Source organism: Hoplias malabaricus, chromosome X2 (genome assembly GCF_029633855.1).
Source record: "Hoplias malabaricus isolate fHopMal1 chromosome X2, fHopMal1.hap1, whole genome shotgun sequence".
Lineage (NCBI taxonomy): Eukaryota > Metazoa > Chordata > Actinopteri > Characiformes > Erythrinidae > Hoplias > Hoplias malabaricus.
In genome coordinates, this window is record NC_089819.1 from 34620044 (window position 1) to 34764222 (window position 144179).

At 40.5% G+C, this 144179-nt stretch overlaps 1 protein-coding gene across 4 annotated transcripts; it reads right to left on the reverse strand.

Moving 5' to 3' along the window:
• Positions 1 to 37389: 37389 nt before the first annotated feature.
• LOC136676403 (mitochondrial sodium/calcium exchanger protein-like) lies at positions 37390 to 100893 on the reverse strand. 4 transcript variants are annotated; one of them, XM_066653392.1, is made up of 15 exons: positions 100483 to 100893; positions 99618 to 99770; positions 98576 to 98628; positions 97716 to 97773; positions 97353 to 97458; positions 95477 to 95644; positions 92748 to 92861; positions 80146 to 80202; positions 69272 to 69402; positions 63060 to 63201; positions 44045 to 44166; positions 43576 to 43729; positions 40590 to 40670; positions 40342 to 40403; positions 37390 to 37737 (listed from the first exon to the last, which is right to left on the reverse strand). In XM_066653392.1, the coding sequence occupies exons 1-15, from the start codon at positions 100819 to 100821 to the stop codon at positions 37549 to 37551; spliced, it is 1929 nt and encodes a 642-aa protein (XP_066509489.1). In that variant the 5' UTR covers positions 100822 to 100893; the 3' UTR covers positions 37390 to 37548. The 4 variants fall into 4 exon arrangements, with proteins under 4 accessions (XP_066509489.1, XP_066509490.1, XP_066509491.1 ...); XM_066653393.1 differs by having other exon boundaries at positions 99618 to 99820; XM_066653394.1 differs by lacking the exon at positions 100483 to 100893 and having other exon boundaries at positions 99618 to 99644; positions 99734 to 99770.
• Positions 100894 to 144179: the final 43286 nt, after the last annotated feature.

Below are 144179 nucleotides of genomic sequence, written 5' to 3' on the forward strand. Positions count from 1 at the left end.
GGCAACAGATGGAGTGACATGGCTAAATAACAATATACTGATGAGAAGTAAAGTGGTAGGCTTATGCTATTGTGTGGACTCTGTTGCTAGGCCCTTAATGCAGAACACCACCCAGTTTAATGGATATTATGGTTGTGGGTTTTGTTATCATCCAGGAGAGTACATTTGTGGAGCAATAAGATACCCAGTTAGTGAGGTCCAACATGCTGACAGAAATGCGTCAGAAATGATCCATGACATGGAGGAGGCACTTGAAAGTGGAATGTGTGTTAGAGGTATTAAGGGCCTATCACCACTAATCAATTTACCATATTTTGATGTTGTTCATGGATTTGTACCGTATTATATGCATTGTGTTTTGCTTGGTGTGACAAAACACTTGCCAAAATATGGTTCTCCAAGTGATACACGAATTATAAATGCACGTCTGTCTAAAATAAAACCTCTTCAATATATCAGTAGGCTCCCCAGGAAAATTGATGAGAGGAAGTTTTTCATTTTGAAACTGAATTTTCATTCAGTTTTTCACTTTGACATTTTGTCTTACTTGTACAAGCTGTGTACTTGCTTCTGGGTGACAGCATTTCAAAAGCTGATGTAAACAAGGCAGACTTACTACTCCTGGAATTTGTATTTCGTTTCCAAATGCTGTATTCGAAGAAGGCTATGACATTTAATGTCCACTTGCTAAATCACTTGTCAGTGAGTGTTAAAAACTGGGGGCCACTTTGGGCACATTCGGAATTTGACTTTGAAAATGGCAATGGAAAACTTGTTAAACTTGTGAAAAATGCAAAGGGAGCACTGCTGCAAATTGTAAACAAGTTTATTAAGTTTAAAGCTATTCCAGTGGTTGCCAGCATGGATACAATTAGTGATGATACACATGATTTTTGTAGAAGTATTACAGAACCTGCCAGAGTAAATAGTTTGCACATAGTTGGTGATGTTTGCTTACTTGGCACTGCTGTTGTGGCTCAACTTAGTCTTGAGGAAGAAGATTCCTTGAGGAAAATTATTCACGGACTGCCTGGCAGTATAATGTGTAACATTTATAGTCGGCTTATTGTGAATTCTCAGGTCATTCATTCAACAGATTACACAAGAACAGTGAGGTCCAATGACACTGTTGTCTGTCTGAAAGACAGAACATTTGGAGTAGTTACTAGGATTGTAACTTTTTCTGATGGTGCTGCAGAGAGATGCATTGTACTGTTAAAAGACATATGTCCTGTTGATGTAACCCTTTTGCAGAATGGGAGATCAAGATTTTTTCTTCCACACATTTTGGTATGCTCTTCAGTTAATGACAACTTGCGGGCAGTTGCTCCTAATGAAGTGGTGAGCAAATGCATTTACATTAACCTTACCAATGAAAATTATATCTGCACATTTCCAAACACAAATGAACAGGATATCTAGCTGAACTTTATTAAGGCTTACAATTACATGCATTTACCAGTTCCACATTTTTTGTGTAATTCTATGCTGTTTTGACTGACAGTAAGGAAATTTTAGAATGAAATGGACTAGTATTGAAATAGACTACTACTTATATAGCACAATAGGAGGGAATATTAAAATTTTCTCTCCAGTTTGTTATCTCCAGTATTACAACACGTTGAGTTGCAAGTTTTTTTCTTTTTATGCCAGCATGTTATATAGACTCACTAACCATTATGTAAATCACTTAGTAGATGTACACTGCAGCCCATTTTTGCTGCACAACTTACCAGCCTTGTTACATTTGTATGTTTCAAATGTATGAATCCTGTAAGTTATGCACACAAGTTATGCAACTGGATGTATTTTTTTATTTGTATTTGTTAATGTATGTTTTTTTTCCATGCTAAACAATTTACTTAGCATTATCATTTGAAAAGAAATATGAATATGAACAATGAAAGGCATATTATTTGTATCTGTTTTGTATTTAACTGTGCAATTTAATGTTAATTTTGCGTAAACATTGACTAGTAGGTATGTTAAAAATTGCATGTAAGAAAATGAGAGCAATTGAGCAAATTGTTTGTAAACAAGAAAACAAAAAAATGTTCTTAAAATAATTAACATATTTGTTATGAGAAATTGACTACTGCTGGCAGATTAAACAATGTCTTGCAGGCAAATGAGTTTCATTTAATTAAGTAGCTCGCCGATGGATACCTGTCCTCATGAAAAAAGTATAATGTCAGACTGAACTGTGTAAGGCCAATTCCTCATTATGTTTACACTGCTGAAGTAAGGGATACTACTGAAGAAAAAAAATGTGTTTCTCAGCCACACTAATCTGAAAAAGATTTTGCCATAGGTAAAATAAATTGACCAGGAATGTACAAATTCTTGGGCATATAACTTTTTTTTTGTAATTTCCCAATAGCAATTTTATATTATTTATATATAAATACATTTTTTGTAAAGCCATGTTAATTCATTTGTAAGTTATAATAACATGCATTAGCAGATTGCATTACATGGTAAGAATTTATTTGAAGTTTAAAATTTACTTTTAAACCATACAACAGTGAATCATACAACAATGAATCATATATACTACATTCCATATCTACTATTTGCATCAAGCCAAATCTACTTCTATCAGTGTAGACAAGCTGGCCAACAGGCCCTGTTTTCCAGGCCTGACCATCTAACCTGGTTGGTCTTCCAGCCCCAGACCAGCTGACCTGTCTGGTCTTCCAGCTCCGGACCAGCTGACCTAACTGGTTATATCCCCCACCAGCTTACCTAACTGGTTTACCAGCCCCCGACCAGCTGATCTATCTGGTCTTCCAGCTCCGGACCAGCTGAACTAACTGGTTACATCCCCCTACCAGCTTACCTAACTGGTCTACCAGCCCCCGACCGGTATTCCAGCTCTAACCAGCTTAACCAAGATGGTCAACCAACTAAACACCAACCTAACCAGCTTAAAATACAAGCTGGTTTAAGCTGGTTTTTCAGAAGTGATATGTATTTCATTTTCACTGAAACCTAATATTTTAAACTATATAACTAGTAGAGGGTACCTAGTTGTGTTGGAGAGAAACTATGCCCTTTTTTCAAATCACAAAGGCTGCTTTTCCTACATTCACCTTCCCACTTGGTGGTGTCCGCCCACTTGCTGGTTTCCGCCCACTTGCTGGCCTCCGGCCTGCAGAGATATGTAGTTGGTGTGTGGGTGGGGGTGTGTGTGGGGAGATGGTCTGGAGAATAGACACACAGTCACGCCATGTGCACTATATGACGGAGTTTTAGGGCCACGGCGTTGAAAAAAAAAAACAAGTTTTCGCGATTAAAGTCAGAAAAAATCTCGGAATAATTCAGAGAAAAAATCTCGTAATAATTCTGAGAATATTCTCGGAATAATTTTCTGCGTATAATGGAGCAGATACACAGTGTAACTGTGGAATGCAGTGTGGTGCTTAAGAGGAGCTCATTATTTTACTTTAAAACGCCGCTTTTAACTCTGTTGGTTTGGCTTTGGAACGGCATAAAAAACACCGTTTTGAACCTCCAGGACGCCGTATTTTACGCCGTTCTAAAGCCAAACCGACGGCGTTAAAAGCGGTGTTTTAAAATAAGATAATGAGCTCCACCTGCCGGTCATGAAAGGCAATCCATTTGAACTCCAATTGTCCAATCACTGACTGAGAAGATCAGACCAACTCAGTTCACTACAGAACTCAATCATTCTGGATGGAGTTTATTATTCCAAATGTTAAAATATACATTTTAAAGATTTATCTTTCTTATTATTTAACATTTTAGTATTTTGGACAAAAATATAGTCTTGTTGCATTTGTTATGTAGAGATTTAAGTAATTTTCCTTTATGCTACTTTTCTTTTATATATTGCTTCTCTTTTAATTAACAATAACTGGACAGTGACTGGTGTATTGTGAGTGTAGTAGTAATAATAATATTATTAATAATAAGTTACACCTAAATAGCACATTTCACATACCCAGGGATACTTTACAATTGAGAGAAAAATAAAGAATAAAGAAGAATATTGTGACTGCTGAGGTCTACTTTCACTAAAGGAGAATATCTTACTCTGTCTGCTCCTCACAGCAAGAGGAGTACTGTACATTACTGAAAGCCTGGTTAAGGACCAGAAGAGAATGGCTTCCTATTTTGGGTCTTGATTTCTCTCAGTTGTTCTTCCTCTTGCTCTGAAGAGGTCATTCCAATCACCCCACTGTGTTTAAACTATCACTAGATTAGGAACTAATGATATTCACTATAATCAGAAATAAAGACGCTGCAAAGGAACAAGAAAGATGGCGTGTACTTTCAGTTTCTTTTTGACTCAAATGACGTCATCTCACACTGTCTCTGGGCAGAAAACTATGAGTCATCAGCAAAAACATATTCCTATTATTGAATTATAGGTTTTCAAGGTTTTTGTAGGTTTCACATCAAATAATACTGCATTAGATCAAAAAATATAAACTAAAAAGCTTAAATAATTCTTTATTGTGTATTTTTATCTTTAATAGCTATATACATAGGGTTCATAGGGCTACAAGCGGCATTTTAAAATAAGATAATGAGCTCCGCCTGCCGGTTATTACTCCATTCAACAACTCTCTGATTGTTCAATACAAACTCACTCATGTTGCTGATTATTATATAACGTATCGTTTACTATTTATACGCCTCTGACGGTCCAAGTTTATGTTTTTGGACACATGTTTTGTAAGTGATTTTGTTACTTGACAATTTCATATATGATAATTGGAATGACTAAAGGTACAAGAGACATGTTTACAAGGTTATACAATGTTCAACCACGAGGTGGAACAGCGAAGCTGGCATTTAGTTGAGAAAAAAGTTTTACCATTGTGGCATATTGTATGTGTTCGTGGGAACTTTAACAATATTAACATGAGATTTGATTATTTTTGTCACCGACTAGGATGAAATCACTAATCACTGAAGTCACCTTACTGCCTTAAATAGAAAAAAAAAAGATAGACAGATGGTCATCAGCAGTGGTTTTATGCTGGCTCCAAAAGGATTGTTATAAACTTGTTTTGTTAAAAATAAATAAATAAACTTGTTAAACATGTTTTCCTATAGTTAAATGTATTAATTAAGTGCGGATTATTGCTTTTGTGTAGTGCCAAAAATTCCCCAAAATTTAAAGTTAAATTAATTTTGCTGGCTAGGAGTTGATGTATATGTTGATGAAGTAAAAAACAAATGCATGAAAAATATAATTTTTGTTATTTATTCTGTACAGATACAAATCTATTTAACATCAGACTGTATAAGATTTTTGAACAGATATTGCCGTATAATAAACAATATATATAATAAACACATAATTTTAAAATATATTTTAGCATAGAATAATATCATTTATTTTGAAATTGTATCTCAGTGCCGAACTTTTTCAAATCTAGAGTACCCGTGCTTTTTTTTCCTGTCATTTTCATTGTGACTGCAGTGGAAATGTCGGAGAGACGTTCTCAGTTCAGAAGGAGAATTATATAAGGGATAGAATGAATGCTCAGTTTAATCGTCTTTTAAATGAAGAGTCTTCAGAAGGCAAAGAGAGTAGTCAAAGCAAAGGTATTTATAATATAACGAACTTATGTCTGGCCAGGTGGATTTTTGCCTTAACTGACATATTTTTAGGTAAAATTGAGTGAAATTTTAGAATTCCTAAGTTTTATAACATTTACAAGATAACAAACCATAATTACTCCAAGACTGCTCCACATCCAATATCATCATCATCATCACCATCATTTTATTTGCTGCTTAATCCAGTTCAGTGTCATCGTATATATCACCTAATATACATTTTGAAATACATTTTCTGGTCTTAATTATATAATCAAAGCATTTTTGTTTCTAAACACAGATATTATTTATAAACTTTAACTTTATGTTCATAATATGTGTAGATTTGAAAAGAAGACAAATAATTTTCAGAGTTTCTGTCTTACATAATCCTTCAGCCCAATGGTACAGCTCTAACAGAGGTAAACACACAGACACACACCTGTTGTTCTATACTCAAAACCTTAGATTATGTCCGTTATCTGCTCTGTGTATGAATACTTTGTCAGTACACTGTATGTGATGATGCTGGAATTTTTTTTTTTTAAATTAGAAAAACTCTGTGTAATGAACAGTGAAATTATAACTGTATTTTTTTTTTTCATGTGGTGTTAATACTTTTTCAGATTCCACGTCACCATGTCGTGTTGTTGTGCTGTTGGATTCAGATAAAAGGGAATTTTTTCAGACACTCATAGAAAATTTCCCGGATCTGCTTGGAGAATTTGAACTGTGCAGAGTGAATGGTCAAAGAATGATAATTCCTCTAAATCTGCGAAGCTTGTGTCCTAGAGAAATACAAAGCAACAATGCTTTGGGAAGGTCAGCATTATACATTCGTATACAAAGGTATGCAAAGAACATTTACTTAGCTCTAAAATAAGTCAAACATACTAAAGCTGAATTAAAAAAATTAATAAATAAAAATTATATATATATATATATATATGAGAACTAATAAAAAACGATATATAATTTGAGATGATATATCCATCCATCCATTATCTGTAACCGCTTATCCAATTTAGGGTCGCGGGGTGTCCAGAGCCTACCTGGAATCATTGGGCGCAAGGCGGGAATACACCCTGGAGGGGACGCCAGTCCTTCACAGGGCAACACAGACACACACACATTCACTCACACCTACGGACACTTTCGAGTCGCCAATCCACCTGCAACGTGTGTTTTTGGACTGTGGGAGGAAACCGGAGCACCCGGAGGAAACCCACGCGGACACGGGGAGAACACACCAACTCCTCACAGACAGTCACCCGGAGCGGGAATCGAACCCACAACCTCCAGGCCCCTGGAGCTGTGTGACTGCGACACTACCTGCTGCGCCACCGTGCCGCCTGAGATGATATATATTATATATAAAGTAAGAATGCATAGATACTGCTGTAAATGAACTATGATTTAAACCCATGTACAGTATTTATGAGAATGTGAAATATGCAACAGGTAGCGTATTGCTGACTGCATCACGATAATCTATGGCAAAAGCAATACTAGCCATTCTGGATTCTGGGAACGTTGATATTCCACAGTAATAAATTGTCATGTAATGAAGTAGCTAATTTTAGGGAAATAAATTTTGCATAGTTCATTTTGGTATAGGCAGACATCTGGTTCTTTTTTTTGTTTTTTTCAGGGTTTCTCAGGCCAAGCTCCATCTAACACTGCCACCCAATCCACTGCAGCTCTCAGCCAGGTTCCACCCTCTACCACCCAATCCACTGCAGTTCTCAGCCAGGTTACACCCTCTACCACCCAATCCACTACAGCTCTCAGCCAGGTTCCACCCTCTACACACCAGTCCACTGCAGCTCTCAGCCAGGTTCCACCCTCTACACCCCAATCCACTGCAGCTCTCAGCCAGGTTCCAACCTCTACCACCCAATCCACTGCAGCTCTCAGCCAGGTTCCACCAGCTACCTATGACCAGAATGAGGTGATAAGGTTGGTAATTAAATGTACAGACACGGGTAATCAATATTTCGTGCAGCAGGTAGTTTTGCAGTCACACAGCTCCAGGGTCCTGGAGGTTGTGGGTTTGAGTCCTGCTCCAGGTGACTGAGTGTGAGGAGTTTGCTGTGTTCTCCCTGTGTCTGTGTGGGTTTCCTCCGGGTGCTTCGGTTTCCTCCCACTGTCCAAAAACACACATTGTTAGGTGGATTGGCGACTCAAAAGTGTCTCTAGCTGAATTTTATGTTTTAGCTCCATCTGTAGTTTTAGTTTTCTCCCTCACAGTTAGTTAGTAAGTCCCTCAAATATTTTTGATTGGTTTCATCATTCTCTTGTCCTGTTTTTCCAGGATGAAAAAGACCTGGCTAAAACTTTGAAGGAATTCAGAGAAGAGCACATTGACTTAACTATGACTATTACTGTAATAGTTAGATGGAAATACATTCTTCAGAGTGCATGTACTGTCCTCTCAAGGTCTTAATTTAACTGGCATAAAGTTCCAAATTTGTTGGAGAGATGGCAGAGGACTACGGAGGTCCAAGAATAGAGGTTAGTATTAAATGAAGTATTAAAGTGATTTTGTTGCATATAAATGACACATAATTACATTTTAATCATACATTCGTCTTTTCATTATGTTTCAGACTACTTATGATTGAGATCCAGCAGAGACTTGGAGTCTTTGTAGGGAAACCTGGGCAACTGTTTTTCAGCTATGACCAAAGGGCATTAAGCCAAAACTAGTATTAATAGTAGTTACTAATAAGTGACCACGTGACATAGTTTTGGGAGCTAGACCATGCCCCAATTACTTCTCCACAGCTCTATGTATACCCCTTCACTCTCACTCCATCCCCGTGTCGAACAACATTGCACGGCTTTACGTGCACGCTTCACTGGGCGTGGTCTATGCTAGTAAATTCTAAATATATAGTAATTACTTTTATAATACTTCAAATATATAATATTTCACAGTAAAAAAGATAAAATAAATAAATATATATTATATATTTTATAAAATATATAAATATAAATATATATATATATATATATATATATATATATGATAAAGCTCACCCCTTCACCACCACAGAGTGTAATGGTGGGAGGCGTTCTCTATGGGTAGAGTCGGGCGAGAGGCCTGAGATGATATAAGGTCGACTCGAAATAACACCGAGGGGTTTGATTTTTGGTTCCCTTCCACCTTTATTTACACACCAGACTTTATATTACTATTTACAATATATACACGCGCGCTCCTTGAGAACAAAAAAAAATTAACAAAATAAAATTCTCTATTAGCAGAGACAAAAAAGGATAATGACAACCAAATAAATTGGGTCTTATTATGCACGTAAGTTATGCTTCTCTCGCCACGGTCTAGCAGAGTCTCCCTCTTTTACCCTTGTGTGGTATATATATAGGTAGCTCCGCCCCCTAGAATATACCATTCCCTTAAGAGGTTAAAGTTATTGTATCTTGGATACACAAATTTCATAAACAATAAAAATAACAATGAACTAACAACTGTACCAAGATTCAATTACGGCCATGGCATGTTTAACATTCATTCATAATATCAATATTTATTAGTTAATATATTTTCCCTCTTCTAGATGCTAGTTCTCCCTTCCCTCTGTGGAGAATGGATTCAACCAGGTAAGTAAAACTCAGCATCAAGAGATATTATTCTTTTCCCTCTCACATGACCCGTATGCAGGTGAGTAAGTACAGGTAAGTATACATATAATGGTTTCTCTTGGTGATGTGTCACAGATACTGTACATCATCACACACCCCCCTCCTTAAGTTCAACGCCTTCCCAGCGGCGGGACAGGTAGTCAGCTGTTACATTTTGGGTACCTTTTCTATACCTTATAGCAAAACGATAGGGCTGTAATGACAAGTACCATTGTGTGATTCTAGCATTAGAGTCTTTCATTCTCTGGATCCACTGCAAAGCTTTGTGGTCTGTCTCTTGAACAAAGTCATGTCCAAGCAAATAATACTTCAAAAAGAGTCAAGCGCCCATTTGATAGCGAGAGCCTACTTCTCGATGTAGAGTAGTTAGTCTCAAGTGGAAACAGTTTCCTGCTTATATACAGGATAGGTTTTGTCTCATTGTCCTCCCCCTGTAATAAGACAGCACCCAACCCTGTACCTGATGCATCAGTCTGCACAATAAAAGGTTTCGAAAGTTCAGGGCTGGCTAAAACTGGCTCCTGGCATAATGCATTTTTGAGGTCTTTAAAAGCATACTCACAGGTCTCTGTCCATTGAACCCTTTGAGGCAAGTCCTTCTTGGTTAAATACGTCAGTGCTGCTGCTTTAGTCGAAAAATTAGGGATGAATCTGCGGTACCATCCAACAAGACCTAAAAATGAACGTACCCTCCTCTTTGTATTAGGTTGGGGTGTTGCCCTCACGGCCCCTACTTTGTCCACTTGAGGTCTTATTTGACCCCCGCCCAGGATGTAACCTAGATATGAGACCTCCTAACGAGCGAGAAGACATTTGCTGGGGTTTGCTGTCAGACCTGCATCTGCGATCTTCCTCAGGACAATGCACAGATGTTGTAGATGTTCTTCCCATGATGAACTGTAGATCACCGCATCATCTATGTAAGCTGCCACGAAGTCCTCCGTACCTCTGAGAACGTCATCCATTAACCTCTGGAAAGTTGCAGCTGCACCATGTAATCCGAATGGCATTGTACGGAAATGGTATAGTCCTGATGGTGTTATAAATGCAGTCAATTCTTTAGCGGACTGGCTGAGTGGAACTTGCCAGTATCCCTTGCATATATCCACCGTGGACAGAACGTAAGCCTTCCCTAGCCTCTCTATTAGGTCATCTGCTCTTGGCATGGGATATGGGTCAAAAGCGGACACGGCGTTTAGCTTTGAAAAGTCAATGCAAAACCGTAAGCCTCCGTCTTTCTTGGGGACCAAGACGACAGGGCTGCACCATTCGCTCTTTGACGGTTCTATTACTCCCATTTTGATCATTGCTTCAACTTCTTTTTTCAACTCTGGGACAAGTCGTGCTGGAACTCTGCAGTTGAACTGTCTAATCGGTTCATCTTTGATGAGTCTGATGTTATGCTGGGTCACGTCTGTTAATCCTGGTTCATCTGAGAAAAGCTTAGGTGGGACCACGTGTAGTAGTTCATTTTGTTGCCGTGATGTTAAGTGGGGCACCTTTGGAAGAACGACACCTTCCTTTCTTGTGGGGAAATATTGTTCGGCCACCTCATCTTCATCATGAATGGCCTATCCATAGCTGCTCCGAACTCTTATACTCAGGCTCCTTCCAGGGTCTCAACATGTTAATGTGGAAGCTCTGAAATTTCTTCCATCTGTCAGGCAGGTGGAGTTCATATGTAGTTTCTCCGACTTGCACTTTATATGGCCCCTGCCATTTGGCTAAAAGTCCAGTGTCACTGGTGGGTAGTAGAATAAGTACTTTCTGCCTGACTTGCAGAACTCTCTTCCTTGCCACTTTATCATACCAGTGTTTTTGCTGTTCTTGAGCTTTCTCCATGTTTTCATGGACAGTACTTGTCAATTGACTCAACTTGTCTCTGATCTTCAAAACATACGTAAAAATGTTCAGTTTCTGTTCACTCTTCTCACCTTCCCAAGCTTCTTTCAGGACATCCATCGGGCCTCTCACGGGTCTTCCGCACAAGAGTTCAAACGGGGAAAAGCCGGTGGAAGCTTGAGGTACTTCACGATACACGAACAGCACATAGGGTAACCACATGTCCCAGTCTGTACCGTTGTTGTTCGTCACCTTCTGCAAAGCTTGTTTCAGAGTCTTATTGAAACGTTCCGTCAACCCATCAGTTTGAGGGTGATATGGTGTGGTGTGAATACTTTTAATGCCTAATAGATCGTACACTTGCTTTATTTGTTTTGAAGTGAAGTTTGTGCCCCTGTCTGTCAATATCTCTTTTGGGATCCCCACCCTTGAAATAAGTTGTACCAGAGCATTGACAATTTGAAGAGTTTTAATGTTTTTGAGTGCAAAAGCCTCTGGATATTTTGTCGCATAGTCACATATTACTAAAATGTAACGGTTGCCATTTTTTGTTCTAGGTAACGGCCCTACTACGTCCATTGCTATGTGAGAGAATGGTATGTCTATTATAGGCATGCTCACCATAGGCACCATGTCTGACTTTTTTAGAGTTGCAGTGAGTTGACATTCCAGGCAGTTATTGCAGTATTTAATCACATCTGCATACTGACATGGCCAGTAAAATCTGTATGCTATGCGGCTGAATGTTTTAGCTTGCCCGAAGTGGCCTGCCCAGGGATCTGAATGTCCCATTTTAAGCACTTTCTCTCTAAGACTTACCGGGAGTACTAGTTGCTCACCTTTATCAGTGACCCTATATAGTTTGTTATCTTTTATCGCTACGTGGCAACCTTTATCAGAGTTGTCACTATAAAACCATTATTTGACAAAAGCAAACACTAAAGTTACATCAAAATTTTGGAGTCGTTCAAAATTAATGGGTAGACTAATGTTATCTGTATCTGGCAGTTCTATTTTCTCCAGACATTTGGTTCCCATAACTTTTGCTTTCCTTACATCTCTCCTTGTCTTTTTTTTAGTTTCTGCTGCATATGGCAATTCCTTAAAAAGTTCTGTGGTTTCTTTTTTTTGCTTTGCCTGGTCACTACCATAGCCTCTGCCATTTTTACATTTTTATAATTCAATAAATCAATCAAAATAGGGATGTCTCTGCCTAGTATGATGGGATATGGAGCGTTTTGTCCCACCCTACGCGTACCAGGTAGGATTGCCCTTTAATTGATATATTAACCTCAGTTGTAGGATAAATCTGCTCATCACCATGTATGCATCTGACCTTTAAACGTTCCTGTAAGGCTATATTGTGAGTTTTCAAGACATGCTTGTGTGACTAAAGTTTGGCTTGCCCCCGTATCTAATAAAGCCCTAAACTGTTTGCCATTAAACTTAACTATTACTGTGGTTTCATCACTACATCCCTGTGAACTAAAGGGATTTTCTTTTCTAGGGATGTAGCACAGTTGGTTAGAGCTAGTGGGAGGATGTAGACATTCAGAGCTTTTGTGTCCTATTTGGTTACAGCTAAAACATCTTATTTTTGGTTTTTCAGCTGAGTTTTTACTAGACTTATGCCACTGCATTTTAAAGGCTGGCTTTGAACGTTCAACACCACTACCATAGTCACGTCTCTCAAACTTACTGGTCTGTTTGGTGAAGGTTGACTTTCCGAGCTGGAACATTTCAACCGCTTGCTCCGCAGAAGTCGGGCTGCGTTCCAATATCCAGCTCTTCAATTCTGGATTGATTACGCTCAGGAACTGTTCCAGAACGATGGTTTGTCCGATGTCCTCTTTTGTCTTTTCTTTTGGACGTATCCATCTCTCATAAAGTCCCATGAGCCGCGTGAATAGTTCCCTCGGCGTCTCATTCTTTAATACGTGCCCTTTACGGAAACGCTGTCTGTATGTCTCCGGGTTAATCTCAAACTTCCTGAGAATAGCCTCTTTTACTGCTTCAAAGTCATTTATCTTTTCAACGCTCATGGCGACGTAGGCTGCTCTTGCCTTTCCTTCCAGCAAGGGGACCAGATGAAAAGCCCAGTCCGTTTTCTGCCATCTAGCCGCTAGCGCTAACCGCTCAAACATTATGAAGTAATGTTCGATGTCATCATCATCTTTAAGTTGCGGGAGTCTTGGCCACGCTACCTGTGTTGTCCTTAATTGTTCTCCCATCGCGTCATATGCACTTACTGCCGGAGTCGCGGGTCTGTATATTCTTGTGTGCGATGTTGTTGTGGAATGCTCCGTTTCCCAGTCTTGTTGTACTCCACTTTGGCCCCTCCGTACTTCTTCCTGTAGAAGGCCGAACTGGTGTTGCAGGGAACGCCACCTCAGCTCTTGCTTCGTCGCTTCTCTCCGCAGTTCTTCATCCCTCTGTTGTTGAGAACTGAAAAAGCTTTCGAGCATCTGCTGTAAGTTGGTGATCTCCGAGGTATTCGCTTTGTCGGTGGTTGACTGGCATTCCTCTTCTTCGCTCCGTGTCTGGGAGACTGATGGTTTCTTGGGAGCCATCTTCTCCTAGTGGTTATTATTGGAGTTGCACAACGCTCCTCTGCTTTCGGTGTCGTACATTTCTCTCGTTTCTTGTCGTGGACTATATGTGGTTGCTGTCATCAGGTTCGTAGTCACTGCCACCATTTGTGATAAAGCTCACCCCTTCACCACCACAGAGTGTAATGTTGGGAGGCGTTCTCTATGGGAGTCGGGCGAGAGGCCTGAGATGATATAAGGTCGACTCGAAATAACACAGAGAGGTTCAATTTTGGGTTCCCTTCCACCTTTATTTACACACCAGACTTTATATTACTATTTATAATATATACACGCGCGCTCCTTGAGAACAAAAAAAAATTAAGAAAACAAAATTCTCTATTAACAGAGACAAAAAAGGATAATGACAACCAAATCAATTGGGTCTTATTATGCACGTAAGTTATGCTTCTCTCGCCACGGTCTAGCAGAGTCTCCCTCTTTTACCCTTGTGTGATATATATATAGGTAGCCCCGCCCCCTAGAATATACCATTCCCTTAAGAGGTTAAAGTTATTGTATCTTGGATACACAAATTTCATAAACAATAAAAATAACAATGAACTAACAACTGTACCAAGATTCAATTACGGCCATGGCATGTTTAACGTTCATTCATAATATCAATATTTATTAGTTAATATATTTTCCCTCTTCTAGATGCTAGTTCTCCCTTCCCTCTGTGGAGAATGAATTCAACCAGGTAAGTAAAACTCAGCATCAAGAGATAGTACTCTTTTCCCTCTCACATGACCCGTATGCAGGTGAGTAAGTACAGGTAAGTATACATATAATGGTTTCTCTTGGTGATGTGTCACAGGTACTGTACATCATCACTATATATATATATATATATATATATATATATATATATATATATCAGCACTTTATTTAAATACATCACAGTATGACATTGTACCTTTTGCTCTCATCTCCTTCAAGGCTTGACCTCTTGTGCATTCTGAGTTTTCAGCTCATCACAGTTACACAGTGATTCTGAGCAAGTTTCTTTCCAGTAATCTAATCCTGTACCAGTCTGAACATTCTCAATTGACCTGTCTCATCAAACTCCTGGATGTTTTTTTCTTTATTGCACCATTCTGAGTAAACTGTACAGGGTGTGAAATTCACTTGACATCAGCACTTACAGAAATAGTCAAGCCAGCCCGTGTGATGCCAACAATCATACTACAATCACTGAGATCAGAATTTTTTTTGGATGATATGAGCACTAATTTAAGCTTCTGACCTATTACTGCATGATTTCATGCATTGCACTGCTGCTTCATAATTGGCATGAATGATTAGAGAACTGTATGAAGTATTAGGTGTTCATATTCCTAACAATGTGTTCCTAATAAAATATATATGTTATTATAAATATTCCAGGTAGCTGTGTGTACCACGCTTAATGAGCCGCTTAAGGACACTGGGGGACTTTATTGCAGAATGTGGTGTATCAAATATATTCACAGCTTCACTGACTGACCTGCCTGCCATATACGAACAGATAATCACACATCTGTATCACAGGTAAGAAAATTCAGTAAATGATTTCATGTAAGTATATGATAGCCAAAAGTCTGATACAAACATTTTGAAAACCCTGGTCAAAATATGCTTGTCAAACTACAGAAATTGTAGTTTTAGTCCACATTTCGTATTTCTTTTCAGAATCTGACAGGGAACAAAATGTAAGCATAACATTTGTAATGTCTCATAAATTTTATACATTCTATATTTTTGGTTTTTAACATATATAAACATCACTTATTTTGATGTAAATGTTTATTAAATAAACAAACAATACGTAAATTGACCAGGGTTGAAGACTTGAGTTGTTAATGGATTTTGTTATTACTGCACTGCCACACTGAGAAAGGTTTGAGTCAAAAGGTCTTTACTATGTTCTTCTGTATAATAGAATGTCTTACTTATATAACCTCGTGTTCCCCTTAAAGGAGGTACAAATTTCTAATATTACTTTTTTGGAAAGGGAACAGACTGAACTCAGACTGGGCTGGCAACAGCCACACACTGGACTGGAAACAGACTGGCAGCAGCCTACACTGTATTTGTAACAGGTTGTACTGGACTGGGTACAGACTGAACCGGCTATAGACTGAATTGGCAAACTGATGACCAATTTAATACTGCTTCTAGAAGGAATTTTGAGAAAATGGAAGTTGGAGCAGTGAGAGTATTGGGCTGTGTGGATATACAAAGCTTAGATGATTTTAAGGTGTTTGGTATTAATGTTGTAGCTTTTTGGTGTTGATGGTAAATTGGAAGGTGTATTTTACAATAATATTACTTAAGATTTTCAGGGTGGCGAGCATGATATATCAGTTCAAATCAGGCATGAACTCATGTGGGCAGATGTGGTAGATGGTGGGGAGGTTCTGGAAGCAGTTCCTCCCTGTGTTCACCAACACAGGTGTTAAACTCTTAAGAGCTGATATTCGGGAGCTCTTCACAGTAAATTGGAGTCCACAAGGTAGCAATCTCAGGGGACAGGAAGAGGACACAGTCTTCCTCTGGGAATGCTAGCTAATGTCCATTCAAGGTAAGTGATACTATATGTTTGCAACCAGTAAGAAGCATAAGTACACTGTCTGTTATAAAAAAATAGTTAATTATAATATTTATACAAAAAACCCAGCATATATTATATGTTCTTATAAATTCTTCCTTTAAGCAGTACTACAAATTTCCCTCACTTTTTCCACAGTAGCTCTTCTGTCAGTTCAGACCAGGTGGGATATTCATTAGGCTAATATATCCATTATTGGGTGTGTGATGTGTTCCTCTTCAGATCACTGTTAAAAAAAATAAAAGGGAACACTTAAACAACACAATGTAACTCCAAGTCATTCACACTTCTGTGAAATCAGCCTGTCCAGTTAGAAAGCAAAATTGATTTTGAATCAATTTCACCTGTTGTTGTTGTTAACTTTTGCCGTGTTGTGAAGACAGGTGATGGAAAAGAATCTCCGCAGACACGGTTAAAAGTGTAAATACATCTTTATTTACCAAAACAGTGTCTTACGGGTTCTTAAGCGCACAGACATAGAGCATATGGCTGAACATAAAAAACACTGAACATTCTTAATACTGTCTTATGAGGCCTGATTTAATATACCTCATTGTGCAAGTGGAACAGACAACAGATAAAAATGAGAGGCAATTAGCAAGACAACCCCTATAAAGGAGTGTTTCTGCAGGTGGTGACTACAGACCACTTTTCTGTTATCATACTTTCTGGCTGATGTTTTGGTCACTTTTGCATTCTATCAGTGCTCTCACCCCTAGAAGAAGCATGAGGCAGTGTCTACAACTCACAGAAGTTGCTCAGGTAGTGCAGCTCATCCAGGATGGCACATCAATGCTTGCTGTGGCAAGAAGGTTTGCTATGTCTGTCAGCACAGTGTCCAGAGCATGGAGGAGAGACCAGGAGTCAGGCCAGTACACCAGGAGACGTGGAGGGGGCTGTAGGAAGGCAACAACCCAGCAGCAGGACCGCTACCTCCTCCTTTGTGCAAAGAGGAACAGGAGGAGCAGTGCTGGAGCCCTGCAAAATGACCTTCAGCAGGCCATTAATATCCATATTTTTGGGCAAACTGTCAGAAACAGACTCCATGAGGATGGTATAAGGGCCCAACCTCCACAAGTGGTGCCCAACACCGTGCAGGGCGATTGGCATTTGTCAGAGAACACCAAGATTGGCAGATTCACCATTACCCAGGCTTTGTAGGGAGGTCGACAGCACATGGAGGCCACACACACCACTGAGCCTCGTTTTAACTTGTCTTGAGGAATTTCCACTGAAGTTGAATCAGCCTGTAATTTGATTTTCCACTTTTATTTTGAGTATGATTCCAAATTCAGACCTCCATGGGATAATCATTTTGATTATCTCAGGACAGCTCATATGCTAGCGCATTCTTCTTCTACCAGCGAATACCAGCTTGGACTTGGAATTGTCGCTTGCGACTATATTTCTTCTTATTATTATGGTCCTAACACGTAGTGTAGGACCATATTGTAATTGTTCGGATTTTTCTTATTATTATTATTATTAGGGGTCCAAGCACTGCAAGTGCTGGAGCCCTATTGTTTTTGTTCCAGTTTTTCTTCTTTTTTTTTTCTTTCTTCTTTTTCTCTGATAAAACGCGATGGGCAGCCCAAACCATAGGTCCTACAGACTTGTCGTTTGGTCAACTGGTAGTAAACCCTCCCGCTACTCAGGCGCAAAGAATCAGCCCTATCAGCCTGATGGTGGCGCTATAGCTCCCTATATCTGCTACCCCGTGTGGCGTAGAGATGAAATTCTTTTTTTCCCTGATTCCTCAGGTCAGACCCTACAAAAAGCCTCAAGAACCCATAAGCTCCGCCTACTTAGATTTTGAGCTAATTTGCATAATATGCAAAATCGCACATATTTTTGAGCACAAACTAGTCTCGCGTTCCAAAAATCAGACAAATAAAGCTATAACTCACAAACGCTTTCGTTGAAAGTTACAATACTTCACATGCTTGATCCCTATAAGGGCTGGAAGACATGACTACTTGGTTATGCAACTGCAAGCCTAGGGGGCTTTCAGGGAGGAGTTCGAAAAGCTCCATTTTCATATACTTGACTATTGTGGATAAACAATGCATTTTTTGACAATAGTTGTAATTGCAAAGTTGTAAGACTCTATGCAGAGAATACAATAAATTTCACAGCTTGTCAATATGTTCTATTTCATATTTTCATGTTGAAAATATGAATTGCGCCCCTAGTGTCTACCGTTATGTATCTTTTTATGGGCTTAGGAAGTGTTACCATGGACATTCTATAGAAGTCTCATGATGATAGGACCTTGTTAAGGTCATGAAACAGCTGCTGAAATTTGATTGGTCGATGGCGGCCATGTATTTTCGAATATGACATCATCCTCATAGAATCTCATTCAGGACATCACCCACTACATGCATACCAATCAGCATGTCAATCGGACAATCCTGTGAAGTGTAACAAATTCTTTGTTGTTATAGCGCCCCCTATGCTTGCAGTTGCACAACCAAGTACTCATGTCTTCCAACTCGTATAGGGATCAAGCATGTGAGGTATGGTAACATTTGGAGAAAGCATTTGTGAGTTATAGCTGTATTTGTCTGATTTTTGGAATTCAAGCTCCAGCCCTGTTTTGGGCGGAGTCTGTAAGCCGAGCAGTGATGAAAATCCAACTTTTTTTGGATAATTATTAAAGTTCAGGTTCTTAGGATTCTGCTGATACAACATATGTCCATATTGGGTACATTTCCAGAGACTAGTTCGCGCTCAAAAATGTGTGCGATTTTGCATATTATGCAAATTAGCTTAAAATATAAGTGGGCGGAGCTTATGGGCTTGAGGCTTTTTTGTAGGGTCTGACCTGAGGAATCAGGGAAAAAAAGAATTTCATATTTACGCCACACGGGGTAGGATATATAGGGAGCGACGCGTTCCGCGCCGCTATAGCGCCACCATCAAGCCAATCAGGCTGATTCTTTGCGCCTGAGTAGCGGGAGGGTTTACTACCAGTTGACCAAACGACAAGTCTGTAGGACCTATGGTTTGGGCTGCCCATCGCATTTCATCGGAGAAAAAGAGGAAGAAGAAGAGGAAACAGACCAAAAACAATAGGGCTCCAGAACTTGCAGTGCTTGGACCCCTAAATATAGCCGCAAGCGACAATTCCCGGGGTCCAAGCTGGTATTCGCTGGTAGAAGGAAAATGTGCTAGCATATGAGCTGTCCTGAGATAGTAGGGGCTTTTGGGAAAGTTTGTGTAGTGTTTGTAAGGACTTCTATGCATATGAGCTGTCCTGAGATAGTAGGGGCTTTTTGGGGAAGTTTGAGTAGTGTTTGTAAGGTGTTCCATGCTGTTCTGGCATGTCTTTGGAGATGTAGCATGAGATGGAGAAGTAGCAGAAGACAGAGACCGTATAGAGCACAGAAGTCATTCAGGAGTCGCACTCTGGTTTCTCACCCTAATGTTCAGGACCCCCCAAACGGCAGATATGATGTGGAGTTGCTTGTACTCAAGTCCATCATCAGTGGACAGAAGACACTGTCTGCTGGATGTGTTTGGTTGTGGACTATTCTCTGTCCAGCAGTGATGCTGAGGGATTTAAATCTCCAACACCTGAGTCATACCTGCAGTATGGGTGTCCAGACCATTGAAGTGCAGGGTGAAAGCAAGCAATCTTTGCAGAGCAAGAGCGTAGCATATGACATTTCCTGATACAAGAGACACACTTTAAGATAGATTTTGTAGTGCTTTAAAATGTGATCCTTGGTGCTCTGGATTGTAAGAAGAAGGGGTAGTAGATGAGTGGGTGAGTTTCTGGTCTGCAGACAGGTGAACATGGGGCTTGGGTTACAGAGACAGCCCAGAGCACAGAACTGACTCTGGAATTTCACCCTGGATTCTGACCCAATGTTCAGGACCTCCACAAAGCAGATATCATTTGGGTGGTGACATTGTGGTGATAGGTCAGTGTTTGTAGTGCTCTTATGAGTGTATAAGACACAGCAGTGCTGTTGGAGATTTTAACACCTGTGTCAACTCACTGTCCACTCTGAGATACACCAATTTTATTGTCCAACTTATAGATATACATTCAGAGACAGTTGCTCATACATTCTCAGCACTGTAGTGACACTGACATTGTGATGGTATGTCCGTGTGTATTGTCCTTTTATGAGTGGATCAGACAGAGCAGTGCTGCTGGAGACTTTAAAACCTTTGTCTACTCACTGTCTACACTGTTACACACACCTACTCTGTTGGTCCACATTATAGAAATGAAGGCAGAGGCAATAGCTTATACATTTTCAGCATAGCTGCTGTGTAGGTGTCCTGACCATTGAAGAACATATGAAAAAGGGCAATGAAAGTATGCAGAGCAATAGATGGACCCCTCTCTGTCATTTTAGATCTACAAAGTTCTCCTGTGGACAGTGGAGCTGAAAACACTGAAAGCAAAATAAAGATGCGGTCATGATGTTATTGTTGATTTGTTTAGATCTGCTTTCAAATGTCTGTGTCCTCTGGCCCTCTCTGACTGGCAGGGGGGAAGGGAGGGGGAGAGGTGACAGTCTGTGTGTGGAGGAGAGGGAGGGGCTGAGGGGGGATTCTGCATAGCGAGTCTGCAGGTATAAATGAGATGTAACGGACATATATTTGATCAAGAACTTAAAACAAGTCCTTGGATCAAAACCCAATATAGACATATGTGGTATCATGAGAATCGTAAGAACCTGAACTTTAGTAATTATCAAAAAAATGTGGAAATTTCATTACTGTGTGATTGCAGCCTCTGCTTAAATAGAGATGTGCAGCGTGCCGTTGAAACATCACATAAAAAACAGCTGTAACTCAAAAATGCTTTAGGCATATGTTATGAAAATGCACAAGGTCCTTCAGCGGATATTAGCTACTCACAAATGGCACCCTTACAAACTCCAGCTGCTGCAGCATCTCAACGAGGATGACCCAGATCAGCGCACTGAATTTGCAGAATGACCAAAACTGTTCTGTTTACACAGAAGATGTTGTTCAGTGATGAGGCAAACTTTTATGTGAATGGTGAAGTTAACAAACAAAACCACCACTATTGGTCTGACACTAACCCACATTGGATAGATTCCTTCAAGACTGTTGGAACAAAAAAAATGATGGTATGGTGTGGTATACGGGGTACAAAGATAGTGGGCCATTCTTCCTCAATGGAAACCTCAAGGCCAATGGATATGCAAAATTGCTACATGATGATGTGTTTCCCTCTTTATGCACATCTTTATGCTTAAAAAGAGCCTCCATACAGTTCTTTTACACAGTGTTTCTCCAACTTGGTCTGGGAGGCACCCTGCCATGCAATTTTAGTGGATTTCCTGCATTCAAATTGGCATCTGCAGCCAGGACCAGAGAGTAACAATTGGCCATAGGCCATTGGCCTCTAAGGGGGTAGATGGCGCTCTCCCCACAACACACCTGAGTGTAGTTGGTTGGCACAGGTGTCTGTTGTTAGCATTTTCCTTCTAGTGTGTTTCAAGTTAAAGTTCAAGAAGTTTATTGTCATTTCAGCAGTATACAGCGTTTACAGTACACAGTGAAACGAAATAGCGTTCCTCCAGGACCAAGGTGCTACATAAGACAATACACAACATTAAAGTGCAACTAGTGCAAAGCTAGTGCAAACATAAAACAGTGCACACACATTAACGTGCAAAAGACATAGAACATAAAACAATACACAACATTAAAGTGCAACTAGTGCAAAGCTAGTGTCCATGACGTAAACAGGATGTGTGTAAACTCATGTTTATCTGCTGGGTGATATTACAGCAACATGTGTGATGGGGAACTCCTGGCAGATGGGTTGAGCAAATAGCCAGTCTAGATTGGGGCTAAAAGATGAGAAAACAATTCCATAACTCTAGGCTTTGAACAGTGTGGACAGTTTCTCCCAGTCTTGTTAGCCATCATTAAACCAGTGGCCACTACCTCCTCTGTAAGGAGAAATTGCGCATTTGATATTCATTGGATATTATCTCTTTATTTTCAAAGTGTCTCAAAAATCTGAAAGTCTCACTGAAGACACAATATAACAGACTATTAATATCCCGAAAATAAAGAAATTTTACTGTGGAATTTTTATATAATGGTCTTATAAACATAGCACTTGATACGATAGAATGTGTGGAGAAATGCCATAGAATGTGGTTAAATTGCGTATTTGGCTAAATTAATTTGACATTATCTCTTTATTTTCAAAGTGTCTCAAAAATCTGCAAGGATAATATGAAAAATATGAAAAATAATTTACTGTGGAATTATTTTGTATTAGCCATATAAACATAGCACTGGACATAATAGAATGTGTGGAGAAATTGCACATTTGGCCATTTTTTTTCTTTTATCTTTTTTTTTTCCCCCTCCAAAGTGTCTCAAAAATCTGAAAGGCTAATTGAAAACACATTATAACAGACTATTAATATCCTAAAGATGAAGAAATTTTACTGTGGAATTTTTTTTGTCACGGCCCTGTGAACATGGCATGTGATATGTAAATAGCATGTGGAAACATGAACTTTGGTTATACATTCATGTGAAAAGTTAGGACACCCCATGAAAGCCTTTGTCTTTTTGAACATATTTAATCTTATGGACACATGAGCTTCATTTGAACAGTTCTTAGAGATGGAGCTTAAGTAACTAAACAAATAAACCTGAAGAAATTACTTATAAACATAACATGTAAAATAGGGGCGACACAGTGGCAGCCGCACAGCTACAGGGACCTGGAGGTTGTGGGTTCAATTTCCACTCCGGGTGACTGTCTGTGAGGAGTGTGGTGTGATCTCCCCGTGTCCAAATGGATTTCCTCCGTCTGCTCCGCTTTCCTCCCACGGTCCAAACACACATGTGTGTAGATGAACTGGCAACTCAAATAAGTGTCCCTAAGTGTGAGTGAATGTGTGTATGTGTGTGTCACCCCGTGTAGAACTGGCGCCTCTTCCAAGGTGTGTTCCTACCTTGCGCCCAGTGATTCCAGGTAGGCTCCAGACTATGGACTTTGTATGTCATATGAAATTTTAATTTTTTAATTGTCAGATTATCAAGAATCTGAAATTGATATTACAGAAGGTGTAGAACAAAGTGTAGAATTTAATAGATAAATATGTGTGTGATTAAACACAATGCCAGTGTGTATATTCACGATGTTTGCTTATTTCCAATATTATAATATTTTTATTATTATGCCATTTTATAGCAATTAGTCAGGTTGCCTGGAAACATATTAAGATAAAATATTAAAAAAATATTTCCCTACATTCCATAGTGTCTAATGCTATGTTTATAGGGCAATTACAATACATTTCCACAGTAAAATTTCTTTATCTTCAGGATATTAATAGTCTGTCTTCAGTTAGCCTTTCAGATTTTTAAGACACTTTGAAAATAAAGAGATAATTGTCAGGAACGCAGGGCGGACTGACGAAGGCGGACGCACTTACTAATAACACAGACTTTTATTTAAACAAAAGATAACAAAACAGATAGACAGACTAGGATAATGAGACAGGATAAACAAAGAAAGACCAAGACAGAGAGACTTGAACAGAATGACCTGGACAGTGAGACTTCGATAGAAGGACAATACATGGAGAGCTTAACAGGTGCCTAGACAAAGAACCTAAACAGAATAAACTTGAACACAGAAAGCTAAACAGACAAACATAAACAGAGGGAACTAAACAGACAGAGAAAGTTAAACAGACTAACCTGAACACAGAAAGCTAAACAGACTAAAGACACAAACAGACCTGAGACAAGAGAGGTACAAAGATTAACTAAAAGGGAATGAATAACAGACAGACAGACAGACTGGAGAAAGCAAACCGACAGTAGAAAGCAAAGTAAAGGTGGAATGTCCAACAAAGAAGTACAGAGACAAGGGAACTTAAATGAACACCACAGACAAGGGACACCTGGACTGATAACGACGGGGCAGGATTACAAATGACACTGACAAGGAGGAGGAAAAAAGGCGGGACATGAGCGGAGACATGGACAATAGCAAACAGAGCCATGTGCCAAGTGAGCACATGGCAGGGACAACAGACATGACAGGACAAGGGCATGACAATAACAACACTTTGAAAATAAACAGACAGTATCCACTGTAGTTAGCCAAATAAGCAATTTCCCCCCATTCTATCGTGTCCAGTGCTATGTTTATAAGGCCATTACAAAATAATTCCACAGTAAATGTTCTTCATATTCAGGGAATTAATAGTCTGTTATATTGTCTTTTCAATTAGGCCTTCAGATTTTTGAGACGCTTTAAAAATAAAGAGATAATGTCCAACAAATTTAGCCAAATGTGCAATTTCTCCACATATTCTATCATGTCCAATGCTATGTTCACAGGGCCATTACAATAAATGTCCTCAGTAAAATCTCTTCATCTTCAGGATATTAATAGTCTGTTACATTGTGTCTTCAGTGAGCCTTTCTGATTTTTGAGAAACTTTGAAAATATAGAGATAATGTCCACTGTAGTTAGCCAAATAAGCAATTTCCCCACATTCTACCGCGTCCAGTGATATGTTTATAGGGCTATTGTTCTAAATGTTCTTCAAATTCATGGTATTAATAGTCTGTTAGACTATTGTCAATTCAGTGAGCCTTTCAAATTTTTGAGACACTTTGAAAATAAAGAGATAATATCCAATTAATTTAGTCAAATGCGCAATTACTCCATATTCTATCATGTCAAATGCTATATTCACAGGGCCATTACAAAAAAATTCCACAGTAAAATTTCTTCATCTTCAGGATATTAATAGTCTGTTATATTATGCCTTCAGTGAGCCTTTTAGATTTTTGAGACTCTTTGAAAATAAAGAGATAATATCCAATGAATTGAGGCACATGAGCAATTTCTCCACACATTCAATCATGTCCACTGCTGTTTATAGGGCAATTATAAAAAAAATCCATAGTAAAATTTCTTCATATTAAGGATATTAATAGTCTGTTATATTGTTTCTTCAGTGAGCCTTTCAGATGTTTAAGACCCTTTGAAAGTAAAGAGATAATATCCAATGAATTAAGCCAAATGCGCAAGTTCCCCACACATTCTATCATGTCAAATGCAATGTTCACAGGGCAATTACAAACAAATTCCACAGTAAAATATCTTCATCTAAAGGATATTAATAGTCTGTTATATTGTGTTTTTAGTGAGCCTTTCAGATTTTTGAGACACTTTGAAAATAAAGAGATAATATCCACGGAATTGAGCTAAACGTGTAGTTTTTCCATGTTATGGAAGTTGTGTTCGTACTTTGCCATCTAGCGGCGACAGAATGCAACTATTGCACCATTTAAGGTGGAACAGAAAATCTGAACAAGATACTGGCAAATTAGTAACTAACTTCAGCGTCGTCCACTAAAATACTCTAGTGACAAAGTTGGTACATACTCACTTCTTTCTGAATATAATGTTGTTTTTTTAATAATAAAATATCTAATGCACTAATAAATTTGGCCACAACTGTATGAGCCAGATCTGGACCATACCTTTTAAATATATGCTCAGTTTACAGTGCGTGGGCCATATATGAAAAAATACAGCTTACTCATTGTACTGAACTTCTGAATAATTGATTAAACCTTTCTTTGTGATATTTTGTTCTTGATTTCTATCTGATATGTGACCTGATAGTCATGTAGACCCACACCCTTATAGCACAAATGCATCTTAAAGACGTCTGCTGGAAGAGTTTGTTCCCTCCTCTCTTCTTTACGTAGTGTGTTGCGTGAAGTGCATGTAAGATACTGATTGGGTAGAAATGTTATATGCTCGCAATATAGGCAGTCGAGCTTCTGTTCACTGGTTACTATCGGTTTTATACGGCACTCACGGCTCATCGCATGGACAGGGCAAATCTGCTGTTCTGTGCCCGAGCTAGAGGCCGTGATCCTGACAAACTGCTCTCATTCATAAAAATGCTGAATGTTCTGTACTGACCTGCAGAAGTTTCAGTAAAGTTATAAACTGAGAATTCCTTGTCGTGCGAAGTTTTTCCACCCACGCCATCCACACAAGTGTCCGAGCTCACTCTGGAGGAGCACCAGCAAGACAAGTAGGATCTCCAAAACCGCTCCCAATCGTGAGTACATCGTGAGTAGCTGACTGGATGCGGGAGCTAATGCTACAATCCTACCTGGTGTCATTGTGTGATCTGCTTTCTGTCCGCCATTGCTTCAAAATAAAAGCACCAGGAAGTTTAACGAGCAAATGAACGAGACAAGGGACAATAATAAATAAATAATTCAAAGGACAGTTAAAAAAAAAAAACAACCTTGTGGACAGGAGTATAATAAAATGACTGACGAGCTACAAGGAGCTTCAGTAGGATCTCCTGAGTCTGACGGAGCCCCAAAATGGTTACAGGCTTTGTTGGACAATCAAAATCAGCAGACTAAGCAGCTGCAAATGATGCTTACCCCTGTCCTGACACATAACAGGGGGAAACCCAGCTACACAGCAAGTCACATCACCTCTTGCTGTCCCAAGTGTCAATGGGGATGAAGTTGGACTACATCAAACCTGGGATAGGCGTATACCAGAGCCTAGCGCTGCACCTTCGTCTTTTGGGGGATGCCTGTAAGACCAAGAGATCATGCTGGGGGCCCCTTTGCCGCCGAGCTGGATGTAATTAGCCAGCGGGCTTGCAACTCTGGCCCAGGCAGGAGGAGTGTCAATCCTGGACATGAACCTTGCCGACAGAACGTATGAACCATGAACGTAAATGGAGACACACAAAAAACTTGAATGTTTCCGAATTGCATGGCAGCACAGCCTCACCAACTACAAACATGCCTTATCTAAAGCCAAATCACAGTACATCTATCTCTTCTCTTATAGAAAACAACAAGGACAACCCTAGATTCCTTTTTAGCACTGTATCAAATCTAATTGGCAACAAAAAGGAAATCAACCCCATTGTCCCCTCTGATTTCTGTAGTAATGACTTTTTGAGGTTTTGTAATGATAAAATTGATTGCATTTGCCTCAAAATCCAAAATCAGTCCAAAGTCACATTGGCTTTTGTTGAGGAACCCCCCACCAGCTCTGAGGTGCACTTAGACTACTTGAATTCTGTCGATGAAAATGACTTGCTTGGTTTAATTAGCTCATCTAAATCAACTTAATGCTTACTGGATCCTGTACCAACACAATTATTTAAGCAAATTTACCCTAAAGTCATTAGACCATTGCTCACAATAATAACTCATCCCTCAATATTGGATATGTACCAAAACCTCTGAAACTAGTGGTAATCAAACCAATTATTAAAAAACCCAATCTTGACCCTCTTGTGCTCGCAAACTACAGGCCAATATCAAACCTCCCTTTTATTGCTAAGATTCTAGAAAAAGTCTTGTCACAGCAGTTGTGCTCTTACCTACAAAACAATGACATTCATGACATTTTTCAGTCTGGATTTAGACCAAATCACGGCACAGAAACAGCTCTAACAAGAGTAACTAATGACTTCTTTCACATGATAAGGGCTATATCTCTATTCTGCTACTGCTTGACCTTAGTGCAGTGTTTGATACCATAGATCATGTGATGTTTCTTGATAGGCTGGAAAATCTGGTAGGAATAAAAGGATCTGCCCTCTCTTAGTTCAGATCCTATTTATCTGACCATTATCAATTTGTTTATCTTAATAATAAATCCTCTAATCATACTTTAGTTAAATATGGTGTTCCACAAGGATCAGTGCTTGGCCCTGTATTGTTCACACTCTACATACTGCCACTGGGTAGACTAATCCGTAAGCATGGTATTCAATTCCACTGTTATGCTGATGACACACAATTGTATATATCAGCCAAACCTAATGATGTTCCTTGTCTACATAAAATAACAGAATGTCTAACTGAAATTAAAGACTGGATGATGCAAAATTTTCTCATGTTAAATTCTGATAAAACTGAAGTCTTGTTACTAGGTACAGATACTCAGATACATTCACTCAGAAATGCTGCTTTTAATCTTGATATTTCAACAGTAAAACACAGTACCGTCATTAAAAACTTAGGCGTAGCCTTTGATTCGACTCTCACATTTGATACCCACATATCCAATACAGTCAAAACTGCCTTTTTTCACCTATGCAATATTGCCAAAATTCAGCATATTTTATCCTTAAAAGATGCAGAGAAACTAGTGCATGCTTTTATAACTTTTCGTCTAGACTACTGCAATGTGCTCCTGGCAGGGAGCTCATGCAAAGCATTACATAAGCTGCAGTTAGTTCAAAATGCAGCAGCCAGGGTGCTCACTAGAGCTAGAAAATTCGAACATATCACCCCAGTTCACTCGTCCCTACACTGGCTACCTGTAAAATTTCGCATTAACTATAAAATACTCCTCTTAGCTTATAAATCTTTAAATAGTTTAGGCCCGCAGTATCTTACTGAACTTCTCATACCTTATCGCCCGTCACGTACACTTCGTTCAAAGGATGCCCATCTACTCTTTGTTCCTCGCATTAAGAAAAACACTGCAGGAGGAAGAGCCTTTTCTCACAAAGCTCCTCAACTCTGGAATAGCCTTCCGGTTACTGTTCGGGGCTCAGACACACTCTCAATCTTTAAATCTAGATTAAAAACCTACCTTTTCAAACAAGCTTTTGGTTAATCAATCACTTTCAGGTTACTCCTTCTCTGTTAGTGTTTTCGAGCTGGTTTTCATATTATCACTGTTCTGTATTAACCCTGTCATACTACCATAGCTACAGCTTTTTTAGTTAGCTTTCTAGTAACTGCCAACATGCTGTCTGTCGCTGGGTTCTCTTGCCTGACCCGTGGAAGCTTTTTTCGCAGGACAATTTTGCCCGTTCTTTACCATGACCCTACTAACTTCTGTATTTTTATTTGTTCCCTTTGTCTGGTTTTCTTTCTCCTGTCTCTCTCACGCTTTGAGATGTCCTGCTGCTCTCCAGGTGTTGCCCTGATCCAGCCCCTGTGTATCCTGTACAAGATCCTGGCCTTGTCTCATCTACACTATCATGATTGGACATGCTGTTTTATCTCAAATTAACTCTGCACCTACTTTTAACTCACACAGAATCACTGATCACCTTCTCCTTCCTCAGACTCATACATCACTAATATACTACAATCACATTACTATAACCACTTCATCTGTCATCATTTCACTTTAACTTATGTTCTGTTCTCTGTTGTGTCTCCGGTGTCGACCCAAGGAGGATGGGTTCCCCGTATGAGTCTTGGTTCCTTCCAAGGTTTCTTCCTCATTTGCTGAGAGAGTTTTTCCTTGCCACTGTTGCCCCTGGCTTGCTCATAGGAGGCTTGGACCCGGATCTTTGTAAAGCTGCTTTGTGATGACTTTTTGTTGTGAAAAGCGCTATATAAATAAAATTTGATTTGATTTGAATGTTACCCTGAACATTCATTCACACTACAAAAACTGCACATATATATATATATATATATATACACCATTGTTTTTCTTGTGAAATTCCCAATATGTTTGATGTGTCACATGACCCTCTTCCCATTGAAAAAACAAAAGTTGGATCCAAAATGGCAGACTTCAAAATGGCCACCATGGTCACCACCCATCTTAAAAAGTTTTCCCCCTCCCAGATACTAATGTGCCACAAACAGGAAGTTAATATCACCAACCATTCCCATTTTATTAAGGTGTATCCATATAAATGGCCCACCCTGTAGTTTATCCCAGCAAAACGTTCAGCACCAACCTCCTGTGTTATGAAAGAAATGAAACCATGTGACCTTACGTGTCCCTGGAGATGGACTGGAGATAGGTGGGAGTATGTCACTGACGCGCAGGCTTCCTGGAGCACTGCAGACGCAGGCCTCGTAGCATTGCAGCAGTGCTCCTCTCCTCCGTCTTGGCCAGAGACATGGCGGCCACTCCGTCTGAGCTGGTGGTGTTCTGAAAGTCTCTGTGGGAATTTTATTGCTGATCTGCCTCCTGGTGAGAGACACGTCCATGCAGGTCTCTCTTGGGCCTTTGCTCAGAAGGTCATTCTGAGGTTGCATGTGACCTCCTTCTCCATCGCTGATCCTAAAACTCTTGTCACCACTTTGATAGTCAGAGGTCTGAGGTCTCCTTCATGCTCTAGGCGTGGCATTGAGCTTTTGCTGGAATAAACTATAGTTCTTTTAACTATAGTTTCTCTACTAGAAGTAAAATTATAATAAAACTTCTGGTTGGAAAACTTCTGGGTTTGTTCTATCTGGACCCTGCTTGAGGGGACCAAGACTGTTTAAGAGATAGCTAGAGAGAGTCTGATGCCTGAGAGATGACTGCAGAGAGCTGGAGAGCTCTAGAGAGAGCCAGGCTCTCCTTTAACTGACTACCCTAGCTGAGAAGCATTGTCTCCTGGAAGCAAGAGAGAGAAGTTCTTCTTACATTCTCTTTCTGTTCTTCTCCTGTTCTGAGTTCTGTTCTAAGAGTGCGAGTGTGTAAGTTAAAGTGTTCTCTTTCTCTTTTGAGTCATTTCGCACCCCTGGGTTTTTATACCAGAATTTAGAAAACCCGCCTTGAATACCTGATTGGTCCTCAGGGATTAAGGATTGGAGCATCCCTTGCTCCTGATTGTTTCCTGTATCTTGGACATCACATAAAATGTATGATACTTGACAAGACAGACTTGAAGATGATCCTTGTTGAATGAATATCCCAGAATTCTGAATCATACTTTTGCAATATAAGAGAATATATGTTAATACAAAGTATAATCTTTCAGACAAACCATCCATCCATTATCTGTAACTGCTTATCCAATTTAGGGTCGCGGGGGGTCCAGAGCCTACCTGGAATCATTGGGTGCAAGGCGGGAATACACCCTGGAGGGGACACCAGTCCTTCACAGGGCAACACAGACACACACCTACGGACACTTTCGAGTCGCCAATCCACCTGCAACGTGGATTTGGACTGTGGGAGGAAACCGGAGTGTTTTTGGACTGTGGGAGGAAACCGGAGCACCCGGAGGAAACCCACACGGACACGGGGAGAACACACCAACTCCTCACAGACAGCCACCCGGAGCGGGAATCGAACCCACAACCTCCAGGCCCCTGGAGCTGTGTGACTGCGACACTACCTGCTGCGCCACCGTGCCACCCTTCAGACTAACCATGTTTTACATAATTCTTAACAAAATAACACACATAGTTTGTGGCTATCTTGGTTCCTACATACGTTCATATAAAAAAAGTGAATTTAAACACATGTAAATTAATTCCACCCATTTTGATTGTCCAAATAGAATTAATTTCACACAGTTGTACCCATATACAACTTGTTCACCAGGTAAGCTTAGGAATTAAGGAATGTGTATTTCTTTTGGTTTTAACAGTCTTTCAAATGTGTAAGAGGACATGGAATAAAGGTGGGTCTGTGTGTCTCTCTGCATTCTGCAAAGGTTCTTCTCTTGACCCTGTGTGACCTTGGGTCATAAACCGTCCTGGAATGAGGTTTTACGACTCTTCTCTGGGTGTTATCTCAAATTCCCATCTGAGCTGTGCAAGGAGAGTGACTGAGACTAAAGAGAGGTTTTTTGGCACATTAAGTTAACTTTCGGCATTAAGTCCCAAAAAGTATAATTTCTTGTATTAAAAATTAATAACCTATTCATCTCCAGTGCACATCCTACATAGATAAAAAAAATAAAGATACTAAAGATATTATATTACTATCTTTTATATTAGTAAAAGATAAACAGTTCTTGCTATAAATAATGCATAATGTTTTTGTTTAAATATTCCCTTAAAATATTTAACTGTAAACAACTTTTATTTTAGGGAAAATTTAAAAAATAAATATTATGCATTCTACATCTTGAGACATATTTGGATGTTTTTATAGTCAAGACATCTTAAGATCCATGTCTATAGACTTGTCTTAAAGACATGTATTCATTTCTTAAGACATGCCTCAAGATGACTTTAGACATCTTCATCATGTGTCTTTAGACATTCCAAGACAGTAATGGCTGGGTATGTTGGCCCCAAGCCTCTAGTGCTCAGCCCTTGTGTCTAGTTCCCTGGTTGTAAAAGTCCCTGTTCCTCACTCCTTGACCACCCCAACACCCACATCGTGACACATAAGACCAAACCCTGAGGTCTTCCTTAAAGTGTGCAATTTCTATCTATCTATCGTTACACTTATATAGCGCCTTTCTAGATACCCCAGGACGCTTTACAATCCACACTGCTCAGAACGCTCAGAACACTCAATCCACACACACACTGGCAATTACTTTTATTATTACAATTTTATGAATTTCTCAAATAGTCACGTCTTCAAGGTGTCTGAAGTTTGAGAGCAGAATTGTGACACGCTGCCATGGACCCCTTCGATTATTTACATAACCACTAATATGATTTTCTGCACCATGCTCAGTTTTATAATGATGTTAGTTCATAATAATCAGATGACATATCCATGTCCGACAAGCACAGTGATGCTGACTTTATATATGAACAACTTTTTAAACATGAAATTTCCAAAATATTAAAGCCAAACACCTGAGAGCTAGCTGTTCATGCAAGAAAGAAGACTAGTTCTGTGAATGTAGTGAAATTAGATTACGCTATTAAAAATAAAGGTATTACTTTCCTGCTATAATAGTAATCAGGTTAGAACTTTGTAGGTTACCAGTAATATATTTATTACATTTACAAGAGCCTTTTAAGATAGTTTATGCTAAGCAGTATTTGTAGAGCAAGGCGTGGTGGCCAGGCATGGAAAGAGATGCAAACGTATGTTAAATCTTGTCATAGTTGTCAGACTGTGGCTAAATCTGATGCACCTGAGCCACCAATGTGTATTGCCTGAAAGATCATGAGAAGACCCACTGGACATTCTGTACTGGTAGTGTTGGATTATATAACTTAAATGAATATTAAATTCTGAAATCCACCACCACTGCTATGGTGATTGAATGTTTTTCAGCAAACACCAGAACTGACTGGAGCTCTATTAATTTCTGGTGAATTCCAGTCATTCTGCTAAGAGAACAGTATTCAGCATTTAAAGCTCAATGATTTTGGGGAACTGCTGTTCTTCCTGGTTTGTATATGTTCAGAAGCTCTGCATTTTTTAAGGTGGAATGAAATATATGAGGAGAAAAATGTTGCTTGTATGTGGCTGTCATTTAATTGTAAGATTTATTTACTGTTTCACTGATTCACTGATTAAACACAAATTTTATCAGTGTTGGTCTGTGTTTACTTTCATGCAGTTAGCTGTCTCCTGAACTTAGAATGGGTTCCAACCTAAATCATTTGAAATAGCCAGAATAAGTAAAATTTATGTATGGAGCAGGAATAAAGCAATATCCTCATGTCTTTTCATGATCTTCAGTGTTTGGCGAGCTCATTGCTGTTTTTCTGCAGAGAGAGAGGAAGCCTAGCATGCCTGACAGAGACACTTTTTTTTAACTAGTTTACTGTCACTAGGGGCTTAGTAAATACATTTGACAGTTTACAATTGTTAACATCACATTTAAATAACATGCCACAATGGGCACCAGTAAATGTTGAAGTTGGATGACAAAAGGCATTTTTCCTGAAATGCATCACAATAGCACTGAGAATTTTGAGCACAGCACTATAAAGAGCTATGGGAACATGGCAATTAAACAAACCAAGCTGAATGCTGATGAATGATGCAAAGCAGTGATCACCATCCTCTAGATGTAGTGATCAATAAATAATGCAACAGGACAAGACTGATCAATTCGCAACCAATTTCCCTGCTGACGCAACAGCCGAAGGATCTTCTCTTTCACTTTAAAGTATGATACCATAAACAAGGTAGGGTGAGAGCCTTCAGCCCTCTCAGGTACAGCCTACCAATAACACGAAGGTTGTTCCTCCAGAAGCCTTATCCTGGTCATCTATTTTCTCTTTTGAGCCATTTATTGTTGGAGTGTAGCGATTTACAGGCCGTCTTGAGCTTCAGTTATTCGCCCAGCCATTTCCATCATTAAAGTTTCAATGTCCTGAATTTTTGAGATCAGAGAGTTAATTCTGGCAGTCAGGGTCTCATGGGAGGAACGTACAGGGGTTGGACAATGAAACTGAAACTTTTAGACCAAAATAATTTATTAGTATGGTGTAAGGCCTCCTTTTGCGGCCAACACAGCGTCAATTTGTCTTGGGGATAAGAAATACAAGTCCTGCACAGTGGTCAGAGGGATTTTAAGTCATTCTTCTTGCAGGATAGTGGCCAGGTCACTACGTGATGCTGGTGGAGGAAAACGTTTCCTAACACGCTCCTCCAAAACACTCCAAAGTGGCTCAATAAAATTTAGATCTGGTGACTGTGCAGGCCATGGGAGATGTTCAACTTCACTTTCATGTTCATCAAACTAATCTTTCACCATCTTGCTGCGTGTATTGGTGCATTGTCATCCTGATAAACGCCACCGCCTTCAGGATACAACGTTTGCACATGGTCTTACTGGTGCAATGTGTCAGGCTGGTCCAATTTAGCCATGAAACCTCCCACACTAAAATGACAGGTGTTTCAGTTTCATTGTCTAACCCATGTATGTCTGTTTGAATTCTGCTGTAAGTGCAGAGATGTCCTCTCGAATTGGTGATAACAGCTCTCTCAATAGAGTAGGAGTTAAAGCTGCGGTTCTCAAACTGGGATCTGCAAGGGGGCATTAGGGGGGCAGCAGAAAAGCATTAGAGGTTGTATCTGCTTTTTATCATTTATAAAGTCTGCCATTTTTGTGGAGATATCCATCAAAAGGGCCTGGCCCATCAGTTTAAAGTTGTGTTGTACATGGTAGCCCTGCATATAGCTAAGTGCAAAAAAACACACACCATCAGGGAGATATTGCTACTTCTAGCAGTGGTGGATATGTTCAGAGTAATGGTCGGTGAGGAAGTATTAAATGAGCTCAAGAACATACCACTGTCTAATGACATGGTAGCTAGAAAAATCTGTGACCTTTCTTTCAACAGTACAGTCCCAGCAGTTGCAGGGAAAGTTTGAGAACCACCAGACTACGCTTTGCTTTTGGCATGTTAACATCATCAATAGTGTCTAAAAGCTTAAAAGAACAAAAATGGTATTTCAGGTATTTCAAAGTATTTCAGAGGAACTGGTAACCTAAAAAAAGGTTACTCACTCCACCAGAGGCCTTGCAACAACTTTCAGTGCAAACCAGCACATTGTGGTTGCCAATTCAGTGATTATTCGGTCATCCTCAGAAACATATAACACTAGAAATGCAGCATTTTTTAAGAAGTTCAATGCAAGAGATGCAGATGCAACAAAAGTAAAGGATTTTTAAGTCCAGTTTTATTCCCTAAATGTACATTCTTTTGTCCAGAAGGAAAGGTGAACATTTGTAATAAAACTTTTTAAAATTAAAGTCCTGGAGATTAATTTGGGCATATGAAATCAACACAATTTTCAAATCTTCATTTGTAATAGAATAAGGTACAATTATGTTCCCTAATTAAAATGTACAGAATACGTACCCTTGAGGATACCACAAGAGTGACAGTTTTTATTATTGTGTACATACTCTACTCTGCTCTGCATTAACAGGAACTGCTGGATTTGAAAATAAGAACAATGATGGTGGTAACACTAACCAAGCCATAATTTTACGAGCTGCTGTTGTGATTCAGATAAAAACAAATGTGATCATTGCTGTAAACTGAAGATTTGACAAATGGCTAGTTTGTGTTGGAGGTCTGCATTTTGTGGTGGTTGACATGTTTCCCAGGTTTGCCAAGTGGAAAAGCAAATCAAGCCAAACTGAGGAAGTACCATGCAGTGGAAATGTGCCATAAAATTCCACAAGAGAATGCTCCAACATAAGGGTCAATGCCACATATCCTATTCAATCTCTCTGAATGATTTAACATTCTCATTGATTTAGCTCCAAATAAAGGAATTTAAAGTATGAAAAGAAATACAAATTCATCAACAGCTAAACAAGTGACTCATGTTTGTTCAGAACATACTGTGTGTGTAATAGTATATATATAAACGAAAATTGCTATTGAATTACACCTGACACTTGTTTAATCTTTTGCATAGTCTATGCTAGAACAAGGGTCAAAGGTCAGAGAGACCATTCAGTAAGATGATGTGTCTGGGGCTGTGTGGCTACTACTCCTTCCTATACTGATATTACATACTGCTTTAATGGCTGAGCAGTACATACAGGATCAAATCTAGAACTTACTAAGTGTGTGGTTTCGTCACTCACTTATAGCACCCCTGCCCTACAGACAGGTAAGTCTAACTAGATTGCCATGAGGGTATTTATGTGTGGGAGAGTGACCCACAATGTGATCCCTAGCAATATGAATGAACTAGCAATATCCTGATGATAAGGCCAAAGCTTAGTCAACTTCCCCTGTTAAGAGACCCACAATTTTTGTGTTCCCACAATGTACAAATAGTTGACTTAGTATGGTTTATCATACCTCCTGGGGCAGAAATAAAATCATAGTTCATCTAGTGCAACAACATATCTTGGAATTACTCAAGAGCAGTTTTAGGCTACATGAACCTTAACTAGGCGGCACGGTGGCGCAGCAGGTAGTGTCGCAGTCACACAGCTCCAGGGGCCTGGAGGTTGTGGGTTCGATTCCCGCTCCGGGTGACTGTCTGTGTTCTCCCCGCATGGGTTTCCTCCGGGTGCTCCGGTTTCCTCCCACAGTCCAAAAAACACACGTTGGTAGGTGTGAGTGAATGTGTCTGTGTTGCCCTGTGAAGGACTGGCGTCCCCTCCAGGGTGTATTCCCGCCTTGCGCCCAATGATTCCAGGTAGGCTCTGGACACCCCGCGACCCTAAATTGGATAAGCGGTTACAGATAACTAAATTACAACTGCCACCCTGATGGTCACTGAATGATACAAAATGTAAAACACTAAAATGATAATAATAAAAACTAGATCTGTTATTAACCCACTGAGAATTCAGGAATGGTTCTAATCATGAATGCTGTAGAAATTTTTTTTAAATATATTTCACTGTGTCTATGGTTTGGAAATAAAACCTGTAATGACAAAGGAATAATCATAATGATATAAAACATGCACCTCAAATTCTTAAAGGCTTGTGTTTATTAAAACAGAACTCTTCTGATTCAGCAGTCTTGCCACTTAAAAATACATTTGTTACATACCTGAGGACAGAAATGTCTACAAAAATCCATTATTAATTATAATCCAAAGTGCATAAAGGCCTTGCACTGGTCCAGTTACTTTTTGTTGTAGTCTCATATGTGAATTTTTCCAAACTCTGTAAGGAGTGCCACAATGAGAAACACAAAGTAGAAAAATAGTAAGAAGATGCTGTAGGCCCGACTGAGGTGGAAGCCCTGCAAGGGAACCAGCACAAAGGAGAGAACCAACGAGAGACCCAGTGCTCCGGCCAGAATCCAGCACAGCAAACCCTCTGGCTCCAGCTGCACACAGAGAAGAGGACAGCACTCACATCTGCATTTTGATATTGCAAAAGTGTTGTAATCCAATATTTTAAGCTCCTGATTAGATATTGTGACAAGATTTTGATTAGATGTTGTGTAAGTATCTGATGCATTCAGACGCTAATGTAGGAAGGTATTTAATGATAAATTCTCAATGTTTTCTCGAAATTTTCCTCATTAAATAATAAACCAGGTTTTATTTTAACACTACTATCAATAAGTTCCAAAGAAGTATATTTAATTATATATTTATATTGTTGATAACGTATGCATTTTAAACTACAAATTACATACTAATACCTTCATGTTGTGATACATTTATATTATAAAACTGCTGATGCTAAGCCCTATTTAACTATGGACTTAAAGATAAACTCCAAAACCAAAGACATGCCATCATTCATATTTTCAATAGGCTTGGCAAAACAGCTTATTTTGAGTAATGATTTAATATTAATAATATTTATATTTATAATATTTGTAAGACTCAAAAGGGAATGAGTCTTTTAGAGGTGCTCATGTCGGATATGCATGTGTGGGGGTCTGCTTTCTGAACATAGATGTCATGTTACATGATAGAGACCACTGGCTCCTGGTCTTTTAACTTCTGTTTTTAAGTAACACAGCCACATTGTTTGGGCTGTTCAAAATTCTGTATAAAGAGAACACTAGTAGCCATGAGACCTGGATTTATATGGTCACATTAGCTTATAAACAAGTTAGTTGCAAAAAACGTCCACCAGTGTCCGTATCATTATATTTATTATTATTATTAGCATTTACATTTACATATTTATAGTTTAAATAATACATTTACATACACATAGGTTCGGTTTTAAGTCATTAAAACTCATTAACACATTTAAATCATCCACACCATTTCATTTAAACAAACTATAGTTTTAGCAAGTTGTTAGTATATCTTCTTTGTACATCCTTAGTTCAAACTAAAGTTTACAAGCTTCTAATTTGACTTAAAAATCACTTAGAAGTTTACATAATACACAATTGTTCCCCTCCTGCCACTGCCATAGCATATTAATGTGAAAGTTCGGCAACTTCTTTTTCTGGCCAGGCACTACAATTTCATGTGTACTGTCCTATTCTCCTCTATCTAACATAGGGTGCCCTCCATTTTGCCAGTACCCCTGTGCCTGAAGTTGGAAGTATATTTTAGAGCACTTCATGTGTCGCTCCGCTGACAAGCATTATGGAGATGCAGATTTCATTTTCCAGCAGGACTTGGCACCTGTCCACACTGCCAATAATACCAATACCTGGTTTAAAACTCCTTCAACTTCAGCAACGTTACTACCTCCAGAAAACCCACTAACCAAACTAATCGACTAACTCCAGAAACACTTCTAAGCCCAACAACTCCACTACCTCCAGAAACCCAACGAACCCCACCAATTTCATTACCTTCAGCAATCCAGTTATGTCCAAAATCACTCTAACTCAAATAACTATCCTAACTGCAATAACTCCACCAATGGACTAGGTCCACATTATTAAAGGAGTTTTTGGAGTTGTTGGAGTTAATAATCACAGTATCGATTGTTTGGTCAGCAAACTCACCTGACCTAAACCCCATAGAGCAGTGTTTCTCAAACTGTGGTAACCCTACCACTGGTGGTATGTGAAGCATCAAGAGGTGGTGTGCCAAATGACCTTGAAAAATGCACTACCATCCATCCATCCATTATCTGTAACCGCTTATCCAATTTAGGGTCGCGGGGGGTCCAGAGCCTACCTGGAATCATCGGGCGCAAGGCGGGAATACACCCTGGAGGGGACGCCAGTCCTTCACAGGGCAACACAGACACACACACACTCACACCTACGGACACTTTCGAGTCGCCAATCCACCTGCAACGTGTGTTTTTGGACTGTGGGAGGAAACCGGAGCACCCGGAGGAAACCCACGCGGACACGGGGAGAACACAAAATGCACTACCTAATTAAGGAATTAATTCATAGTTATTAAGTGTTTATACATTTACTTATACATAATCTACCACCTTTTAAATCCTTACTGTGTTACTTGATGTCTTTTAATGTTTGCCAGTCCATAATTGTTTAAAAAATTATTCCATATAAAACAATGGGGGGAAAATAATACAGAATTGAAAATTTGCTTTTTGTGGAGTAAGCAGAACAGTGAAAATTTCATGATTGGTTCACTATTGTTTTGCACCTGTACCAACCTTTGTGCACCTTAAGTGCACTGGAGGCATTAATATCTAAATACAGTCAATTTGGTCAATTTAAATATTGAAAATATATTATTTGTACATTTACCAGGTACATAAATTATCAAAAGAACAAACAAATCAGAGATTGTTTTACTGGATTTTGGAAAATTTCCCAACTCTTTTGGTACCTGTAAGTATTATTATTTGTTCATGCATATATTATTACTACAAGCATATAAATAATAATAACAATCATAACATTAACAATAATAATAATATTTTGACCAGGGCCACATTTGAAAAAACAAACCAACATTAACTGCTTGAAGTAATTTGTATGTTTTACTATTAGCCAAACACAGATAATAATAGAAGTGGATTGGCATACCATTATAATACCATTATGAAACATCTGCAGCAGGCAGCCAAGACCAATTCCAAACAGCATATCTGAGGCAGGAGGTTGTTAAGGTCTAATGGAAAATGGGAAGCGATTAACAGAAAAACATGATGGTAATTTCTGCAGCATAGGGGACTTGTGAGATCCTGAGCAGAGATGCTAAGAGAAGCTGAAAATGTTATAATGAATTATGTACTGTAGCAACTGGGGGAAGGTGTGTAAGAATAAAAAGATACTGAAGATGATTCCACCAAAGCAGGCAGAAATGGCCATTCGTGGGTATCCCTGTCGAGCTAACGTTATGTCTGCAAAGGTATCTGTGGTGAAAAATAAGACACAACTGGAAGAAAAACCAAAAAGCCACAATATTTCTGATAAAAATCAATTTTATCAACTCTGATTACATGTAATTAATTACATTGAATAGAGAATAGAGATATTTCATCAAAATTTATTACACAAAGAGAACCTTTTTAAAACACAAACTACATTTTTCTCAATTATAATTTATGTAAAGGTTTTATAAGTTCAAAGCATGCATGGTAATAAAAAAACAAAGTTAAATGATTCAGTCGACCAAACACAGGTTATTTAGCACACTTCATATTGCTTAATCCCATAGCAATTAAATGTAACATATATTCATACATACTATAATATTGCTAAAATATATATAGTGAAATAAACTAAATGATGAAACATCAGTCTCTACATGACCATATTATTTACGTTTACAGTACCAGTCACAGTGAGAGCCATACTTTAACCTGTTTCCAGAAATGCTTGGATGTATTATAAAGTGCATTAAAAAATCTGTGATTTGTTGATTCTCTTCAATATATATTTAACTGACTAAAGTACAAAGAAATAGATTTCTTAAGTTTTCCATCAACCAACTGTATTAACATACAAATTAGCAATTTGATGCCTGCAACACACTCCAAAAAACTTGGAGTTTTGGAGGCATGTTTAACACTGTAACATCGTTTGAGAACTGACAATACTATAACAATTTGTAGTCACTGTTGTGTAACTTTGCTCTGTGCCACAGCTTCCTGTTTTTTGGACAATATGCGATGAACTTGGGCACAGAACTTGGCAGCATTATTAGATACATTGCTTTCCATTAGTGTAACAGAGTTTCAGGTTTCATTTCTTGATGCAGCAGCAGCAGACTCTGTTAAGGGGCATTATAATTGTTTCCCTGCAATGTTGTCTGAGGGCTCAAAGGTAATATACATTCAATAGTTGTGCCCATCCTTGACCTACACTGACTGAAATTTCTCCTAATTTCGTGAATGTTTTCACAACATTTTATACAGTCATGTGAAAAATTTAGGACACCCCATGGACATTTTTTTGCACATATATAAACATATGGACATTTGAGCTTCATTTACACATTACTGAGAGATGGAGCTTATAAAACTAAACAAATAAAACTAAAGAAATTACTTATAAACATAAATTGTAATATGTAATGAAATAAAATAAAATGTTAGAACACCCTATGCCATAATAGCAGCTTTTTCCCCCTTTGGCTGAAATAACCTCAATTAGATTTTTCCTGTAACAATCTACCGGTATCCGACATCAACTGGGAGAAAGTTTTTCCCACTCATTCATGCAGAATACTTTCAGCTATGTGAGCTTTGAGGGGTTTCTTGAATGCACAGATCACGCCACCGCATCTTAGTAGGATTAAGATCGGAGCTCTGATTTGGCCATTCCAGAACCTTGTGGATTTACTGGAATATTTTAGGTAATAGTAATGTTGCATAGTCCACGTTCACTTCAGCTTTTGGAAAGATAGTCTCACATTTTCCTCAAGCACCTACAAGAGCTTTTAAGGACTTTTAAGATTGTTGGAGACATCTTTTGATCTGCTCTTGGACTGAACATTCTAGCTATGTTGGCAGTTGATTTAAATTTTCTCCACTTGTAAATTATTCTCTGGACAGTGGAATGGCTTATTTCGAATTGCTTTTTAGATCACTTCCCAGACTCGTATACATCTATGACCTAATGTCTGAGGTTTAAATTAGACAGCTTCCTCCAATGTCCTCTTTAACAATGTTCTAATCACTTGCAGCTAATGTAGTGCACCTGATTCATAATATAGACATTTTAAATAGTAATAAGTGTGGATGATGAAGCTCAAATCATATCAGATCAATGTCCATATGTTTAAAAATGTTCAAAAAGACAAATGTTTTCATGGGGTGTCCTAACTTTTTCACATGACTGTATATCTTTATATACAACAGATATATTTATATAACTTTATATAAATAATTATCAAACTGTTCACAGCATTTCTCAAAGTGTGACAAATAGTGGTGAGCCAAGACCAATTTTGCTTGCAAAGACTGAGTCTATGATAGATGCTCATTTGGTAACGTTTACATTCACCGGCATATAGTAGAATGCGCTCCAGGCAAAAAATTATATATATATCTATCGATAAAAATAAAAGTTGGACTGTTGCCACGTTTCTGAAAATGGATTGTACAAACTGAGAACACTAGCTAAGGTCTCAGTTATTGTTGCCTCTTTCACACATGGACAGTAATCTAGATATGTTCGGGAGTTTATCTAGAAATTCTCCGGAGAGCATGTGTGAAAGAGGCATGTGTCATACATGCAGAGCAGCAAGGCAGACAAAAATGTTATGGAAGTGTTTGTCCAAAATTTGTAAATCAGTTTATATACAAAGACAATCATGCAAAAACAAAAGTATCTGAGTGGATCAAACTAAATAAGATTAATGTTTTGGAAGGGCCTTATTCAGACTGGAACCCAACATAGATCCTATGGTAGAAACTTAAATGAGCAGGTCAATGGACTAAATGAATTTAAGCCATTGTAAAAGAGCAAAGTGGCCTCAAATATTTCAGAAGTATGTGAAAATATGATGAACTGTAGGAATTATTTTTTGCATTTATTGCTGCTGCACCTCAATAAACAAGTTATTAATTATAAAAGGATAATACGTTTTTTATTTTTCGTGATATGATTAGCTTTGCTCATGAAATAAATAAAGTCATATTTTTAAATTGTGTTTTATAACGTTCCCTTTAATTAATATATCGTTGTATTTATCAGTCCAATATCATTCACTGTGACTAATCTGCATTAATAGAGAAAAAGTGGAAAAGGTCAAAAATTTTCAAAACAACATATAGTCTGTGTGTGTGTGTGTGTGTGTGTGTGTGTGTATACCTCCAATGCTATTGCCCCAAGCAAGTAGTGTGAGCCCAAGTACAGTGTTACTGAGACTCAGCGTAACTCCCAGAAGATGCAGAACACTCACAACCTCTGATGCCACAGTGTTTATCCATAAAGCACTTACTACAAATCCCAGTAAAGAGAAGAGCTACACAAACACACACACATTATTAGACATTAATTAATGGGTTAAATAAATAAATTGGTTAAATTAAATATGCAAAAGATTTCAAGTTCAGCAATCATGTGCTGTGATTGAAATTTTGTTTATATCTTTCTGGTTATGAAACCTACATTGAAGTACGCAAGTTGGTAGATGTCCTAGTGATGCATACAGGCCTATGCATTCTAAAGGAACTAAACATTTTAAAGGTATGTGTTCCATGATACAGTCAGTGTAAATTACATAAAAAATATTTGACCAAAGAAGAGATGATTTTATGAATGCATGACATGAACTCACTGAGTGGTACGGAGGAGGGTGCTCATTAGTAGTAGTGCATAAGACTATGCCAGCCAGGAAGACTCCTATTAATCCTATAAGCAACCACACAGGAAATTCTCCCTCGATGAGGTACAATCCATCTACAATACATAAAAAACATTCTGTAACACCTTGCAGAAACATAGTGTCTGTATATTTATAAGTTAAATTGGCTTAATAATCATAAATTCTAATTTATGATTTAAAAAATATATGACCTAACAACAACCTAAAATCTGATGTGACTTTAACAAACCCATTTCCATACATTTGACATTTTAGTATAGTTACTTGCATGTGTGTGAAATAACAGGCGAATATTGAGATTCTAGAGTGACATATACCTATGCCGCAGTTAAGGTGAAGTTTTTTTCCTAGAAAGTTTGTTATTAATTTACCATGACAATACCAGGCCTCATTCTGCACATGCTCCAACAGTGTGGCTTCATAGATAGAGTATCTTCCCTCCTAGATATTCCACAACCACTTAGGCACTTAGGAACCACAGCAACACAGTCACAAAACAGCAGAACGCAAAGTAACAGAGCAAGGTGGCCAAGTGCTGAGGTGCATGGTATGTAAAAGTTCCCAAATCTATGCTGACTTCATAATTGCAGTATTCCAAACCTACCAAATACCAGGACATCCTATAAAACTCTATACTTCCAACTTTGTGGGGAAAAGGTCCTTTAACTGTTCCGGCATGAATATGCCCCAATGCACAAAACAAGGTCTACAAAATATTGGTTGGGCTAATTTGGTGTGGAAGTATTTGTGGAAGATCTGGAAGATCCCTGAAATATGTTTAAAATTCCTCATATTTCCAAAATTATTTAAAAAGTGTAATAAAAAAGGTTGGTCAGGAAAAACGTTTGCCAGTTAATTTTGTTAGTGTAATTTTGTCATTTAAATAAAGGTTCTACATGATTTTTTTTGTAAAACACACTTTTTTTCCCCACTGCAATAAAAAAATGCCCCAACTTTTATTTAAACAAGTATAGTGGAAAGAGGACAAATAGGCTTATCCCCTTGAGTATTATGGATTATTCATATCATTTGATCAAGAAATTCAGGACTCTCTCTTCAGAATTCCCAACTCTCAACTCAATGACTGCAATAAAACCACCCCCACACACATGGCCTGCTTGGAGACCCAAAGGCCATAAAATTACTTTTCCAGAAATTCTATGATGCACATGACAAGACTTGTCCTCACACTGATACCCTGATAATTCATTCATAAATCTTGTCACATGATGAATTCCAGGACTTTCCCAAAATCATCTATCACTCTGTCAGACCCATTCTCAAAAGGAATCATGCACAGGTCAAATGAGAAGTTAAAGTGACCTCCCTTTCAAATCTCCTTTAAAGAGGGCTGTTGAGAACTCAATATTAAAAATCTTCTTTCACATTGATAACCTCAAGAAAACACCTACATCAATCGACAGGATTTTATGGGACAATTAAACTGATACCTTTATTTGACATTTGGAGAACGATATTTCACAAAACCGTCCTTGTTTTCCATCTTTCTTTCTCTCCGTAATTATATATTGTAGTGGAGTATGGGCCAAATATGAATACCGGACAATGAAGAAATAATGAAATGAAAGGCTTTGAATTAAACCTTTCTCACTCTGACCAGGACCCTGCACCCCCACAAACACACACACACACACACACCCAATCTAAAACATCAAAGAACCCTTTAAAGTAACACATGGCCCCAACACCCCCTTCTCTCTTTTAACTAACAGGAACTGTCGAGATAACCAATTTTTATAATGCTTTTAAGAGACAGGAACCTGAAACATAAGGAAGGGTTATAATCCCGTTTATGACAAAGTGGCACCTCAATGTCTCGTTATCTTCCACGGGAATCAACAAATGTTTAAACCAAAAGTGACCTCGAGTGAACCCCGTTGACTCACCTACACATGGACCAACAGCGACCCCAAATGGACACTGGCGAAACTACTCCTCGCTCGGAGTCGCCGAAACCATAGCGGAAAATAGTCGAACTCTGAATTATTTGTGTATAAACAAATGTATTAATGTCACTTTCTGTACCCTTAGATGAATGCCTACCTCCTAATGAAATGTTGTATATTGTGGATTGTTTCTATCATGAAAAAAATCTGAATAACCTCTGAATAAGAGAAAACGGATTAATATTCCTTTCTAGCATAGCATCATAAATGGGACGTAAAGATGGAACCTCATGTAAACGTTTGATATTAATAGTCCAGTGTACTCATTGTTATATGTTGATAACAGGTATAAGAATTTTGATACGCGAAATTCATATTCTTTCTCTGTGAATCAATAATTCAAACCCCCTTCTACTCTCTCCCCCTCGCGAGAGTCACGTGAGACTGAATTTGTGCCCAATCAGGAAAAGGACACCTCCCGTTAGGGCGTGACCGCGCCAGCCTTGAAAACACAGAGCAGCTCAACGGAGTTCTGTTAAGGAGAAGTACAGATCAGTTCGAAGTTCAGCAGTTGAGAAGATCCAAAAGTTCAGTTCAGCAGCCAAGAAGAGAAGAGTTCAGCCGACGAGAAGAAACAGTTCACGGAGAAGAAAAGACAACAATAATGGCGAGAAAATCCGAGAAACTTTGAAACGACAAAGAAATGCTTTCTTCTCCACGCCGACAACGAAACAAAGAAAAACCTCAGAGACTTCATTGAAAGCTTACGAGAGACGTCTCGAAATTAGCTAATAGTATGAAGTTTTACTAATACGTCGAGTAATTTGAATATCTTCTTTTCTTTTAATCTTGTTTATGTTTTATTACCCATCGAAGTGTGATCTCACGAGTGATCAAAGCTGGTGAAACTTATTTGTGGCCAAAATAAGATATCAACCTTTTGATTAGTCGATAGCAGATATATTAACGTTATAAGCTGATTCCTGAAGACATTACTCCTGGAAAACTGAACAACGAGACTAGCTAATACTCTGAAAAAGCCGCTCCATTCCGGTGGAAACCAGCCACGCCTGTGAAAATCCAAAGAAGGGAAATCTCGATCGACGCAGCTCAGCTTGGAGTCGAAAGTTTTCAACTCAACCGGAAAGAGATCCTCCATAAGCGGGCCTGTCTCTCACCACGTGGGAACGACGAGAACAACCCCAGAGCACGGAGATTAAACAGCAGGACGCGACGGCTCGGTGAAACGGCAAAAGTAAGCTAGCGTATTTCACACTTTTCCAGGAGCTGATATCTAAGTCAATCACTTTATAATGTACCATTTATTAAACCTTAGTTAGCAACAATTTAATCACAAGCCAGTAGTGCCTAGCCCACCTTAAGGTCAAAATCGGTTTCCCTGTTGTGATACCGTGAGATTATAAGGCTACGCTATGTTAATTAAATATCTTCTCTTTATTAATAAAACTCTCATTATTTGAAATCACAGTGTTTGCAATTTGTTCATTATTTTCCTGAAAATCCTGACGTACTCACTTAGCGTGATTATTATTCACTCTCAAACTAATTAGTAATGTTATAATTGCCTAAGCCAATTATAAACTTTAGTTAATATCATTAAGTCAAATATTAGAGATTAGAGGAGTTTGAATAAGGTCAACGCTATAAAACTATAAATATAAATATAGAAATATATTTATATTTTTCGGTGTACCTTACTACACTACATATACAGACATATTTATTTTTGGCGCCCACGCGAGGCCAGGAAAAAGGCTTTTAATGTACAAACTGTGAAACACTGAAACAATCTCAGCTTGGGTTTATGAAATACTTTCCGCTGTTTGTGTTGCTGAATAACGATTGAGATTCAAAGCTTGATGTGGGTAATTGCGTCTTGTGTCTGTTACTTTTGAAAAACTGTCGTGGTATATACCGGTTAGAAAATAAGCTTGGTTGTTTTTGAAGAGCGCGGCTCTGCGCCATTTTGCATGCATTAAATTGAGGCCTGGGCACGTCTAAATTGCGTGAAACTCCGCTTTTAAGACTTTGCCGTCGGTTCGACCCCTCAGCCGCGAATCCCGGCGAGAAACCACCGAACCGAATACCCCCGTTCGTTTTAAACTGGGTCGCTACCAGCGTTAATAACGAGATCGCGCGCTAGGCGATTGGGAGGTTATTAAACAGCCGAAAATACGGCTTGTGTGAAGAGCGATCTGCTCTTGTCAGCTGTTCCAGTTAAACTGAACGCGTATTCAGAAAAGGAACGAACCCCTTTGAAGGGGCGGAGCTGAAACTAAGGAGGGAAATTCAAAACACCCCCAAAACAGAGGAAGACAAATCCCCTCTTGTGGTATAAGTGCGTAATTGCAGGGAAAAATACTTCATAACTAGCGTCCATTGAAGCGTGTTCTCCCGTGCTCCTCCTTGTGGTCAAGCGGTGCTACCCTTGACGTTTGATTTCCGTACACCCTCTAGTGGTTGGGAGGTTGTCCGCCGAGACAACATAAGTGTTTAGCAGTCCTCTGGTGTTTAAAAGTTGTCATTACAGATGAAACTCTTTTAAAATACCTTAGTGTAAAATCTCTGTTCCCCTTTTAAAATTAAATTTTTATTTTTGATAGAGTATCTGAGCGTTTAAAATCTTTATCCCATTTTAGATTTTAATCTGATAACGCCCTCTAGTGCTGAAACTTCCCGCTACAGTGGAAATTCCCATTTGTGTTATTGTGTCTGCTCGTGCCGTGTTTATTGGGATTCCCACCAGCGCCGACTGGTGTCCATTGCTGCTATTGCATTGTAACTTGCTTGTCGCCCTCTGGTGTCCTAGTCTGGTATTACAATTTAAGTTCAACTTAAATACTGAAGCTCGCTGTTGCCATTCAGACTTACCTTCAGTACCCTCTGATGGAGAAAACTTGCTATCGCAATTGAAATTGTCGACCAGTTCACACTGATAAGACCTGGTATCACAGTTCTAGTGGCTGTCTCTAAACTCTGCACATCTGAATAATTACAAGTAAAGGCTTGGAAGCATAATAAGTTGATACAACTACAGCAGACAGTGTGCAGTAATTAGAGATTGACACTCTAACGCGATACCAGATCACAAACGCAGTTACAAGAGGGAGTCTTTTGATTTCGCTGTTCTTAATAATTCTTTAATTCGGAAAATTCTTTTACTTTCATAATTCCTTAATTGGAAATTGTATGTAGTAATAAATTTCACTTAATTTAAAATTCTTTAATCCAAATTTTTCGACAATTCTTTAATTCAAAATTTTTAATAATTTAATTATTGAAAATTTTTTTTTTGAAATTTTTTTTCTCTCTTCTTGTATTGACTTGCGCATAGCAACTTTCACTCCACCCTCTCCTACTAACAGACTTCCCTTAGAGATTCACAAGTGAACTCTAACACCATACATACTAGCAGTTACTCTTAGAGCACTCGGTACAGGTGAATTTAGTTCAGATTTAGTTAGAAAAGGGATTAACGGAATTAATCCTAACTAAATAGAAGTAAGTTACACCTCGCAGTTAAAACACAGCTAACATGGCAGAAGGGACTTTTTCTTCGGAAGTATATGTAGAAGGTTTGTGGGATGAGGCATTCTCTGTTCTGACCAGCATCACCAGTGATGTGATGCCTGGACTCGCAGAAACTGTGCAGAAAACCTCACAGGCCCATCGTGACCACATGGTGGCTAAGTGGGTAGAGAACCACTTAACCGACATCCTCAAGGGCAAGCCCCAAACTGAGGCATTAGGCCAAATAGCCCTCCTCGCTGTAGTACAGCTCAGAGCCAGCAAACGTGAGCTTGATGTATCACGGCGACAGCAGGCAAAGGTAGAGGCAGAATTAAGTCGACTTCAAAGCGAAATAGCTGAAGGGAACACACTGCCCCAGGTCACACCTGATGTGCCACCTAGTGCCGCTATAGGAAGACAGGACCAGCAGGAAGATAGTGAGGATCAGGAACCAGACTCAGGGACCGTAACCTTTAGAGCTGCTGCAGCACCTCCTCTGGTATCAACGGGTATTTCACCTTCCCCTGTGTCTCCTGTCAGTCGTCCCTTACACCGCCCTGCTAGACCCAGAGCACTGCAACCCAGTGTCTGGTCCCCTCAACCTTTACCCTCTCATGGTCCCTCATATAAGGACCTAGATAAAATTGCGCGTAATATAACCCGCTTTGATCCCAAACCTGACGGTTCTAATGATATCTTTTCCTACCTAAAAGATATTGACTTCTACCTCCAAAGGTTCCCCGGGATCACCATAGATGACAGACTATATGTGATTAAACTGACCTCCAACCGAGACGTCAGCAACTTCATTGAACGTCAGCCAGACTATGTAAAAGCGCGATATGATGTGCTGTGCCAAGCCTTGGAGGACGAATTCTCCAATCACCTGTCACAGACTGGACTGGCCGCTGCTTTGAACATAAAACAGCAACGCCAGGAATCCCCTCAGCAATATTATAATCGACTTAGACAGGCGTACTTCGGACCTAGAAATGACTCCGGAATGGAGGAAGAGTTAAATTTCAAATCACTATTTATCCAAAACCTCCATCCCCACACCAGTCATCAGTTGGGAGTCTCAGCTTGCCCTCGCACCCTGTCTAGCAGGCAGCTGCGTGATTTAGCACTCAGAGGTTTCCTAAAATCCCAACAAATTCCCAACAGACGGTCCGAAACACCCCAAGTCTTTAATGTCGACTCCAACTCCCCACATTTAGAGTTAGAAGGTGCCACCCGGGCCGATCCACAAAGATCCGCCCTGGACCCTTCCTCCACCCCGTGGACCAGTGAGGGCCCGAAACCTTATCCGCCCTCACACCAATACAAGCGCTACCCTCCTCGCAGGCTGGACAGAAATCACGACAAAGATTTCTGGAACCCTCGGGACAGGGCTGGGTATGGTCGTGACTATTACCCTGCAGAAACCCGCGGTGCGGGCCGTGGAAAACCATCACATCCCCATAAGGGATATGAGCGAACAGCTCCGAACCAGCTTTCTGATTCCTATAGAGAAAAGAAAGAGAAATACTGGTATCAAAATAAAGAAAATCACGCTAAAGACAAGCTTAAAGGCAAGGAACTCAGCTCTAAGGAGTTAGAGGACATCCGCCGAATGCTTGCAATGATTTGCAAAGAGAAAAAGAAAAAACCTGACGTTCTTTCTATCACCTCTTCGCGGTCTAACCCAAAGCCATCCTCTAACACCCCAGAAATGTTAGAAAGTTATGTAGGAGAAGTGACAAGCGAAGCTCTGTCTTCTAGCGCACCGTGCAATCTCCTCGTGACCCAAACAAACACTGAAGACCCAATGATACAGGGGGGTGACTCGCAACCACTCTCCAGTGCTGTTTTGGTTGTTCAGTTAGACGGTAAAGAAGGTTTAACGCCAAATGACCCCTCAGTCATTGAAGGCGACACACCCGTCCGACAATTCATGGGACACTTAACTGAGAAAGGGATTGCACGCAAATTCTATTTGTCCACCATTGTGGAGAGAAGGCTAGTACATGAGGCCCTGTTGGACACTGCATCAGATGTCACGCTCATGTCTTCCGCCTTGTTCCGCCAGGTTCGAGCCATTGCGCGGCGTGAAAATCGCGAGATACAGCTCCAAAACTGTTCTCTTAAAATTCAGCCGTATTCACATGCAGGCCTCACTATCCAATCTATGGCACTAATACACTTAGCCATCGGACCAATGACCTTAGTGCATCCAGTCCATGTGTCTCCTCTCGAAACAATTCCCTTCCTCATCGGCAAAGATCTCCTTAATTGCTTCGAACCACTGATTGACTTCAAAAGATCAAAGATCTGGGCACAAGTGCGTGAGCCTTTACCCATCTGCACCCCGCACCACCGGGAAGCTCAGTGTTGCCGTCTCGAAATCTGGCCAGAATCAATAGGAGATCCACCAAGTCAGATCCCTCACTTCGAGGAAGAGGAAACTGAGCCCATGGCAGCCACGCCAGAGACAGCAGTCTCTCCCTGGCCCCCTAGTGCCATGTTAGAACAACGGAACACATTCCTGTGCACTTTCACACAGCCGTCCACAACAGACTCTCCCGGCCTTCCCATCGTGAATGGTCTCACAATGCAGGACTATCATGTAGACAATGCAGTTCTGGCTCTATGGGCCGACCAGTCCGCCATAAGCCAAACCCTCTTTAACGCTCTGCGCCTCACTCAACCAAATATTCCTTTGGTGAGCAGTCCTTGTCGCTTTCCTCTTAACCTGGCATCAAAAGCAATGTCACCCACTGATGGAATTTGCGCTTTAACCGTCCAGTGGAACAAAAGGGTAATCACCCATTATTTCTTGGTCGTCCCTAACTTGCCGCACGACGCCTACATTGGAAGTGACTTCTTGGTACGCCTCGACGTCCACGTAGACACCCTCAATAGTGTACTGTGGTCTTTGACTGATGTTTCAACGGAAACCTGGTCCTCCGATCTCAGCAACCTAGGCTCAGGACAAACTATTCCCGAGGTATGTCAGGTCACTAACCAAGGTTCACTTGTGGTACCTGCGAACACAGCAAATGTACCCATCCGCTTAGTCATGCGACCTGGCCAACACTTAAGCCACACGCATGCACTTTTCCAACCGTCACCTCTGTTCTTCGAACTAGGCCTCACCCTCGAAGCCACACCTTTGGTGGAGACGCGAGCAAGATCCACCTATCTATTCGTACGGAACGAAAACACTCAACCCTTAACGATCCCTCACTCATCCCCTCTGGGTTGGTTAGTCAGTACGAAATTCCATGACTTCGAGTTGCGAATTCCGATCATAGGACCAATGCCTGAATCCCTGCTTCTTGATCATGCAGAATCAAAGGTGTTCTACACTCATCCGACACGAGCTGTTGCTCTCTTTTCAGCTCTGGACATGAGTAACGACGCCATTTGCAGGATAGATCTCGCTGACGACAATCAAATGACGATCACGGTTCTTTCCATAGATTCATCCCCGGAATCCTCCCGGGAACCATCTCTTCTTCCCGAAGCAGGAGAAAACACTTCAAATCCACGTACTTCGAAAGAACTATCTGACTCCGAATTTCGTATCCAAGTCGAACAAGTTCTAAAGGAGGCCGACGCCCTCCAAAGCAAAGAAGAACGTGAGAAACTCTGTGAAGTGCTCCTTAAATATCAAAACACTTTTTCCAAAAACTCAACGGACTGTGGTCTCACTGACATTCATTCAGTACGCATTCCCACTCGTCCAGGAGCACCACCCACGTTTGTCCGCCAATACAAAATTCCGTTGGCATCCTATGAACCGGTACAAGAAATCATTGATGACTTGCTGGAAAAGGGCATAATTCGACCCTGTAACAGCACGTATTCGGCACCATTATGGCCCGTCATAAAACCAAATGGTAAATGGCGCTTAACCATCGACTATCGGAAACTAAATCAACAGGTTCCCTTGTCTCGATGGCCGATGACACAATTGGAGCAAGAACTTCCCTCGGTCCGAAACGCTAACTACTTTTCCACCATCGATGTAGCCTCTGGCTTCTGGACCATCCCAGTGCAAGCAGAAGACCAACACAAGCTCGCTTTCACTTTCGCAAACCGACAGTACACATTCACTCGGTGCCCTTTTAGATATGCCAACTCACCCGCGGAGTTTAATATTTTCTTAAACAAAGCATGCCCTGATGCCCGCGAGCGAGGCACCCTCATATATGTGGACGACATACTCATGCGTAACCACTCCCTACAGGCACACGTTGACGAGATTGATCATGTTCTTGACCAGCTTACAACAGCAGGTGCGAAAATATCACTCTCCAAATGTCAGTGGTGCAGGACAAAAGTGAATTACGTCGGTCTGCTCGTAAGCACTGATGGTGTTGAACCACAAGTGAGTCGAGTGCAAGGGGTAACAAACCTCGCAGCACCCACCAATCTTAAGGAACTCCGCAGTTTCTTAGGAGTATGCAACTACTCACGACAATTCATAGAGAACTACGCGGACCTAGCTCGTCCACTTTATGACCTCCTGAAAAAGGATACTCCGTTCACCTGGGGCGAAGCCCAGGAACACGCCATGCAGGCACTAAAATCGAAACTGTGCACGGCTCCATGCCTTGCCTATCCTGACAGTAGCAAAGAATTCTACCTAGAAGTAGGGTTCTCGGACCACTGTCTCAGCTCCGGTCTGTATCAATTACACGACAGAGACAAACGTGTCATATCCTATGCTAGTAAAACTATGCTGGCTGCCGAAAACAAATACAGTGACTGCGAAAAAGCACTACTAGCAACAGTGTGGGCAGTCAAACATTTCTCCAACTACCTAGGTGGTCAGAAGGTGATTGTTGAAACTCATCATCAACCAGTCACTTTCTTAAACAGCCAACGAATTCGAGAGGGTGTAGTAACTAACGCTCGAGTAGCATCATGGCTAATGGCTCTCCAAAGCTTTGACTTAGAGGTACGTTACGCGCAAAACTACAAGAGCCCCCTAGGCACAGGCCTTGCTTCCTGCAGGCGATGCGAAGGAAACATTCCTTCCCAAGTGCCACAAACTCCAGAAACCCTCTTACCCACCGTGGCTAACCACCACTATTTCGATCCTAACACATGCAAAGACCTTGTCACTGCGTATGTAGATGGTTGTTCGTTCCGCCGAGAACACACCCTGATGGCAGGGGTGGGTATTATCGGAATAAACGGATGGCCTCACGAACCCCTAAGTTTCAAATTGGGTGCTCAGTCCTCCCAATATGCTGAAATAGCAGGAATTCTCATCACAATCCAGTCTGCAGTCCAGAAAAGCGTAAAAACGTTGGTGATCTGCACAGACTCCAACTACGCGCGCCTAAGTTTCACATGCCACTTGAGACTGTGGAAAACCAACAACTACACCACGTCAAACAAAAAGCCAGTTAAACACAAAAAGCTTTTCGCGGCATGCGAACACTTGGTAGACACGCATGACCTGCAGATCTACTGGAAGAAAGTGAAAGGTCACTCCCGAGTCCCGGGAGATGACAAAGAATTCAATGATCAAGCAGATAGGATCAAGGAGATCCCTCCCTTTTTCCAAACCCACCCGACATCGAAGTCCTAGCTGTCACACGGTCTCGAACAGTAACGAAGGCTTCGCCTGACAATGCCAAAACTACCATTATCTCTATTAACCCTGCTTTTTCAGACGCTGACTTAGTTACTCTCCAAGCTCGAGACCCATCCATTTCTAAAATGCTTAGCCATGTCTCTGACCCATCTACTAATCCCATCGCAGCTGTAGTGGAGTACAGACCAGATAACCAGATCGAAATGAAAAGTTTTGAATTAAACTTTTCCAGTCTGAATAAAACCTCTCGTCTGTGACAACATCCAACCTTCCACAGGACTGTTGTGCCCGCGGGGGTGCAAAGCCCCACACACACGCACACTCATAAGCTGAAACATCAAAGGACTTGAGAAGGACACTTTCAACACATGGCCCCAACACCCCCCCGTCTCTCTTTTAACTAACAGGAACTGTCGAGATAACCTATTTTATAATGCTCTTAAGAGACAGGAACCTCAAACAAAGAAGAGAGCTTTTACGGCCGTCTATGACAATGGCACCTAAATGTCGGCTCCTTATCTCGAGCCCACTAAACAGGGCCAACAAATGTTTTAACCAAAAGTGACCTCGAGTGAACCCCCGTGAATCACCCGCCGAAGCATGGATCAACAGCGACACCAAATGGACACTGGCGAAACTACGCCTCGCTCGAAGTCGCTGGAAAACAATAGCGGAAAATAATCAAACTCTGATTATTTGTGTATTAAACCTATATATTAATGTCACTTTCTGTACCCTCAGATGAATGCCTATCTCCTAATGAAATGTTGTATATTATGGACTGTTCCTATCATGAAGAGAAATCCTACCTCTGAATAGGACTAAACGAATTAATATTCTTTCCCAGCATAGCATCATAAATGGGACGTAAAGATGGAACCTCATGTAAACGTTTGATATTAATAGTCCAGTGTACTCATTGTTATATGTTGATAACAGGTATAAGAATTTCGATACGCGAAATTCATATTCTTTCTCTGTGAATCAATGATTCAAACCCCCTTCTACTTTCTCCCCCTCGCGAGAGTCACGTGAGACTGAATTTGTGCCCAATCAGGAAAAGGACACCTCCCGTTAGGGCGTGACCGCGCCAGCCTTGAAAACACAGAGCAGCTCAACGGAGTTCTGTTAAGGAGAAGTACAGATCAGTTCGAAGTTCAGCAGCTGAGAAGATCCAAAAGTTCAGTTCAGCAGCCAAGAAGAGAAGAGTTCAGCCGACGAGAAGAAACAGTTCACGGAGAAGAAAAGACAACAATAATGGCGAGAAAATCCGAGAAACTTTGAAACGACAAAGAAACGCTTTCTTCTCCACGCCGACAACGAAACAAAGAAAAACCTCAGAGACTTCATTGAAAGCTTACGAGAGATGTCTTGAAATTAGCTAATAGTATGAAGTTTTACTAATACGTCGAGTAATTTGAATATATTCTTTTCTTTTAATCTTGTTTATGTTTTATTACCCATCGAAGTGTGATCTCACGAGTGATCAAAGCAGGTGAAACTTATTTGTGGCCAGAATAAGATATCAATCTTTTGATTAGTCGATAGCAGATATATTAACGTTATAAGCTGATTCCTGAAGACATTACTCCTGGAAAACTGAACAACGAGACTAGCTAATACTCTGAAAAAGCCGCTCCATTCCGGTGGAAACCAGCCACGCCTGTGAAAATCCAAAGAAGGGAAATCTCGATCGACGCAGCTCAGCTTGGAGTCGAAAGTTTTCAACTCAACCGGAAAGAGATCCTCCATAAGCGGGCCTGTCTCTCACCACGTGGGAACGACGAGAACAACCCCAGAGCACGGAGATTAAACAGCAGGACGCGACGGCTCGGTGAAACGGCAAAAGTAAGCTAGCGTATTTCACACTTTTCCAGGAGCTGATATCTAAGTCAATCACTTTATAATGTACCATTTATTAAACCTTAGTTAGCAACAATTTAATCACAAGCCAGTAATGCCTAGCCCACCTTAAGGTCAAAATCGGTTTCCCTGTTGTGATACCGTGAGGCTACGCTATGTTAATTAAATATCAGAATCAGAATCAGAATCAGAATCTCTTTATTTCACCAGGTATGTTAGACATACTAGGAATTTGTCTTGGTGACAAATTGTATGACATGTAACACGTACACAGACTGTTAACAAAACTTTAAAAGAGGTACAATAAACAATAAACAGACTAAAAAAAATACAGTTAAGTACTGGAAAAAAAAAGAGCGTTAAGACATAAATTAGACAACATAAAATATAAAATCTATACTGTACAGATATGCGTATGAATATAAATGTTTCCAGATATTCCTAAAGTAGGTTATATTATATATTGTTGTAGAAGTTACAGAAATAGAACTTCTGTACAGCTGTGCAAAATAGCATAGTGCAAGTGAGTAAAGTGTCCTGTTCAGTGCAGTTATGTCCAGTCGGTTTAGTTCAGTGGTTTGGAGACTCAGAGGTGTTCACTGTGGTTGAGGAGAGCTACAGCTCTGGGAAAGAAGCTGTTAGCATGTCGTGTTGTGCTGCTTTTGATGATCCTTAGTCTTCTACCAGAAGGGAGAGTCTGGAAGAGGTGATGTCCAGGATGTGAGGGGTCAAGCATAATTTTGCGAGCGCGTTTCCTCACCCTGCTGGTGTGGATCTCCTGAAGCGTTGGCAGGTTACATCCAATGATCTTCTCTGCTGATCTGATGATGCGCTGGAGCCTGGCTCTTTCTTGTGAGGTAGAGGAACCAAACCAGGTGGTTATGGATGAGGTGATGATGGACTCGATGATCGCTGTGTAGAACTGGATCATCAGGGTCTGTGGCAGGTCAAATTTCTTGAGCTGTCTCAAGAAGAACATTCTCTGCTGAGCTTTCTTGGTGATGGAGACGGTGTTCCTCTCCCACTTCAGGTCCCTGGATATGGTGGTGCCCAGGAACTTGAGTGACTCTACAGTGGAAACTGCGGTGCCCTTGATGTAGAGGGGGGATACAGGGGGTGGGTTGCGTCGGAAATCCACCACCATCTCTACAGTCTTGTCTGTGTTCAGCAGCAAGATGTTGTCACTGCACCAGGACACCAGCTGACCAACCTCCTTTCTGTAAGCAGACTCATCACTATTGGCTATGAGGCCCACCAGAGTGGAATCATCTGCAAACTTCAGGAGCTTTACAGCTGGTTCCTTGGAGACACAGTCGTTGGTGTAAAGGCTGAAGAGAAGGGGTGAAAGAACACACCCTTGTGGAACTCCAGTACTGAGTGTTCGAAGGTCTGAGGTGTGTTTCCCAAGCCGCACATACTGTCTTCTGTCTGTGAGGAAGTTTGCAATCCATTGACACATGGAGTCCGGCACTGACAGCTGGGACAGTTTGCTTTGAAGTAGCTGCGGCACAACGGTGTTGAAAGCCGAGCTAAAGTCAACAAACAGAACCCGAGCGTAGGTTCCAGAGCTGTCTAGATGCTGAAGGATGAAGTGGAGAGTTAGGTTGACCACATCATCAACAGATCTATTTGCTCTGTATGCAAACTGCAGGGGGTCCAGCAGGGGGTCTGTAATGGTCTTTAGGTGGGCTAAGACCAGGCGTTCAAAGACCTTCATGACCACAGATGTCAGGGCGACAGGTCTGTAATCATTAAATCCAGTGATGGTGGATTTCTTGGGGACTGGAATGATGGTGGAGGTCTTGAAGCAGGCTGGAACACAACGGAGCTCCAGTGATCTGTTGAAGATGCTGGTGAAGACTGGTGCTAGTTGGTCACAGCAGTGTTTTAGGATGGATGGAGAAACTGAATCAGGTCCCGGGGCTTTCTTCACCTTCTGTCTGCTGAAGAGTCTGTGGACGTCCTGCAGGCTGATGGTGAGACAAGCTGGGGGTGGAGGTGTGAGAGCCAGTGTGGGGGAGGAGGGGGGTTGATGATGGGGTGAGAGAGTCTGCTGATTGTCTATTGTTTGAAATCTGCAGAAGAACTCATTCAGGTCGTTGGTGAGCTGACGGTCGTTCAGGTGGAGGGGGGTATTTCTCACCTTGTAGCCAGTGAGAAGCTGATGACTGTTCCAGGCTGACGATGGGTCGTTAGCTGTGATGTGGTTATTCAGCTGCTCTGAGAACTTTCTTTTCGCTGCTTTAACCCCTTTCTCCAATCTGTACTTGGCTTTTTTGTAGACAGCTCTGTCTCCACTCCTGAATGCGGCCTCCTTCTCTCGCCTAAGCTGTTTCAGTTCTATAGAAAACCAGGGTTTGCTGTTACTGTGTTTAACACGTGTTCTAGTTGAAATACAGCTGTCTTCACAGAAGCTTATATATGACGTCACAGCGTCTGTGTATTCGTCCAGTCCGTCTGTCGCCTCCTCAAACACAGCCCAGTTTGTGGATTCGAAGCAGCCCTGCAGCTTCTCTATGTCTCCACTGGTCCACCTCTTCACTGTTGTAATGGCCGGCTTGTTGGTTTTGAGTTTCTGCCGGTACGTGGGAATGAGGTGAACGAGGCTGTGATCGGAGAGCCCGAGAGCGGCGCGCGCAACAGCGCGATAGGCATTCTTGATGCTTGTGTAGCATTTGTCTAGTGTGTTGCCTTCACGTGTAGCGCACGCGATATGTTGCCTGTATTTGGGCATCTCCTTCGTGAGGTTAGCGTTGTTAAAGTCCCCCAGAATGATCAGCAGTGAGTCTGGATGGTCTCTCTCTAGTTCCATTATCTGTTCGGCCAGTTGTCTCTGCGCGTCGCTGGTGCACGCACTCGGCCTGATGTACACGCCGGCCAGAATGAAGGAGCTGAATTCTCTGGGAGAGTAAAACGGCCGACAGTTAATGAAGAGAGACTCCAGATGAGGAGAGCATGATGTTAACAATACTGTAGTGTCTCTACACCAGCGCTCGTTGATGTAGAAGCAGATTCCTCCTCCCCTACTCTTCCCGCTACGTTCCACGTCTCTGTCCGCTCTCAGTAGCTGGAAGCCCGGTACGTCTAGCGCACTGTCCGGGATCAGCTCGTTCAGCCAGGTCTCCGTGAAGCAGAGGGCAGAAGCAGAGGAGAAGTCCTTGTTGGTCCGGTGGAGCAGGAGTAGTTCCTCAGTTTTGTTGCTGAGAGATCGGAGGTTGGAGAGGAATAATGATGGTAGAGGTGTGCGAGGCCCGCGCCGCCTGAGACGCACGAGCGCGCCCGCGCGTCTGCCCCTTCGTCTGCGACTCCAGCGTCTCCTTGCGAGGCCGAGCAGTGTCAGCGCGGCTGTTGTAAAGATTTCCACACACTCTGAAGGTTTTTGAATAAATTCCGGCATAAAATCAGGAGAAATGTTGTCCCTGGCGGTTAATAACTGTTCTCTGTTCCAGCTGACCAAGTTTGAGGTACAATAGACAACATTAATTAACAAAAACAAACATAACACGGAGGAGCTCGTCACCGTGGCTGCCATCCTCGGCGCCATCTTGAACCAATGAAAATATCTTCTCTTTATTAATAAAACTCTCATTATTTGAAATCACAGTGTTTGCAATTTGTTCATTATTTTCCTGAAAATCCTGACGTACTCACTTAGCGTGATTATTATTCACTCTCAAACTAATTAGTAATGTTATAATTGCCTAAGCCAATTATAAACTTTAGTTAATATCATTAAGTCAAATATCAGAGATTAGAGGAGTTTGAATAAGGTCAACGCTATAAAACTATAAATATAAATATATATTTATATTTTTCGGTGTACTTACTACACTACAATATATATATATATATATAATTATATATATATATATAATATATATATATATATATATATATATATATATATTATAAAGCTGCCCATAAATTCTTAGTGCGTGAATCCAAACTCACTTTGAAAAGAAGGAAATAGTGTGAGCTCCCACTCATCCAAGAAAGATGCTCAAAAGATGCACAGAAGAAGAACAAGGACCCATCTGAGAACTGAAAAGGGGACGCTTTTACCAATTCTGAAAATTAAGCTCACTTAGCCATACTGAGCTCCATATATTTGAGCCTTTAAAAAAATAACTCTGTCAGTGTCAGTCACAATGTATTATTTGTTAGTTTTGTTTTCATTTACTACTAATCACAGCAGGTGAAAATTATTTCTTGGCCAGAATAAGGAATCACCCCAGAGATTGGTAAATAGATATGGACTTCAGACACCAATTCTGAAACTGATGAACAGGCCACAACGACCTGCCAGCTTCATTGGAAAATCCCAACCAGAACAGCGAAGCCATCTGCCTGTCTGGACAATGAACCCCGACTATGTCTCTCCTGCTTAGGAGAACGCTGCAGAGGCCTACTTATACTGGAGGGAATCCCTCCTTGACGGCACCATTCTCATCAGTACTCATGGCGGTGCAGGACCAATCAAGGTCCGGATCATCTCTGCTCAACAGATCTGCTGGTTCGTAGGCTTCAAAACGTCAAAGTAAGCCTCAAATCTCATTTTCAGAGTTGGTGCCTAACGAGTCCCTTGATAAAAAAAAAAGTATAATCACTAGTTAACTTACATTAGAGTTAGATCATATTTAGTCACACATAACCGATACCACCTTCATATTATTATTATTAAGACTCATAAGAGTTGTTTCACCTGCGTCAATCTAGTCTATGAGGTTTTAATAATTGTGATTAAGTGATTATTGTTTATTCCAATAAAGTATCCTTTATGATTTTAATTGATATTGTTTGTTTAAAGTTTGTTCATTCAAAGGATTCTGAAAATCCTGGAAAAAACCCACATTCTAGCAGGGAATTGTAACCAAATTCATAATAGATTATTATTATTATTCTCTAAAAAGGGTTAACTATAATAATAATAATAATAATAATACAAGCGAATTGGACAAAAATTCAAAGACTAGTTCGTGAAAGTAGGTTTTGCAAATTATGCAAATTAGCTCAAAATCCAAGTGGGTGGAGTTTAATTTTGACTAATCAATTTTTGATTTGTGAGGACCCAAGGAATCGGGAAAAAGAAGGATTTCATCTCTACGCCTTACGGTGTAGGAGATATGGACCTAAACACATTTTGCTCTGCTATAGCACCACCATTAGGCGAATCAGTGTAATTTTTGTTGTCCACTGAGATGCACACAGACTACATCTACCCTCCAAGTGGGGTATCTGTACGACCTACAGACTCTTCCGCACAACGACATTTTCAGGAGAAAAGTATTAATAATAATAATAAGAAGAAGAAGAAGAAGAAGAAGAGAAATCCTAACAAATACAGTAGGGTTCTGCGAACTTGAACCCTAAATAATAATAACAATAACCCATAATCAATAACCACTGTTTTGTTCTTGTTGTAGTCATGGGGGGGCACTATTTTCCACTTTAACTTTCTGTTCATGTATATTGTGTTGTGGTCTCTTCAAGAAAAGTGAATGCTAGAAACTGGTGGTCATGTGACTCTAAAACTAGCAAATGTGAGAATGTATGTCATTGAAAGCAGTTTGTTACCTAAATCCATCTGCATACATCTTATGCCTTTGGTAGCATTGTGGGTATGTATTGATTGATTAAGTGCACATCATTTCTTTTTTTAAAAAAATGGATGTTTGTAAGGTTTGAGAACAATGCTATATTTGAATGCAGTTACAATGTGATTAATGACAAATACAAGTATGGGGACATTGAAAGTTTGTATGTAAACAGTTATAAATAATAAATAAATTTCATTTCAATTTATAAATATAAACGATATAAATAGACAACTCAAGTCTGTAACAGTGTAACAATAACAGTTGTTACAGTTTCACCTTTTCTTTGCAACATTAATAAACCTATGGACAACGGGACAGCTGTTTTTAGAGTCTTGGTGTTAAGAAGGCATTAAGCTTCAAGTTATATCCAGCACATATAGCAAGGGCAGAACAAACACAATTAAGCACAAATAATCCAAATACTGTACCCATGCTACACAGCGTTGTATTTTCCTTTGGTCGTATGCATAGACACTTACATATTCCTGAGTTGAAAGTAAGCACACACACCAGTGGCCCAGTGATGAAGTGTAGGGAGTTAAGAGGGCGTATCCAGTTACGATCTTCTTTATCAGTATCCACAACTGGAACTGTCAAGAGTAATACTACCTGAAATGGAAACTTTAAAATGAAAAACACGAGTGAGTGGTCATTACAAGCACTAGCAAGCTTTACTACATTTTGTTAGTTGCAAAATAAAAATATTATTTGCTGTTAGTGGTGTGGTGGAGAATTATGACAGAAGTAAGAAAGCTGAGTCTGAGTCAGCATCAAGTAAAACAACAATTTATTAATGGAGAGAGAATGCTACGCGTAGCACTGTTTCCTCTCTCTCTAACCGTCTCTCAACTAGCATCTCTTATACCTGGAATTCCTTCTGAAGTTACCATCTGTTTGCTCTTTTACATTTCAATCACCTTTCAATGTATCCTGCTCCCAGTATGACTCCAAGTCTTTTACCATTTGTTTTTACTCTCTTTTGTATTTCTAACACCTTTCCAGACATGCTCTATTCAGTTAATCTCGGTTGTCTCCTCTCTGGTCTGAAGACAAAAGGAGTTGATTGAATGGAAGGTGACCTTGAACTGGATAAGCGGTTACAGATAATGAATGAATGAATGAATGTCAGCAACACATTAAAAAGAAGCTGAGAATGGAAACATTTTAATATAATATTTTAATGTTAAAGTTGTATAATGCCACAAAAGAAACAAATTTGTTTAACTGACTCAGGTGAGTGGCATGAGTGAGTTTTAAAAAGAGCATTTCAAAAAGGCTAAGGTTTTAGAACAAAAGACTGTGTGGGCAAATGTTGCAAAAATTAAAAGAAAAAATTTAATTAAACTTAACAGTAAAGAACTTGGGAACTTCTTTATCTACCTTACATAATATAAATAAAAGTGTTATTGCTGCTGTCCAATGTATATTCATTTTTAGTTCACAATATTTTTTGAGCAGCTCCGGTTTCCTTCCAAGGACCAAAAACACACACTGGCAGGTGGACTGGTGACTCAAAATTGTCTGTAGGTGTGAGTGTGTATCACCCTGTGAAGGACAGGTGCTCCCTCTCCAGGGTGTGTTCCTGCCTTGTACCCAGTGATTCTGGGTAGGCTCTGGCAACACCGTGACCCTGAACTGGATAAGCAGTTACAGACAATGAATGGATGAATATCTTTTGAACACAGCAGGTGTCCTTCATATTCCCACTGAAAGTTAAGACCCCCAGCAGACAGTCACAAAACAGGTATGATTTGGATGATGGATAATTTTCAGTACTGCAGTGACACTGGCGGGGTGGTGTTGTGTTAGTGTGTTGCAGTGATTCAAGTGGATCAGACACAGCATTGCTATTGAAGTTTTTAAACACCTCAGTGTCATTGCTGAATTGAGAATAGTCCACCACCCAAAAATATTTGACCAATGGCATTGTGTTCACTGATAATGGACTAGAGAATGACCAACACAAACACAGATGAGCTACTGTTACTGACTTTACATCTACAAGGGGGTCCAATTAGTTAGGTGTGTTTAACAAAGTGGACAGTGAGTGGACACAGTGCTTATTCCAGCAGCACTACTATGTTTGATCCACTCCTACCAGAGGCACTATCTGGCTAGCTATAAACAGACAGTTCAAAAGCCAGTATCCAAGATGGTATGGGGGTGCATTAGTGCACATCACATGGGTGACTTGCACATCTGCAAAGGCACTGTTAACACTGAACAATATATAGAGGTTTTGAAGCAACATGCTGCCATCCAAGCTCCGGGTGACTGTCTGTGAGGAGTTGGTGTGTTATCCCTGTGTCCGCGTGGGTTTCCTCCGGGTGCTCCGGTTTCCTCCCACAGTCCAAAAACACACGTTGCAGGTGGATTGGCGACTCGAAAGTGTCCGTAGGTGTGAGTGTGTGAGTGAATGTGTGTGTGTCTGTGTTGCCCTGTGAAGAACTGGCGTCCCCTCCAGGGTGTATTCCCGCCTTGCGCCCGATGATTCCAGGTAGGCTCTGGACCCCCCGCGACCCTAAATTGGATAAGCGGTTACAGATAATGGATGGATGGATGGATGCTGCCATCCAGCAAAGACTTTATCTTCTGGGAAGGGCTAGTTTATTTCAATAAGACAATGCCAATCCATATTTTGCATGAATTACAACAGATTGTCTCCTTAGGAAAATATTCTAGGTGCTAAATTAGTCCAGAACATGGACGTTGTTAAACCTGTTTTAGGGGGACTGTAGCACAGTTGTATCCCATATGCAACTTCAAACTGTTTTAACCAGTGGGAATTAAGATTTAATTCCATGGTTTGAACAGTTATTGACTAAACACTTTTACAGAGAGCATAAGTTGATCCTTGGAGTGCCTTTGCATCATCAAAGATTCCTGTCTTGACACTTTTAGAGACCTTGGGTCATAAATATGGCCTGGCGAGGCCTGTAGTGTTGTTTTAGGACACTCTCTGGGTGATAACTCAGACTCCAATCTGAGTTGGGGAAGTGGAGACTTCTCTGAAAATGACCAGTCAAAATCCTGTTGATTACGTCCAAAAAATAAAAATTTTCTTTGACTTACACTCTCACTTGAGATCTTATTGTAATTAATGAACAATTAAAAATAATAATTATTTTAAACTGGTAATACAGTATTTGCAAAATACATGGACAGATTCTGTTTGCCATTGTTCAAAACGGCTACTGACAGACACAAACCCCTGATGGCAGATGGCTAAACAAATATATGTTTCATCTGTTTTACTACAGTTGAAAAGGTTTTTTTTTTCTGGGCATACTGGTCCCCTGCCTCTGTGATCCTTATTTTGATTTTATAAAGTTGGCAACCCTACGTACATGGTGTATGCAGGAAGATGGGGTAGTGAGTTTCCTGACAGTGAGTGTTATTTCAAGAAAAAAAAAAAAAAAAAGAAAAAACATTAATCAAATTCCTGTTGCAATCTTTAATTAATCAAACTGAACAGCCACTGATGCACTAGATGAAATAGCATTATGCTAGCAGAGGAAACCCGATTATTGATGAATGTAATGAAAAATCAGTTAAAATGTTCATTCATTAAATACTGCAGTATTTAAGGCAGATTGAATTGATGTTTATGTTCTTTCCTGACATTGGCTGTACATTTTACAGATACCTGTATATAATGAGTTAATAGTTGTTCACAACTCAATTTAGTTTTTCTACCTGTATATGGATATCTGAAATTTCAAGGCAGCAGCTCCTTGTAGCTTTGCTTAATGTGTACCTCAAAGAAATGCTCTGCTATGAGGCAATTACCCCAGACTTTCTCTATAACTACATAAAATGTAATTTTTGTACTATTTTTAGTTAAATATAGTATTTGAGTGGGATTTGAATAGTTCAAGTTCAAGAAATTTATTGTCATTTCAGCAGTATACAGTGTTTACAGTACACAGTGAAACGAGATAGCGTTCCTCCAGGACCAAAGTGCTACATGAAACAATACACAACATTAAAGTGCAACTAGTGCAAAGCTAGTGCAAACATAAAACAGTGCACACACATTAAAGTGAAAAAGACATAAAACATAAAACAATACACAGCATTAAAGTGCAACTAGTGCAAACATAAAACAGTGCATACACATTTAAGTGCAAAAGACATGGCTAAGTAAATACAAAACAATACAATACAATACAAATCCATAAGTACGGGGGGAGGAATGGGCCGAGGGAGAGAGACACTGCAATTTAAAGTGTATTTGTGCTGTAAAGGGTAACTGGATGTAACCATGATGTAAACAGGATGTGTGTAAACAGTACACTCATTTTCTGTATATCATTTTCAGTCCAAAAACCAGTGTTTTGTGAAGGTGTGTGTGTGTGTGTGTGTGTGTGCGCGCGCGCTTCTTCAGTCCAGTCTCAGTCTCTAGGTGTTCAGGAGTCTGATAGCATGTGGGAAGAAGCTGTTACGGAGTCTGGATGTGAGGGCTCGAATGCTTCGATACCTTTTTCCAGACGGCAGTAGGTTGAAGATTGGGTGTGAGGGGTGTGTTGCGTTCTCCCACAATGCTGAGTGCTTTGCGGGTGCAGCGAGTGGTATATATGTCTGTGATGGAGGGAAGAGACACACCGATAATCTTCTCAGCTGTCCTCATGATCCGCTGGAGGGACTTGTGATCTGCCACAGTGCAGTTCCCAAACCAGACAATGATGCAGCTGGTTATGATGCTCTCCATGACTCCTCTGTAAAAAGTGGTGAGGATAGGAGGTGGGAGATGAACCTTCTTCAACCTTCGCAGAAAGTAGAGGCATTGCTGGGCTTTTTTTCTGATGTTACTGGTGTTAGTGGACCAGGTGAGATCAGCCGCTAGTTGAACACCAAGGCATTTGGTATTCTTGACAATCTCCACAGCAGTTGTCGATGATCAGCGGAGAGTGCTCACCCCATCTCTTTGGTATTGTCCACGTTCAGAGACAGATTGTTGACTTCACACCAGTCAGTTAGCCGCTGCACCTCCTCCTCCTGTATGCTGACTCGTTGTTCTTACTGATGAGACCCACCAGAGTCATGTAATCAGCGAACTTGATGATATGATTTGAGTTGTGCATCGCTGCACAGTCATGGGTCAGCAGCGTGAACAGCAGTGGACTGAGCACGCAGCCCTGGGGGGCTCCAGTGTTCAGTGTGATGGTGCTGGAGATGTTCCTACCGATCCGGACTGACTGAGGTCTCCCAGTCAGGAAGTCCAGGATCCAGATGCAGAGAGAAGTGTTAAGGCCCAGTATATTCAGCTTCCCGATCAGGTGCTGAGGAATGATGGTGTTGAATGCTGAGTTGAAGTCTATGAACAGCATTCGAGCATATGTGTCTTTCTTGTCCAGGTGGGTGAGTGCCAGGTGGAGCGTGGTGGATATGGCATCGTATTCGCTCCTTTCGTAGCAAAATTCACATACTGGTGGAATTTAGGGAACACTTTCTTGAGATTTGCATGATTAAAATCTCCAGCAACAATAACCAGGCCATCCGGGTGTTTGTTTTGGAAATCGCTTATGGCTTCGTATAATTCCCACAGCGCTTGATTTGTGTTTGCATAGGGAGGAATATAGACTGCGATTATGTAAACAATGATGAATTCTTGAGGTAAATAAAAAGGTCTATCTCACAGCCACAAACTCCACTAACGTTGTAAGCAGAGACCAGCTCAGAGTTCCTACACCATTCAGTGGTGATATAGACACATAAACCACTTCCGCGAGTCTTACCGCATAGCGCTGGGTCTCTGTCGGCTCAAAACGCGGCTAGCCCATCTAGCTGAATGTCTCCGTAAAAACAAAAACACAGCAGTCTCTGTATTCTCGCCGTGCAGTTCGCTGAAGTGTGATATAGTCCAGTTTATTATCCAGTGAGCAGACATTGGAGAGAAATAGAGAAGGGATAGCCTGCCGGCTCGGGTTAGCACTTAGCCTAGCATGGATCCCCCCTCGCTTGCCGTGCTTCTGTCTCCTCTCACACCGCTTGCGTCGTCTCCTTCCCCGGCCACCGGCATCAGGAAACGTCGAGGCTTCAGGGCCTGGCCTCCGCAGCGTCTCCTGGAGGTCATTGCTGATATTGTATATTGCCTGTTTGCGATATTGAAGCAGTGTCTGGCGGTGATATATACATACTGCAGGTGTTCCTTCATCCATATATTATAAATAAAAATGAAAAAAAAAAACGTTTTTAAACGTATTTAAAAAAACAAAAGCCCGCTTGGTTCCGGAGCAGCCGCTGCACGCGTGTTCACGCACGCGCCGCCAATCGAATAACCAATCAAAAAATGGGTTATGATTATGTGAGTGCCTTCTAATACATTAAGGTGCACTCACTCTTACAGACACAGAACTAAAATGAAATGCTTTCACAGGGATTGGCTTAAGGGGTAAACTTTCTTGGAACTATGGATGTGCATTCTCTAAAGTTTTTGGCTCTGTTGAATACCCTGTTGAATTAGGATGAGTTTAGAGAGAAATTTCTGATCCAAAATTAATTTTCAACAATCAGAATTTGACTAATGTTTATGAGTCAGAATCAAACACATATTCACAGTGATATTGCTGATTTTGCAGTGTGTAGAGACTGTTGGTGTAGCAAAGAGGTACACATTCCCAATCGATATGTTCATTTCAGAAGAGACACCTTCATATTTATGAACAAAAGTATTGTAAATGTGTGTAACCTGGATAATTTTGATTGCCTTCCAGCCCCAATTGCTTCTCCTCCAGGTCCTGCTGTCCACAGGGTTAATTCCTTTTAGGAAGATGTTACTGGTTGTCTCAGTGAAGGGGATCAAAGGTTCATACTCCACCTCTGGAATAGCAACATAAACATGACAAAATTGCACTTACTTGCTGAAAACACGTGAAGTTTTGGGAATCTCTAATCACATGGAAACAAATAATGGGATTCTGAATAGAAAATGCATTATGAGATTCTATTATGTCATATAAATTAATTCAATTTAAAATTATTCACAAAGTACTTTCAATGTCAATGATGTCAATGATGAAATACTGCATCTTTAAACAAAAGCTTTATGTGGGAAATTAATACATTTAAGATTAGATTGCCATTGGTCAATTAAATTTCAACACTTTTGTTAGGGTTGACTAGTCCAACTGACAGAAAATGTGACAGATATGTCTCTAATTTGCAAAAAGTTTGCAAAAAGGAGGTAGAATGGTCACCATCAGTATCTCCTACCCCGTGTGACGTAGACACAAAATTCTTTTTTCCCCTGATTCCTCAGGTCAGACCCTACAAAAAAGCCTCAAGGACCCATAAGCTCCACCTACTTAGATTTTGAGCTAATTTGCATAATATGCAAAATCACTCACATTTTGAACACGAACTAGTCCCTGGAAATGTACCCAATATGGACATATGTATCAGCAGAAACCTAAGAACCTGAATTTTAAAATTATAAAAAAAAATGTTGGAATTTCATCACTGCTCAGCTTCCAGACTCTGCCCAAGTACATAGGTGGAGCTTGCGTTCCAAAAATCAGGCAAATACAGCTATAACTCACAAATGCTTTACTGAATACTCTGCGTAGTGTCTTACAACTTTGCAATTATATCTATTGTCAAAAAATGCATTGTTGAACTTTTGACACGCTGTTGCGACAATTATTCAACAAATATGCATGGGCAGGGCTCGATAACTCAAACAAACTTTGCCTAAATCAAACAAAACTTGGTACATATGTGTATGTCATTACTCTGAAGTAGTGTGCCAAATGTGACCACATTGCACAGAAAGGGGGCACTACAATTAGACAGCAACTCGTTGCATAGGTTATTAATTGATTACACTGCCACCTAGAGATGCAGTACCAGCAAGATGAGATAGATATATTCTGAAGACCATGGGAAAGGAGCTTGTGTTTTTTTACATAACTTATGGCTAAAGAATTTTTGAGTTACAGCTGTTTGTTATGTGAAGTTTTGAAGGCAAGCTGCACTGCTTTTTTTAAGCAGACGCTGCAATCACACAGTAATGAAAGTTCCACATTTTTTTGATACTTATTAAACTTCAGGTTCTTCACGATTCTCATGATACCACATATGTCCATATTGGCCATATTGGGTTTTTAGCCAGAGACCACTTCATGCTCAAATATGTCAGTTACGTCTCATCTATGCCTGCAGATTTCTCTCTGTTACGCAGAATCCCGTGTCAACCCCTCCATCTCCTCCTCACACACTGACTGTCACCTCTTCCCCTCCCCTCCCCCATGCCAGTCAGAGAGGGCCAGAGGACATAAACACATAAATGCAGACCTACACCAAGCAACCCTAATATTATGACCACCTCCTTATTTCTACGTTCAGTATCCATGTATTCAGCTACACTGTCCACAGGAGCACTTTGTAGGTCTAAAATTACAGAGAGGGGTCCACCTCTTGCTCTGCATACATTCATTGCTCCCTTTCACCCTATTCTTCAATGGTCAGGACACCCACACAGCAGGTATGATTTATGTGCTGGAGTTTTAAAGCCCTCAGCATCGCTGCTGGGCTGAGAATAGTCCTCCAGTCGACAGTGTCCTGTGTCCACTGATGAAGCACTAGAGGACAATCGGCACAACTTGTGATGCAAAAGATGAGCTACTGTCTCTGCCTTTATATCTATAAGCTCGACCAACAAGGTACGTGTGTAACAGTGTGGACAGTGAGTGGACAAAGGTTTGAAATCTCCAGCAGCACTGCTCTGTCTAATCCACTCATAAGAGCACAATACACACGGACATATCACCACAATGTCAGTGTCACTAGAGTGCTGAGAATGTATGAGCAACTGTCTAAGGTGGACCAATAAAATAGGTGTATCTCAAAGTTTGGACAGTTAGTGGAAACAGGTGTTAACATCTCCTATAGCAGTATTGTGTCTGATCCACCCCTAAGAGTGCTACACACACTGACATATCACCACAATGACAGTGTCACTGCAGTGCTGAGAATTATCCACCACCTAAATCATATCAGCTTTGTGGAGGTCATGAACATTGGGTCATAATCCAGGGTGAAATTCCAGAGTGAGTTCTGTGCTGTCTCAACCCTCACCTGTCTGCAGACCAGAAATTCACCTGCTCATCCACTACCCCTTCCTCTTACAATCCAGCCCCACTGAGACACCAGAACACCAAGGGTCACATTTAAAAGAACTACAAAATCTATGCTAACGTTTGGCCCCTGTATCAGGAAATGTCAAATGTCACCTCTTGCTCTGCAAAGATTGCTTGCTTTCACCCTGGTCTTTAATGATCTGGACACCCATAGAGCAGGTATGACTTAGGTATTACATAACTGCATGATCGTGATTATTTGAGCTAACCTCGTTGATTTGCGCTGACCGCGATCATATTATTTTTTTATTTCAATCCCAACAAACAGAATATCAATTAAGTGTATTTCTAAACAAATGGCTGTGAATATCTCCTGCTTATGATTCTGTCTGCAGCACTTTTTTTTTATGATACACTTTATCTATCTTAGTATTTGTTTTATTTAAGCAGCTGTAAGTATAAAGTACACTGTACACAATGTGGTACACTGCGACAACAGTCGGATTTGTTATTAAACCGTGACTGTAAAAGGTGCCAATACAACAAACATGAGAAATGATCTGCGGATCCACCACCACAGTTCGCTGAACTTGGGAAGGCAACAGATTCTTCCTGGCAGCTGGCTCTCGGGCGAGTACCTTAGGCTACGTTCACACAACAGGTAAAAGTGTACCAAATCTGATTTTGTGACCAAATCAGATATTTGTTCTTCTGTTCACACTGTCTGTATAAAATGACCTATATCTGACATCAGTGTGAACAGATCACACTCCTAAACTGAGCATGCACAAAGAGCGAGGCTTCAGGCGCTGACCAGAAGGAAATCTGTTTCATACAAAGCACTTTCGTTTTTTAAATGAAGGAATGGGACCGGACTGGTGTTTTACAGCAGCACTGTGTCACAGAACCCCCCACCCCCTCCCCCTTTCATTATACCAAATGAGTTCTATGTTAAAAGCAGAGTATTAATTAAAGACTGATTGAACTGATTTTTCTTTCAAGCTAAGTGCAGATTTCCGGGTCTCTCACTAACACGAGTCTCAAAAGAGAAGACGACGAGCACAGACATAATGAGCCACATTTATACAGCTTCATACTGACACGAACAATATCAAACTGATATACAGTAGAACTACTAAAAAAGGTCTTCTCTTGTTTGTTTTATTTTAAAATAAAACCCACCTTTACACAAATTTCCAAACCAGGAACCTGGTTTCAGGAGTTTAACAGGTTGTTCATTTCCCAGTATTATTTACAAAACAGAAATACTTTGACCCGGTCATTTCCAATTTCCATTAAAATGAAAAAAAAAAAAATGCTTTGGATCGTAGTCCTGAGATTATTCTCAGCAGTCAGAGTGACGTAAAAGTCACATGAATTCTGACCTGGCCCTTCAGACCGAGACGAATTTCCACAGATGGATCATATGAAAGTGGCCCAAATCTGATGTGAAAAAGTCAGATTCAATGTGATTTGTGTTGTTCACACAGCCACATAAACGACACATCTGTGTCACGTATGACTGGGCCTCTTTATCTGCTGTGTGAACGTAGCCTTAGTATTACTTGCCCAGAATATGCCAAGCCAGTAAACAACAAATGTTTAAGACATAGTACAGTTGATATGATTTTTTGCTTATTTTGAGAATTTGCAAATATCGTTTTCAAACATACAATTTTAAATTAAACAGGAAAAGGGGCAAATAATTTTACATATAGTTATGAATAAACTGTTCAATAAACTGACGTTCTTTACCATAATAATGTGTGTACATTATGCTACAGAGGCAATTGCTCTAAGACTGCAAGGGAAGCTCAGCTTCCCCTAAAATATAAAAAAATAAGTGATCAAATATATACTGTTGTGTGTACATGTAATTGAATAAATATGCAATACAACGCGCTCAACTTTCGTTCAGAATCAGCTTCTTATCACTGGTAGAGCTTTCCTCTTAATCATTCCCGCAGCCTCACAGTGATTTAAACAGTGTGGAAGCACACATTCACTCTCTCTCACACACACAAACACACACACATCTATATTAAATTTTTAAAAAAAGCTATGTTGTTTTTAGTGAGTGAAAATGTGATATAATTTGCTTGAATCCTATATGTTTTGAACATTTAAATGGCCTGGGTAAAAACTAAAACTGCCTATTTTGCTTTTACTTCACCATGTTACCTTTGACCTGGGTTTAAGCCTCATGCTGGCCATCAGAGATAAACTGAGCCATCTTTGTAAAAACCTTTATTTATAGTAACAAGACAAAGGCACTGTGTCATGACATAACAGAAAGCTGACAGTCGCGGAACACAGTAAACAGTCTTTTTAATGTCGTTATCCAAAACAGTAATCACAAGGCAGGCAAAGTTCAAAAACAGGAGCAAACAGTACCTCAGAGGATGGACAAAAACCGTAGTCAAAAACAGGCTGAGTTCGAAAACCAGAGAATGCAAACAATACCAACAGGGACAAGACAGGAGACGTAAATCGGGAACACAGGCAGGAAGTAGGCAACAGGAGACCGTCAGACAAAGTACAATGGAACGCGTTGTATGCATGGGAGAACCAAAACAATACTCGGCAGGGAACAGTTCTCAGAGTGAGGTATATATAGGGAGACAAACAGGTGTGTGTAATTAGAATTCTGGTGAGGGAGACCGGCGGGTAGTCATGTGACTGACAGGTGCATTCTGGGAATTTGAGTCCTGAGATGTAGGCGTGACAGTACCCCCCCCCCCCCCCCGAAGACACCGGAGGAGGCCTGGAACGAGGACGACCACGACCACCCAGCGGAACAGAGTCACCGGAGCTATGGACTTCTGCACATGCGGAGGACTGAGATTGACGTGGGATTCTGGATCGAGACATAGGAAGGGACGGAGCGGGATTAGATACTGATCCTCTCGGGCGACCTCTAATTTTATCAGAAATACGAAAAGGACCAATATACTTGGGAAGGAGCTTCCTGCACCTCCCCTCAAACCTGATATCCTTTGTAGCCAACCATACTCTTTCTCCAATCTGGAATAACGGGGAATTTGATCTGTTCCTATCAGCTTGTTCCTTATATCGGGAAAGGGCCTCTGTGATGTGAAGATTAGTTTCCTCCCACACCTCCTCACTGCGTCTCATCCACGAGTCGACTGATGGAATTCCAGATGTTGCTGCAGTCCAGGGTGCCAACGGGGGTTGATAACCTAATATACACTGAAATGGGGTGAGACCTGTAGTCGAGTTAACCAAGGAGTTTTGGGCTATTTCTGCCCACACCAAGTACTGGAACCAGTCTTGTGGATTCTCATGACAATACATTCGTAAAAACTTTCCCAGCTCCTGATTAACCCGTTCACACTGGCCATTACTCTGGGGATGATATCCAAAGGTGAGACTAACATTTACCCCTAGATGTTCAAAGAAAGCTTTCCAGACATGTGACGTAAACTGAGGACCTCGGTCAGATAAAATGTCTTCAGGGATTCCAAAATGACGGAATATATGTGTATATAAAGCTTTAGCTGTATCCAGGGCCGTGGGTAATGAAGGAAATGGGATGAACTTAACTCCTCTAGAGAACCGATCAATAACTGTGAGGACTGTAGTAAATCCCTCCGATAGAGGTAGGTCAGTGACAAAATCCAGCGCCAAATGCGACCAGGGACGTTCTGGAACAGGTAGAGGCATTAATTTACCTGCCGGAAGGGTTTTAGGTGTCTTTGCCTGAGCACAAACTGAACAAGATGCTACAAATTCATGTACATCCGCTCTTAATGACCCCCACCAATAACGTGCTAGAATAAGCTGTGTAGTGCGTCTCTCTCCGGGATGACCTGACAGTGACGAATGGGCCCAGGTAATCAGCCTATTACGAAATTCTGGCGGTACATAAGTTTTGCCTTCCGGACAAGCTTCAGATACTCCTTTTGACCGATTTTCCTGTGCAATCAGTTCGTCTAATTCCCATCTGATAGCTGCCACCGAAACGGAGGAAGGTAGTATAAACTTAGTTGATTCTTCACCTTTCTCCCCTAATTCATTCTGATTAAAACGAGAGAGCGCATCTGCTTTAAGGTTACGATTACCTGGCTGAAACGTGATGGAAAACCGGAACCGGGAGAAAAACAGCGACCACCTAGCTTGCCGAAAGTTCATACGTTTTGCAGTACGAATATATTCCAGATTCTTGTGGTCAGTTAGGACTGTGAAAGGATGTAGAGAACCTTCTAGCCAGTGTCTCCATTCCTCTAAAGCTAACTTTACCGCTAAAAGTTCTCTATCTCCGATACCATAATTTCGTTCAGCAGGTGATAATTTATGCGAAAAAAAAGCAATGGGGTGTAACTTAGGAAGTTCCCCACTACGTTGAGATAGTACCGCCCCTACACCCGTCTCTGAAGCGTCTACCTCAACCACAAAGGGGAGTTCAGGGTTAGGATGTTTTAATATGGGAGCGGTAGTGAAGGCTGTCTTGAGACGTTCAAAAGCACCTTGGGCCTGAGCAGACCAACACAAACGATGAGGACTACCCTTCAGTAAAGCAGTAAGTGGGGCTGCAATAGAACTAAAATTCCTAATAAACCGTCTGTACAAATTCGCAAACCCTAAAAAGCGTTGAAGCTCTTTCACGTTAGTTGGGACTGGCCAGTTTACGACCGCCTCAACCTTCTGGTCGTCCATGACTATACCAGACACACTGATAACATATCCCAAGAATGAAATGGTTTGTTGATGGAATTCACATTTTTCTCCTTTGACAAAAAGGTTATTCTCCCTTAAACGCTGAAGCACTTGACTGACCTGTTTTATGTGAGTTTTAACATCTGGAGAGTAAATCAAAATGTCATCAATGTACGCAATTACAAATTTTCCCAACATATCCCTGAAAATGTCATTGATAAACTCCTGGAACACAGATGGAGCGTTTGCCAACCCATAGCTCATTACTAAATACTCATAATGTCCCTTGGTAGTACTAAAAGCAGTTTCCCCCTCCTTAATTCGCACTAGATTGTAGGCACTCCGAAGGTCCAACTTGGAGAAGATGGTAGCACCTCTAAGTTGCTCTAATGCAACTGGAATAAGGGGTAGAGGATATACAAATTTCTTAGTTATATCGTTCAGAGCACGATAGTCTATACAAGGTCTTAATCCACCATCCTTCTTTTTGACAAAGAAGAAACCCGAAGATATTGGAGACTTTGATGGACGTATAAACCCCTGTGTTAGAGCTTCTTTGACATACTCTTCCATGACTCTTTCTTCTTCCAAATTCAAAGGATAAATACGTGATTTAGGTAAGGTAGCACCTTCTACAAGTTCTATCGCACAGTCATACGGCCTATGCGGGGGTAGTTTAGTAGCTTTTGTTTTACTGAAGACTTCTAAGTATTGGGAATAAACCGGAGGAATTTTTACTGACATGGTTGAATCTGGACTCTCCACGGAAGTGGAATGAATAGAAATGTTTTTAAGGGCTAAACAGTTTGTGTGACAGAAGGATGACCAGGATGTGATTTCGCGTTGACTCCATGAGATAGCGGGGTTATGAATTCCTAACCATGGTAGTCCCAAGATAATCTGAAAATCCGCCTTGGGTAATACCAAGAACGAAAGCCACTCGTGATGCAGGAAACTTGTTTGGAACCAAACAGGAACTGTCTCTTGTGAGATGAAATCTCCTCCAACGGGAAGGCCATCAAAAGCTCGGACTTGGATCTGTTTGCACAACTGTTTTGTCTTAATTCCCAGCCGGGTAACGAGGGATTGTTGAATGAAGTTTCCTTCGGCTCCAGAATCTATTAGCGCTGAAACGACAAGAGAAGTTCCTTGGCAGTACACTTTGACAGGTATGAGAAAGGATTTTGATATTAACCCTTTTGTGGGTACACTCACCAAGTTAGCATGAAAATTCCTCTCCAGGTTTTGAGTCCGGACTCGCGGAGATAAGTGTGTACAATCACGACGAATATGATCAGATCCTCCACAGTATAAGCATAGTCCACCGTGGAGACGACGAAGGCGCTCTTCATGAGAAAGTCGCATAGTATCGCATTGCATAGGATCCGAAGGAGGATTAGGACAGGGAGCTTGACCTTGTACCGGGCGAAAAGGAAAACCAGGAGCGGATTGACGCTTGACAACTTCTTGTCTTTTACACGGTGGCCGGGGACGTTTTTGTAGGAGTTGGTCCAGGCGGATGGATAAAGAAATTAACTGATCTAATGTCAATCCGTCATCTCGACAAGCCAGTTCCGTGAGTATTTCTGGATTTAGACCATTACGAAAAACATTAATGAGTGCAGGTTCATTCCAACCACTACCAGCAGCAATAGTCCGAAACTCTAACGCATAAGCGGCAGCTGTTCGGGCTCCTTGCTTAAGGGTGAGAAGGATCTCACCACTAGAACGTCCCTCAGTAGCATGGTCAAATACTTCCCGGAAAGTAGTGACAAATTCGGGATACGTGTTACTGACTATATTGTTCCAAATAGCGGTGGCCCACTCAAGTGCTTTACCAGACAGATGGGAGACCAAAAAAGCGATTTTTGCCTGGTCGTTACTGGGAGGAGAATTCTCAAAAAATATAGAACATTGCAATAAAAACCCGCTACATTTAGCCGGATCACCTTCAAAAATCTCCGGTTTACTGACAGGATAACGAGAATTCAAACTGACAGACCCTACAGGAGGACTGGGACTAGGGCTAGGAGCAGGAATACGAGCTATAAGGGCGTTAACACTCTCCAACACTTGTTTCAGCTGGAGCTGTTGACTCTGTTGTTGTTGAGCGAGAGAATCAACAGATTGAGTTACGCTAGCCAACATTTGCTGGTGTTGACCTAGCATCTGGCCCTGACTAGTTATAGCCGTTCTGACGGCATCTGTGTCCGCTGTCTGCATGTTGGCCGAGTATTCTGTCATGACAGAACAGAAAGCTGACAGTCGCGGAACACAGTAAACAGTCTTTTTAATGTCGTTATCCAAAACAGTAATCACAAGGCAGGCAAAGTTCAAAAACAGGAGCAAACAGTACCTCAGAGGATGGACAAAAACTGTAGTCAAAAACAGGCTGAGTTCGAAAACCAGAGAATGCAAACAATACCAACAGGGACAAGACAGGAGACGTAAATCGGGAACACAGGCAGGAAGTAGGCAACAGGAGACCGTCAGACAAAGTACAATGGAACGCGTTGTATGCATGGGAGAACCAAAACAATACTCGGCAGGGAACAGTTCTCAGAGTGAGGTATATATAGGGAGACAAACAGGTGTGTGTAATTAGAATTCTGGTGAGGGAGACCGGCGGGTAGTCATGTGACTGACAGGTGCATTCTGGGAATTTGAGTCCTGAGATGTAGGCGTGACACACTGTCACAAAATCTGACTGCATGCCATTTATCTTCTATGTATCCTTCAGCAATTGCTTAACTTTTTTTTGCCAGAGGATTCAAGAAAAATACAGTGTCTCCATAATAGCAATTTTAAAGCAGAGGAAATTAAATATTTTTGCATTAAGACATGAAGTAAAAACAATTTAAAATTAAGAGAAATAAACACCTGAAACATATCAGTCTGTGTGTAATGAATAAGTATAATATACAAGTTTCACTTTTTAAATGGCATTTACTGAAATAAAATTTTTCATGATATTCTAGGTTTATGACCAGCACCTGTATGTGAAGCACTCTGGAATCAGCTATTGATGCCTCTAAGAAATTTAATATATGTTGAATTATGATTTTGAAATGGCTTCACCCAACAATTAACCATGAATTAAAGAAAAGTTGTTGTATTATCATTCAATGATATGTATGTACACTTAGAGCACATGTATGGTATGTATACTTAGAGCGCAACTCTCTCTCTCTCTCTCTATATATATATATATATATACACTCACACACATACATACACACACACACACATTTCAAAATCATAAATTCCGTCATGGTATGTAAACTTATGAGAAAATGTCCTGTGTATATATACAAGTCAAAACGGACAGATAGACACATATTCCAACTAGTCATTGGTAGAATAGGGCTATTCACTGTATAAAACTGTGTACCTATGCACAATCCAAGTTATGGTCTCAAACAATTTGAGAATGCGAGCAGTTCTATAAATACACTCTTGACAAGGCCACAGCTGTTCACTGAAAACCATTCTAGGTAATGAAATCATGAAGCTGTTTGAGAGTACGCCAAGCATGTGCAAAGCTGCCATCGAAGCAAAAGGTGGCCTTGACTAGATTCCAGCAATAACAGTGTGTCACTTTGTATATTCCCTTTGATTTCATAGTATTTAAAATTCTGACAATTTCATGTAGTAAATACATCTAGTAAATGTGTCATAAAACTGACAGCTGGTATTTTTAGTGTCCAAATATATCAAATGCAAATAAATAAATGAATTTAACAAATGGAGATCGTTTTGATCAAAAAGTGAAATCCCAGTTCAATATGTATTTTAGAGTATCACCTACCGTGGACATCTGTGTTTCCATTAAGGTTCTCTGAATACGAGTCTTCAGTTTGTATGTCTGTAATCACAAAGAATAGCACAGTTTTATCCACCAAAAGACAGTGGATAAGTTTTGACAGTTTGCGCGCTCAGTTTGAATGTTTGCTGCTACTTAGTAAAGTTTCAAAGCTTTTTATACGCTTACATAAAGTCTTTACTGCTAATATTTTGCTTACTTATCCTTGTTAGCTGTACTTTGTTTTTCTAAATTCACTGTTACTACCTCTACCACTTTTGTTGATGTTTTCATATTACTAACTAATATTCAGGAGTTCAGGATGGCTTATGAATGCGTATAAAGCCAGACCCCCCCACCCCACCCCCTGTTGAATAAACAAATATGAGAAAAGGGTGGAGATGGGGTGGGGGTGGGAGCAAGTTTAAAACATGAGGCTTGGTGGGCTTGATAATGGTCAAACATGGCTCTGAATTTGGGGATCAGCAGAAATGACCCAGCGCGGAGGAGTGAGCTGAATAGTGAAGAAGTCGAGTCGAGATCCATCTCCTGAACTAAATGAAGCAAGTTTGTCTGATGCAGAAATGACGTGAATTTGCGGGGTATATATAGGACTGAGAGGAGTAGTTCGGGTGTGGTCCTACTCCCAAAATTATGTCAATTAAGTATTTGGTGAGGAGTTACATTAAGTAAGTCTTTGGGGAGGAGTTCAGGGTGGCTTATGAATGCGTATAAAGTCGAACCCCCAAAATTTACAGGAATGCTGGTCTTTAAGTGCTAAAGCATGGACAGGTTCAGGTACTCTGAACGAGGGCTTGATTGGTGTCCTGGATTGTGTGTAGGTAAATGAAAAGGGGTTAGGGACTTTTATGTGACTGAGTGTCACGTGAGACGGTAGAGAAATAGCATTGAGTAAATTAATTCATTCATTATCTGTAAACGCTTATCCAGTTCTGGGTCGCAGTGGGTCTAGAGCCTACCTGGAATCATTGGCCGCAAGGTAGGAATACACCCTGGAGGGGGCGCCAGTCCTTCAACACAGACACACACACACATTCACTCACACACTCAAACCTACGGACACTTTTGAGTCACCAATCCACCTACCAACGTGTGTTTTTGAAATGTGGGAGGAAACCGGAGCACCCAGAGGAAACCCATGCGGACATGGGGAGAACACACCAACTCCTCACAGACAGTCACCCGGAGCGAGAATCGAACCCACAACCTCCAGGCCCCTGGAGCTGTGTAACTGCGACACTACCTGCTGCGCCACCGTGCCACCCGGTTGAGTAAATTGAATGTCCTTTATTGATTATGATGATAACAGTGATTGGTAATTTGAGTATTCAAATGCCACAGAGTATTCATACAGAAGCAATTCAATGTGCTTTACAGAAAAATAAACAGTTAAATTAAAAGCCAGAATAAAAATCATAAAAGTCCAATAAAACAATTACATAAAAAGAGTAAAATAATTTAAAATGGTTAAAACATTAAAACAATTTAAAATGATACAATAAAAGAAAAGAAATAAAATGCCATTACAGTGTAATTGATGGTGGTTGGGAAATAGTGAGGGGTCTGAGGCTGACAACAATAGGAGGAAAGTAGATTAGTAGCAGCCTTGTAGTCAATTAATACAGTTTTGCCATGGTGGTGCCTCTCCAATGGCATAGAGCGAATTGAGAACGGAAGGGTGATCTAGAGGGATGACAGATGAGGCCAAATAAGAAGCCTAAAAAGGGTCAGCACTGCAGGAATGGCGAGACAGAGAGAACTCTGAAAGAGACAAATCCAAAAGTGCTGAGGCGCTCAAGTAAAGGAACAAGGTAGAAAGTTGACGCAAAGATAGCTAGGATGCCTAGATGGTGATGAAAAACAGGTGCCAGAGAAGAGGCAGCATGTAAGAAGGTTATTTGAATTTGATGTGGCGTCAAGTGCCTGAGTGCTGGTTCAAGGTAACACCTGAGGGCATAAGCTGGAACTTAGGGGCTCGGAGCAGCATGATTGTGAAGAGAAGAGGTCAGGTTGAAGGCCCACAGCTGCTGGAGGAATCAGTGTGAACAGTACCATAAGAGGCAGGGTGAGGTGCAGTAGCTAGCAGATAGATGAAGGTCTTGTGGCGCGAGCTGGAAAGTTGGAAGCTGAGAGCAACGTGGCTGCCAAGAGGAGAGAATGGGACGAAGGTCCATGGCAGTACCTGATACGGAGTGAGGACTGAAATAGGATAGGAGCCGCATAATCGGAAAGAGAGAGGCTGGGCCAAAGGTCTGCGGTAGGAGAAAGGAGGGCTGTAAAGGAAAAAGCAGGATGTATCCAAACCGCAAGGGGAAGGGGATTAGGATGAAGGTCCACATCAGGAGAGAGGGTGTGCCGTAAAGGAAGAGGCGGGGTGTCGGACAGCTGCAAAGGGGAGAGGATTAGGACATTGTCCATAACAGCACCTGAGAAGATGAAGAGCTGGAAAGTCAGAGACTGGGAGTAGTGCAGCAGCAAAAAAAGTGGGGGATGAAGGTCCACCGAAGCACCTGAAAACAGAGCAGAAGCTAGAAAATGTAGAGTGTGAGCAGCAAGGCAGCACAGGGAAGGGTCCGGTATGAAAAGAGAGTACAAACTGGAAGCTGGAGAACTGGAAACTGGAGGCCGGGAGAAGCAAAGCAGCAGAGGAGTCAGGATAATGGTCTGTAGCAGCACCTGAATAGAAAAGTGAGAATTGTAAAGTTAGAGGCAGGGTATGGCACGGCTGTAAATTGAAGAGGTTGGGATGAGCGTCCACGAAGTACAAAAGCTGCTGATGTAGAGGCTGGGAGAATGAGATGCGACAGGATGAGATTGAATCTAGGATGGGGAAGCTGTGCAGCAAGGAGACTGCATTTAGTGCCCAGAGGGCCAGGCAGGAGGCAAGAGTGGATTGTGATGATAAAGGGAGGGGTGGGGTGATGCGTAGAGACAGATGGAGAGGAGGAGCAAGGAAGGTGTTGGGATAATAAAGAGAGGGGTTGGGATTACAAAGGGAGGGGTGGGATGATAAAAAGAGGGGATGGGATGATGTGTGGAGAGGATAAGGGGGAATGAAACCAGCATGAAGGGCTGTGTCTAAATGGATGCAATGCTGTCAATCAAGGCAGTGTTCATAGGGAAAGAGGAGCCGATTCAGAATGAAGGCTTAAACATGCTGTCTGCTTTCTTTTCCAACATTACAAATAGGACCATCTTGGCAAGCAGTGTAGGTGAAATAGTGCCCAGGTGATGTGCATAAATATTGCAGATTCCAAGCCATTATCCAATGTAACTTTAAATATCAGGCAGTCCCATAGCTGTTTAGCCGGAGCAAGTTTAAAACATGAGGCTCGGTGGGCTTGATAATGGCCAAACACGGCTCCGAATATGGGGATCAGCAGAAACGACCCAGCGTGGAGGAGCGAGATGAAGTAGTGAAATAGTTGAGTCGAGATCCGTCTCCTGAACTAAATGAAGCTAGTTTGTCCGACGCGGAAATGACGTGAATTTGCTGGGTATATATAGAGCTGAGGAGGAGTTCGGGCATGGTTCTACTCCCAAAATTATGTTATTACATAACTTCAGTCATGACGACCACGGAGGAATGAGCAATCTCCTGGCTCAACACAGAGTTCGAGCAGCTGGGCCACCAGATTCAGTGTCTTCGGGAGAAGCAAACAAAGCTCCAGCAGGAGATGACGAGGCTCGAGACAGCGCGCAACGCCTCCTACGCGGCCGTCTGCACTCCAGCTCCTTCATTGCGGCGGCTAACCGGGACGGCCATCATTACTCCAGCTCCGTGCTGGGAGCGTCAGCGCGGACGTGGGAAGCCGAAGTCCCCCCCACCGCAGCCAGTCTTCACCTCTACCAACCGGTTTGAGGTGCTCAGTTTCTGGCTATCACGCCTACATCTCAGGACTCAAATTCCCAGAATGCACCCGTCAGTCACATGACTACCCACCGATCTCCCTCTCCATAATTCTAATTACACACACCTGTTTGTCTCCATTTAAAAACCCATTTCAGTGAACTGTTCTCTGCCGAGTATTGCTTTGGTTCACCCCAGTATACAACGCGTTCTCTTGTAATCTGTCTGACGATTTCTTGTTGTCTACTTCCTGCCTGTTTTCCCGGTTTACGTCTTCTGCCTTGTCCCTTTTGGTACTGTTTGTATTCTTTGGTTTTTGAACTCTGCCTGTTTTTTGACTACGGTTTTTGCCCATCCTCTGAGGTACTGTTCGCTCCTGTTTTTTTAACTTTGCCTGACTTGTGATTACTCTTTTGGATAACGTCATTAAAAGAACTATTTACTGTGTTCCGCGACTGTCAGCTTTCTGTTCTGTCCTGACACTGGCCCCTTAATCATTCATTTCATTTTTTAAATTATTTTTTAACTAATATTTTGTTGCACAACATTTAGAGACACTGAAACAATAACCTATTTCTGTAGCTCTGACTGAGACTTCTGCATCTGTCAACAAGTATAGTTTGGCCCATTCTCATGTTCGACAGTTGTATTTTCCACACTGCACTTTTTCAGCTCTTTCCATAGATGTTTCATAGGATTCCAATCAGGGCTCATACAAGACCATTTCAGTATAGTCCAGTGTTGTGTTCTTAGCCATTATTGAGTTGTGTGTTCTGGGTCATTATCATGGCGGAGGACTCATGTGAACCTGTGGGAATTTTCTGACCATTTGACAGTACATATTGCTCTAGCATGCCTTTATAGCAGAGAGGAACCATCATAGCCCTCTATACCCTCAGAGAGAACCTATGAATTTCCAAGCATAATAAATTTATTTGCTCATAATTTGACAATCCTACTTAAACAAATACAACTCTAAGCAAACACACAATTCCAACCTGCCTATTCAGGTTGTGTTGAAATGTGAAATGCTAAATTAAGAAGCCCTCTGTTTGCTTTCAGAATTTTGCAACCCTTGCTGTTGATGGAAAGAATGATTGTTGGTCCAACTATAAATTTACAGTGGGCCATGCAATATTAATTCAATGAGATTCCAATCATAATTTCCCTCTAAAAGAGCCAGCTAACTTTATGCCCTCTTTCACACATACACTTCAACCCAGATATTTCCAGAAATTTACCTGGAGGAGCTGTATTTATGAACGCAAATATATGTATAATTTGTCCTGGACTTTATCCTGGTAGAGCAGGGGTGTCAAACACAAGGCCTGTGGCCCGCGAGATAATTATATCCAGCCCGCAAGATAATTTTATATTGCTATTATTAATGGCCCGCCAGTAAATAGCACTCCCACCACTCATAATATAAATCCCACTATGCACTGCAACTGCCATGCAGGTCAAGATCTGTGCATAAACCCCTTCTCTCGCTGCTAATGACACATCGGTCAGCACAGTGACATTTAAGCTAGCCTCTGCCCAAAAAAATAGACAAATGAAAAGTGGACTCTGAAAACAGGGATTTTAAAAACAGGTGGGAGGCTGTTTTTTTCCAAGGACATTAATAGAGAGGCGAAGGGGATGTGGCTTGACAAAAAAAAAAAAATCAACTGTGTGCATACATTTTCAGTACAATTTTTTTTCCTGTTATTATAAAACGAGACAAGAAAATCTAAACATGGCTAACAGCAGCAGCAGCATTAACATCTTCAGATTAATTCTTGCTATAATTGCAAAAGTTGTTTTGCCTTTTTGGCAGTAAAACCATGCTACAAATGATACATGTTTCAGGGCTGATTCTACAGGTGTTGTGGCTATCACTTCAGATGTGGAGGATGAGTAGAGGCAGTGATGTCTCACTGGAAGCCCCAAGCACCAGGCATGCAGCAACCTGAAGAAAACAACTGTTTGCGATGGGTGTTGCATATTTCCACTAATTATAATGCTGTTATTTAAATACTCCATTAACATTTTAGCCCATAAGACTCAGCTCAACGAAAAGCCAAATTATGAGAAATATAAAACAGATATGTTGGATCGCACCAGAAAGCAAAAGTGGTCAGAGCAACATCGACAGAGCAATAACTCGTATCTTGGAAAGTGATTCACTCGTAAGTCAAGACTTCCCTGTATTTCAACATTTTGGTATCATGGGAATAGAAAACATGACGTATATAACACAGGACAGATGAATAAACATTTAAATTGTTAAAAATGTTGGAACTCCTTTTAGATATACTTTTAAAATAAGCATTTCTATGATCTCTATGTCATCATAAAGCACAATGTCATATTGTAAATATGGTCACATGTATACACATTCACAAACTGTCACGTTGCAACATTTTCCGTAAATGTCACTTGGAGGCATGATTATTTGAGGTGAGGTGGCATGGTGGCATAGCAGGTAGTGTCATAGTCACGGAGCTCCAGGATCCTAGGGTTGTGGGTTCCAGTACCATTCCTAGTGACTGTGAGCTTGGGGTGTTCTCCTTATGTCCGCGCATGTTTCCTCCGGGTGCACCGGTTTCCTTCCACAGTCTAAAAACACAGGCTGGTAGGTGGATTAACAACCCAATGTGTCCGTAGGTGTGAGTGAATGTGCGTTTTGCCCTGTGAAGGACGGGCACCCCCTCCAGTGTGTGTTCCTGCCTTGCGCTCTGCAACCCTAAACTGGACAAGCGATTACAGACGAATTAATGAAAAATTTAAGGTGAAAAATAAAGCTGGGTAGGGAGGTTTCCAGACCTTCCAGACCCAGAAAATGTGACACATATGTCATCATGGTGTAGTAAAAAAAACTATGCCCTACATTCTGGCGGCAAAAATACTACATGGCAGAGTCAGTGTTAATTAATCATTATTTGATGAATAATTAATTATTTAATTCATTTGGTTGAGCTCCATGTTTGGGAGCCATTAAGTAATATATAGTGTCTTTACCTGTACAATTTTAGCTTGGACATGTAGGTCATCATGTCAGATGCCTTTACATATTATATAGCAGAATTAGCTAGAATGAATTATTATTAATGAATTATGCTCATTGACCCGCTGTAGGTTCTTGGCTCCGAAATTGAGTCTGAACTAAAAGTAATAATTCCGTATAAGAAAGGTGCACACACAAACAAATAACCAAGGATTGGTTTTATCATACAACTGGTTTATTAAATGTAATATCAAATAATGAATGTTGATTATACATTCATATAATGAAATGGATTATAGCAATACATGAGGGAGCAGGGAGATTAATATATGAGGGAATTTCTCTATGATAATGTAATCCATTTCATTTTATGAATGTATAATCAATTTTCATTATTTGATATTACAATTAATAAACCAGTTGTGTGACAAAGCCAATCCTTCTAGCTAATCCTGCTATATTATATGTAAAGGCATCTAACATGATGACCTACATGTCCAAGGTAAAATTGGACAGGTAAATGCACTACATATTATTTAATGGCTCCCAAACATGGAGCTTAACAAAATGAATTAAATATTAATCAAATAATGACTCCGCTATGTAGTATTTATGCCGCCACATCATGGGGTATAATTATTTTACTACAATACTTTTGATATAATTTTCCTGTTTTGCATTCACCACATATACTTTCTGCTCTTGATTCTAGGATTTTTGCTTCCAGATATATTTTTGTATTTGTAGATACAAAATTCACTCCATACCAAGGCACACTCAGCTGCTAAATCCCCATGTGAGAGTTTATGTGCCAAGACATGCTCTCCTTGATTGTACTACAGTTCCACAAGTCTAACTCAGAACTGGAGCATGAGGCAGCTGCCTCTTTTATTTCAATCACAGAATTATTTTGCACAAGATTGTGATGAGGGCTACACAGCCAAGTAATTATTAGTCATAACTGATTTAAAACACAGGAAATTCCACGTATCCTGTAGTGTAGGAAAAAGCTCAGATATTGTACAGTCGTAGTAACTTAAAACAAAGCTTTTTTTTTGTGGGTTTATACACTTTGCATTAAAATATACATTTAAAAATGTGATCATACAACTGATCAGTTTGGATAGTGTGTGCTAATAAATGACAGTACAGTACATGCTTTAAACTCATAAGAAGTAACGATACAGTATTATGGGCCAGAGCAGATGGCATTCATGCTTCTCAGTCATAAGAGACTCAAGACTCGACACGAACTCTTGATAAAAGACTTGACTTGGATTCAAACTCAAATGGTGCTTTTTTTAGTGCACAGAAGTTTAAGACTTGACTCGACTCAGCTCTGCTTTTTTGCTTTCCACTGGCCAAATCTGGTACCTCGTCCCAGGAACCAGGTACTTTTTTTTTTTAGTTCTTGCTCACTTACAGAAAGACATTCTATGCCAAACCGAAGGTGTTCTCTGGGTCCAAGCTAATCTCAGAGGGTCCAAATTCAGCAAAAATGTCTGCTGTGGTCAGAGGTGTCCATGTTTCAGCTTGTTTTCATGTCAAAAAGGAACATCATATTTTTTGTGCTATGAAGAAAGGGACCATTTGGTTTCTAGAGAGACATATACTGTTGTCAATGTCTTATTTTGGGAAGAACATTATTTCAGCAAGACAATGCCACGCCTCTATGTGTCACAACATCATGGTTTCTTAGAACACATGCTTGAATGAATGTTTCTGCAGTCAAGACTTGTCTCCTGTGGTGAATTATGAAGAGAAAACTCAGCCAACAATAACCAGAGACCATTGGGCAGCTGAAGTACTATACTGTAGTTCTGTAAGGACGTAACATGCAGATTACTTTTGTGATCATGGATCATTTCAACTCACATGGGTGAAAAAGGATCTGAAACTCTCTCTCTAACCAAACACTGAAATTCTATCCAGCATTGAGAGGATGGGGAGTCATAAACAGGGTGGTTTATGACTACCATAACAAAAAGCCTTTCAAGACAGCTCCCCTCTCCCCAGAAGAAACCCTTGTGACCAGCAGAGGGTCAAGCATTATCACCTTATGGATCAAGTAAGAAATACATGGCAAAGAAGAGTCCTGTTTTCTCAAAGGTAAATTCAGGCTGACCTTTCTCTCACCCCTTCTTGAGACCTGTTAGACACTTTTAATAAAAATCTTTCCTTCTGGTAGCATCAAATAAACACATATACCAAATAACAGAATTTGGTGCAAGAAACAGACTGATATCACACTTGATGGTAAGGAACCTCAGCTTAAGGTTGAATTGTTTGTTAAATTGAATTGTACTTTTTGTGTTGATATATATATATATATATATATATATATATATATTGTGGCCGGGGGCCGTCTCATCAATCTAGCAGCTCCATGCCACGCCAGCCATCGGCCCCTCAGGGCGGGGTGAGAAACCACCCGCGCCTGGCAGTTACGGGGCCCAGCTCCTCCTACTTCCCAGGAAGAAAGCGACGACATAAAAGACCGCCGAGGGATCTCCGAGGGGGCGAGAGAGAAAGGGGGTAATTGCTGGTCGACACGCGTAACTGACTTTTTGCTGATCCGACTAATCATTTCGCTCTGGTCTTTCTCCCTCTTCCCACCTGTTGTTATTCTGTTTTCTCTTCTCTGGAGCAGACTGATCTGGCGCGGACGCGCAGCCGGCCGCCGCCCTGGACGCCGCCCCGCTGTCCTAGAGAAGGAGAAGCCCTGGCGTATTGACTGGCGCCAACGCTCGTTGCACGTGGTTCTTTTTGAACACCTGAGATTTTCGTTAACTCTTTATGTTTTGAGCATTAAAAGTAATGGCTGAGTGCTGAACTCTGACTTATGTTCTCCTGTGGTCCCTCGCCACCGTTTAGAGCGTCACAATATATATATATATATATATGTCATGGTTGATGACCAGCTGACCTTCGCAGATCACGTTACCGCTGTAGCTCGATCGTGCCGCTTCTCCCTATTCAACATAAGGAAGATTAGGCCATACCTAACTCAACATACAACACAGCTCCTCGTTCAGACGTTAGTAATCTCCCGTCTAGACTATTGCAACGCCCTCCTGACAGGTCTTCCGGCCTGTGCTGTGAGACCACTACAGATGATCCAGAATGCGGCAGCACGCCTGGTCTTCAACCAACCAAAAAGAGCACATGTCAAGCCCCTATTAGTTGAGCTGCATTGGCTACCCTTAGCTGCTCGCATCATATTCAAATCACTAATGATGGCCTTCAGAGTATTCACTGGTTCTGCTCCCATCTACCTCAATAGACTCTTAAAACCATACGTTAGCGCCCGCCCTCTCCGTTCCTCAAAGGAGCGCCTACTAACACGACCAACCCCCCGTACAGGTCAGTTGAGGCTATTCTCATCTCTGGTACCACGCTGGTGGAACGAGCTTCCAAGCACTATCAGAGCAACAGAAACCCTCTCTTCATTCAAGAAATCATTGAAAACCCAGCTCTTCCGAGAGTATCTTTTGCACTGAATGTCTTTCTTTAATGCACTTATTACTTCCTGGCATATTGCACTTAATGTAAGGTATTTTGTATAATTTGTGCTGTAGTTCGAATGTTAGATCCTCTTTTGTAAGTCGCTTTGGATAAAAGCGTCTGCCAAATGCATAAATGTATAAATGTATAAATGTAAATATATATATATATATATAAGACAAGTTTAAGAACTTGGACCGTAATAGCTAAGAAGAATGTGCCATAATCAGCATATTTACACAGAAAAGTGTTCATCATTTCACTAAAACTATCTACGCAAAAAAGTGAACATGCAGCCACTATTTCCCTGCATTTACGAGCCTTTACGGTCTAAATCCACCCGAAATATTTCGACTAGACAAGGCTGGTGATAATTATAGATTTTCCTTTCCAAAATAAACATCATTTAGGAGGCAGATCCTATCCACAATTTTCATAGTCAAATATTTCGTTCCACATTAAATGTCTGTTTACGAGTCTACGGTTCTTGAAGTCTCAGTTCCACCTTAAGAGCTGAAACTAGCACTCTAGCTTTCTGAAGCAACTGTTATTCCACTTTGTCCATTTAAAACAAACAAACCATTTGTATTATTCAACCAATAATTCACACTTCTCATATTCAAGCATTTAGTTCAAGCTTAAATTGGTCAGTTTGAGAATCTTATTAGCATTTTTGTCCAGCTTCTTATTGAATACTTATTTCCACCTTAAGAAGCTAAAGCTAGATTTTTATAAACAAAACCTGTTTTGAAACACTTATTTCCCATTTTATCCATTTAAAACACACGACCAAGTGCCCATCATGTCACTAAAATATCTATCTACTAGTGATAGCGCTTATATTTGCTGTGTACTACCAAGCTTAATTTCTCCATTCCACTTTAAATAGGTGAATATGCTAGGCTTTTCAAACACAATTATCCCTAATGTCTTTAAAACACACAAACACCCCAGAGAAACACACATGAATCTGCCTCAATTTCTTTAAAACAAACAATTTGCATTATTTGCACTTTTGCATGTTGTTATTCACCTTCTTTGTATAAAACACACAAAACACAGTCCTGACACCTTTCAAACGTCACTATGCCTCACTTTATATAAAACACACAACCAATGTTTTGATTACGGGGCGGACTGACGGAGGCGGACGCACTCGCTAAAACACGATGAGCTTTATTTTAACAAAAGATAGACAAACAATAAAGAAAACAACATGACAAGGATATCAAACTACTGGGACAGGAAATACACAAAACGACAAAACTCGGGAACAAACATAATCGGACTAGAAACGGGAGATAAACAACATGACACGACTAGAATGAGGACAACGGAGAAATGAGAAATGTTTGACAAAACAGGAGAGACACAAGGGAACTTAAATACAAGACACAAACGAGACACACCTGGACAGATAACGAGGAGGACGGGTTAACAAATGACAGACGAGGAGGCGGAACAAAGGCAGAGACAGGGGCGGAGACAAGGACAATAACAAAAAAAGCCATGTTCAAATAAAGCACATGGCGGGGTCAACAGACTTGACAGGACGAGTGCGTGACACAATGGCTTTTACTCTTTTTAATCTATACATAGGCATCTGTACGTCTATATTTCTTACAGAAATGATTTGCTGTTAACTGTTCAGGAGGAAATTTGCCAGCTCTGGCTGTGTTCTGTATTGCTGCTTCTAAACTGCCCTCACCTATTAAACACAAAGCCAATATTTCCTCTCAATCTCCGGTCATTTTTAGAAGGGCAATGTGGCTTTTTGAGTCCAGTAAAATATTATATTAATAATTAATATTATAACAGTAACAGAGTTAATGTTAATATTATAACATTAACCCTGTTCACTTGGTCATTTCATGGCTGAAGGATACTAAGTATGTAGACCTAGCAGCTGCGGGTTTGGACTGTAAAATGATTGGACAGAGGGCAGGACTTCAGGATCACAGGTGCTCAAAGTGAATATACTGCTTTAGCAATACTACGAGAGGCAGATATGATTTAGCTTTGACTGATTCCTTAATCTATGGTCACACACCTTGGACATTTTATGACTAAATACAGTAAATATCTTATACGCCTTTAAACAAAGGGTTTGTGTACAATATACTGTTACCAAATTAATAGTCTCCACAACACATTGTTTCTGTTCCTTTCTACATTTTACTACAAAATGTTTGCAATAAATGTAAAAAATGAGTACGTTTATAAAAATAAAAAGGCCATATTTACCATGGGTGATGTTATAGTTCTGTAGAGGCTCTGGCTGAGATCGATTCTGGTGGCGATAAATATATGTGCTCACAATCACTACAATGACATAGAGCACATATAACCCCAGATATCCTGCAGGAGAGTGAGAGGAAGATTTAGATGAAAAAAACAGATTTAGAGAGTCAGAGAGTGAATAAGTCAGTTATCACACACAACTATTTGTGGATACATTAGGCATGGGAATGTACATAAACATATATGTGCAATGTGCCAAAATGTTTATAATCACTGTGCTCTTCTGTAACACACAACAAAAATATTTAATTATTCTAGGGTTTGAAAACATGTAACAAACTCACAGTACCTTTCCACAATACACATCATAATATTTAGATTTTCTGTGGTAGAACAACCCACATAACACAATGTTTGAAGGTTAAAAAACTGGATGTGAATGTGAGTTAATAAATGTTGGCAATGTCCCAAAGAGATACCATGACAGCACTTTTCCACAATAGATATGTTTAGTAGTTTTTGTGAGCTTCACAATCGAGTCAGAGCAGAACGCTTCAGAAAAGCATTATAGCCACATTATTTTTTCAGCATTTACAGAACAATTTAATGAAGAACAGAAAGAAAAACCAAACAGTTTGGGAAAAGAAATATGCAAGACAATGGCATGATTATCTGACGTCAGATATATGAGAGGCCTTCAATGACACTTTGAGCTTATTATAAAGAAAATATCACATCATTTGAAAAATAAAACATTCTTAAGAAACACAAGTATGTAGATAGAAATTGAGCATTATGATGTGCAAGAATGTTAATTCCAAGATACATCCCTACAGCCATTTTGAAAAGCGATTTTCTGAATAATACATTTTAAATTATTATTTTTCAAGTAAAGACATTTTTTTCAGGGAACAGAAAAGCCAGTTGCTAGATCTAATAATAATAATAATAATAATAAATTGCATTTTTAAAATGCCTTTCAGTAAGACGCCGTTTACTATGAGATGAACATGTTAAGAACAAATAACGCTACATAACACACAATGCTACAAAACAGGAACAAGAGTAAAAACAACATGGGCTAGTCAAGAAACAAAGAGATTAAATGCAGCCGCAAACAGGTGTGTTTTAAGATTGGATTTAAATAGCAATAGAGATGTTGACTGTTGAATTTCTGGAGTGAGATCTAACAAATATAATTACATAGGTTATTCCATACAGGTACATCTCAATGAATTAAAATTACAATCAAAAAGTTTATTTATTTCAGTTATTCAGTTCAAAATGTGAAACTCATAGATTAATTACAGAATTATTTCAGTTTACAGAAATCTATTGATCTATTGATTGATTGTTTCAAGAGCCACCACACACAGACGTATCAAGGACATGGGCTACAACTGTTGCACCATTGTGTCATGCCACTCATGACACAGAGACAACGGCAGAAGATTCTTACCTGGGCCAAGAAAAAAAAAAGGACTGGACTAATGCTCTGTGGTGCAACGTCTTGTTTTCAAATGAAATTTCACTTGCAAATCAAGGTTCCAGAGTCTGGAGGAAGAGTCAAGAGGCACACAATCCAAGCTGCTTGAGGTCTAGTGTGAAGTTTCTACAATCAGTGATGGTTTAGGGAGACATGTCATCTGCTGGTGTTGGTCCACTTTGTTATATCAAATCCAAAGTCAGTACAACCATCTACCAGGAAATTTTAGAGCACTTCATTCTTCCCTCTGCTGACAAGCTTCATGGAGATGCAGATTTCATTGTCCAGCAGGACCAGGCACCTGTCCACACTGCCAAATGTAGCAATGCCTGGTTAAATAACTACAGTATCACTGTGCTTGATTAGCCAGCAACCTGCCTGAACTAAACCCCATAGAGAATCTATAGTCTCTTGTCAAGAGGAAGTTGAGAGACACCAGACACAACAATGCAGACGAGCTGAAGACCGCAAGTAAAGCAACACAGGCTTCCATAACACCTCAGCAGTGCCACAGGCTGATCGCCTCTATACCAATCCACATTGATGCAGTAATTCATGCAAAAGGAGCCCCGGCCAAGTATTGGGTGCATATAATGTACTTGCTTTTCAGTAGGGCAAAATCTTTGTATTAAAAATCATTTTAAAAGGGTCTTATATAATATTCTAATTTTCTAAGATAATGACTTTTGGGTTTTCACTGGCTGCAAGCCACAATAATCAACATTAAAAAAATAAATGCTTGAAATAGATCACTTTGTTTATAATGAATGTATATATGAGTTTCACTTTTTGAACTTAATGAAGTAAATTAGCATTTTGATGATATTCTAAGTTGAGTTCACCTGTAGATATATTCAAATATAATACGTTTCTTGTGTTTTACTTATAATAATTATACAGAGAACTTATTTATCGCCACTCACATGTGAGTGTTCAGTGTATGCAGCTACTATAAACTGGCTGTTGTTATTTATTGGTTCTTTACGACTATGCCAATGTGTTACAATTTTATCCACTGTTTTTCAGTGTTTCAGTATTAGTATTTGTACATTATATACTCACATAATAATGGGATTTATCAGAACAATAAATACAATTTCAAGCACCTATTATATTGTCATATTATGGTCTCAGACCATAGCGCAAGTAAAAGGTAAAGAGCCATCAGTAACGACAGAGATATGTTGAGAAAAACAAACAAGCAAAAAAAAAACCAAACAAATAAAAAAAAAACGGAGGACTGTACCGAGAGCTTCTTTCAGATCTATGTGTCTCTTATAGAGAATGGTGAATGTCCAGAACACAGCTGCTATATAGAAGATGATGTCACGTAAGAAAGGACGTGAGGCCACTCTGAAGGGCTTCACTAGGGCAATGCTCCCAGCTACCACAGTTGTCACATAGATTCCCGCCCCTTACAGAAAAAAAGAAAACAATTTTTGGTCAAATTCAAGCAAAATTAATCGAAAAAAAGTCTTTCATCACGAAAAACCTCATGAAAGATCTGTCAGTTCACAAAAAAATAAAAACAGGGCAAAATTGCAAAGAATTTCGTCTTTTATCTTTTACCATACAGAATACTGTGAAATCTATATATCAGTCCATGTAACATAAGGCTAGGTGAGTGTGACCTTGATGGCACTACTTAAGAAACTGTCATGCTACAGTGATATATAGCCACATGGGCATAAATAAATTAATAAATAAATAACTGTTGTCACTTAACAGTCTCTCCCACTGAATCAAGACATGCAACCTGAAACATTGTTATGTAAAGAGAAAGCCACACATCTATTCTATGCCAAACCAAAGGTGTTCTCTGGGCCCAAGCTCATCTCAGAAGGTCCAAAAGACAGCAGAAATGTCAGCTGTGGTCAGAGATGTCCATGTTTCAGCTTGTTTTCATGGCAAAAAAAAAGAAAGTCGTGTTTTCTGTGCTATGAAGAAACGGACCATTTGGTTTCTAGAGAGATATGCTCTTATTTTGGGATGAACATTATTTCAGCAAGACAATGCCAGGCCTCATCCTCTGTGTCACAACATCATGGTTTCTTAAAACACATGTGCTTTACTGACCTTCCTGCAGTCCAGACCTATCTCCTGTGGTGCATCATAAAGAGAAGAATCAGCCAACAGCAACCAGTGACTGTTGGGCAGTTGAAGTACTGTATCAAGCCAAAACGGATTCCACATTTACAAAATTTTTAACATTTACTATTCTCAGTTTCCTAATGATTAAGCAGTGTAATTTAAAGAAAAGGTGATGCGACACAATGGTAAACATTCCCCTGTCCCAAACTTTTAGAAGTCTGCTCCAGGCATTCTAATATAAATGTGTTTATATTTTTACAAAATTCAGTCAAACTGTTCAGTGAAAATTTGTTCAGGAAATGTTTTCTTGTACATTTGTCAGTTAAACAAATTTTCAAAAGAATTAACATTTTTGTTTTTAGAACTGAATTTTACACAATTTCCCAACTTTTCTGGAACTAAGGTTTGTATAAAAGGCATGTGTAAAATATTTATTTAAAAAATTACATCTTCAAAATCATTGTGATGCTCCACTGAGATGTAATAAGGAGAAAAGAGCCTCTGTCATTGCTACTGCCCTCCCTCTTCTCTCCAATGATTTCAGTACAATGCAGTAAAAATGAATTACACTAGGGGGAGCCCCAGGAGCAAAATAAACAAATTTTATTAAATTAAAATTTGCAACAATTTTTTAAAAATATAATCTCAATTAGTGTTGCTTTGAGATTTTAAGGCCTTATATGTTTTGTAAATCTACAGCAGCATAATTCAGATATGGCTCATTTTTCTTGTGGTGCACCAGTCCAATATTTTCTTCTTTCAGATTCTGATATCTGAATATTTCACCATATATTAACACCAAAAAAATGTTTCCACACGTGTTTCTTTGTTACAGACCACACTTGACCTTCCAAGACTACAGTAATAATAGCACTATACATGAAAATGAATGATAAACAACTGAGAATATAGCCTACTATAATAATATTTTTCAGATGTTATATTCATTTGCACTGTTACAGTTCTGATCAACATGACATGCACTACATTAGACAGGTGTGTCACTAATTTATTAACACATGCATATTCACCAAACAGGGCTCCGATGGCCAGACCACCTGTCTGTGGCCGAGAGAATGCCGCCATGGCACTGAACACATCGGGAGCACCATTCCCAAGTGCTAGGAATGTTACTCCCTGTATATTAGTGCCATCAAGGAAAACAACACAGCACACCTCTAAATTGACTGTGAAAGTATAGAATTTTTTTTTTGGGCTACTTGCAAATATATGTTTTTTTACTGTGGGAGTGGTGTCTGAATTAGAAACAACCCATCTGGTGGCAGTAGTATAATAATTTGGAAGGCAAAATAATCCACTAGAATATAATAAAATCAGTGGGTCTTTTATTTGTATAGGTCATGCAGTGCACTAAGACATAGGTAAAAGGATACAGCCACATTATGAGTTAACCTCAAACTGGAAGAGATTGCAGAGAGGTTGGGACAAAAACTGTAAAACAGAAAGGAATATTTTATATTATTACAAATGAATAACATTTCAAAACCACATTATAATTAAAGTCCTACTTGTACTGGTCTTACAACTGAAAATAGGACTCTTTTAAAGCCATTACTAATGGATTTTTATATAATTGCATTAATTTATTCATGTATTCATTTACCAAAATGACAATTCCTATTGCCAGACTTGAAGCACAAGCTCCCTTCTTCAATTGAGAAACCCTTCATGAATGCAGAAAATTGAAAGTGCAGAATACAGAAAACCCAACTTCTGTTTTCTGCCTAACCTCCTGGGAAACAAAGTCCAGCAGCTAAGATGATGACTATCAGTGCAAAAGGCAGTAAACTGTGGTCAGGTGAGAAAGTTAAGTCACTGATTACTATAAACAACTACAATACTTACATTTATGTCTAGAGGAGTAATCTCACTTGAGAGAAGCTGCGTTTGTGTCTAAAACTAGTAATTCAACATCAGAACCTGACCTCCCTAATGTTTTTAAGAGTCATGTGTCTAGAAAACTGGTTGTGCAAGTAATATGATTTTTTTAAAAGAAAAAAAGCATGTCTACTTCCTAATATGAAGAAAACACACTCATCAGTATACTCACGGCATATTGAGTTGTCGACAATATGTGCACTGGGTGAAGTTTGCTTAAAGTGATTGATTTTAGTTGTTGCTTAAGACAAAATACCTCTATTTGTTAAGTGGGTTTGCATATTAAACATATCTGAAAATTCACAAAATATACAACCATTATTAGTACTAAAAAATAGTAATAAAATTTACTTACAATTCTGAGGCAATGAGTCCAAGAATGAGGAACAAAACCAACAACCACACAACCTGAACAGGGAAGGAGATGGGGAAGATAAAGTGACTGGATTATGCTTTGCTAGAGATAACTTAATAAAAGCATGGCTTTCATTCTCACTACCAACCCAGCTTTCATTGTTTCATTGCTGCAGTCCGCCAAATATGTGTTTAGTGAATAACAATGCAGGCACAGTCTACTAGTCATCTGAGCCTTGTAGCCAAGGAGGCTAGAAAGTTATACACTGTCCATTCATTAATTCATTTTCTGAAACAGCTTATCCAATTCTGGGTCGTGGTGGGTCCGGAGCCTACCCAGAACACACAACGGAGGGGGCAGCAATCCTTCAAAGGGCGACATACACTCAAATTCATTCACTCACACCTACGAACACTTTTGAGTCGCCAATCCATGTACCAACGCGTGTTTTGGGGTTTTGGACTGAGAGGAAACCAGAGCACCCTGAAGAAACCCACATGGACACGGGGAGAATACACCAAACTCCTCACAGTCAGTCACCTGGAGCAGGTTCCTGGGGCTGTGTGACTGCGACACTACCTGCTGCGCCACCATGCCGCCCTATACACTGTCCAGTTGGTTACAAATCATGGGTGTGGAAATATTTCAGTTTTCTCAGAAATAATGGACAGACAGACAAGACTTTTGCAAAGAATGTAAGTGCAAGTTAAGATACTCGGGTAATACCACAAACTTGTCCATTCACATGAAAAGGTGGCAAGGTATTGCTGAAACCGATGACTTAAACAACTTCAGCACCATCACTGACCACCTTTTTTTCCTCAAAAATTGAGCCACACTTCTAAAAGAGCGATGAGTATTAAAAGCAGCAAAAAAATTGCAAGTAAGTGATAACAGTGAATGAAATAAATAAAATAGTACTTTTGGCAGGTTTTACAGCAAGATATAAGAACATTTGTTTACAAACTTCTGGCCAAATAGCATTTCCACAAAACACATATACTAGTGCAGAAAATATATATTTTTTAACCAAGTTACTTACGTATAAGAAGATTGCCACAGGCAAGAGCTGAGGGGGCAACATACAGAAAGTGATCCAGGGGTAATTAATGAAGCCATCTTCTGCTGCACAATCTGGGGTACTCTGAATAAACTTACAGCGTTTGTCGGTTGGCTGGTTCATCACCTTGTCACACTGGTAGTAGATGAGGACATAAAGTACTTTCACTTGCAGGCATGACAAATCTGAGAAATACGTCAGGAATCAAGAACGACGTCTTAGGTAAAGTAGGTAAAAAAAAAAAAAAAAAAACTACATACAGACCTCTACAATAGTTTGGATGCCCAGGGTCAAATGGCAAGTTTTTTCCCCATTTATTTTAGTTAACAAATGTACACATCACTATATTGAGAATATTTCTGCACATTTACTGTTCACAACTTAAGTATAAAACTGTGGAGGGTCCATTGGTAATTTCCTTGAAAACGTTTCCTTGAAACTTTTTTACTTTAGCACTTTAAATCATAAATCATGCCCATGTATTGTTTTATTTGTAACCACAATTTCTTAATGTGTTTCCATTACACAAGTCAGTCTCTTAAATTGGTCCTATAATTTACAAATATTACATATTTTGTTGTTTTATTTGCACTCAAAATAACATGAATAAAAGACACCTTAAATCGCTTTCAACGGATGATTTTTAAGTTGAGCGAAGACATCGTGGCGACAAATATAGTTTGTTCTTTTAAACTGTGTAAAGGAAATAAAAATAACCCTGGCCACGAACGCGGCACTGTGCCCTGAGAGAATGTTTTAAGCATTGCACAGCTTATTTTTAGACTATTTATTTATTTAAATTCTTCGCATTCCTCATAAGAAAAGAAATTTTCAACCATAGCCCTACCTCATCTGCACTGTTCTTCGGTCTGTCTGCCGCTACTAAAATTCCCTCTGTTTTCAAGAGATCTATGTCATTTACAATAGTCCAGTTCTCTGTGGATTCTGGTAGTGTGAGCCACTTCTGAGAGGTCTGAGAAGTAGCAAACTTCACACTCAGAACAGAAATCAGAGCCGAGAGTAAAAGTACAGGTTTCATTCCGCAATATGGGTCTTTACACAAGCATATGGCAATGTTTAACATTCCTTTGCTCACAGCATTGGAATTTATTCCGATACAATTCTCTTCTTGTTTTGTCCAGGTGAAAATGTCAAAAAAGAAAGAAAGAAAAACATAGATCAACATTTCCTGAGGCTGTGAGGATTATTTGGGAAGTGCAGCGCTCGTGCTCTAGCACTTCCTACAACGTAGAGCTGCGTCGTGATGGCGTCAGCACTAATGTTTAACGTCCTCTGCTCGTATAAAAAAAAAATGGGTTAAGGTTAAAATATAAAATTTTTCAACATTTTCCACGGAAGCGCTTTCCTGTAAGGCAAAAAAAAAAGATTATATTTCAAAACACTCTATATGTAACGTCTATTTGTAAGGCTTATAAATACGTCTCAATGTATTGATTTATGAACTTAATTATGGTCCTAACACGTAGCGTAGGACCATATTGTAATTGTTAGGATTTTTCTTATTATTATTAGGCTTCCGAGCACGAAGTGCAAAGGAAGCCTATTGTTTTTGTTCTGATTTTTATTATTATTATTATTAGGCTTCCGAGCACATAGTGCAAAGGAAGCCTATTGTTTTTGTTCTGATTTTTATTATGGTCCTAACACGTAGTGTAGGACCATATTGTCATTGTTGTTAGGATTTTTTCTTATTAGGGGTCCAAGCACTGCAAGTGCTGGAGCTTCTTTTTTCTTCTTTTTCTCCGATGAAACGCGATGGGCAGCCCAAACCGTAGGTCCTACAGACTTGTCGTTTGGTCAACTGGTAGTAAACCCTCCCGCTACTCAGGCGCAAAAAATCAGCCCGATCAGCCTGATGGTGGCGCTATAGCGACGCGGAACGCGTCGCTCCCTATATCTCCTACCCCATGTGGCGTAGAGACGAAATTCTTTTTTTCCCAGATTCCTCAGGTCAGACCCTACAAAAAAGCCTCAAGAACCCATAAGCTCCGCCTACTTAGATTTTGAGCTAATTTGCATAATATGCAAAATCGCACAAATTTTTGAGCGCGAACTAGTCTCTGGAAATGTACCCAATATGGACATATGTGGTATCAGCAGAATCCTAAGAACCTGAACTTTAATAATTATCCAAAAAAAGTTGGAATTTCATCACTGCTTGGCTTCCAGACTCCGCCCAAATACAGGGGTAGAGCTCGCGTTCCAAAAATCAGACAAATACAGCTATAACTCGCAAACGCTTTCTCCAAATGCTATGATACTTCACATGCTTGATCCCTATAAGGTCCGGAAGACATGAGTACTTGGTTGTGCAACTGCAAGCCTAGGGGGCGCTATAACAACAAAAAATATGTTACGCTTCACAGGATTGTCCCATTGACATGCCACTTGGTATGCATGTAGTGTGTGATGAGCTGACTCAGATTATATGACGATGATGTCATATTCGAAAAAACGTGTCCACCATTGGCCAATCAAATTTCAGCAGCTATTTCATGACCTTAACAAGGTCCTATCATCATGACACTTGCATGGTATGTCCATGGCCCCACTTCCTGAGCACATAAAAAGTTTCATAACAATAGCCACTAGGGGGCGCAATTCAATTTTTCAACATGCAAATATGGAATATCTCAGCGAAATATAAACATATTGACAAGCAGTTTGCTTTATTTCATACTCTGCAAAATGCCTTACAACTTTGCAATTACAACTATTGTCAAAAAATGCATACTTTATCCACAATAGTCAGGTATGTGAAAATGGAGCTTTTCGCACTCCTCCCTGGAAATTTGTCTTATCAATAAACAACTGGTATTTTTGAAGTCTGTATAGACTGTAGGTAAATAATTATCAAAAAAATCTAGAACTTTTGACACGCTGTTGTGGCAGTTATTTAACAAATATGCATGGGCGGGGCTCGATGCACTCTTTGAGCTATAACTACAACAAACTTCACCCAAATCAAACACAACTTGGTACACATATGTACGTCATTACTCTGAAGTAGTGTGCCAAATCTGACCACATTGCACAGAAAGGGGGCGCTACAATTAGACAGCAACTGGTTGCACAAGTTATTAATTGATTACACCGCCACCTAGAGATGCAGTACCAGCACAATGAGATAGATATATTCTGAACATCATGGAAAAGGACCTTGTGCATTTTCATAACATATGCCTAAAGCATTTTTGAGTTACAGCTGTTTATTATGTGATGTTTCAACGGCAAGCTGCACATGTCTATTTAAGCAGAGGCTGCAATCACACAGTAATGAAAGTTCCACATTTTTTTGATAATTCCTAAAGTTCAGGTTCTTACGATTCTCATGATACCACATATGTCTATATTGGGTTTTGATCCAAGGACTAGTTCTTGATCAAATATATGTCCGTTATATCTCATTTATACCCACACCTGCAGACTCACTATACCCTCAGCCCCTCCCTCTCCTTCTCACACACAAACTGTCACCTCTCCCCCTCCCCTCCCCCCTGCCAGTCAGAGAGGGCCAGAGGAGAGAGACAATTGAAAGCATATCTAAACAAATCAACAATAACATCATGACTGGTTCCTTATTTTTGTTTCAGTGTCCAAGTTTTCAGCTCCACTGTCCGAAGGAGCACTTTACAGAAAGGGGTGCACCTCTTGCTCTGCATACTTTCATTGCTCCCTTTCACATGTTCTTCAATGGTCAGGACACCTACAAAGCAGATATGCTGCAAATGTATGACCTACTGTCTCTGCCTTTTTTATCTATAATGTGGACCAACAGAGTATGTGTGTGTAACTGTGTAGGCAGTGAGTGGAAACAGGTTTTAAAATTATCCAGCAGCACTGTTCTGTCTGATCCACTCATGAGAGCACAATAAACACTGACATAGCATCACAATGTCAGTGTCACTACAATGCTGAGAATGAATGAGCAACTGTGTCTGTATGTATCTCAGTGTGGACAGTGAGTTGGCACAGGTGTTAAAATCTCTAGCAGCACTGCTGTGTCTTATCCACTCATAAGAGCACTACACACACTGACATAGCACCACAATGTCAGTGTCACTGCAGTGCTGAGAATTATCCACCACCCATATTAAATATACTTTGTGGATGTCCTGAACATTGGGTCAGAATCCAGGGTGAAATTCCAGAGTCAGTTCTGTGCTCTGTGCTGTCTCTGTAACCCAAGCCCCATGTTCACCTGCCTGCAGAACAGAAATTCACCCACTCATCTACTACCCCTTCTTCTTACAATCCAGAGCACCAAGGATCACATTTTAAAGCACTACAAAATCTATATTAAAGTGTGGCTCCTGTATCAGGAACTGTCATATGCTACGCTCCTGCTCTGCAAAGACTGCTCGCTTTCACCCTGCTCTTCAATGGTCTGGACACCCATACCTCCATACAGCAGGTATGACTCAGGTGTTGGCATTTTAAATCCCTCAGCAACACTGCTGGACATAGAATAGTCCACAACCAAACACTGCCAGCAGAGAGTGTCTTCTGTCCACTGATGACTGACTCGAGTACAAGCTACTCCACATCATATCTGCTGTTTGGGGGTCCTGAATATTAGGGTGAGAAACCAGAGTGCAACTCCAGAGTGACTTCTGTGCTCTATGCTGTCTCTGTCATCCGCTACTCCTCCATCTCATGCTACACCTCCAAAGAGATGCCAGAACAGCATGGAACACTTTATAAACACTACACAAACTTCCCCAAAAGCCCCTATTATCTCAGGACAGCTCATATGCATAGAACACCTTACAAACACTACACAAACTTCCCCAAAAGCCCCTATTATCTCAGGACAGCTCATATGCATAGAACACCTTACAAACACTACACAAACTTCCCCAAAAGCCACTACTATCTCAGGACAGCTCATATGCACAGAACACCTTACAAACACTACACAAACTTCCCCAAAAGACCCTACTATCTCAGGACAGCTCATATGCATAGAACACCTTACAAACACTACACAAACTTCCCCACTACGTGTTAGGACCATAATAATAATAAAAATAAAAATCCTAACAATTATAATAGGGTTTCAAGCACTTCGTGCTCGAACCCCTAATAGTAATAAAAATAAAAATCCTAACAATTATAATAGGGTTTCAAGCACTTCGTGCTCGAACCCCTAATAATAAGAAAAATCCTAACAATTACAATATGGTCCTACACTACGTGTTAGGACCATAATAATAATAATAAGAAGAAGAAGAAAAATCCTAACAATTACAATATGGTCCTACACTACGTGTTAGGACCATAATAATAAGAAAAATCCTAACAATTACAATATGGTCCTACACTACGTGTTAGGACCATAAATATAGCCGCAAGCGACAATTCCCGGGGTCCAAGCTGGTATTCGCTGGTAGGAGAACAATGTGCTAGCATATGAGCTGTCCTGAGATAGTAGGGGCTTTTGGGGAAGTTTGTGTAGTGTTTGTAAGGTGTTCTATGCATATGAGCTGTCCTGAGATAGTAGGGGCTTTTGGGAAAGTTTGTGTTGTGTTTGTAAGGTGTTCTATGCATATGAGCTGTCCTGAGATAGTAGGGGCTTTTGGGGAAATTTGTGTAGTGTTTGTAAGGTGTTTTATTCATATGAGCTGTCCTCAGATAGTAGGGGCTTTTGGGGAAGTTTGTGTAGTGTTTGTAAGGTGTTCTATGCATATGAGCTGTCCTGAGATAGTAGGGTCTTTTGGGGAAGTTTGTGTAGTGTTTGTAAGGTGTTCTGTGCATATGAGCTGTCCTGAGATAGTAGTGGCTTTTGGGGAAGTTTGTGTAGTGTTTGTAAGGTGTTCTATGCATATGAGCTGTCCTGAGATAATAGGGGCTTTTGGGGAAGTTTGTGTAGTGTTTGTAAGGTGTTCTATGCATATGAGCTGTCCTGAGATAATAGGGGCTTTTGGGGAAGTTTGTGTAGTGTTTATAAAGTGTTCCATGCTGTTCTGGCATCTCTTTGGAGGTGTAGCATGAGATGGAGGAGTAGTGGATGACAGAGACAGCATAGAGCACAGAAATCACTCTGGAGTTGCACTCTGGTTTCTTACCCTAATGTTCAGGACCCCCAAACAGCAGATATGATGTGGAGTAGCTTGTACTCGAGTCAGTCATCAGTTGACAGAAGACATTCTCTGCTGGCAGTGTTTGGTTGTGGACTATTCTCTGTCCAGCAGTGATGCTGAGGGATTTAAAATGCCAACACCTGAGTCATGCCTGCTGTATGGAGGTATGGGTGTCCAGACCATTGAAGAGCAGGTTGAAAGCGAGCAGTCTTTGCAGAGCAGGAGCGTAGCATATGACAGTTCCTGATACAGGAGCCACACTAAGATAGAATTTGTAGTGCTTTAAAATGTGATCCTTGGTGCTCTGGATTGTAAGAAGAAGGGGTAGTAGATGAGTGGGTGAATTTCTGTTCTGCAGGCAGGTGAACATGGGGCTTGGGTTACAGAGACAGCACAGAGCACAGAACTGACTCTGGAATTTCACCCTGGATTCTGACCCAATGTTCAGGACATCCACAAAGTATATTTAATATGGGTGGTGGATAATTCTCAGCACTGCAGTGACACTGACATTGTGGTGCTATGTCAGTGTGAATTGTGCTCTTATGAGCGGATCAGACAGAACAGTGCTGCTGGATAATTTTAAAACCTGTGTCCACTCACTGTCTACACTGTTACACACACATACTCTGTTGGTCCACATTATAGATAAAAAAGGCAGAGACAGTAGGTCATACATTTTCAGCATATCTGCTCTGTATGTGTCCTGACCATTGAAGAACATGTGAAAGGGAGCAATGAAAGTATGCAGAGCAAGAGGTGCACCCCTCCCTGTAATGTTAGATCTACAAAGTGCTACTTTGGACAGTGGAGCTGAAAACATGGATACTGAAACTAAAATAAGGAGGTGGTCATTATGTTACTGTTGATTTGTTTAAAACTGCTTTCAATTGTCTGTGTCCTCTGGCCCTCTCTGACTGGCAGGGGGGAGGGGAGGGGGAGAGGTGACAGTCTGTGTGTGAGAAGGAGAAGGAGGGGCTGAGGGGGGATTCAGCAAAAAAGAGAAGACTCCAGGCAGGTGAGTGGGAACAGACATGTATTTGAGCATGAACTAGTGCTTGGATCAAAAGCCAATATGGACATATGTGTTATCATGAGATTCATAAGAACCTGAACTTTAATAATTATCAACACACTTCACATAACTAACAGCTGAAACTGAAAAATGCTTTAGCCAAATGATATGAAAACGCACAAGCTCCTTTCCCATGGTCATCAGAATATAACTGTCTCATCTTGCTGGTACTGCATCTCTAGGTGGCAGTGTAATCAATTATGAACCTATGCAACCAGTTGTTGTCTAATTGTAGCGCCCCCTTTCTGTGCAATGCGGGCATATTTAGCAGACTGCTTCAGAGTAATGACATACATATGTGCACCAAGTTGTGTTTGATTTGGGTGAAGTTTGTTGTAGTTATAGCTCAAAGAGTGCATGGAGCCCCGCCCATGCACATTTGTTAAATTACTGCCGCAACAGAATGTCAAAAGTTCAAACTTTTGTGAATAATTATTGATCTACAGTCTATACAGACTGCAAAAATACCAGTTGTTTATTGATAAGACAAATTTCCAGGGAGGAGTACGAAAAGCTCCATTTTCACATACCTGACTATTGTGGATAAACTATGCATTTTTTGACAATAGTTGGAATTGCAAAGTTGTAAGACACTATGCAGTGTGTGCAATAAAGCAAACTGCTTGTCAATATGTTTATATTTCGCTGAGATATTCCATATTTTCATGTAGAAAATTTGAAATGCGCCCCCTAGTGGCTATCGTAATGAAAATTGTTATGTGCTTAGGAAGTGCTGCCATGGACATACCATGCAAGTGTCATGATGATAGGACCTTGTTAAGGTCATGAAACAGCTGCTGAAATTTGATTGGTCGATGGCAGCCATGTTTTTTCGAATATGACATCATCGTCATAGAATCATAGTCAGCTCATCACCCACTACACGCATACCAATCGGCATGTCAATCGGACAATCCTGTGAAGCGTAACAATTTTTTTGCTTTTTTTGCTTTTAGGCTTGCAGTTGCACAGCCAAGTACTTATGGCTTCCATCCCTTATAGGGATCAAGCATGTGAAGTATCGTAACATTCGGAGAAAGCGTTTGTGAGTTATAGCTGTATTTGTGTGATTTTTGGAACTCGAGCTCCACCCCTGTATTTGGGCGGAGTCTGGAAGCCGACCAGTGATGAAATTCCAACTTTTTTTGAATAATTATTAAAGTTCAGGTTCTTAGGATTCTGCTGATACCACATATGTCCATATTGGGTACATTTCCAGAGACTAGTTCGCGCTCAAAAATGTGTGCAATTTTGCATATTATGCAAATTAGCTCAAAATCTAAGTAGGCGGAGCTTATGGGTTCTTGAGGCTTTTTTGTAGGTAGGGTCTGACCTGAGGAATCAGGGAAAAAAAGAATTTCGTCTCTACGCTACACGGGGCAGGAGATATAGGCAGCGACGCGTTCCGTGTCGCTATAGCGCCACCATCAGGCTGATCGGGCTGATTCTTTGCGCCTGAGTAGCGGGAGGGTTTACTACCAGTTGACCAAACGACAAGTCTGTAGGACCTACGGTTTGGGCTGCCCATCGCGTTTCATCGGAGAAAAAGAAGAAGAAGAAGAAGAAGAAGAGGAAACAGAGCAAAAACAATAGGGCTCCAGCACTTGCAGTGCTTGGACCCCTAAAAATCCTAACAATTATAATAGGGTTTCAAGCACTTCGTGCTCGAACCCCTAATAATAAAAATAAAAATCCTAACAATTATAATAGGGTTTCAAGCACTTCGTGCTCGAACCCCTAATAATAGTAAAAATAAAAATCCTAACAATTATAATAGGGTTTCAAGCACTTCGTGCTCGAACCCCTAATAATAATAAAAATAAAAATCCTAACAATTATAATAGGGTTTCAAGCACTTCGTGCTCGAACCCCTAATAATAAGAAAAATCCTAACAATTACAATATGGTCCTACACTACGTGTTAGGACCATAATAATAATAATAATAAGAAGAAGAAAAATCCTAACAATTACAATATGGTCCTACACTACGTGTTAGGACCATAATAATAAGAAAAATCCTAACAATTACAATATGGTCCGCTTGCGGCTATATTTATGGTCCTAACACGTAGTGTAGGACCATATTGTAATTGTTAGGATTTTTCTTATTATTAGGGGTTCGAGCACGAAGTGCAATTCAGAATTTCAGAATCCAGGGTGAAATTCCAGAGTCAGTTCTGTGCTCTGTGCTGTCTCTGTAACCCAAGCCCCATGTTCACCTGCCTGCAGAACAGAAATTCACCCACTCATCTACTACCCCTTCTTCTTACAATCCAGAGCACCAAGGATCACATTTTAAAGCACTACAAAATCTATATTAAAGTGTGGCTCCTGTATCAGGAACTGTCATATGCTACGCTCCTGCTCTGCAAAGACTGCTCGCTTTCACCCTGCTCTTCAATGGTCTGGACACCCATACCTCCATACAGCAGGTATGACTCAGGTGTTGGCATTTTAAATCCCTCAGCAACACTGCTGGACATAGAATAGTCCACAACCAAACACTGCCAGCAGAGAGTGTCTTCTGTCCACTGATGACTGACTCGAGTACAAGCTACTCCACATCATATCTGCTGTTTGGGGGTCCTGAATATTAGGGTGAGAAACCAGAGTGCAACTCCAGAGTGACTTCTGTGCTCTATGCTGTCTCTGTCATCCGCTACTCCTCCATCTCATGCTACACCTCCAAAGAGATGCCAGAACAGCATGGAACACTTTATAAACACTACACAAACTTCCCCAAAAGCCCCTATTATCTCAGGACAGCTCATATGCATAGAACACCTTACAAACACTACACAAACTTCCCCAAAAGCCCCTATTATCTCAGGACAGCTCATATGCATAGAACACCTTACAAACACTACACAAACTTCCCCAAAAGCCACTACTATCTCAGGACAGCTCATATGCACAGAACACCTTACAAACACTACACAAACTTCCCCAAAAGACCCTACTATCTCAGGACAGCTCATATGCATAGAACACCTTACAAACACTACACAAACTTCCCCACTACGTGTTAGGACCATAATAATAATAAAAATAAAAATCCTAACAATTACAATATGGTCCTACACTACGTGTTAGGACCATAATAATAATAATAATAAGAAGAAGAAAAATCCTAACAATTACAATATGGTCCTACACTACGTGTTAGGACCATAATAATAAGAAAAATCCTAACAATTACAATATGGTCCTACACTACGTGTTAGGACCATAAATATAGCCGCAAGCGACAATTCCCGGGGTCCAAGCTGGTATTCGCTGGTAGGAGAACAATGTGCTAGCATATGAGCTGTCCTGAGATAGTAGGGGCTTTTGGGGAAGTTTGTGTAGTGTTTGTAAGGTGTTCTATGCATATGAGCTGTCCTGAGATAGTAGGGGCTTTTGGGAAAGTTTGTGTTGTGTTTGTAAGGTGTTCTATGCATATGAGCTGTCCTGAGATAGTAGGGGCTTTTGGGGAAATTTGTGTAGTGTTTGTAAGGTGTTTTATTCATATGAGCTGTCCTCAGATAGTAGGGGCTTTTGGGGAAGTTTGTGTAGTGTTTGTAAGGTGTTCTATGCATATGAGCTGTCCTGAGATAGTAGGGTCTTTTGGGGAAGTTTGTGTAGTGTTTGTAAGGTGTTCTGTGCATATGAGCTGTCCTGAGATAGTAGTGGCTTTTGGGGAAGTTTGTGTAGTGTTTGTAAGGTGTTCTATGCATATGAGCTGTCCTGAGATAATAGGGGCTTTTGGGGAAGTTTGTGTAGTGTTTGTAAGGTGTTCTATGCATATGAGCTGTCCTGAGATAATAGGGGCTTTTGGGGAAGTTTGTGTAGTGTTTATAAAGTGTTCCATGCTGTTCTGGCATCTCTTTGGAGGTGTAGCATGAGATGGAGGAGTAGTGGATGACAGAGACAGCATAGAGCACAGAAATCACTCTGGAGTTGCACTCTCGTTTCTCACCCTAATGTTCAGGACCCCCAAACAGCAGATATGATGTGGAGTAGCTTGTACTCGAGTCAGTCATCAGTTGACAGAAGACATTCTCTGCTGGCAGTGTTTGGTTGTGGACTATTCTCTGTCCAGCAGTGATGCTGAGGGATTTAAAATGCCAACACCTGAGTCATGCCTGCTGTATGGAGGTATGGGTGTCCAGACCATTGAAGAGCAGGTTGAAAGCGAGCAGTCTTTGCAGAGCAGGAGCGTAGCATATGACAGTTCCTGATACAGGAGCCACACTAAGATAGAATTTGTAGTGCTTTAAAATGTGATCCTTGGTGCTCTGGATTGTAAGAAGAAGGGGTAGTAGATGAGTGGGTGAATTTCTGTTCTGCAGGCAGGTGAACATGGGGCTTGGGTTACAGAGACAGCACAGAGCACAGAACTGACTCTGGAATTTCACCCTGGATTCTGACCCAATGTTCAGGACATCCACAAAGTATATTTAATATGGGTGGTGGATAATTCTCAGCACTGCAGTGACACTGACATTGTGGTGCTATGTCAGTGTGAATTGTGCTCTTATGAGCGGATCAGACAGAACAGTGCTGCTGGATAATTTTAAAACCTGTGTCCACTCACTGTCTACACTGTTACACACACATACTCTGTTGGTCCACATTATAGATAAAAAAGGCAGAGACAGTAGGTCATACATTTTCAGCATATCTGCTCTGTATGTGTCCTGACCATTGAAGAACATGTGAAAGGGAGCAATGAAAGTATGCAGAGCAAGAGGTGCACCCCTCCCTGTAATGTTAGATCTACAAAGTGCTACTTTGGACAGTGGAGCTGAAAACATGGATACTGAAACTAAAATAAGGAGGTGGTCATTATGTTACTGTTGATTTGTTTAAAACTGCTTTCAATTGTCTGTGTCCTCTGGCCCTCTCTGACTGGCAGGGGGGAGGGGAGGGGGAGAGGTGACAGTCTGTGTGTGAGAAGGAGAAGGAGGGGCTGAGGGGGGATTCAGCAAAAAAGAGAAGACTCCAGGCAGGTGAGTGGGAACAGACATGTATTTGAGCATGAACTAGTGCTTGGATCAAAAGCCAATATGGACATATGTGTTATCATGAGATTCATAAGAACCTGAACTTTAATAATTATCAACACACTTCACATAACTAACAGCTGAAACTGAAAAATGCTTTAGCCAAATGATATGAAAACGCACAAGCTCCTTTCCCATGGTCATCAGAATATAACTGTCTCATCTTGCTGGTACTGCATCTCTAGGTGGCAGTGTAATCAATTATGAACCTATGCAACCAGTTGTTGTCTAATTGTAGCGCCCCCTTTCTGTGCAATGCGGGCATATTTAGCAGACTGCTTCAGAGTAATGACATACATATGTGCACCAAGTTGTGTTTGATTTGGGTGAAGTTTGTTGTAGTTATAGCTCAAAGAGTGCATGGAGCCCCGCCCATGCACATTTGTTAAATTACTGCCGCAACAGAATGTCAAAAGTTCAAACTTTTGTGAATAATTATTGACCTACAGTCTATACAGACTGCAAAAATACCAGTTGTTTATTGATAAGACAAATTTCCAGGGAGGAGTACGAAAAGCTCCATTTTCACATACCTGACTATTGTGGATAAACTATGCATTTTTTGACAATAGTTGGAATTGCAAAGTTGTAAGACACTATGCAGTGTGTGCAATAAAGCAAACTGCTTGTCAATATGTTTATATTTCGCTGAGATATTCCATATTTTCATGTAGAAAATTTGAAATGCGCCCCCTAGTGGCTATCGTAATGAAAATTGTTATGTGCTTAGGAAGTGCTGCCATGGACATACCATGCAAGTGTCATGATGATAGGACCTTGTTAAGGTCATGAAACAGCTGCTGAAATTTGATTGGTCGATGGCAGCCATGTTTTTTCGAATATGACATCATCGTCATAGAATCATAGTCAGCTCATCACCCACTACACGCATACCAATCGGCATGTCAATCGGACAATCCTGTGAAGCGTAACAATTTTTTTGCTTTTTTTGCTTTTAGGCTTGCAGTTGCACAGCCAAGTACTTATGGCTTCCATCCCTTATAGGGATCAAGCATGTGAAGTATCGTAACATTCGGAGAAAGCGTTTGTGAGTTATAGCTGTATTTGTGTGATTTTTGGAACTCGAGCTCCACCCCTGTATTTGGGCGGAGTCTGGAAGCCGACCAGTGATGAAATTCCAACTTTTTTTGAATAATTATTAAAGTTCAGGTTCTTAGGATTCTGCTGATACCACATATGTCCATATTGGGTACATTTCCAGAGACTAGTTCGCGCTCAAAAATGTGTGCAATTTTGCATATTATGCAAATTAGCTCAAAATCTAAGTAGGCGGAGCTTATGGGTTCTTGAGGCTTTTTTGTAGGTAGGGTCTGACCTGAGGAATCAGGGAAAAAAAGAATTTCGTCTCTACGCTACACGGGGCAGGAGATATAGGCAGCGACGCGTTCCGTGTCGCTATAGCGCCACCATCAGGCTGATCGGGCTGATTCTTTGCGCCTGAGTAGCGGGAGGGTTTACTACCAGTTGACCAAACGACAAGTCTGTAGGACCTACGGTTTGGGCTGCCCATCGCGTTTCATCGGAGAAAAAGAAGAAGAAGAAGAAGAAGAGGAAACAGAGCAAAAACAATAGGGCTCCAGCACTTGCAGTGCTTGGACCCCTAAAAATCCTAACAATTATAATAGGGTTTCAAGCACTTCGTGCTCGAACCCCTAATAATAAAAATAAAAATCCTAACAATTATAATAGGGTTTCAAGCACTTCGTGCTCGAACCCCTAATAATAGTAAAAATAAAAATCCTAACAATTATAATAGGGTTTCAAGCACTTCGTGCTCGAACCCCTAATAATAATAAAAATAAAAATCCTAACAATTATAATAGGGTTTCAAGCACTTCGTGCTCGAACCCCTAATAATAAGAAAAATCCTAACAATTATAATATGGTCCTACACTACGTGTTAGGACCATAATAATAATAATAATAATAAGAAGAAAAATCCTAACAATTACAATATGGTCCTACACTACGTGTTAGGACCATAATAATAAGAAAAATCCTAACAATTACAATATGGTCCGCTTGCGGCTATATTTATGGTCCTAACACGTAGTGTAGGACCATATTGTAATTGTTAGGATTTTTCTTATTATTAGGGGTTCGAGCACGAAGTGCAATTCAGAATTTCAGAATCCAGGGTGAAATTCCAGAGTCAGTTCTGTGCTCTGTGCTGTCTCTGTAACCCAAGCCCCATGTTCACCTGCCTGCAGAACAGAAATTCACCCACTCATCTACTACCCCTTCTTCTTACAATCCAGAGCACCAAGGATCACATTTTAAAGCACTACAAAATCTATATTAAAGTGTGGCTCCTGTATCAGGAACTGTCATATGCTACGCTCCTGCTCTGCAAAGACTGCTCGCTTTCACCCTGCTCTTCAATGGTCTGGACACCCATACCTCCATACAGCAGGTATGACTCAGGTGTTGGCATTTTAAATCCCTCAGCAACACTGCTGGACATAGAATAGTCCACAACCAAACACTGCCAGCAGAGAGTGTCTTCTGTCCACTGATGACTGACTCGAGTACAAGCTACTCCACATCATATCTGCTGTTTGGGGGTCCTGAATATTAGGGTGAGAAACCAGAGTGCAACTCCAGAGTGACTTCTGTGCTCTATGCTGTCTCTGTCATCCGCTACTCCTCCATCTCATGCTACACCTCCAAAGAGATGCCAGAACAGCATGGAACACTTTATAAACACTACACAAACTTCCCCAAAAGCCCCTATTATCTCAGGACAGCTCATATGCATAGAACACCTTACAAACACTACACAAACTTCCCCAAAAGCCCCTATTATCTCAGGACAGCTCATATGCATAGAACACCTTACAAACACTACACAAACTTCCCCAAAAGCCACTACTATCTCAGGACAGCTCATATGCACAGAACACCTTACAAACACTACACAAACTTCCCCAAAAGACCCTACTATCTCAGGACAGCTCATATGCATAGAACACCTTACAAACACTACACAAACTTCCCCACTACGTGTTAGGACCATAATAATAAGAAAAATCCTAACAATTACAATATGGTCCTACACTACGTGTTAGGACCATAAATATAGCCGCAAGCGGACCATATTGTAATTGTTAGGATTTTTCTTATTATTATGGTCCTAACACGTAGTGTAGGACCATATTGTAATTGTTAGGATTTTTCTTCTTCTTCTTATTATTATTATTATGGTCCTAACACGTAGTGTAGGACCATATTGTAATTGTTAGGATTTTTCTTATTATTAGGGGTTCGAGCACGAAGTGCTTGAAACCCTATTATAATTGTTAGGATTTTTATTTTTATTATTATTAGGGGTTCGAGCACGAAGTGCTTGAAACCCTATTATAATTGTTAGGATTTTTATTTTTACTATTATTAGGGGTTCGAGCACGAAGTGCTTGAAACCCTATTATAATTGTTAGGATTTTTATTTTTATTATTAGGGGTTCGAGCACGAAGTGCTTGAAACCCTATTATAATTGTTAGGATTTTTAGGGGTCCAAGCACTGCAAGTGCTGGAGCCCTATTGTTTTTGCTCTGTTTCCTCTTCTTCTTCTTCTTCTTCTTCTTTTTCTCCGATGAAACGCGATGGGCAGCCCAAACCGTAGGTCCTACAGACTTGTCGTTTGGTCAACTGGTAGTAAACCCTCCCGCTACTCAGGCGCAAAGAATCAGCCCGATCAGCCTGATGGTGGCGCTATAGCGACACGGAACGCGTCGCTGCCTATATCTCCTGCCCCGTGTAGCGTAGAGACGAAATTCTTTTTTTCCCTGATTCCTCAGGTCAGACCCTACCTACAAAAAAGCCTCAAGAACCCATAAGCTCCGCCTACTTAGATTTTGAGCTAATTTGCATAATATGCAAAATTGCACACATTTTTGAGCGCGAACTAGTCTCTGGAAATGTACCCAATATGGACATATGTGGTATCAGCAGAATCCTAAGAACCTGAACTTTAATAATTATTCAAAAAAAGTTGGAATTTCATCACTGGTCGGCTTCCAGACTCCGCCCAAATACAGGGGTGGAGCTCGAGTTCCAAAAATCACACAAATACAGCTATAACTCACAAACGCTTTCTCCGAATGTTACGATACTTCACATGCTTGATCCCTATAAGGGATGGAAGCCATAAGTACTTGGCTGTGCAACTGCAAGCCTAAAAGCAAAAAAAGCAAAAAAATTGTTACGCTTCACAGGATTGTCCGATTGACATGCCGATTGGTATGCGTGTAGTGGGTGATGAGCTGACTATGATTCTATGACGATGATGTCATATTCGAAAAAACATGGCTGCCATCGACCAATCAAATTTCAGCAGCTGTTTCATGACCTTAACAAGGTCCTATCATCATGACACTTGCATGGTATGTCCATGGCAGCACTTCCTAAGCACATAACAATTTTCATTACGATAGCCACTAGGGGGCGCATTTCAAATTTTCTACATGAAAATATGGAATATCTCAGCGAAATATAAACATATTGACAAGCAGTTTGCTTTATTGCACACACTGCATAGTGTCTTACAACTTTGCAATTCCAACTATTGTCAAAAAATGCATAGTTTATCCACAATAGTCAGGTATGTGAAAATGGAGCTTTTCGTACTCCTCCCTGGAAATTTGTCTTATCAATAAACAACTGGTATTTTTGCAGTCTGTATAGACTGTAGGTCAATAATTATTCACAAAAGTTTGAACTTTTGACATTCTGTTGCGGCAGTAATTTAACAAATGTGCATGGGCGGGGCTCCATGCACTCTTTGAGCTATAACTACAACAAACTTCACCCAAATCAAACACAACTTGGTGCACATATGTATGTCATTACTCTGAAGCAGTCTGCTAAATATGCCCGCATTGCACAGAAAGGGGGCGCTACAATTAGACAACAACTGGTTGCATAGGTTCATAATTGATTACACTGCCACCTAGAGATGCAGTACCAGCAAGATGAGACAGTTATATTCTGATGACCATGGGAAAGGAGCTTGTGCGTTTTCATATCATTTGGCTAAAGCATTTTTCAGTTTCAGCTGTTAGTTATGTGAAGTGTGTTGATAATTATTAAAGTTCAGGTTCTTATGAATCTCATGATAACACATATGTCCATATTGGCTTTTGATCCAAGCACTAGTTCATGCTCAAATACATGTCTGTTCCCACTCACCTGCCTGGAGTCTTCTCTTTTTTGCTGAATCCCCCCTCAGCCCCTCCTTCTCCTTCTCACACACAGACTGTCACCTCTCCCCCTCCCCTCCCCCCTGCCAGTCAGAGAGGGCCAGAGGACACAGACAATTGAAAGCAGTTTTAAACAAATCAACAGTAACATAATGACCACCTCCTTATTTTAGTTTCAGTATCCATGTTTTCAGCTCCACTGTCCAAAGTAGCACTTTGTAGATCTAACATTACAGGGAGGGGTGCACCTCTTGCTCTGCATACTTTCATTGCTCCCTTTCACATGTTCTTCAATGGTCAGGACACATACAGAGCAGATACGCTGAAAATGTATGACCTACTGTCTCTGCCTTTTTTATCTATAATGTGGACCAACAGAATATGTGTGTGTAACAGTGTAGACAGTGAGTGGACACAGGTTTTAAAATTATCCAGCAGCACTGTTCTGTCTGATCCGCTCATAAGAGCACAATTCACACTGACATAGCACCACAATGTCAGTGTCACTGCAGTGCTGAGAATTATCCACCACCCATATTAAATATACTTTGTGGATGTCCTGAACATTGGGTCAGAATCCAGGGTGAAATTCCAGAGTCAGTTCTGTGCTCTGTGCTGTCTCTGTAACCCAAGCCCCATGTTCACCTGCCTGCAGAACAGAAATTCACCCACTCATCTACTACCCCTTCTTCTTACAATCCAGAGCACCAAGGATCACATTTTAAAGCACTACAAATTCTATCTTAGTGTGGCTCCTGTATCAGGAACTGTCATATGCTACGCTCCTGCTCTGCAAAGACTGCTCGCTTTCAACCTGCTCTTCAATGGTCTGGACACCCATACCTCCATACAGCAGGCATGACTCAGGTGTTGGCATTTTAAATCCCTCAGCATCACTGCTGGACAGAGAATAGTCCACAACCAAACACTGCCAGCAGAGAATGTCTTCTGTCAACTGATGACTGACTCGAGTACAAGCTACTCCACATCATATCTGCTGTTTGGGGGTCCTGAACATTAGGGTGAGAAACCAGAGTGCAACTCCAGAGTGATTTCTGTGCTCTATGCTGTCTCTGTCATCCACTACTCCTCCATCTCATGCTACACCTCCAAAGAGATGCCAGAACAGCATGGAACACTTTATAAACACTACACAAACTTCCCCAAAAGCCCCTATTATCTCAGGACAGCTCATATGCATAGAACACCTTACAAACACTACACAAACTTCCCCAAAAGCCCCTATTATCTCAGGACAGCTCATATGCATAGAACACCTTACAAACACTACACAAACTTCCCCAAAAGCCACTACTATCTCAGGACAGCTCATATGCACAGAACACCTTACAAACACTACACAAACTTCCCCAAAAGACCCTACTATCTCAGGACAGCTCATATGCATAGAACACCTTACAAACACTACACAAACTTCCCCAAAAGCCCCTACTATCTGAGGACAGCTCATATGAATAAAACACCTTACAAACACTACACAAATTTCCCCAAAAGCCCCTACTATCTCAGGACAGCTCATATGCATAGAACACCTTACAAACACAACACAAACTTTCCCAAAAGCCCCTACTATCTCAGGACAGCTCATATGCATAGAACACCTTACAAACACTACACAAACTTCCCCAAAAGCCCCTACTATCTCAGGACAGCTCATATGCTAGCACATTGTTCTCCTACCAGCGAATACCAGCTTGGACCCCGGGAATTGTCGCTTGCGGCTATATTTATGGTCCTAACACGTAGTGTAGGACCATATTGTAATTGTTAGGATTTTTCTTATTATTATGGTCCTAACACGTAGTGTAGGACCATATTGTAATTGTTAGGATTTTTCTTATTATTAGGGGTTCGAGCACGAAGTGCTTGAAACCCTATTATAATTGTTAGGATTTTTATTTTTATTACTATTAGGGGTTCGAGCACGAAGTGCTTGAAACCCTATTATAATTGTTAGGATTTTTATTTTTATTATTATTAGGGGTTCGAGCACGAAGTGCAATTCAGAATTTCAGAATCCAGGGTGAAATTCCAGAGTCAGTTCTGTGCTCTGTGCTGTCTCTGTAACCCAAGCCCCTTGTTCACCTGCCTGCAGAACAGAAATTCACCCACTCATCTACTACCCCTTCTTCTTACAATCCAGAGCACCAAGGATCACATTTTAAAGCACTACAAAATCTATATTAAAGTGTGGCTCCTGTATCAGGAACTGTCATATGCTACGCTCCTGCTCTGCAAAGACTGCTCGCTTTCACCCTGCTCTTCAATGGTCTGGACACCCATACCTCCATACAGCAGGTATGACTCAGGTGTTGGCATTTTAAATCCCTCAGCAACACTGCTGGACATAGAATAGTCCACAACCAAACACTGCCAGCAGAGAGTGTCTTCTGTCCACTGATGACTGACTCGAGTACAAGCTACTCCACATCATATCTGCTGTTTGGGGGTCCTGAATATTAGGGTGAGAAACCAGAGTGCAACTCCAGAGTGACTTCTGTGCTCTATGCTGTCTCTGTCATCCGCTACTCCTCCATCTCATGCTACACCTCCAAAGAGATGCCAGAACAGCATGGAACACTTTATAAACACTACACAAACTTCCCCAAAAGCCCCTATTATCTCAGGACAGCTCATATGCATAGAACACCTTACAAACACTACACAAACTTCCCCAAAAGCCCCTATTATCTCAGGACAGCTCATATGCATAGAACACCTTACAAACACTACACAAACTTCCCCAAAAGCCACTACTATCTCAGGACAGCTCATATGCACAGAACACCTTACAAACACTACACAAACTTCCCCAAAAGACCCTACTATCTCAGGACAGCTCATATGCATAGAACACCTTACAAACACTACACAAACTTCCCCACTACGTGTTAGGACCATAATAATAAGAAAAATCCTAACAATTACAATATGGTCCTACACTACGTGTTAGGACCATAAATATAGCCGCAAGCGGACCATATTGTAATTGTTAGGATTTTTCTTATTATTATGGTCCTAACACGTAGTGTAGGACCATATTGTAATTGTTAGGATTTTTCTTCTTCTTATTATTATTATTATTATGGTCCTAACACGTAGTGTAGGACCATATTGTAATTGTTAGGATTTTTCTTATTATTAGGGGTTCGAGCACGAAGTGCTTGAAACCCTATTATAATTGTTAGGATTTTTATTTTTATTATTATTAGGGGTTCGAGCACGAAGTGCTTGAAACCCTATTATAATTGTTAGGATTTTTATTTTTACTATTATTAGGGGTTCGAGCACGAAGTGCTTGAAACCCTATTATAATTGTTAGGATTTTTATTTTTATTATTAGGGGTTCGAGCACGAAGTGCTTGAAACCCTATTATAATTGTTAGGATTTTTAGGGGTCCAAGCACTGCAAGTGCTGGAGCCCTATTGTTTTTGCTCTGTTTCCTCTTCTTCTTCTTCTTCTTCTTCTTTTTCTCCGATGAAACGCGATGGGCAGCCCAAACCGTAGGTCCTACAGACTTGTCGTTTGGTCAACTGGTAGTAAACCCTCCCGCTACTCAGGCGCAAAGAATCAGCCCGATCAGCCTGATGGTGGCGCTATAGCGACACGGAACGCGTCGCTGCCTATATCTCCTGCCCCGTGTAGCGTAGAGACGAAATTCTTTTTTTCCCTGATTCCTCAGGTCAGACCCTACCTACAAAAAAGCCTCAAGAACCCATAAGCTCCGCCTACTTAGATTTTGAGCTAATTTGCATAATATGCAAAATTGCACACATTTTTGAGCGCGAACTAGTCTCTGGAAATGTACCCAATATGGACATATGTGGTATCAGCAGAATCCTAAGAACCTGAACTTTAATAATTATTCAAAAAAAGTTGGAATTTCATCACTGGTCGGCTTCCAGACTCCGCCCAAATACAGGGGTGGAGCTCGAGTTCCAAAAATCACACAAATACAGCTATAACTCACAAACGCTTTCTCCGAATGTTACGATACTTCACATGCTTGATCCCTATAAGGGATGGAAGCCATAAGTACTTGGCTGTGCAACTGCAAGCCTAAAAGCAAAAAAAGCAAAAAAATTGTTACGCTTCACAGGATTGTCCGATTGACATGCCGATTGGTATGCGTGTAGTGGGTGATGAGCTGACTATGATTCTATGACGATGATGTCATATTCGAAAAAACATGGCTGCCATCGACCAATCAAATTTCAGCAGCTGTTTCATGACCTTAACAAGGTCCTATCATCATGACACTTGCATGGTATGTCCATGGCAGCACTTCCTAAGCACATAACAATTTTCATTACGATAGCCACTAGGGGGCGCATTTCAAATTTTCTACATGAAAATATGGAATATCTCAGCGAAATATAAACATATTGACAAGCAGTTTGCTTTATTGCACACACTGCATAGTGTCTTACAACTTTGCAATTCCAACTATTGTCAAAAAATGCATAGTTTATCCACAATAGTCAGGTATGTGAAAATGGAGCTTTTCGTACTCCTCCCTGGAAATTTGTCTTATCAATAAACAACTGGTATTTTTGCAGTCTGTATAGACTGTAGGTCAATAATTATTCACAAAAGTTTGAACTTTTTACATTCTGTTGCGGCAGTAATTTAACAAATGTGCATGGGCGGGGCTCCATGCACTCTTTGAGCTATAACTACAACAAACTTCACCCAAATCAAACACAACTTGGTGCACATATGTATGTCATTACTCTGAAGCAGTCTGCTAAATATGCCCGCATTGCACAGAAAGGGGGCGCTACAATTAGACAACAACTGGTTGCATAGGTTCATAATTGATTACACTGCCACCTAGAGATGCAGTACCAGCAAGATGAGACAGTTATATTCTGATGACCATGGGAAAGGAGCTTGTGCGTTTTCATATCATTTGGCTAAAGCATTTTTCAGTTTCAGCTGTTAGTTATGTGAAGTGTGTTGATAATTATTAAAGTTCAGGTTCTTATGAATCTCATGATAACACATATGTCCATATTGGCTTTTGATCCAAGCACTAGTTCATGCTCAAATACATGTCTGTTCCCACTCACCTGCCTGGAGTCTTCTCTTTTTTGCTGAATCCCCCCTCAGCCCCTCCTTCTCCTTCTCACACACAGACTGTCACCTCTCCCCCTCCCCTCCCCCCTGCCAGTCAGAGAGGGCCAGAGGACACAGACAATTGAAAGCAGTTTTAAACAAATCAACAGTAACATAATGACCACCTCCTTATTTTAGTTTCAGTATCCATGTTTTCAGCTCCACTGTCCAAAGTAGCACTTTGTAGATCTAACATTACAGGGAGGGGTGCACCTCTTGCTCTGCATACTTTCATTGCTCCCTTTCACATGTTCTTCAATGGTCAGGACACATACAGAGCAGATATGCTGAAAATGTATGACCTACTGTCTCTGCCTTTTTTATCTATAATGTGGACCAACAGAGTATGTGTGTGTAACAGTGTAGACAGTGAGTGGACACAGGTTTTAAAATTATCCAGCAGCACTGTTCTGTCTGATCCGCTCATAAGAGCACAATTCACACTGACATAGCACCACAATGTCAGTGTCACTGCAGTGCTGAGAATTATCCACCACCCATATTAAATATACTTTGTGGATGTCCTGAACATTGGGTCAGAATCCAGGGTGAAATTCCAGAGTCAGTTCTGTGCTCTGTGCTGTCTCTGTAACCCAAGCCCCATGTTCACCTGCCTGCAGAACAGAAATTCACCCACTCATCTACTACCCCTTCTTCTTACAATCCAGAGCACCAAGGATCACATTTTAAAGCACTACAAATTCTATCTTAGTGTGGCTCCTGTATCAGGAACTGTCATATGCTACGCTCCTGCTCTGCAAAGACTGCTCGCTTTCAACCTGCTCTTCAATGGTCTGGACACCCATACCTCCATACAGCAGGCATGACTCAGGTGTTGGCATTTTAAATCCCTCAGCATCACTGCTGGACAGAGAATAGTCCACAACCAAACACTGCCAGCAGAGAATGTCTTCTGTCAACTGATGACTGACTCGAGTACAAGCTACTCCACATCATATCTGCTGTTTGGGGGTCCTGAACATTAGGGTGAGAAACCAGAGTGCAACTCCAGAGTGATTTCTGTGCTCTATGCTGTCTCTGTCATCCACTACTCCTCCATCTCATGCTACACCTCCAAAGAGATGCCAGAACAGCATGGAACACTTTATAAACACTACACAAACTTCCCCAAAAGCCCCTATTATCTCAGGACAGCTCATATGCATAGAACACCTTACAAACACTACACAAACTTCCCCAAAAGCCCCTATTATCTCAGGACAGCTCATATGCATAGAACACCTTACAAACACTACACAAACTTCCCCAAAAGCCACTACTATCTCAGGACAGCTCATATGCACAGAACACCTTACAAACACTACACAAACTTCCCCAAAAGACCCTACTATCTCAGGACAGCTCATATGCATAGAACACCTTACAAACACTACACAAACTTCCCCAAAAGCCCCTACTATCTGAGGACAGCTCATATGAATAAAACACCTTACAAACACTACACAAATTTCCCCAAAAGCCCCTACTATCTCAGGACAGCTCATATGCATAGAACACCTTACAAACACAACACAATCTTTCCCAAAAGCCCCTACTATCTCAGGACAGCTCATATGCATAGAACACCTTACAAACACTACACAAACTTCCCCAAAAGCCCCTACTATCTCAGGACAGCTCATATGCTAGCACATTGTTCTCCTACCAGCGAATACCAGCTTGGACCCCGGGAATTGTCGCTTGCGGCTATATTTATGGTCCTAACACGTAGTGTAGGACCATATTGTAATTGTTAGGATTTTTCTTATTATTATGGTCCTAACACGTAGTGTAGGACCATATTGTAATTGTTAGGATTTTTCTTCTTCTTATTATTATTATTATTATGGTCCTAACACGTAGTGTAGGACCATATTGTAATTGTTAGGATTTTTCTTATTATTAGGGGTTCGAGCACGAAGTGCTTGAAACCCTATTATAATTGTTAGGATTTTTATTTTTATTACTATTAGGGGTTCGAGCACGAAGTGCTTGAAACCCTATTATAATTGTTAGGATTTTTATTTTTATTATTATTAGGGGTTCGAGCACGAAGTGCAATTCAGAATTTCAGAATCCAGGGTGAAATTCCAGAGTCAGTTCTGTGCTCTGTGCTGTCTCTGTAACCCAAGCCCCATGTTCACCTGCCTGCAGAACAGAAATTCACCCACTCATCTACTACCCCTTCTTCTTACAATCCAGAGCACCAAGGATCACATTTTAAAGCACTACAAAATCTATATTAAAGTGTGGCTCCTGTATCAGGAACTGTCATATGCTACGCTCCTGCTCTGCAAAGACTGCTCGCTTTCACCCTGCTCTTCAATGGTCTGGACACCCATACCTCCATACAGCAGGTATGACTCAGGTGTTGGCATTTTAAATCCCTCAGCAACACTGCTGGACATAGAATAGTCCACAACCAAACACTGCCAGCAGAGAGTGTCTTCTGTCCACTGATGACTGACTCGAGTACAAGCTACTCCACATCATATCTGCTGTTTGGGGGTCCTGAATATTAGGGTGAGAAACCAGAGTGCAACTCCAGAGTGACTTCTGTGCTCTATGCTGTCTCTGTCATCCGCTACTCCTCCATCTCATGCTACACCTCCAAAGAGATGCCAGAACAGCATGGAACACTTTATAAACACTACACAAACTTCCCCAAAAGCCCCTATTATCTCAGGACAGCTCATATGCATAGAACACCTTACAAACACTACACAAACTTCCCCAAAAGCCCCTATTATCTCAGGACAGCTCATATGCATAGAACACCTTACAAACACTACACAAACTTCCCCAAAAGCCACTACTATCTCAGGACAGCTCATATGCACAGAACACCTTACAAACACTACACAAACTTCCCCAAAAGACCCTACTATCTCAGGACAGCTCATATGCATAGAACACCTTACAAACACTACACAAACTTCCCCACTACGTGTTAGGACCATAATAATAAGAAAAATCCTAACAATTACAATATGGTCCTACACTACGTGTTAGGACCATAAATATAGCCGCAAGCGGACCATATTGTAATTGTTAGGATTTTTCTTATTATTATGGTCCTAACACGTAGTGTAGGACCATATTGTAATTGTTAGGATTTTTCTTCTTCTTCTTCTTCTTATTATTATGGTCCTAACACGTAGTGTAGGACCATATTGTAATTGTTAGGATTTTTCTTATTATTAGGGGTTCGAGCACGAAGTGCTTGAAACCCTATTATAATTGTTAGGATTTTTATTTTTATTATTATTAGGGGTTCGAGCACGAAGTGCTTGAAACCCTATTATAATTGTTAGGATTTTTATTTTTACTATTATTAGGGGTTCGAGCACGAAGTGCTTGAAACCCTATTATAATTGTTAGGATTTTTATTTTTATTATTAGGGGTTCGAGCACGAAGTGCTTGAAACCCTATTATAATTGTTAGGATTTTTAGGGGTCCAAGCACTGCAAGTGCTGGAGCCCTATTGTTTTTGCTCTGTTTCCTCTTCTTCTTCTTCTTCTTCTTCTTTTTCTTCGATGAAACGCGATGGGCAGCCCAAACCGTAGGTCCTACAGACTTGTCGTTTGGTCAACTGGTAGTAAACCCTCCCGCTACTCAGGCGCAAAGAATCAGCCCGATCAGCCTGATGGTGGCGCTATAGCGACACGGAACGCGTCGCTGCCTATATCTCCTGCCCCGTGTAGCGTAGAGACGAAATTCTTTTTTTCCCTGATTCCTCAGGTCAGACCCTACCTACAAAAAAGCCTCAAGAACCCATAAGCTCCGCCTACTTAGATTTTGAGCTAATTTGCATAATATGCAAAATTGCACACATTTTTGAGCGCGAACTAGTCTCTGGAAATGTACCCAATATGGACATATGTGGTATCAGCAGAATCCTAAGAACCTGAACTTTAATAATTATTCAAAAAAAGTTGGAATTTCATCACTGGTCGGCTTCCAGACTCCGCCCAAATACAGGGGTGGAGCTCGAGTTCCAAAAATCACACAAATACAGCTATAACTCACAAACGCTTTCTCCGAATGTTACGATACTTCACATGCTTGATCCCTATAAGGGATGGAAGCCATAAGTACTTGGCTGTGCAACTGCAAGCCTAAAAGCAAAAAAAGCAAAAAAATTGTTACGCTTCACAGGATTGTCCGATTGACATGCCGATTGGTATGCGTGTAGTGGGTGATGAGCTGACTATGATTCTATGACGATGATGTCATATTCGAAAAAACATGGCTGCCATCGACCAATCAAATTTCAGCAGCTGTTTCATGACCTTAACAAGGTCCTATCATCATGACACTTGCATGGTATGTCCATGGCAGCACTTCCTAAGCACATAACAATTTTCATTACGATAGCCACTAGGGGGCGCATTTCAAATTTTCTACATGAAAATATAGAATATCTCAGCGAAATATAAACATATTGACAAGCAGTTTGCTTTATTGCACACACTGCATAGTGTCTTACAACTTTGCAATTCCAACTATTGTCAAAAAATGCATAGTTTATCCACAATAGTCAGGTATGTGAAAATGGAGCTTTTCGTACTCCTCCCTGGAAATTTGTCTTATCAATAAACAACTGGTATTTTTGCAGTCTGTATAGACTGTAGGTCAATAATTATTCACAAAAGTTTGAACTTTTGACATTCTGTTGCGGCAGTAATTTAACAAATGTGCATGGGCGGGGCTCCATGCACTCTTTGAGCTATAACTACAACAAACTTCACCCAAATCAAACACAACTTGGTGCACATATGTATGTCATTACTCTGAAGCAGTCTGCTAAATATGCCCGCATTGCACAGAAAGGGGGCGCTACAATTAGACAACAACTGGTTGCATAGGTTCATAATTGATTACACTGCCACCTAGAGATGCAGTACCAGCAAGATGAGACAGTTATATTCTGATGACCATGGGAAAGGAGCTTGTGCGTTTTCATATCATTTGGCTAAAGCATTTTTCAGTTTCAGCTGTTAGTTATGTGAAGTGTGTTGATAATTATTAAAGTTCAGGTTCTTATGAATCTCATGATAACACATATGTCCATATTGGCTTTTGATCCAAGCACTAGTTCATGCTCAAATACATGTCTGTTCCCACTCACCTGCCTGGAGTCTTCTCTTTTTTGCTGAATCCCCCCTCAGCCCCTCCTTCTCCTTCTCACACACAGACTGTCACCTCTCCCCCTCCCCTCCCCCCTGCCAGTCAGAGAGGGCCAGAGGACACAGACAATTGAAAGCAGTTTTAAACAAATCAACAGTAACATAATGACCACCTCCTTATTTTAGTTTCAGTATCCATGTTTTCAGCTCCACTGTCCAAAGTAGCACTTTGTAGATCTAACATTACAGGGAGGGGTGCACCTCTTGCTCTGCATACTTTCATTGCTCCCTTTCACATGTTCTTCAATGGTCAGGACACATACAGAGCAGATATGCTGAAAATGTATGACCTACTGTCTCTGCCTTTTTTATCTATAATGTGGACCAACAGAATATGTGTGTGTAACAGTGTAGACAGTGAGTGGACACAGGTTTTAAAATTATCCAGCAGCACTGTTCTGTCTGATCCGCTCATAAGAGCACAATTCACACTGACATAGCACCACAATGTCAGTGTCACTGCAGTGCTGAGAATTATCCACCACCCATATTAAATATACTTTGTGGATGTCCTGAACATTGGGTCAGAATCCAGGGTGAAATTCCAGAGTCAGTTCTGTGCTCTGTGCTGTCTCTGTAACCCAAGCCCCATGTTCACCTGCCTGCAGAACAGAAATTCACCCACTCATCTACTACCCCTTCTTCTTACAATCCAGAGCACCAAGGATCACATTTTAAAGCACTACAAATTCTATCTTAGTGTGGCTCCTGTATCAGGAACTGTCATATGCTACGCTCCTGCTCTGCAAAGACTGCTCGCTTTCAACCTGCTCTTCAATGGTCTGGACACCCATACCTCCATACAGCAGGCATGACTCAGGTGTTGGCATTTTAAATCCCTCAGCATCACTGCTGGACAGAGAATAGTCCACAACCAAACACTGCCAGCAGAGAATGTCTTCTGTCAACTGATGACTGACTCGAGTACAAGCTACTCCACATCATATCTGCTGTTTGGGGGTCCTGAACATTAGGGTGAGAAACCAGAGTGCAACTCCAGAGTGATTTCTGTGCTCTATGCTGTCTCTGTCATCCACTACTCCTCCATCTCATGCTACACCTCCAAAGAGATGCCAGAACAGCATGGAACACTTTATAAACACTACACAAACTTCCCCAAAAGCCCCTATTATCTCAGGACAGCTCATATGCATAGAACACCTTACAAACACTACACAAACTTCCCCAAAAGCCCCTATTATCTCAGGACAGCTCATATGCATAGAACACCTTACAAACACTACACAAACTTCCCCAAAAGCCACTACTATCTCAGGACAGCTCATATGCACAGAACACCTTACAAACACTACACAAACTTCCCCAAAAGACCCTACTATCTCAGGACAGCTCATATGCATAGAACACCTTACAAACACTACACAAACTTCCCCAAAAGCCCCTACTATCTGAGGACAGCTCATATGAATAAAACACCTTACAAACACTACACAAATTTCCCCAAAAGCCCCTACTATCTCAGGACAGCTCATATGCATAGAACACCTTACAAACACAACACAAACTTTCCCAAAAGCCCCTACTATCTCAGGACAGCTCATATGCATAGAACACCTTACAAACACTACACAAACCAGCTTGGACCCCGGGAATTGTCGCTTGCGGCTATATTTATGGTCCTAACACGTAGTGTAGGACCATATTGTAATTGTTAGGATTTTTCTTCTTATTATGGTCCTAACACGTAGTGTAGGACCATATTGTAATTGTTAGGATTTTTCTTCTTCTTATTATTATTATTATTATGGTCCTAACACGTAGTGTAGGACCATATTGTAATTGTTAGGATTTTTCTTATTATTAGGGGTTCGAGCACGAAGTGCTTGAAACCCTATTATAATTGTTAGGATTTTTATTTTTATTACTATTAGGGGTTCGAGCACGAAGTGCTTGAAACCCTATTATAATTGTTAGGATTTTTATTTTTATTATTATTAGGGGTTCGAGCACGAAGTGCAATTCAGAATTTCAGAATCCAGGGTGAAATTCCAGAGTCAGTTCTGTGCTCTGTGCTGTCTCTGTAACCCAAGCCCCATGTTCACCTGCCTGCAGAACAGAAATTCACCCACTCATCTACTACCCCTTCTTCTTACAATCCAGAGCACCAAGGATCACATTTTAAAGCACTACAAAATCTATATTAAAGTGTGGCTCCTGTATCAGGAACTGTCATATGCTACGCTCCTGCTCTGCAAAGACTGCTCGCTTTCACCCTGCTCTTCAATGGTCTGGACACCCATACCTCCATACAGCAGGTATGACTCAGGTGTTGGCATTTTAAATCCCTCAGCAACACTGCTGGACATAGAATAGTCCACAACCAAACACTGCCAGCAGAGAGTGTCTTCTGTCCACTGATGACTGACTCGAGTACAAGCTACTCCACATCATATCTGCTGTTTGGGGGTCCTGAATATTAGGGTGAGAAACCAGAGTGCAACTCCAGAGTGACTTCTGTGCTCTATGCTGTCTCTGTCATCCGCTACTCCTCCATCTCATGCTACACCTCCAAAGAGATGCCAGAACAGCATGGAACACTTTATAAACACTACACAAACTTCCCCAAAAGCCCCTATTATCTCAGGACAGCTCATATGCATAGAACACCTTACAAACACTACACAAACTTCCCCAAAAGCCCCTATTATCTCAGGACAGCTCATATGCATAGAACACCTTACAAACACTACACAAACTTCCCCAAAAGCCACTACTATCTCAGGACAGCTCATATGCACAGAACACCTTACAAACACTACACAAACTTCCCCAAAAGACCCTACTATCTCAGGACAGCTCATATGCATAGAACACCTTACAAACACTACACAAACTTCCCCACTACGTGTTAGGACCATAATAATAAGAAAAATCCTAACAATTACAATATGGTCCTACACTACGTGTTAGGACCATAAATATAGCCGCAAGCGGACCATATTGTAATTGTTAGGATTTTTCTTATTATTATGGTCCTAACACGTAGTGTAGGACCATATTGTAATTGTTAGGATTTTTCTTCTTCTTATTATTATTATTATTATGGTCCTAACACGTAGTGTAGGACCATATTGTAATTGTTAGGATTTTTCTTATTATTAGGGGTTCGAGCACGAAGTGCTTGAAACCCTATTATAATTGTTAGGATTTTTATTTTTATTATTATTAGGGGTTCGAGCACGAAGTGCTTGAAACCCTATTATAATTGTTAGGATTTTTATTTTTACTATTATTAGGGGTTCGAGCACGAAGTGCTTGAAACCCTATTATAATTGTTAGGATTTTTATTTTTATTATTAGGGGTTCGAGCACGAAGTGCTTGAAACCCTATTATAATTGTTAGGATTTTTAGGGGTCCAAGCACTGCAAGTGCTGGAGCCCTATTGTTTTTGCTCTGTTTCCTCTTCTTCTTCTTCTTCTTCTTCTTTTTCTCCGATGAAACGCGATGGGCAGCCCAAACCGTAGGTCCTACAGACTTGTCGTTTGGTCAACTGGTAGTAAACCCTCCCGCTACTCAGGCGCAAAGAATCAGCCCGATCAGCCTGATGGTGGCGCTATAGCGACACGGAACGCGTCGCTGCCTATATCTCCTGCCCCGTGTAGCGTAGAGACGAAATTCTTTTTTTCCCTGATTCCTCAGGTCAGACCCTACCTACAAAAAAGCCTCAAGAACCCATAAGCTCCGCCTACTTAGATTTTGAGCTAATTTGCATAATATGCAAAATTGCACACATTTTTGAGCGCGAACTAGTCTCTGGAAATGTACCCAATATGGACATATGTGGTATCAGCAGAATCCTAAGAACCTGAACTTTAATAATTATTCAAAAAAAGTTGGAATTTCATCACTGGTCGGCTTCCAGACTCCGCCCAAATACAGGGGTGGAGCTCGAGTTCCAAAAATCACACAAATACAGCTATAACTCACAAACGCTTTCTCCGAATGTTACGATACTTCACATGCTTGATCCCTATAAGGGATGGAAGCCATAAGTACTTGGCTGTGCAACTGCAAGCCTAAAAGCAAAAAAAGCAAAAAAATTGTTACGCTTCACAGGATTGTCCGATTGACATGCCGATTGGTATGCGTGTAGTGGGTGATGAGCTGACTATGATTCTATGACGATGATGTCATATTCGAAAAAACATGGCTGCCATCGACCAATCAAATTTCAGCAGCTGTTTCATGACCTTAACAAGGTCCTATCATCATGACACTTGCATGGTATGTCCATGGCAGCACTTCCTAAGCACATAACAATTTTCATTACGATAGCCACTAGGGGGCGCATTTCAAATTTTCTACATGAAAATATGGAATATCTCAGCGAAATATAAACATATTGACAAGCAGTTTGCTTTATTGCACACACTGCATAGTGTCTTACAACTTTGCAATTCCAACTATTGTCAAAAAATGCATAGTTTATCCACAATAGTCAGGTATGTGAAAATGGAGCTTTTCGTACTCCTCCCTGGAAATTTGTCTTATCAATAAACAACTGGTATTTTTGCAGTCTGTATAGACTGTAGGTCAATAATTATTCACAAAAGTTTGAACTTTTGACATTCTGTTGCGGCAGTAATTTAACAAATGTGCATGGGCGGGGCTCCATGCACTCTTTGAGCTATAACTACAACAAACTTCACCCAAATCAAACACAACTTGGTGCACATATGTATGTCATTACTCTGAAGCAGTCTGCTAAATATGCCCGCATTGCACAGAAAGGGGGCGCTACAATTAGACAACAACTGGTTGCATAGGTTCATAATTGATTACACTGCCACCTAGAGATGCAGTACCAGCAAGATGAGACAGTTATATTCTGATGACCATGGGAAAGGAGCTTGTGCGTTTTCATATCATTTGGCTAAAGCATTTTTCAGTTTCAGCTGTTAGTTATGTGAAGTGTGTTGATAATTATTAAAGTTCAGGTTCTTATGAATCTCATGATAACACATATGTCCATATTGGCTTTTGATCCAAGCACTAGTTCATGCTCAAATACATGTCTGTTCCCACTCACCTGCCTGGAGTCTTCTCTTTTTTGCTGAATCCCCCCTCAGCCCCTCCTTCTCCTTCTCACACACAGACTGTCACCTCTCCCCCTCCCCTCCCCCCTGCCAGTCAGAGAGGGCCAGAGGACACAGACAATTGAAAGCAGTTTTAAACAAATCAACAGTAACATAATGACCACCTCCTTATTTTAGTTTCAGTATCCATGTTTTCAGCTCCACTGTCCAAAGTAGCACTTTGTAGATCTAACATTACAGGGAGGGGTGCACCTCTTGCTCTGCATACTTTCATTGCTCCCTTTCACATGTTCTTCAATGGTCAGGACACATACAGAGCAGATATGCTGAAAATGTATGACCTACTGTCTCTGCCTTTTTTATCTATAATGTGGACCAACAGAGTATGTGTGTGTAACAGTGTAGACAGTGAGTGGACACAGGTTTTAAAATTATCCAGCAGCACTGTTCTGTCTGATCCGCTCATAAGAGCACAATTCACACTGACATAGCACCACAATGTCAGTGTCACTGCAGTGCTGAGAATTATCCACCACCCATATTAAATATACTTTGTGGATGTCCTGAACATTGGGTCAGAATCCAGGGTGAAATTCCAGAGTCAGTTCTGTGCTCTGTGCTGTCTCTGTAACCCAAGCCCCATGTTCACCTGCCTGCAGAACAGAAATTCACCCACTCATCTACTACCCCTTCTTCTTACAATCCAGAGCACCAAGGATCACATTTTAAAGCACTACAAATTCTATCTTAGTGTGGCTCCTGTATCAGGAACTGTCATATGCTACGCTCCTGCTCTGCAAAGACTGCTCGCTTTCAACCTGCTCTTCAATGGTCTGGACACCCATACCTCCATACAGCAGGCATGACTCAGGTGTTGGCATTTTAAATCCCTCAGCATCACTGCTGGACAGAGAATAGTCCACAACCAAACACTGCCAGCAGAGAATGTCTTCTGTCAACTGATGACTGACTCGAGTACAAGCTACTCCACATCATATCTGCTGTTTGGGGGTCCTGAACATTAGGGTGAGAAACCAGAGTGCAACTCCAGAGTGATTTCTGTGCTCTATGCTGTCTCTGTCATCCACTACTCCTCCATCTCATGCTACACCTCCAAAGAGATGCCAGAACAGCATGGAACACTTTATAAACACTACACAAACTTCCCCAAAAGCCCCTATTATCTCAGGACAGCTCATATGCATAGAACACCTTACAAACACTACACAAACTTCCCCAAAAGCCCCTATTATCTCAGGACAGCTCATATGCATAGAACACCTTACAAACACTACACAAACTTCCCCAAAAGCCACTACTATCTCAGGACAGCTCATATGCACAGAACACCTTACAAACACTACACAAACTTCCCCAAAAGACCCTACTATCTCAGGACAGCTCATATGCATAGAACACCTTACAAACACTACACAAACTTCCCCAAAAGCCCCTACTATCTGAGGACAGCTCATATGAATAAAACACCTTACAAACACTACACAAATTTCCCCAAAAGCCCCTACTATCTCAGGACAGCTCATATGCATAGAACACCTTACAAACACAACACAAACTTTCCCAAAAGCCCCTACTATCTCAGGACAGCTCATATGCATAGAACACCTTACAAACACTACACAAACTTCCCCAAAAGCCCCTACTATCTCAGGACAGCTCATATGCTAGCACATTGTTCTCCTACCAGCGAATACCAGCTTGGACCCCGGGAATTGTCGCTTGCGGCTATATTTATGGTCCTAACACGTAGTGTAGGACCATATTGTAATTGTTAGGATTTTTCTTATTATTATGGTCCTAACACGTAGTGTAGGACCATATTGTAATTGTTAGGATTTTTCTTCTTATTATTATTATTATTATTATGGTCCTAACACGTAGTGTAGGACCATATTGTAATTGTTAGGATTTTTCTTATTATTAGGGGTTCGAGCACGAAGTGCTTGAAACCCTATTATAATTGTTAGGATTTTTATTTTTATTACTATTAGGGGTTCGAGCACGAAGTGCTTGAAACCCTATTATAATTGTTAGGATTTTTATTTTTATTATTATTAGGGGTTCGAGCACGAAGTGCTTGAAACCCTATTATAATTGTTAGGATTTTTATTTTTATTATTATTAGGGGTTCGAGCACGAAGTGCTTGAAACCCTATTATAATTGTTAGGATTTTTATTTTTATTATTAGGGGTTCGAGCACGAAGTGCAATTCAGAATTTCAGAATCCAGGGTGAAATTCCAGAGTCAGTTCTGTGCTCTGTGCTGTCTCTGTAACCCAAGCCCCATGTTCACCTGCCTGCAGAACAGAAATTCACCCACTCATCTACTACCCCTTCTTCTTACAATCCAGAGCACCAAGGATCACATTTTAAAGCACTACAAAATCTATCTTAAAGTGTGGCTCCTGTATCAGGAAATGTCATATGCTATGCTCTTGCTCTGCAAAGACTGCTCACTTTCAGCCTGCTCTTCAATGGTCAGGACACCCATACCGCAGGTATGACTCAGGTGTTGGAGTTGTAAATCCCTCAGCATCACTGCTGGACAGAGAATAGTCCACAACCAAACCCTGCCAGCATAGATTGTCTTCTGTCCACTGATAACGGACTCGAGTACAAGCCACTCCACATCATATCTGCTGTTTGGGGGTCCTGAACATTAGGGTGAGAAACCAGAGTGCAACTCCAGAGTGACTTCTGTGCTCTATACTGTGTCTGTCATCCGCTACTCATCCATCTCATGCTACACTTCCAAAGAGATGCCAGAACAGCATGGAGCACCTTACAAACATGACACAAACTTCCCCAAAAGCCCCTACTATCTCAGGAAAGCTCATATGAATAAAACACCTTACAAACACTACACAAACTTCCCCAAAAGCCCCTACTATCTCAGGACAGCTCATATGAATAAAACATCTTACAAACACTACACAAACTTCTCCAAAAGCCCCTACTATCTCAGGACAGCTCATATGAATAAAACACCTTACAAACACTACACAAACTTCCCCAAAAGCCCCTACTATCTCAGGACAGCTCATATGAATAAAACACCTTACAAACACTACACAAACTTCCCCAAAAGCCCCTACTATCTCAGGACAGCTCATATGAATAAAACATCTTACAAACACTACACAAACTTCCCCAAAAGCCCCTACTATCTCAGGACAGCTCATATGCTAGCACATTGTTCTCCTACCAGCGAATACTAGCTTGGACCCCGGGAATTGTCGCTTGCGGCTATATTTAGGGGTTTGAGCACGAAGTGCTTGAAACCCTATTGTGTTTGTTCTGATTTTAATTAGGGGTTCGAGCATGAAGTGCTTGAAACCCTATTGTGTTTGTTCTGATTTTAATTTGTTATTATTATTAGGGGTTCGAGCACAAAGTGCTTGAAACCCTATTATAATTGTTAGGATTTTTATTATTAGGGGTTCGAGCACGAAGTGCTTGAAACCCTATTATAATTGTTAGGATTTTTAAGGGTTCGAGCACGAAGTGCTTGAAACCCTATTATAATTGTTAGGATTTTTAGGCTTCCGAGCACAACGTGCAAAGGAAGCCTATTGTTTTTGTTCTGATTTTTATTATTAGGGGTTCGAGCACGAAGTGCTTGAAACCCTATTATAATTGTTAGGATTTTTTATTATTATTATTCTTCCGGTTCTTTTTCTGCACTAAAAGTGATCGCACAGCCCAAACCGTAAGGCCTACAGACTTGAGGCTTGGCCAGTAGGTAGTAAACCCTCCCGCTACTCAGGCGCAAAAAATCAGACTGATTGGCCTCATGGGGGCGCTACAGCGAAGGACAACACCTTTTCTTACGGGGCTTCTACCACGTGAGGCGTAGAGACGAAATTTTTTTTCCCCCTGATTCCTTGAGTCCTGCCGAATCAAAAAGGTCGATACAACCACTAAGCTCCGCCCACTTAGATTTTTTGCTATTTTGCATAATTTGCAAAACCTACTTTTGCGTACTAGTCCGTGGATTTTTGTCCAATTTTCTTGAGCTTGGTGTCAAAACGTTCGCAGGAGTCTGAAGCTTAATAATCATCAAAAAAACGTTGACATTTCAATTCAATGTAGCTGCCATATGCAAATGAACCTTATCGGCTTATCGCCCTTTTTACATGAACAGCTGTTACTTCTGCATACTTTACTCAAATGGGTTGCAATTTCAGATTCTGCTTAGGGACATGATTTTGAGGTAGCATGTCGTCGGTGGTGCGAAAATTCACATAGGGGGCGCTCTAAATACTAGAAATTCATATCTCAGCATCCGCAAGTCCGATCGGTCCGCCGCTTGGCATACAGCTGCTTTAGGCAAGGCTCTAAGTGTAAAATAAAGGACAAGTCGATACTCGCCAAATTGTAACGTCATCGGCCAATCAGAACTCAGCAGCTCCCTGACAAGCTTGACAAAGGTCAATCATTATGATACTTGACTAGCATGTCCATGGACGCACTTCCTAAGAGCAGAAGACGTTTCGTAACGATAGCCACTAGGGGGCGCTATAACAAGAAAATATGTAATATCTCAGCGAAAATTAAGCATATTGACATGCAGTTTGCTGGACTCTGTACTCTTTATATTGCCTAACAACTTTGTAATAGCAAGTATTGTCAAGAAATCTATTGTTTTTTCTCAATGGCCAGTTGTTTGAAAATTGAGGTTTTCGAACTAGTCCGTGGAATCTGATGCTATTCCCAAACAATTGGTCTTGTTGGAATCTGTAGGGTCTGGAGATAAATAATCTTTAAAAAAAAGTATGACTTTTTAACATTATGTTGTTAAACCATGTCAACAAACTGAAGTGTGAGCTGCTTTATAGATTCTTTCATCTATAACTCCAAGAAAAGAAGCCCAATCCAGACCAAACTTTATAGGATTATGTAAGACCATACCCTGAAGGAGCATGTCTATTATGGCCTAAATCCACCCAAGGGGGGCGCTACAATTGGACAATAACTTATTAAAAAGTTTTTTTTGTGTTATAGCGCCATCTAGGATTGCAGTGGCACCACAATTTAATGATGACATCTGCTCCTCAGGCTTATCAAGCTTGTGAAATTTTGAAATTTTTGGTGAAAGCGTTTTTGAGTTATAGGTGTATATATGTGTACATATATAGCATATATTTGACTTGTGGAATACATGCTGGATCTCTCTTTTTGGGAGGGGCCTGTAAGCTACATAGTAATAGAAGTGCAAGTTTTTTTTGATAATTATTAAAGTTCAGATCCTTAGGATTCAGCTGATACCACATATGTCCATGTAAGGTAATTATCCACATAGGAGTACACGCTCAAATATTTCTGTTAGTGAAATATTTCTGATCCAAACAGACTGCCATCTGCTGGTGAGAAATAACAGCTTTCTCATATAAGACTGTACATTGTGATGTTGAACTACAGTGGATCTGAGGCAAAATGCAATGTTGAGCAAAGACCATAAGGTCCAGAAACACTTCAATTGCCAGCAAGGTACAGCAGGTATGACATGACTCAGCCAAGGAAAATGACACTCTTTGGCCACATGGTGGCGATATAGAAAAGGGATACGCGTTTAGGTCTATATCTCCTACACCGTAAGGCCTAGAGACGAAATCTTTTTTTTCCCTGATTCCTTGGCTTAATTCAAACTAATCTGCCATTTGGACCATTTACCTCCGCCCACTTAGATTTTGAGCTAATATGCATAATTAGCTAAACTTACTTTTTTCCACAAGTCTGTGAATTTTTGTCCAATTCTCGTGAGCTTTGTGCCAAAACGTTCACAAGAGTCTGACCATGTCTAATTATAGAATGAATGTTGACATTTCGATTCAAGATGGCTGCCATGTGCAAATGAACCTCTTCGGCTTATCGTATGTTTTACTTGAACGTCTGTAACTCCTCCATACTTTATTCAAATGGGTTCAAATTTCAGATTCTACTTAAGGACATGATTTTAAGGGTACCATATCAGCGATGTAGGCCTATTTTTTCCAAACAGGCCTATTCTGCGAGAACCCCGTTAATTGTCGCTTGCGGCTATATTTATTATTATTATTATTCCGGTTCTTTTTCTGCCCTACAAACGATCGCACAGCCCAAACCATAAGGCCTACAGACTTGAGGCTTGGTCAGTAGGTAGTAAACCCTCCCGCTACTCAGGCGCAAAAAATCAGAATGATTGGCCTCATGGGGGCGCTACAGCGAAGGACAACGCCTTTTCTTACGGGGCTCCTACCACGTGTGGCGTAGAGACGAAATCTTTTTTCCCCCTGATTCCTTGGGTCCTGCCGAATCAAAAAAGTCATACAACCACTAAGCTCCGCCCACTTAGATTTTTTGCTATTTTGCATAATTTGCAAAACCTACTTTTGCGTACTAGTCCGTGGATTTTTGTCCAATTTTCTTGAGCTTGGTGTCAAAACGTTCGTAAGAGTCTGAAGCTTAATAATTATCAAAAAAACGTTGACATTTCGATTCAATGTAGCTGCCATATGCAAATGAACCTTATCGGCTTATCGCCCGTTTTACATGAACAGCTGTTACTCCTGCATACTTTACTCAAATGGGTTGCAATTTCAGACTCTGCTTAGGGACATGATTTTGAGGTAGCATGTCGTCGGTGGTGCCAAAATTCACATAGGGGGCGCTCTAAATACTAGAAATTCATATCTCAGCATCCGCAAGTCCCATCGGTCCGCCGCTTGGCATACAGCTGCTTTAGGCAAGGCTCTAAGTGGAAAATAAAGGACAAGTCGATACTCGCCAAATTGTAACGTCATCGGCCAATCAGAACTCAGCAGCTTCCTGACAAGCTTGACAAAGGTCAATCATTATGATACTTGACTGGCATGTCCATGGAGGCACTTCCTAAGAGCAGAAGACGTTTCGTAACGATAGCCACTAGGGGGCGCTATAACAAGAAAATATGAAATATCTCAGCGAAAATTAAGCATATTGACATGCAGTTTGCTGGACTCTGTACTCTGTATATTGCCTAACAACTTTGTAATAGCAAGTATTGTCAAGAAATGTATTAATTTTTCTCAATGGCCAGTTGTTTGAAAATTGAGGTTTTCGAACTAGTCCGTGGAATCTGATGCTATTCCCAAACATTTGGTCTTGTTGGAATCTGTAGAGTCTGTAGGTAAATAATCTTTAAAAAAAGTATGACTTTTTAACATTGTGTTGTTACAACATGTCAACAAACTGAAGTGTGAGCTGCTTTATAGGTTCTTTCATCTATAACTCCAAGAAAAGAAGCCCAATCCAGACCAAACTTTATAAGATTATGTAAGACCATACCCTGAAGGAGCATGTCTACTATGGCTTAAATCCACCAAAAGGGGGCGCTACAATTGGACAATAACTTATTAAAAAGTATTTTTTGTGTTATAGCGCCATCTAGGATTGCAGTGGCACCACAATTTAATTATGACATCTGCTCCTCAGGCTTATCAAGCTTGTGAAATTTTGAAATTTTTGGTGAAAGCGTTTTTGAGTTATAGGTGTATATATGTGTACATATATAGCATATATTTGACTTGTGGAATACATGCTGGATCTCTCTTTTTGGGAGGGGCCTGTAAGCTACATAGTAATAGAAGTGCAAGTTTTTTTGGATAATTATTAAAGTTCAGATCCTTAGGATTCAGCTGATACCACATATGTCCATGTAAGGTAATTATCCACATAGGAGTACACGCTCAAATATTTCTGTTAGTGAAATATTTCTGATCCAAACAGACTGCCATCTGCTGGTGAGAAATAACAGCTTTCTCATATAAGACTATACATTGTGATGTTGAACTACAGTGGATCTGAGGCAAAATGCAATGTTGAGCAAAGACCATAAGGTCCAGAAACACTTCACTTGCCAGCAAGGTACAGCAGGTATGACATGACTCAGCCAAGGAAAATGACACTCTTTGGCCAGATGGTGGCAATATAGAAAAGGGATACGCGTTTAGGTCTATATATCCTACACCGTAAGGCCTAGAGACGAAATCTTTTTTTCCCCTGATTCCTTGGCTTAATTCAAACTAATCTGCCATTTGGACCATTTACCTCCGCCCACTTCAATTAGCAGCTAACATTTGGAAATGTCTCATGTACTTACGAAGTGCCCCATAGACACCCTGTAAATATTTCTTTATGATTGGGCCTTGTTGGGCCTTTCAAAGAGCTGCTGAAACCTCAGTGGCCAATGGCAGCCATTGTGTATAGTAAATATCAACAACAACATGGAATCGGATTAAGTACATCACTCACTAACTGCATGTCACGTGTCCATGAGGTGTCCATTAAAGCAAGGATCTGCACAATGAGGCCTTATTGTTGGTGTAAGGAGCATCAGTACAGAGAGACCATAAGCAGTTTTGGACAGTGAGGTTTCACAAGTGCTAATGAACCATTTGTTTTAGTTTAGCAAAGGACATGATATGACTGGTGAGCACCGTTTTTAATTATGATAAATATTTTTGTTCATATGTTATGACTTTTGACCTGTACAGAGAAATAAGTTCTTGAATGTAGATGAACAAAGCAATATATGGTCTTAGAGTGCCACCTGCTGGTGAAACAATTTACTACTGTCCCATAGAGGAGCTGAGCTGTTACAAATGCACATACAGATTTTTCAATCAGGTACTGCTCTTTGAATATTTCACTCACATGGACATATATGGTATCAGAGGAATCCTAAGGACCTGAACTTTAATTATTGATAATAAAATGTGGAACTTTCATCACTATGTGGCTTACAGGCCCCTCCCAATTACAGAAATCCAGCATGAACACAGAAACTGCACATAACATGTAATTGTGCAATTGTAGCTCTCCCTTTTAATGGATTTCTGTCATATTGTACAGGCTCCTTCAGGGTAAGACTCTACATATGTATGTAAATTGTGGTCTTAATTGGGCTTCATTTGTTTGAGATACAGCTGAAAGAATGTAAAAACTCAGCACACTTCGACTAATTGATTTATTGTTTCAACAGTGTGTCCAAATGTTGTACTTTTTTGGATAATTATTTACCTACAGACTCTGCAGATTCCAACAAAGTCAATTGTTTTGGAATAGAGCCAAATTCCACGGACTAGTTCGAAAAAGTTCAATTTTGAACAACTGGTTATTGAGAAAAAACGATGCATTTTTTCACAACACTTGCAATTACAAAGTTGTTAGGCCATCTGCAGAGTATACAAAGCTGCAAACTGCGTGTCGATACACTTAATTTTTGCTTAGATATATCACATTTTCTTGATATAGCGCCACCTAGTGGCTATCGTTACGTAATTTTTTATGCACTTAGGAAGTGACCCCAGGAACATACCAGTCAAGTCTCATGATGATTGGACCTTGTTAAGGTAGTCAAACAGCTGCTGAAAACTAATTGGCCGATGACGATCACAATTTTGCCCGAATCGCGTTGTCCTTAATTTTCCACTTATAGCTTTGCCCATAGAAGCAGCATGCCAAAGGATGGTTCAAACTGCCTTGCGGATGCTGAGATATACACTTGTAGCATTTACAGCGCCCCCTATATGAATATTGGCTCCTCCTTTGACTTGGTACCTCAGAATCATGAGAGAAAGTTTAATATGCAAATTGAACACATTTGAGTAAAGTATACAATTGTTATGAATTTTTAAGTAAAACAGACGAAGAGCCGAAGAGGTTCATTTGCATATGGCGGCCATCTTGAATCCGAATTCTAACATTTTTTGGATAATTATTAACCTACAGACTCTTACAAACAATTTGGCACCATGCTCAACAGAATTGGACAAAAATCCACAGACTAGTTCGCAAAAGTAGGTTTTGCAAATTATGCAAAATAGCAAAAAATCTAAGTGGGCGGAGCTTAGTGGTTGTATTGACCTTTTTGATTCGGCAGGACTCAAGGAATCAGGGGGAAAAAAAATTTCGTCTCTACGCCTCACGTGGTAGGAGCCCCGTAAGAAAATGCGTTGTCCTTCGCTGTAGCGCCCCCATGAGGCCAATCAGTCTGATTTTTTGCGCCTGAGTAGCGGGAGGGTTTACTACCTACTGACCAAGCCTCAAGTCTGTAGGCCTTACGGTTTGGGCTGTGCGATCGTTTGTAGTGCAGAAAAAGAACCGGAAGAATAATAATAAAAATAAAAATCGTAACAATTATAATAGGGTTTCAAGCACTTGGTGCTCGAACCCCTAAATATAGCCGCAAGCGGCAATTAACGGGGTTCTCGCTTAACAGGCCTGTTTGGAAGCAATAGGCCTACATCGCTGCCATGCTACCTTTAAAAGCATTTCTATAAGTAGAATCTTAAATTTGAACCCATTTGAGCAAAGTATGGAGTTAGAGATGTTCAAGTAAAACCTGTGATAAGCTGAAGAGGTTCATTTGCCATCATGAATCAAAATGTCAATTAATTCTATAATTACCTAGGGTCAGACTCATGTGAACGTTTTGGCACCAAGCTCAAGGGACTTGGTGAAAAATTCATAGACTTATTGACAAAAGTATGTTTTGCAAATTATGCAAATTAGCTCAAAATCTAAGTGGGCTGAGCTTTATGATCCAACAGCAAATTAGTTTGTCTTAAGCCAAGGAATAAGGGACAAAAAGATTTCATCTCTAGGCCTTACGGTGTAGGAGATATAGACCTCAATGCTTTTTCCCTTTGCTATAGCGCCACCATCTGGCCAAAGAATGTCATTTTCCTTGGCTGAGTCATTTTACACCTGCTGGACCTTGCTGCCAAGGGAGGTGTTTCTGGGCCTTATGGTCTTTGCTCCACATTGCATTTTGCATAATGTCTCAGAGCCACTGTAGTTCAACAGCACAATGTATAGTCTTAGACTGTCATCTGCTGGTGAGAAATGACTACTTTCCCATATTTTTAGATCAGCCATGAAAGCACATACAGAAAGATTTAAGCATGTACTCCTATGTGGATATTTACCTAACATGGGCATGTACGGTATCAGCTGAATCCTAAGGATCTGAACTTTAACAAAAAATTGTTGCACTTTTATTACTATGTAGCTTACAGGCCACTCCCAATAACACAGATCTAGCATGTATTCCTCAAGTCAAATATAAGCTATATGTGTACACTAATATACACCTATAACTCAAAAATGCTTTCCCCAAAAATTTTAAAACGTCACATACTTGATCAGACTGAGGACCAGATGTCATAATTAAGTTGGGGTGCCACTGCGTTCCTAGATGGCGCTATAACATAAAAAAGCCCATTTAATCAGTTTTTGTCCAATTGTAGCGCCCCCTTTTGGTAAATTTTGATCATATTGTACATACGTCTTCAGGACAAGACCATACATACTTCTGTCACGTTTGGTCTTGATTGGACTTAATTTGTTTGAGTTATAGCTAAAAGAATGTTTAAAGCTCCCCACACTTCAATTAATTGTTTTATTACAACAAAAGTTTGTCCAAATGTTGAACTTTTTTTGATAATTATTTACCTACAGACTCTGCAGATTCCAACAAGGTCAACTGTTTGTGAATATCGCAAAATTCCACGGACTAGTTTGAAAAGCTTCAATTTTGAACATTTGGAAACTGAGAAAAAGCAAAGCATTTTTTGACAACACTTGCAATTACAAAGTTGTTAGGCCCTCTGCAGAGTATAAAAAGAAGCAAACTGCGTGTCAATATGCTTAATTTTCACAGAGATAT

What these genes read in the sequence shown, in the direction of transcription:
- LOC136676403 (XM_066653392.1), bottom strand. Translation starts at nt 100,821, where the DNA reads ATGTTGATCTATGTTTTTCTTTCTTTCTTTTTTGACATTTTCACCTGG. An exon ending in AGATCTGAAAGAAGCTCTCG is followed by an intron (nt 92,862 to 95,476) that starts GTACAGTCCTCC and finishes ACTCTCCTGCAG; the next exon opens with GATATCTGGGGTTATATGTG. An exon ending in CTTTGGTGGAATCATCTTCA is followed by an intron (nt 40,404 to 40,589) that starts GTATCTTTTTAT and finishes CTCCTGCCTCAG; the next exon opens with ATATGCTGTTTGGAATTGGT.